Source organism: Hippoglossus stenolepis, chromosome 1, assembly GCF_022539355.2.
Source record: "Hippoglossus stenolepis isolate QCI-W04-F060 chromosome 1, HSTE1.2, whole genome shotgun sequence".
NCBI lineage: Eukaryota > Metazoa > Chordata > Actinopteri > Pleuronectiformes > Pleuronectidae > Hippoglossus > Hippoglossus stenolepis.
In genome coordinates this window covers 3,740,560-3,884,738 of record NC_061483.1, presented here as the reverse complement: position 1 = coordinate 3,884,738, position 144,179 = coordinate 3,740,560, and the positions used below count along the sequence as shown (strand labels likewise).

At 45.2% G+C, this 144,179-nt stretch overlaps 2 protein-coding genes across 3 annotated transcripts; one reads left to right on the top strand and one right to left on the bottom strand.

Annotated features, from left to right (window-relative positions):
• Positions 1-32,698: 32,698 nt before the first annotated feature.
• On the top strand, positions 32,699-36,020 carry dbx1a (developing brain homeobox 1a). The gene is made up of 4 exons (XM_035157751.2): positions 32,699-33,147; positions 33,257-33,358; positions 34,968-35,170; positions 35,321-36,020. Exons 1-4 carry the CDS (start codon positions 32,781-32,783, stop codon positions 35,606-35,608), a joined length of 960 nt encoding a protein of 319 aa, XP_035013642.2. The 5' UTR covers positions 32,699-32,780; the 3' UTR covers positions 35,609-36,020.
• Positions 36,021-36,087: 67 nt separating this feature from the next.
• nav2a (neuron navigator 2a) lies at positions 36,088-138,423 on the bottom strand. Of its 2 annotated transcripts, XM_047339473.1 has the most exons (41): positions 138,000-138,423; positions 113,606-113,723; positions 110,408-110,460; positions 100,874-100,946; positions 99,872-100,097; positions 99,601-99,657; positions 95,537-95,670; positions 87,995-89,276; positions 86,127-86,236; positions 85,913-86,021; positions 84,380-84,817; positions 78,524-78,646; positions 65,817-65,941; positions 63,030-63,353; positions 61,739-62,462; positions 60,361-60,580; positions 58,345-58,631; positions 57,007-57,072; positions 56,247-56,291; positions 55,603-55,763; positions 54,590-54,772; positions 51,247-51,299; positions 48,633-48,656; positions 48,152-48,226; positions 46,771-46,854; positions 46,560-46,683; positions 45,783-45,997; positions 44,818-44,826; positions 43,466-43,638; positions 43,213-43,366; positions 42,914-43,094; positions 42,734-42,834; positions 42,545-42,640; positions 42,214-42,391; positions 41,841-42,076; positions 41,389-41,540; positions 41,123-41,194; positions 40,825-41,021; positions 40,629-40,747; positions 39,407-39,607; positions 36,088-39,166 (listed from the first exon to the last, which is right to left on the bottom strand). In XM_047339473.1, exons 1-41 carry the CDS (start codon positions 138,219-138,221, stop codon positions 39,041-39,043), a joined length of 7,650 nt encoding a protein of 2,549 aa, XP_047195429.1. In that variant the 5' UTR covers positions 138,222-138,423; the 3' UTR covers positions 36,088-39,040. The 2 variants fall into 2 exon arrangements, with proteins under 2 accessions (XP_047195429.1, XP_047195428.1); XM_047339472.1 differs by lacking the exon at positions 44,818-44,826 and having other exon boundaries at positions 138,000-138,422.
• Positions 138,424-144,179: the final 5,756 nt, after the last annotated feature.

The window sequence follows — 144,179 nt, the reverse complement described above, 5'->3', positions numbered from 1 at the left end:
TGATAGATGTTTGAAATCAGAAATAAAGAAGCTGAAAAGCCGATGAATAGAATATCGTGCTAAAATGGCAAAGTGAAGAGCTTGCACAGAAAACAGGGTGTTACAGTCATGACGGGTAAAGAAAGGTTCTTCACATAACATTCTTACAACCATGAAAAGTATTTGCACATCGGGCACTTTGTAAAAAAAACAACAATGAAAAGCTTTTAAAGACATTTGGAAAACACATAGGATCTCTTCTCTCCAAATAAGTATAAAAGTTGTGCCAGCACTCGTGTGCAGTGTCGTCAAGAAAGATCCAGCCTGGACCTGCGGAGTGCGAGCCAACCCTGAAAAATGTCGTTCCCTTTTGTCAGCCCTTCAGGGGTTTTCATTAGCCAAACCCTGCACACAAAGACAGCAAGTCCAGTCACATGCAATGAATTCATCAACACCCCATGTTTTTAACACCCCTGCCACTTCCAACACAAGGCATCGACCCAATCTAATAGAATATGATGGAGCCACGGATGATCCTTTAAAGATGTCAGCAGTAAAAGACAGAAAGAAAAGAGGCTGAGGTGGAGAGAAGAGGCCTTAAACTGGCACTCTGCTGAAATGAAATGTCGCCTCTTTGTTCTGTAGCCACGGGTGCTAATTGGGCCTAGCGGCGGGGAGGGAAGCTGCCGCTGGGCTCCTGTCTGTCGCACCTGTTGAGTCATTGTCTCTCGCATTGATCAGGCAGGAAGTCGGAGTAAGAAGGCTTATGCCTCGGTGGGTGCGTGGCAGAAACGTGGTTCAATTTCCTTTTAGAGCTCCGCTGCTGGAGGTGGAAATACCAATGGTGGCCAGTGGTCAATTACGGTTGACCATTGATTGCCTTGCACTAAAGGACAAATGGATCCTAAAGAGTTGGTTTTCATCGGCGTGTTCGGATTCTGTATAGTTCAGTCACAGTCCTTCCTGCATTTACTCAACATGGCACAATTTGTTCACTGTATTCGCACCAAACTCATAATCATAACATAATCAGCTGTTCAAGCAGTGGATGGGAAATATTTATACCTCCCACTAAGGAGGTTATGTTTTCATTGCTGTTTGTTTTGTCCGTTTGCAGGATCGCGCAAAATAACTATTCAACAGATTTTCATGAAACTTGGTGGAAAATAAATTGGTCCTGGCTAATGTCAGGGCTAAATCTGTGTATTATGTCATTTGTTAGTGTTAATGGAGAGTTTGCACGACTTGGTATTCATTTCTAAAATCACATGGTATGACTGTGTCATTGTGTCAAACATGTCACATGCATCTGCTGCAGTTGAGGATATTCGTATTTGAACCGAATACCAGGAGGAGTCACGGCTGAGCCACGGTTGAGATGTGTCGTAATCATTATTTGTCCCAAAGGTTTTAAAGTGACCAAAATCAAAGGTGTAACTGTTTTTAAAAAAGTACAGATGAAGCAGGTTTTACATGAACTAAACTGAAGAGCCAAAAACTCCTCGGTTTGCCAGGACGTGAAATTCAATCATCTTAAACTTAGATTAATATTAATCTTAATCTTAGATTCACTTGCTGCATTTTCAGACGGCAGTGGAGAGCTCTGATATTTGATGGCACCTTCTGGTAATTAAAAATAAAACACATTTACCTAATCAGATGGTATTTATATCACTTATCTCTGATTTCTATGGTACATTTTTGTATTGTTTGAACTAAATTATATATGAAAACATTTTTATTACCTTGAAGCAAATGCTGGAAATCTGTAAAAACAATATTGTGTGAATAGAATGAAAAAAACACTTTTGAATGGAAGCATATTCCATGAATGAAACACAAGCTTGTACATATTTGCTCACACATACACATAAACACACACAGGCTACACCCACACGCACAAACACAGCTTAAGGTTTAGGACCCCGGTCCCACAGACCATTGAGTGTGATGCTAATGATGGTAATTAATGGAGCCTGACAGCACAATCTGCTGCCCATTGTCTCCCAATAAACAGCTTTACAGTCCACATGAGCCACAGAGGGGCCGGGAGGTTTAAGCCGAGGCGCTGAGAGCAGGAGACCGGCTGGGTGGAGGGTCGGACCTCGGGGGACAGCACTGATCCTGAAGTGGGGATTAGCTCAATTAGGGAGGCACTGTCTGATCAAGATGCAGGGTTCGATGGTACCTATGATGTATGTGTATTCGTGTGTGTGTGTGTGTGTGGGTCTATACATCATTAGAGTCGACTGTTGCCAGTATTTGTTGCTGTGTCTGCTGATGCAGCTGGTGTGAACAATACGTCAATGATGATACCTTTTGCTTCCCCGTGACCTTCTGCTCAGATATCCATTTGTTTGTCATGCATTTCAATGGTGATTAAACTCGGATGTGTTTTATGGCTCAAATGATAACAGATCCATGAATTTTTCAGTGTGACCCAAGTCAAGATTTGATGGTAATTCTTATGAGCGGGATCTCTTGATTTATTTTGCACGGCACAAAACAGATTTTGACCTTTTTTTTTTCGAAAGATGGGTTTGAGTTTTCAGCAGATTGACGACATATTCATATGCTGTTAGGGTTAAAACTAGATTAATGTTCTGTGGAGGCTTGAACTTATTTTCATTAATTTGTTAATTAAATTAATTGCCGAAATTAAGTTCTCAACATCCTATTTAATTGAATTTGCTGTTCTTAGAAAGTAAATAACGTCCCTCTAAATAAATAATTTAGCTTAATTAAGTCATTTTCTATCTTTATGTTTTCAGCCAATATTTCTATTATTTTCTTTAAAGTAGACTTTCAATTTTTTTTTATATATATATATATATTATCTATTTAAACACACTTTTTCTTATACAGTTGGATATAATAAAATCAAGTCCTGGTTAATAAATGTAATTAAGCCCATGCCAGGTTATGTCACTTGAAGACAAAATGAAGACAAACAAGAACAAAATTTAAATAAAATGCAATAAAATAATAATAATATATAAAAATGAAGATATGTACATAATAAACACATTTCACTACAGACAGATATAATGGTTGAGAAAGTACATGAATAAAGTGCAGTGGCCAAACAGCTGCCATGTATACAGCACATAACATAAAGTGGGGATGCAGTTTTCCCCCAATTTAAATGAAGCATAGAAATTAAAAGAGGAAATGAAAAGTTTGAGGGGTTCAAAAGAACATAGCAGCTGCCAGATCCTCTTATGAGCTGTGAAAACAGCAGCGGCATAAAGTTGCTCCACAGTAGGACGGAGGTTCAGAGGTTCTTCCCTCGACTCGGCTTTGTCCCAGGCTCAGACTCGAGGCTCAGACTCTAAACAATATGTTTGCAGCAGAGTATCATCTGTGCTCAGAGGAGCTTTTCGCGCTCAAAGAGCAGCAGCTCAGCAGCTATGAGACCTGCTTCTCCTCCTCTGAGGAACAATGCGCTCATTAAAGGAGCAAACAGATTATCACTGTGTTTCAATGGAGGCTCCTGAGGAGAGTCTGGGAGACCCGGCAGCTCCCAGCAGGTCCACATAAGACTGACACTCGCACATCTGGCCGACCTGCTGGTAACTGCTCTTCCTTTAACTCAAATCTGTGCTCAATTGAGTTATGCTTCATTTGGGGATTTAAATAATACACATTATGACATTTATCCCAACTTGGAAAACACAAAGTCTGCGATTTACAACCCAGCTTGAAATAAACTGCTCTTCAAGATGTAAACAAAGTGACAGAAGCTCGTGAGGAGACACGTTTTTTAAATATTATTCTCCTGTGGGGACATCGACAACCAGTCATGATTCAGATTTATGTTTGATGTGATGGGTTTTTCAGAAGCTACAATAACATTTGTATTTTTGTTTTGTAGGAATCCAAACCTTCAAACATATTATGCATCTGCGCCGGCAAGTGAAGAAAGGAGGGAGTGTTGAAGTGCAGTGGTCGTGCGCTGCCGGTGCCACAACATGTGAGCACCGTGCCAACGCTGGAGGAAGCTGGACAAGTCGGCTAAACCGTCACTGTCCTGAGGTCAGTGACGAAAAGGGTTCTTAAAGCAGTTAGGATGTTTAGTTCCACTTTCTCCATCTGTGCTTACAAATGTGTGAATGTTGATTAACCATGAGTAGATCTGCTGTCTATGCTTATGTCAGTTGAAGAACATCTGACCCATAACACCCCCCCCCCCCTTACTTTGCCATAACCAATTAAGGATCAGTTCTTCAATACTGCAAAAATTCAATTCATTCTTTGACTGTAAGCTGTAGAGCCTTATATACCCATTTATCAGGCAACCTTTTTAATTTATATTTATGTATATATATTTGGCGATATATTTGTATTCAACATATTTTTTTTAATCTCTAACATCAATATGGGCATTGGCTCCAGTCCGGCTCCAGTTATCTGTACACGCAGATGTTTTGAAGGATTGAATTCTCGTTCTTTATTCATTCGATTTGAACACCACCTTGTTTTTCCGACCACCCGTCATTTCTCATACATCTCACTTTTGTAAACTTGATTTCCAAAAAGCGCTTTATAAATAGAGTTTATTATTATTATTGATAGTTGTGAGAGATATGGAGAGCAGAACCGAGCGAGACTCAAGAAACAGAGGAAACAACCGCTGTTTGTCTGATGATTCCTGTAACATTATGAAAACTGACAAATGCGGCATTCACACCAACTTCACGCGTGAACGTTATCTCCGAGACACCATGAAAAGAATTGCTGCTATTATCCCTCCGTTATAGACGACACTGTATCCCCCCCCCCCCTCTCTCTGACAGCCAGCGTTTCACTCCAGCAGCTTTAATCGCTCCGAGAACTAGAAGCAGAACTGTTGCCCCGTTGTCCGACTTCCTTCATTCTGACGTAACCTTCAGGAGGAAGAATCTGAAAGAAAGAAGAAATGCAGACATTCGCAAAAGAGAAACCACAAAACTTTAACTTTTAGAGTTTAGAGTCTAAACAACCTGAGCAGAGCTGCGTGAATCTGCCTTTTTTGCTTCCATGCACTACATGAGTGGAATGAGCTGCAAGACATTTTATACTTATACAAGACATTTTATTTTTAAATCTTTTACAGTTTTTCGTAGAACAATATCATCACTTTTTAATAGGTGCCTTTTATTTTTTCTATAATATTTTCTTTTTCCTTTTGATTCCCCAGATGTGAGCTGGGGTTTAGTCTATTATTATGTTTTTTGTCTCATGGTGTCTGTCCCTGTTTGTATTTGTATAAGAATATTTTTGAATTTTCATATAATCTTAACCAGGACTCCCTGATATAAGATCTATTATATTCCAATGGGAGCTTCCTGGGTAAGATAGAGGATGAGTAAATATAGAGAGGCTCAAAAAGTCGGAAAAAGACGGGCGGTTGTGTAAGCTGTGTGTTTGATGTTGGTTCACGTAAGGAAAATAAATCATCAAGCAAGTTTAGCAAATTGAGCTTGTGAACCGTTCACATGTCCTGAGAGTGGATCCCATGGAGCCACATGTCCGTCCGTCACTCCATCAGGTACTCCGACCAGCTCGTCTGGACTGAAACTAATCTCAGGCTTAATTTATTGACAAATATGTTGTTGTGTGTGTTTGTCCGTGCGTCTGTGTGCGTCTGCTGACTCTTATTACAGACTACGCCATCATGTACTTTGATCAGCAACTCTGAAAACCAAAGTCACGCTTTTTTTTTTTCTTCTCACAGATATGTCCTTGTGTCACATCTGCTGAAAGTTGTTTTCCCGAACCAAGTGAGCCTTTGTCCCGCTGCAAGCCCGTGTCCAAACGGATGCATGTTGGCCTGTGTGTCCTTATCAACACGGCTTTGTTGGAGTCAATCAGCGGAGTGACAGGAGATTCTTTATTCTCCCGGGCTGGAAGTTAGAGTTGCTAATATTATCCCGGGTTTCCAAGGCCTTTCCTCTGTTTTTAAATACATTTCCCAAGTTTATTCAGTTGCTATGATCTTTGATTCCACGTAATCACCGTTGTTCTGCAGGATTTTAGATATTGCTGCCGAAGAAATGCACGTGTCGTGTACCAGTTTTTATTCTGTATTTGTCCCGAAAAGACCAAGTGATCAGCGACGAGGACATTTTCCCAAGAGAAAATCAAACTTGAGACAGTTAAATCTGTTTGGTCTTATACGTGGTAATAATGGCATAATACACCAAAGCCTCTTAGTAGATATTTGTGTTTGGCTTTGAGTTTTTCACTATCAGATCTATTTGCTGTCTTAAATCTCCCCTTTGTGGTCGGCTGGCTGAAGCTTAATGACTCCTTTGAACCGCCGTCATCTCCAGCAGAATGGCTTCGGGAATGTCAACCAACTAACCTTTAGTCTCTTTCCCACATCCAACAACGGTTAAGGGCGAGTAATACACATCTTTCAAGTCCTGCCCATTATCCGTTATCCGTTATCCATAATCATTTCGTCCATCGCACATGCAAACAAGGAGCAGCATAAAACTTAGCATCAATCAAAGCAGAGAGAGAAACTTTGCAGCTCCAGAAGACGAAAAGAGAATTTCATAATACCTACAGTTATTATACTTTTCCTGTAAGTGTAGGAGTGATCTTCTTTTAGTTTTTGCAAACACCTTCAGAACGACTAAAAAATCACAGTGGTCATGTTTCAAACCTCCTTTTTAATCGTTTAAGAAAAACAGTGCCGATTGCCAAAATACACAATATTTGCTTTTCTTGCATACAATTATATTTTCTCATCATATTTTTTTTTCACAACTGCCATTTTCATTTGCCAAGATAACAGAAAAATTGCTTTAAATATTCTCTTTATTCTCTGAGAACACCCTAAGTGGTCTCTTATAGGCAAGAGTTGGGTCAAACAGTTTTTTCAGTAATAATAATAAAAGTTACCAAGAATTAGAACTTTGACTGATATAAAATAAGGATTGAAAAAAAATCCTATTTATTTCCCCCCGAATTGTAATGTATTATTTTAAGTAATTTTCCATATCTGAGCATATCTATATTAAATGTTTTATGAGGGTAAAACTGTGTATCGTGGTAACGTCTACCTCTACTTTTTAGTCACTGCAGTTTTCAACAAATCTTGGATTTAAATATTGTATTTATGAGATTTATATTCATTCAAGTTAATCACTGATCTCTGTGAATGTGAACGTGAACATAGCAACATGTGGAGTGAGACAGATTGTAAACAAACCTCCAGTTTAAATTAACGTATTTGGAAAAGACAAGAAAAGAAAAGCAAACTAAACTTTCCTCTGTAAACAATTCTCATTCCCATATTATATAAATATATATATATATATATTATAATTCCATTCCCAATTAACAACTCAGCAATCAAATGTTCTTGTGTTAGATTTGGTAACTTTTTATCTTTATACAGTAGTTTACATAATCTGTTGGTCGTCTACAATGTGTTTGCTTGTCTAACTGATTGTTAGACAAAACCGCAAAAAATAAGATCCATATTGTAATAAACCAGAATCGTCCTTTATTGACAACAACGTTTTTTTGTGATCGTCTGTAATGACACACAAAGTTGATCGTCCCAGAGGTCGTCTGCGAGTGAAAGTTGCCTTTTGAAAGTTTTATCACATGATAATCAGATGCACGGCTGTTTTATAAGTGTTGGCTTAGTGTGAGTGGAATAAACTGATAAGAATAAAGATGCATTGTCATGTACTTTATCACGGACACTCTCGGTGGAAACTGTCTCTCCTCTGTTCCTCCGTCTCGGCTGTGGAGTCCCTCCGACGGGCCCGGCTGTCCACAGCCCGACGAGGAGAGTGAAAGGAGGGAGAAGGGAGATCATGTCGGATCATGACGGACCCACCACAGCACAGAGACCTCCCTGCCGATAAGCAAACACCGCTACAAATGGCAGAGCCGGCCGGACAATCACCGGGTGAATGGAGGCTAATTAGCTGGAGTCTAATGCCAGTTTACTAACACCTGTATTAGCGTGCTCGCTCAGCAGGGAATCAGGGTTGGCCAACAAGTGCTAATCCCTCATAAGCTGAAAGTACTCCTCCCAAGAACTGGCATTTGCATACTCTGCTTTAAGCCAGCTGTTGCCCACCTAAAAGCAGAGGATACAGGACTCCACGGTGATGGAGAGGATGAGGAAGATTGTATTGCTTTTGTGTTTGTGTCACCTGCACGTCGACTGTGTGTCTGCAGACTCCCCAAAAGGCTCGGAAGTTATTTATGTAAAAGGAATTCATCGTGTTAGTGTCTTTACAGAAGTTATTGCAAAGAACAGGTGTGATGGAAAGAGGAATAACAGTTTGAAACCTTCCTCACAAACTGACAACACGTGTTCGACAAATGTTAAATTGTGTTTGTGTTAATATCCTGGAACCTTTTTTCGTCCTTTTTTCGCAGAAAACGTGCGTCCTCTCTCCAGGCCCCTGGGAACCGCTGCCATGTGCATGTGTTCACTTTCAGTCTCATTCCTTTGCTCTCCCATCCTCTCCCACTGCCTGGGTGGTGCAGTGATTACCCAGCAGCCGTGTGCGTATCAAGGCAAGTGCGAGGCCAGTGTGTGTGTACAAGGGATTAGCGAGCTTTAGCATTAACATTATGACCGGACTGGCTACATTCCCTCGCTCTGCTTATAATTTGAGGGGAGGAGACAGCGGCTGGTCCATTAGCTCAGTCTGTTTGCTCAGGATGGCCGACTCTGATCCCCTAATTTCTCTCACCGCTTCCAAGAGGATCTCTGGCTTTTGTGACGGAGGGATGAGAAGATAAAGGACGGGACTGAGGGGCACATTGATTCGGAGATCACCGTCCTTGGGACATTCTGTACACTTACCAAACTAATCAGCGTGTGTAAACACCGCAAGACGCGTCGAGGGCTGACGGCTAAAAGGCCGGGGTCTCCGGGGTTGATTAGGAAGAGCTGCTGACGGACCACACTCGGTGTCTGCGCTCTCTGATCTGCGGACCACATGCAGACAACTTGGGAGCAGCTTGGCTCATTCGTCGCTGTGTTCCGGCTGATTGTGGGCGGTTGGAGAGGCTTTGACTGGATCTGTTGTGGTCTCTGGTGGATCAATCAGGTGTCTCTCTCTCTCTCTGAGTCTCAAAAGGGCCGGTTGTAACAGAGCAGTTATGATGAGTTAAAGTAGTTAGTGGAAAATGCAGGAATGGAAAGAAAAACACCAGAAAATGACATTTTCAACTTCAAATTCTTGATTGATAAAATCAATTTCATGTCAATTTCAGAGACTCTTCTGGGATGAAACTGAAAGAAACATTGAGATCTAATTGGCCCTTAACCAAAGAAGTGACCAGCTTGTCTCTCGTGAATCTTTGCTCATGTAAAGAGATGATTACCATTGAGCTTTCTGTCAACATCCTTGTTTACATCATGTCTAAGAAAGTACTGCACACAACAGTGAAGTAAGGTTTGTGCTGCAGAGTTACTGCCCCATGATACAAGCATCCTTCCTCCTTGACTTTATGAACTTTATTCTTGTCTGTCCAGCTGCTGTCAGACATGCACGGTTCTCCAGAGATCCTCCACAGTTTCTCCGGAGGACGTGTACGTGTGAACGCAAATGTCCGAGTGAGAACCTCCAAAGTTTCTGCAGACTTTAGAGTCAAAGCAGAAAGTCAGATTCTCTGACTGCTGTCGAGTGAACTCTGGAGCGGTTCATTTCGGGTCTGAACACCCTTCCAACCAACGACAGGACACTTACCAGTATAACTGTCATTTCATTGGTTTAAAAGAAGTTTTCCCTTCCTGTTTCGATGACCGTTGAGCTACCTCACCGTTTTGCGATCAAAATTTCAATGGACATGGGACAAACGTGGACACAAGACGAAGTGAGATGCCTCCTGGATATCTGGGCTGAAGAGAACATATCTCAATTACTAGAGTAGGTGCACAAGGTACAAAAAGGTATTTAAAATATTTAGCGAGAAAATGAGGGAGAGTTGGATCCCAGCGAACTGTTGAACAGCGTGAAGGTAAAACGAAGTGGTGGCTCTGCAGATGTGAACAAATTGGTTCCAGGAACCAGGAACTGGACTTTGTGGTGTGAACTCGCCCTTAGAGAGATTCTTGAAGATGGAGAGAGTGACACCCTCATGCTCCTGTAGCATTCGGGAGCTCGACTCCCTCGACACAGCGATGGAGAACAAGCCCCGATCATATTGAGTTCAAGTGGACGGGTGAAGACTCAGAAGTCGCTGCGGAGGCGAGCATCGGATTGAATTGATTTTTTGGTTTGATTCAGGCACCATTGTGTAGCCGTTGGGGGTCGATGAGCGCTGGAGTGACATGTGCCCTTTCAGACTGATCGAAGAGGAGACATGTCACCACCTTCTGTAGCCACTGTACGAGAGAGCTCCACTGTGCATGATGGGAGGCAACAAGGGATAACATGACATGTGTCAAGAGTTAACGGACAGTCTGCTTTTAGAGCTAAAGTTAAAGTGACACATAAGTAAAAGTATAATTACTGACATCACCTGATTGTGTTGCTTCTCTTCATTTGATTTATTTGGTCGGGAAAGAACAAAACGGTGATATTTAAATTCCATAAACAACCTGCACTGAACTGCTTAAAACTTTGTTCCCCCTTCCAGAGGAAACTTTGATTCAGCTCCACAGCAACGAATCAATCGAGCTACAGCTACAGGAGCCGGAGCGATAGATCATGAGACTTCAAGTGTAGTTTTGAAAGTTTATTATCCAATTTAAAAGTAGAAACGTTATTAAAAATGTATGAAATTTCAAGTTTTTCTTATATTTATAATATTTCGAGCATACACATTATTATTATTATTATTATAGTCCAGACTAAAGCTCATCTTTTAACCCTTTATTCTTCTGGACGAGCTGGAATCAGATTTGTTGTCTCTATTGTGACAGGATGACAGGTTTCCAGAAACGCTGCCAAACACATCGCTTCATTCTGAATCGGTCCAGATTCGTTACAGCTCCCTGGCATCAATTTGAATTAGTCAGAACAAACATAAAAATGTGAAAATCTCAACTTGTGCACCACAGAAAAATGGGTCCAAAGTAAAATTGGTCTTGACAGAGGGATCTTGTATTATAATAACCCGTCAATCATCAGATCTTAAGCCGTGTCCCAGGGGAATTCCCCTCTGTCAGAACGCTGTGACTCAACATCGTCTTCATTTTAAGTGGACATCAGATCAGATGTCACTTTCAATTCCCCGAAGCCCGCAACCTCCCCTAATGCCCCTCACAGCCAATTAGGGGAAGTAATGGTCGCAAACCTTCAATGGCGGTGCGCGGTCGCTGGTGGGAGCTACACATGCTACCCTGCTAGCCGGTGTCAGTAGGGACGGGAGCTAATGGGCAATCACAGGGCGACTTATGCTTCAAATCAGCCTGATCCGCGGGACTCTACTGGGGATTCCTGTCCAGCGTCGACTGACTCTGCAGCTTATGATCCAGTAATGGGTGCTTTGGTGGAGATCTGAGGGGGCCCTGGGGGAATATGGGTGTCAAACTGGCCCAGGCTTCCTCAGGCTAAAAGGGGCTTTGATAGGCAAAGCAGCTCGGCACAGGGAACACGGAGGAACAGGTCCTGGCTAATAGGACGTGTCACTACTAACTTGTACAGAAGGGTTTGACCCCTTTCTCGTAGAGGCTGAAGAGACAGATCTGTACGTCGGGTTTTTCAGTGATAGAGAATAATTTTTCCGTGTTAATTCCTTTGTTATATTTTCTATATATTCATTTATTTAACACATTGCATGAGAAGTGAATTAAATGTGCGTAACAGCCACGCTCACATCACCAGCGTATTGAAGCCTGTAACTCGGCTGCTCAGGAGGGAACGGACACAACTCTGGAGGAAGCTCACAAATGGAATGATTCGATTTAGCCGAAATATGATGGACAGATCGTCGTTAACTTGATTATCAGCTGATTCGATTTCGGGCACAGATCTGAAATTCTGATTTCTTGCATTTTATTTAAAGATTTTTGATCTTTAGTCCAAAATCTGTGACGACCAAATCTGCTGCTAAACAGCGTTGCAACCATTATTTTCATGCACGGGCAAAACAAATAAGGGGAAACGAGTGATAAATAACACAAATGGTTACAAAGGCTGCAAAATTATTCATTTCTTCCTTCTTTATTTGATGGATTCATGAAGAATTCACTGAGGAAATTAATTCAAGATGGTCAATTTTGCAAAAGTCACCAGAGGACAAATCTCAGCCATCATACACTCAAATAAAAAACCATCACAAACTGGAAGGACACTCAGTAGCACACACACTCTGCCAACAGTCAAATTCAATCAAGCAGCACAAAATTGCACACACTCACATATCAGTCCCCTAAATATGCCAGATTTTTTAGCCCAGATGTACTCGGCTTAGTTTTTGGCCCATTTCCCACCTTTCAAGTTTCACAGAAATCCCTTCTGTAGTTTGTGGGTTATTGTATTTGTGTCTAACTCCAGTTTGTTGAACTTTACCCATCTTACTCGTCTCGATGTGTCGTCGTGGTTTTTAGCTTCCGTCCTCAAGTCAGGAAGTTGATATATAAACAGTAAATTCAACTTCAATTCAAAAGTTGGTCTCCCAAGGGGCAGATTCAAGGAAAGTGGGAGAGCGAACAAAAGTGCACAGACAATTCGTCCACATGCATAAAAGACACACGTTTAGAAAGTGAATGGAATGAAGTTGCACAATCTTTGTTTGCGCAACAGTTTTTGAGCTGAGGTTAAAAAACACCGTGCAGCCTTTTTTGACAAAGCGGTTCAACCAGCAAACAAATGAAAAGGTTCAAATACTTTCAGTTACGAAGCAATAAGATCTTACAAATGAAAACGTGTACATGTGAGTTCACTGCTCACCCTACAGAATTAAACAACGACAAACTGACTGTCTCTGAGAACCTGTTCACCGCCGTCACATGTGTCTCCATCACCACCGAGCAGAGTATTGACACGATGGAGAAATTGACCATGAAGATCTCTCATTGCTCATTATTGATCACTATAATCCCATGAAGGGAACACTGGCCCTGTCAGTGTGTAGCCTGCGTGTGTGTGTTTATGTGCGAGGGGCGTCTGGGCTGCGTTACAGGGGTTTATGCCGTCTGTTCGTCCTGTCAGCGGATGGGTGGGTGTGTGGTGAAGAATGGTGAAGGCAGGTGGTGTGACTAAAGCGAGGACTGGACCGAATTGGGCGGATGCAGGCTTTAAGCAAGGGAGGAGGAGATGGGACAGGGGTGTCACCAGTCGACGGGGCCTGTCCGAAACAGTGCGGCGCACCACACCCACCCAACTGTTCCTTTTTCAGCACCCTTCTGCCCGTTTCTCCCTCTCTCCTCCTCTCACTCTCTCTGTCTCGCTTTATCTCTCTCCTCCTCTTTTCTTTTCTCTTCGAAATGCATTGTTAACAAAACGGTTTACAAACCCTGGCTGGTACATTATCCACGACCGCCTCCTGTGAGATTGATTTAAGCAAATGGATTCAGAAAGGGAGGGAGGGATGGAGAAGGGGGTTTAGGTTTGCATGGAAGGGATGGAAAAGGAGAAAGTGAAAAGGGGTGTGTCCCTGGGTGCAGCAGCTTTACAAAACAACCACATGGGCCACGTTGAATATTCCCCTTTCTCTTGCATTTTAAGAAAGCCATACATTAAACGCTAATTATACAGCTATTATGTGCGAGAGGAGGCTCCGTCTCTGTGAGGCCCGAGCGGCTGAGGACGGACTATGATCTTTCTGCGTATGCATGCATGGAGCGTCTTTTAGAAGCTTTCTGACATGTATAATATCATCATGAGCGAAAGATTTGACTTTCATCAGGCCTGACCCTGCAGGACAGGGAGGGGGTGTCTTTCTCTACGCTGTGAATCACATGGTCCCGTAATGTCTGATAAAGTTGACTTTATCGCTGCCGCCGGCGATTCTCACGTAGAAGATTTCCTCATTTCACGTCGTTACTTCTAAGCTGTCTAAACTTTTAAGAAAGAGAAATAATGAAGAGCAAAGCAGCAACGGAGACGAAAACCACGGAAGAGAAGCTGAAGCAGTTTCTATTTTTATACGTTTCACTGTAAAAACTAAGTGAAAAGCTGCAGACGCTGACGTGTCTCGGTCCTCGTTGGCCTTTATCCTCACACACACTCAGAAAAGACACACTTCTCTTCAGCTACGCCTGATTTTCTTTCACTTTTTACTTTTTCATTTGACTTTTTAACTATATCGTATCACTTTCGAACCACTTTCAAAGTCCGCACGACTTTTTTCCAACAATAGGATCCTTTTCTAGAGGTGCGTGTGTGTGAGTGTGAGTGTGTGTGTGTACGTGCACGGAGCAGGGGGGGAGCAAAGGTTGAACTGGGCATCCCATCATGATAAATCACTGGTTAATGAGGAGTCCATTGTGTCCTCACACATTGTGTCCCCCCCTCCTCTCCTCTTCCTCCCCCTCCTCCTCCTCCTCCTCCTTGTGTCCCTTAGACCGCTACCTTTGGGTTGTTAAGCTGACACAGATAATGAACTGGCCGCTTTGAACTGTCCCCACAATATTGACTGGTTGCACACAGCAGATGTCTCCCTGGCAGAAAGCAACTGGTAAAAGCACATTAGGTTAACAAAGAGAGCTTTGCTTTGCAGGGGTGGGGACTGGAGAGGAGGTGGCAGAGGGGTCCGTGTGGGTGTGTTGCGAGGTGGGGTTGTGTGGGGGGCTGAAGGCTGGGGCAGGAGGGGGGTGCAGAGGGCAAACTTCAGAGTTGACAGATCTGGGGGATTATATCAAAACAACCCATTTGTCCATTTTTATAAATGATGAAGAGGAGAAGTGACAAAGAGACGGCACGTTTCGAAAGAGCATCTCCCCGCGGGCTTGTGTCGCGTTGAGAAAGTGCCGCGGAGGAAAGTCGCTTTTAATTTGGAGAAAAACTGTTAAATCATTAAAGCATAAAAAAAAAAAAGAAACACAAAGTACTTTTAAGCAATAAAAGTTAGAAATCCAGCATTTGTTGCATTTGCAGGATGAGCGGAGAAAACCAGCGTGTGAGGTTTATTACTAACTAGTTTACACTTTGTCTATTTCTTGTTTTTAATAGATGTGAAACAGCTTAATATGTTTTTAAATTTCAACAGTTCAAGGATTCCATTATTATTATTTTTTTATTGAAAACATATTAGGCAACTCTTAAAACTTGCAAAATCCCTGATTGGTGAAAAGGAGTTTTAGTGCAAATTGGTATAAAAAGCTTGGACTTTTATCTCGTAGCAATAACTTTTAGATTATTGCAAACTTCATGTTCACGACACATCAGTGTTCACATCTTGATGAATGAACGGTTAAAAAAAAAAACCCACAACCGTTTAAAATGTTTATCAAGTGGTTCGGTAACGATATATAAAATATGTAAAACCACCGGTGTGACCCTTTTAAATAATAACAAAGTGAATCCCAACTTGGCAGCGGCGAGTCGATTCATTTCTGTCTATAGATAACAAAATGATTAACTTCATTTTCAGTCTCCCCCTCGTTATTGTTGTCGAGTGAATGCAGCGTGGCCTGTGAGCCGACTGGTTTCTTTCTGGCAGTGGGACGGGTGTCTAATGGGTCAATAATAAGCCGTGACTAACCGTCTCCCTGAGGAGCAGCTTGGCCAGACACACACTCACAGAAAGCAGCAGAAAGGTATGAGCCACCAACACTGATTACCATATAATTGCAGCCATTGTATTTGACATGGAGAATTAGTTGCCCGCTAGGTGGCTAACTGGCCTTTTATTCAGCTTCGGACCGGTCAAAAAAAAACAACAACGGGAAAAACACAGGCAGACGTACACAACTAATACTGGGTGAAATGTGGGGCACAATATAAAAACAGGAGAAATCCCTGTAGTGAAACTTATTTGAACTTTATACGTACAGAGACCTTAGAGCTTATCTTCTTTCCCCCCCAGAAAATGAAGATGAGAAATTTCCGGCTGCTGAAGAAACATAAAACTTCTCTGGTTTTCACATGACAGTTGTACAAGTCAAGGAAAACAGTGGTTTGAGAATCCACATGAAAGCGAGCGCCTCATTTCAATTAGGAAATCTGATAAATGAAATGAATACATCGCGGCTTCTTTGGAGATTAACCTCCCGCCTCTGTCGCCGCTCTCACACCTGTTTCTGCTGAGCCGCCACATGAAACCGAACTACCAACGCACAGGAACATCCCTTTCCTGTTTTTTCGGCTGCAGCGTTTTAACCGTCTGAGTTCAGGGATCAGTGTTCATACACGCTGGATAATCTGCTGCGGCCCATTCAGATTCCTCCTTCCCACTTTGAAAAATTACACACGCCGCCAGTTGTGAAGTCGTGAGCTTTCTCCCACAAGGAACCACGTCCTCAGACTCGGAGGCACGGAACAATTTGATGTGGTTCCTGGCGTACGAGTCAAGCGGGCTAACAAGACCCACCGCCATGGAGTCCCCTCACCCCACGTGTGGCTAAACGATCACTTCCCATGCGCGGCTCACATCGCGACAAATCTCCTTTCATGATCACTTTTCACTCTTTTCTCTTCCTTGCCTGACTGGGTCTTTTTAACACCGAGAGGGGAAAGGGAGAGAGAGAGAGAGAGAGAGAGAGTCCTGGAGTGAATCTCTCTCCCTCTTAAAAGTTTTGTGTGGGGACGGCTGAGTGAGCGTCCATTATAGAAAAAGGCCCAGACCACCACTGGATGATGACCCTGCTAGGAGCGACAAAACCCAATTGGTCACGGCCGCCAGCAGCTAATGGGCCAGAGAGGAATAGCCCTGGGTGGGTAATGACTGTATTCTCTGCCTTTCTCTGTTCGCCCTTATGGTGCCCTCGTATCCCCCCACCCCCACACTTTACCTCAGCGGCCACCAGCCCCATGCCCTCCCCACACCCCTGAACCCCGGCCCTGTGCACCCCGCTGCACGACTTTCTCCTCTGGAGTCACTTACCCTAACACACACATCTGCACAATGCTGTTGGTCACAGTGTCTGTCCGTGTTGTGCACTTGGCAACAGATGCTGCAGACAGATCAGGGAATCAAGGACCATATGTCCGGATGAGTCATGGTCCTCATGTCTTTCCCACACAGTGGAGCTGGACGGAGCTTTTCTGTCCCACTGACGCTGGGACGTTTGAGTCTGTGAGCTAAACGGGGGCATTAAATGCAAAGAGAACCCGAGAGTTTTTAGGGTTCATTAAATGCAACCCCTCTCAATTCAACGAGACGCTGTGTTGACGACAGCGAGTGTCCGTCCCTAAAGGATAAAAGATATCGTCCTGTCGGGGCGTTGAAGAATTACTCATTTAACTCATTTGTTAACGTCTGGTTTGCTTTAGCTGACAAAAGCTGCATGAGAAATATCAGCATCGTGTAATATGTGATGACAAGAAATAGAATAACTGAAGATCTGTGGCCACCTGACCTCCCTGTCATGACCTTTGCACCTCACCTACATACAGTAAACATTACTTCCTGCATTTCTCCCTGAACATATGCAAGGGATAAAAATCAAGAACTGCAGAATTGTCCAATATGAAGTTTTTACAGAAATAATAACCCCCCAAAAAAACCAAATGTTTCAGTTTCCCAACAGAAAAACCATCATAATCTTTGTTAGCCAATGGTGTTGGAAAATATTTTTTCAATTTTTACGATAATCGGAGCTTCTGCAGACCTCAGAGACAATTTGAACATTTTCTAATTCTGACAATGTTTTAGTGATGATCCTGAACATCTGTTTCCACATTACCGACTTATTTGTATTCAACAATAAACTCTGTTTCCCTTTCATCAGCCAGAATATATAATAATATTTATTATGGTAAAGGTTTGAATATAAGGAGCCGAAAAATCTGTTTATCCTTCCATGTTGTCAACTTTGCAGTCTTTGAATTTGGTTTGTTTGAAATTTTATTTTTGGGGAAAAGGAGCCTTTCAATTTTAGACACTGTTACTAAGTATGTGAAGTTGTTTTGAAGTTTTATAAATTCTCATGTGTTTTAATACGTGTGTCCGTTTTTCAGGGACAGTTCATTCAGATGATTATGATTTTAAAGAATTTAAAGTGTCCGCATATAGAACTCTCTGCATTTTAGATAATTGGGATTTAAAAATCAAGCGAGTTGTGATTTAAAGAAAAGGGCCATGCCAGTCAAATTCTGTTTGTACAAACTATTTTTTTTAATTTCCCAACATCGATTAAATGTGAAATTAATAAATATATATATATGATTAAATGATACTCCACTCATAAAACTGAGATTATTTAATTCAAATAGAAAATGAAGGAAAGGGAAACAGCTCCAGTTAACAACAATCAATAATTACTACATTTTTAAGGAGCTTATGATTTTTTCCCTGCACACAAACTGACCTTAAATCTATATTATATGTTATTATACCATCAAATTTGGCAGGAAATCATAAACCCACTGATGCCGACATACAACCGTGATGAGAGGAGTCATAGTGATTTGTTTTGAGGACCCAACAATGAGTTCGCCGGCTGAGAGAGAGACGGTTGCCTGTTTGAAAGCTGAGTTGACGATGGCTCACTTTTTGGCAGGACAGTCGGGGAGGCCGGGTGGTGGGTTGGCAGCAGATAGGAGGAGTAGATGGAGGAGCGAGGAGGAGGAGGAGGAGGAGGGGGGATGTGGTGGTGGTGGTGGTGGTGGTGGTGGGCAGGTCACACTGGCTCCATTCAGGCCCTAAGACAACACCACACAGAATGATAGACTCCTCAGGATTGTTTGTCCCTCAGGGGCCATTCTCTCTCCTGTCTCCCTCAATGGCACCCTTAGTTGCACATGAGAGGCTCTCACAGGTACCGGAGAGAGGGAGAGAGAGAGTGTGCATGTGTGTGTGTGTGTGTGTGTGTGTGTGTGTGTGTGTGTGTGTGTGTGTGTGTGTGTGTGTGTGTGTGTGTGTGTGTGTGTGCGTTTGAAGGGTGGAGCGGGGTGGTGGAGCCGGGGTTGTATTTTAGAGATAAAGCCTCCTAGTCCTATGGTTGATTGCCCCGCTATAGACGGTCACTCAGGGGCTCTGAAAGGCTCCCTCAGACGCCAGTGAATAAACTCTTACTCTTACGCTTCCATACATCACCCTCCACCTCCCACCCCCACCCCCACCCATCCTCCCTCCTCCTCCTCCTCTGGCAGATCCACCCCTCCACTCTCTCACTTTGAATTTTCCGGGGATTTGAGCACCACCCCTCCAACCCTCCTCCCAGCTAAAAGAAAATATATAAACCCAACTCTTCCATACATACACACATTGAACAGTCAACATTTCCCCTATTGACCATTTCAGGAACGGTGCTGCTGTTATTCACGACTTGACGAGGGTCAAACGAAGGACGTCAGTATCAATAATCTCCAATTAGACAGTAACTGATAATCCCCCCCCCCTTTTTAAAGTCTGACAGATTAGCCAGTGGCAGGAAGCAGAAGGGCTGTACTCTGTCAGTCCTCTTCCTTCCTGTTCACACGTGAAAGAGACAGATGCTGAAATGCAGACGTGAACCTGGCTAGCTAACCATTAGCCTGCGTCTCTAAAGGCCGCGGTTAGCCCTGTTGTGTGGCTCCTGTCAGCGGTTTCCTGGCTAAAGGACGAATCCCCCGACACAACAGGGTGAGCCGACTGATCCATCCTGAGGGATCACAGGTGGGAAGTTCCTAAAGACATGTACTGATACTAGCTGATGTAGGGACACAGTGTTCATGTGAAGGGACTTTACATTTTGGGAGAATTGGTTTTTTCTCTGCTGCAATTCAGCAAATTATATTGAGCTTTTAACATTAGGACTTTAGCTCCTTGTCACTTTGCAGATTCAGACTTTATAGACAACAAGATATAAACTCATCTAAAACTAGAATGGCAGCTTTTAGTAGAAATTTAAAAAAGGGACGTGGTTTTATTTGTAATAAAACATATTTTTAAATTCTTGTTTTCACCCCTTTATCTGCATCTGCACTTAAGTTTGATGTCCGGTGGAAACCAGTTCAGTAATTTTTAAATAACCCTGCTGAAAACAAATTCTTACATCAAGATCAATGAATAATTTCTGGAGAAAATCACAGAAATGTCCCAAAACTCCCTTTCAAGCAACGTTAAAGAAAGTTAGGAAGAAAGAACAAAGGCTCTGCCTCCTTAAACGAATCCATTCCTAAATTTAACGTGTTCCTTCATGGCCCAAACTGCCGCCTTCAAACAACTTTCAATACCAGCGATTCACTAGTTTTTTTTTGCTGACAGACAGCAAATAGTAAATTAACACAACCTCTGTGGTGGTAACATACAAATCCCTGTTAGAAAAATAAATCTGATTTAAGATCCAATGACACTATGGTTATGGTTTGGTTATGTTTAGGCACAAACAGGGAAAGATCATTGTTTGTTTTAAAATGACTGCTTTATGAAAGTTAAGGGACCTTCGTCATCACGGCTACAGTAATAATCACGGTATTATGGTTATGGACGTTGTCGTAATAGGTTATGTGAAACCAGTTTGGACTGGTTTTTGTAGAAGGGCATGAAGTGAACAGTGACCTTCTATGTTTAAGTTTGTTGTTTTGTTGAATAACTCATCCACCTGAGCCTTTCGGTTTCAGAGAACCTGTAGATATTCTCCAGAGGGGCTGTGGGGGAACGTCAATGTCCGAGTCCTTCTCCGGAGTTCTTGTGGCCAGTCCCCTAGTGAGAAATCCACCGAAAGTCCAGAGGAGCGGATGAGAGAGCAGAACATCCTCCACAGGATTCACCACTGGGATCTCAGCAGCGGAATTCATACGATGTTTCCTGCTGCTCCACCTGCTGCTCCACCTGCTGCTCCACCTGCTGCTCCACCTGCTGCTCCACCCCTCACCTGAACGCGTTAAAGGTTTCTGTGTTGTCGTGAATGCGTCCGAGCGGAGAATCTCCTGCTGCCTTTGTTCGTGTGTGAAATACAAACTCCAGAGAAAGTCCGGAGAGTGTCTGAAAGCGAGTCTGATTCCTCCTGCTTCGACCTTAAGTGGGAAAAGAGTCGTGGTTCCTATACAGTTGAGTTTCCCTGTCAAACAATGCATGCGCTTTTTCTGTAAAGCAGTTAAATATGCAGAATAAAAAACTGGTCTAACATCCGTTTCACAGGGTTGTACGTTCGGGAGTAGAAACAACTAGTGTGGGTTTTGTGGAAGCAGAGTCTTGAATATATTAAACTGAACACAGGCATCAAACTTTCACATGATCTGAAAACTTATTGTCTTATTTCTCTTAGAAGTAACAATCCTCACGATGATTGTTTTCCTGATACTTGAACACTTTTTACTTTGGATATTCGTTCTCTCTTATTTTTTTTAATTTTACTCTGCCACTGACCATCAAGAAAAACAGCCTGCAGGATTAAAAAGGAGCAAAAGAAAGTTCTTATTCTGTTCAGTCGACGTGTCCTGCAGATTGAAAACAAGAGGAAAAAGCTGGATGTGTGTTTCGAATGCAGCTCAGCTTCCCCTCAGACCTGTGCAGTGGAGATGAACCGAGTCATTCTGGCCTCAAAGACCTGGGCGGTGAGGCTTTCCACACGGCGGTTTGATTGACACCGTCCATCACAGGCAATGAACTCAACTCTCTCTGCTCGTTTTACTCTCCGTTACCTCCCTGGGTCCATGCGAGGGGAAACTTAAGTTCCACAGTTATTCATTAATTTTCATTTGCTTGACTGTTAATTAGTCTTTTCCTTTTCTCCACAGCTACACAAACTCCCATTAGCATGTTTAAACCGCCGACTTCCCGGTCACTGTCACGCAATTTACATTTTCTAACCTTTATATGTAAAGCCCAGTGGCTGGAGGAGCTGAATGTTGCCTCCTTATGGTGCAGGCCTGGTTTAAGCCATTCAAATTCAGCCTTGGTGTGGAGGTGCGGGGCTTTGCATATTCCTCTGTCCTCTGGGAGCGCAGCGCAGGCAGGCCCACCTTTTGTCTGCACCTCAGCCTGCGGACCTCGGGGAGTTCCCTGCTCTGATCAGGCCTCCGTTTAAACAAGTGAAACAAAAACAGCATTTAAACCAACCAGGTTTCCCTCCGTCAGAGATTTATTTCCAAGCTGTTGCCCTTCTGCTCCTGGTGTGCGATTGTAAATGCTAATTCCTCCGGTCTTTACATTATTTCACAAATCTGCCCTTTCACCACACGCACGAAAAAAAATCCTTCCTTTACCTGCTTTTGTAACTTTTAGAAAACTCTGCATGTGGAGTTTTCTGACTTTTCTCAACAGAAGGGAAAGATCTCTCGAGGGAAAGAACGCCGACTGATTACTTGTCTGTTATTTTCTTTGTAATGACACATTCAGACACTTCAGAATCGTCCCCGACAATAGATCTAATATAGGCTGCCCTCTCCCTCACCTCTGTTTCAATCGTCTCATGCACTTGTGAGGAACTATGGCCAAATTAGTCTGCTTAGAAATGGAGAAGTGCCTTAATTAAAACTTCATCCTCTCTCTCCCCAAATCCCCCTCTTCTCTGCTTTATTCTTCCCTTCTCATCCTCTCTCCTCCTCCACGGCCTCATCTCATCCAGCAGACAGAAGCGAGGGGTGGTGGTGGTGGTGGTGGTGGTGGTGGTGGGGGGATCGTTGACTTGCACTCGTATGCTTTCACTTGTTCGCCGGGCCTCAATAGAGACTCGTCGTTAGATACAATGACCTTGCAAATTAAAGGAATGACTGTCCAAATTAAACCAAGCAAAGCAGCCCCATGAGGGCGGCCCGGCCTCTCTCAGTCCGAGCTTAGCCTGCCCGCCGCTCGCTCGCTCCCCCTCCCTCCTCCCTCCCTCCAGCCCTTCGCCCTTTCTCATAAGCGAGAGGTAAAGGGGAGAGGGAGAATGGAGGTTTTCTTCGCCGTCCTCCTCGAGATGCTACTTCTTGCTAATTAACTGGTGCTCTTTGTCATCCCCTCTGTGAGCATGAAGGACCTCGGAGGAGAGGAGGGGGTGTGCGCACTGAATAGAGCTTTCTCAACATGGCAACCCTTGCCAACTGTCTCTTGCTCTCATGCACTCTTCATTCTGATCTCTTTGTCACATGTTGCAATAGCGAATGAATTGATAGCGCTTTTATTAATTAGTTTTTTTTTTGGTCCCCGTTGGCGCTAACTCGTGGGTTTTTGGAGGGAAACGGCCGCTTGTGATCGACGTCTTCGTCATTAAAAATGAATTTTCTCATGAAAGAGGAGTAAAACCCTTAATGTTTGCATGTGTGTGTGTGTGTGTGTGTGTGTGTGTGTGTGTGTGTGTGTGTGTGTGTGTGTGTGTGTGTGTGTTTCTCTTTGCATGTGAATGTAGCCATGATCCCTGGACTCAGGAGACGGCCGACCATGGCCTGTCATCTCTAATCCTTCAAATATTGTCCCAGTTCAATGAATGGTGTAAAATTGGAACATATGTGTCATTATTCCGTTAATCTTTCATTATACGGTGATGGCCTTTTTTTTATTATCGTTTTATCCCAGCCTCCTTTTTGCTCGCCGCTCCTCACAAGCTGCAGCCCATCTCCCATAAAACCGTGATTATCTGCATGTAATGTCGTGTTTTCCAGCAAACGCACAGAAAATGACATCTCTCCGAACGCATGAATCATCAGTGGATTTACTTCCAGGAGATGCAAGAGGGAAACTATGCGTCTCCCCGGAACAGTAAATGGAAGCTGTAATTTCCCGTCCACCTGCTGGGCTCCCAGAGATTGTCTGGCGAGGCCGCCGCGCTCGGACACACGTCGTAAAGCTAACACGGTTGGACTCCCCGACTGTGAAACTGAGATTTGCTTCTCCCTTGATCAATTAGCCTCCGCTTGTCCCGCTGTATCAGGCTCAGAGGAAAGAGTGTAAAGATCCGGCAAACTTTAAACTTAAAAGGCAAGACGATGGGAAAATATTGACATAATAGCTGGAATCGCACTCTGTCCCATGAAAAGTCAAACAACTGGAACCACAAAATAAATCTGTGTCTGTGTGTGGCAGAGCAAACTACACTTCACTCCAAGTTTTCTCCAACATTCTCCCAGACACAGGACGAGGTGTAAGAGGTCGTCAGGCTCCTTCCATCCTTCAACAGGCTCAGATTGGACCAAACCAAAGCATGACAAGGTTTTACCTCAAGTGATTTTTTTTTTAAAGAAGGCAAGTGAAAGTTTCAAATTCCTGCTCGGCAGCTTGTTGTCTCTGGAGTGGACTGTGTCTCAGGCCTTTGTGCTCCCCTTGACCTTAAGTGTCTTATCATTTGGCCCCGCGGAGCAGAGGTCACGCTGCAATAGGCGACCTTTGCCCCCCGCCCGCTCCATTTCGCTTTTGTACAAGTGCGAGGGGTCCCTACGAAGACTCTCCAGCCAAAGATAATATACAAAGTACTCTGAGATAAACCCTGAATGCCAGGGGATGGAAGAGGAATAGAAAAGTGGGAGAAGATTCAGAGACTTCTCAACCAGATTTACAGGACGTCAGCAGTTTCCTGTAAAGTGTCTGAGTGCTTGTAGAAAGGAGCCTTCTCTTCTACGTTGTTTCTGGTGGACTGGCTTAACCCCACATCCTGGTCATGAGTTCATCATAAGAGGCCAATTGCAACCCTGGTGTCTCTTTGTTCACTCAGCTGATAGCTGGGAGAAAGAAAAAAAAAAACATGAAAGTGCTCCTGCGTCTTACTGTGTCTCTGATCTGGATAAACTGTGTCATTTCTCGCTCATTAAGCTGAAATGCTCTCAGCTCAACATGGCTGCTGGACCTGAGGAGAGAGGTGGCATGGGGGTGAGAGAGGGGGAGACGGACGGCAGGAGCTGGTGAAAGGGGGAAAGACCTGTGATGGTTTGGAGAACTGACAAGCAGAAGGGGGAGTTAAAGACCCAGTGGGGCAGAGGTCACCTCACCTATAGGGCCTATTGGATCCCCCATAATGCCGTGATGGGATCAGTTACAGGCCTCACTGGGACACAGAACTAGCACAGGCCACTGACTCCAAATGGTTGTATGTGACTTTGAGATGCGGGACTTTGACTGCCCCGGGAATCAGACCTGTGGGGTCCGCATGTGTGTCAAAGTCGGTCAGACCACATTACTGCTGCCCGTATGAGTAAAGACCCCGACCGCCATCACGCCTCACGGACTTTCAACGGGGGAAATGGCCCGGCTGATGGTCCACATCCGGGTGGAAGGGGAACGGCCGTGGCTTCATCGGCTTCTGCCGCTGGCCACCGGAGAACTGGGACCAAAGTCATGGCTCCATCATGTTTGATTTATCATCTCCAAACCACGTATTTATTAAATTATGACTGCATCAAATGAAATGGTAAATGGTCTGTTTATAGCTCTTTTCTAGTTTTGATGACGGTACAGGTTTTTGCCGTTCACCCGTTCACACACACACATTCATACAAGGAAACTTCGGCACTGGGATTGAACTACCGACTTTCTGGTTAGAGGACGACCCGTTCTACCCTCCGAGCCAAAGCCTTTCCACCATTTACTGTTTAATTAATGAAATACAGTGTAATCAAAGATTCGGAGAGCGACACACCTTTACTGGAGCACAGGATATAAAATTAAATTACTCCTGTTGGAGCCATAATTAATATTTAGCTTGTGATGCTAATTATTATTTAGATATTCGTTTATCAGATCAGTGGTTTACATCTTTTTTTGACCTGTTGACTTGTTTGTTGGGAGCTGACTGGAGCAGGAAAGGTTCAGAGGTCCAAAGTTTATTTTTAACTAAACACCACAAAGAGCCTGTTGAGCCTCTTAGCTGCATTAACCATGGACGGCTGCTGCTACAGCTCAGGCTTCAACTAACCCACTTTCTGTTTCCTTCTCAGTTTATTTATTGATTATTCTAATGATTTTGGTTTTGTTTAATCTGCTCTAGCCATTAAAAAACTCCCAGCTGCTGATGGAACATTTTTCAAAAGGCTTTTTTGTCCCCAAAAAATCCAATCTTTAAAAGTTACTTCAATGTGGGTCATTTTGTTGTATTTTGCTCAGTAACTTATCCACACATTTCATAAAATTAGAGTATTTTTTTGTCTTAATCTGCTGAATGTCCTGTGACATTCTTCTAAAATGTGGGACACTCTGAAAATCTGTTAATTGTCCTGCGTTGGAGATTTGATGTAGATTTAAAGCTAAAAGTCAGAATTCCAAGTATCCTAATTGTCTTAATTTCATCCCAGATTAAATGAAATGTGTTTTCCTGACAATTTATGTTCAACGTGAATTCATGGATCAAATGAGGGAGCCATCCAGATATTCAGTCAGATTTTTAGAAACTTAAAATACATCTTCTGTGTGATGTCTTAAAGTGAATCCAGTCCAACCAAATTCAACTAGAATTGACTAAATGCTGCTTTCAAATATATAAACTGAAAATACTCCCATTGCTGATTCTCTTTTTAAATGAAATCCACAGAACTCGAAGGTCGGCAGATGTTTCCTTTGGTCGTTTTAATTCACATCAACATGACAACAACGAACACGGAACTCGGGCTCCGGCCTTTGTTTGTGTTTTTTGTTTTTTTTTACTTCTCAACGTGAAAGTAGATGAGTGGAAAAAGTCTAAGTGTTCATGTTTTGTTGTTCTTCGATTAATCATGAGAGGCCAAGTGCAAGAACCGTGTCAAGCCTTGTTTATGTGTGGCTCAGGCTACACACACACACACACACACACACGCACGCACACACACACAGTGGCACATGCAAACACACAGTTGTGCAGCAGGAGCAGCAGCAGCACTGAAAAGATCACTGGTTTCCTCCTGTTATGCAAATGCATCAAAACGCTTGAGTGAGAATTATATATGAATCCAATGAGGCTTTTTCTCTCTTTTAGAAATGCTTAGCCACAAGTACTGAGAGCCCTCAATGGCAAGCGTCCGCTTCACTCCCTGGCCATGCGTATTATTCAGCTTGACGAGACGCAAACTGACATAAGCACCCGGGCTCACTTTCACCCACTGGCAATCCGATTATATGGCCAACACGGCATCAATGCTGCAGGGCCAACAGGCAGTGAAGTCCGTCAAGCGTCCCCTCCTCCACCCAAGCCCCTTCTCTCCCCATTCATACCTTCTCCTCTCTTCTTCTTCTCCTGCCACCCCCTCCCGACACACCCTCACACACACTTCTGCAAGCCTCCACTCCCAGTAAACAACAAACCTCCGCTCCACAGTCCGCAAACAGAGAATTGTGGCCCTGGGCGGAAAAACTTTTATCGAAAAAGAGGGGAAGCGAGTAGGTTCAACTTTGAATTGCTCTTTTTTAAGGGACTTGTGTTTCGCTGCACGTGGATGAAACAAGCAGCATTTGCAAGTTTCCCCAATCACCAAATCCTGAAAACATGCATTTCATTACAGTTTCTATCCAAACTCTATCTCCAGTTTGTCGGCGCCAGCTGTGCTACTCTGCCGAGCACAAAGACGGCATTAGGCAGCTGCATGCGGTGGCCCTCTGAACTCTGTCCACAGCCTGTTCGCTCCTCAAGAAGCAGATACTAGCAGCTATATCTATATCAAACAAGTGCTGCAGGTCGGGCCTGACCAGGAGAGTCACCGCTAACGTCATGGGACTCCTAAGCTAAACTGGTGTTGACAACCACACAGCCCCGGCCTTCTTTTCCGTGCTGCGCAGTGACGCTTGGGTCCTCAGACGGGCCACCCGTTGGAGCAGTGGGGTGTTTACATGACGCTACCCGATAAGACTGCCAGGTGCTCGGGGGGGGAGGTTAGAGTGAGGGCCCTGCTTGCAAATCGCCCCGCGTCCGTGAAACTAATGTAGAGATGAGATTAAATTTGCAGAGAGATACATTTGCAATTGATTAACGCTGAGCCACTGTGACAAATTGCACTTTTAAAGGGAGTGTGTGCAAGTCTTTGTGTGTGTTTGTGTGTGTGTGTGTGTGTGTGAGTGTGTGTGTGAGTGAGTGTGTGTGTGCCAGATTATTGTTTAAACTAGAGAGGTTGGTTAAACAACAGTAATTTACACACGACGCCTGATTCTGTGTATTTTCGGCACCAGATGTTTTTGGTGAAAAACAGAAGTAAAAGGTTTAGATTTAAATAAATAGTGATAGTTTCAGGTGGAGTGTAATGAGCCGGTGCAGCGTGGTCCACCTGCCTGCCTCTCCCTGCGAATACAAGGATTATAGAGGACTACTGAGCTTCCTCTGCACCCCTCTGTTTTGTCTGGTATTAATGAGCAATTAACTTTGCATACAAGGTCACGGACAATGGTATTGGTTGTCAGATTATGCTAATGCTCCTGGCTGCGGCTGCACTGAAAGAGGACAGCGGATCCCTGTGAAAAGGGAGGGTTGTGGCCTTTCTCTCAGATGAGAAAATGATATGCAAACTGTACCAACATGCGCTTTAAGAGGATTAGGACACCACTCGACATCCATACTGACAACTGCTAATAAATGAACAGCAAAGAGGGAGAGATAAGTGTCCCGCTCCGGACAAGAAAGAGCAATTCTGCTCCCAGAACTTGTCCCCCCGGTTGAAAGTGGAACTTGCACGTTACAGCTTTGGACAGTTAAATGGAAATGTGAAATGCGTGGTCTTAATGATGCGATTTGATGAGTTGAGCGTGGGGGGTGAAGACGAGATCAAAAAAGTGATGACAAAAGCCCGAGTGAAAGGATCCAGTGTGGGGTGAAGCAGATGAAAAAAGAGCCTGGGGTGAAACTAAGAAGTTGAACTCCCATGACCAAGCGAGGGGGAACAGGTGCAGCCAGAGTTCATATAGAGCGCTTTGTGCCCCGATGTGGCTTCAGTCCATTTGGGGAAGAGGGAGGGGCCCATGTTTAATACAAAGTTAATATCAATTTAATGCTTGTCACCGCTCCTCTGAATCTTGTGGCATTGCTAATTCGCTCAGTGTTGAGCCGGGCCTCGTTGCGGCGCCCGCGACAGATGCCGCCCGGGACCTTTGGAGGCCGCCGGTGAGCTGAGGTGAAGCCGCGGCCAAAACTCCCCGAGTGGGAGCCACTGCTGAGGGGGACGCCATTGGTCACAAACGGAATCAGCTGAAATAGATGTTTGGTTAACTTCACATGGCAGGAGCGAGGATTCACTGCAGCTTCATCCCCAAACAACACAACTGTCACGTTTAAAGGCTCAAGAGGTTTTCAGGAAGTTTACTCAAGTACAAACTGCAGTGTTTTGCTTTTGGTCGATACTGTTACCTAGATATTAGCAGCAAGTTTGAGTATTTATGATTTTGTTTAATATGCTCAGTCTGTTATCAATGATGCATTAATGTGCAAGCAGCACTTTAATGTAGCTTGATGAAGTGAATCTAATTTGAACACTATGTGCTGCTGGGAAGTTTAAGACATAACCAGTGCATAATAGGTTTTATTGGCAAAATCTAAATCTGCGATTCAACAAGTATCACTTTTAAATAAGGAAAGTGAAATATTATATCATGGAATTGAAGAATCCATATAAAGAGCCTTAAATATTCAGAATTGAATGTGTCTATGTCATTATAATTCATCTTTATGTACTTTTAAACTTCTCCTCCAGCCCCTGAAATAACAATATTCACAACTTTACAAAAGTCCAGCTGTCGGAAACTCTAATAACTTTAATATTGCTTTCCAATTGGGTTGCACTTGTGAATCCCCACGAACTATATGTTTTTAACCTCGTCTGCCTGTTTATGGTGCCGCATGTGCCGCAGCAGGAGTCCGCTAAACGGTCAGGATGGATGGTGTCAGCTGAAATAAAGGCTCTCATTTACCAAACGCATGATTGGGGCTTGGATGCGCGGGGCTGAAAAGGCTGCGGGGCCTGAGATGGATGGACTGGTGACCGGTGTCATACACGAGGCTGCAACCAGTCAGCACAATCTGTTCATCCCGGGCCCAGTGAAAGGATGGGGAGTTCCCTGCTCCTCGGTGCGTCCACGTCACCGATAAATAATGAGGGAATAATAAACAGTTAACCACCTGTCGGACCCTCGGCACAATGGCACGGCCCATACAGGGGCTCTCATGCATGGGTAACATATTTACTCAGCCCCTTTCACTTAACGAAGCAGAAAGAGAAGCGAGACAATGGTTAAGTTCATCTATTTGGTAAAATGGCCCTGTCGGAAAAAAAAAAGAGAAAACCTTGGATCATATTCGCCTGTAATGTCCCAACTGGAGATGATAACCCTATAATCTAGTGATTAATGAGTAATCCCATTCCAGAAGTGATAAACATCAGTAGATAATCCCTAGGGGAGGGGGGGTTATTAACCTATAAGTGAGCACACACATTATACAAAAGTATGAATATTATATGATAAATACCCTAATTGAATATTGGAATGACAAATGCGTAAAAACTGCTCATTGGACGCAAGTTGGGAAAACTCACTGTCTCTATCATTTGCAGCCTGGTGGAGCTGCTGATATGATTCTGCAACATAAACTATAATGTCATGTAAATTTACACTTGAGATGTTGAATCCCTGGCAGGATATTTCAGTGATGGCACCTCGCTGTGTGTGTGGGGGGGGGGGCGGGTGCTAATATTTCAGAGATGTGCTTTTAATGGCTTTTAATTCAGCCGCAGCCAGCTGTTTTTACTCGGCGTGCTAAAGGAGCCGGGACGTGGCAAGCTTGCAAAGCTCGTAGAAATTAGTCTCGGTCGGCCCGAGCAGCCCATGCTTCCTGCAAACCATCTGCTTAGCGCGCACAAAGGGAGGATTTCGCGCAGCCAAGTAAAGGAATACGGGCTCATAAAAACGCATTGAAGGTCTCGTTACTTATTGGAGGTGTAGCTGCGGGGCCGGGGCGCTGCGTAAACGCCTGTTTGTGCGTCCCTGCGTGCGCCAATAAAGCAGACGCACCTCAGATAAGCCCCGACTCTCTCCGAAAGGATCATTTCACGGAGGCGTTCCCCTTTTAATTATCGGATTGTGGTCCACTTTACACTCGGGCTGACGTTGAAGCACTTATCAGTGTCGAGCTGATCCCTAATGATGATTGCGTCCTGGAGCCATATTTAAAACTGCTCTTAAAATTCAATTAAAGTTCGTTTATTAACACTAAACATTTCTCTCCTTTAAATCACCGAGTCGTTGAATTTACTGGCTGGTGTGAGAGCCCTAAAAATATCATGTCATGTTTTGGGAGGAAGCATCAAATATTTCTAATTATTTGATTGTGATTTTATTAAGTTTGTGCGCAACTAAAACATAATTGCTCACATTTGCTCACTGTGGGAAGTTGGGAAAACGATGTTTCGCTTCAAGTTTGTAGGCCGCAAAAAATAAAAATAAAATAAAAAAGTCTTGAATGAAAAGAGCAACCATAAAAAAAATAAAACAGACTAATAAAATCAAATTATTAATAAACATTTCTGTTTTTGCGTTTCTCGTACGGTTTTAAATCTAATTCAAACTTTTCCAATTTGTTTTATTGGATTTATTTTAATTGGGTTTCAAACTGGGCAACAATTAGGCCCCCTTTTTTTTAAAATTTTTCCGTTTTCTTTTTCTCTTTAACTCTTTGCGGCTGCGATGCGTTTTTTTGTTTTGCGCCTGATCGCTTTGCTTTAACTGGTTTTTCGGGGGCAAAGCTGACAGAACACGACGATCAGGCTCCAAGTCGCTTTAATACGAGTTTTATATGGGGTCTCAGTGTCCGCTCATATGAATGCGTTTTAAATCAAATCACAGATGCACTTTTATTCAGCCGGTTAAAATAGCAGAACAAAACCGTCTTTAGAAATAAAGCTTTTTTTTTTTTTTATTCCACAGGGCTTTTTTTTTTCTGCAGCCGGGCGAGGGAAGGAGAGAAAGGCCGAGGGGCGCCTCCTCCGCAGCTGAGGGTGACAGTTAGTTCATGGTTAACAGGATCAGCCGCGCACGGCTCAGGCCGCACACTTCTCCTGTGCGCGCTGCGCCGCGGCTCCGCGCCCTGAATGAAGCCTGCGCCAAAAAAAAAAAAAAGGGAGAGTGATATTTAACACATCTGTTAAAGCGTTTTGATAGCAGAAATCCCGTTAAGACATTATTCCATGACGAGGGCCAGATTGAGTGTTGAGAATCCTATGAAACCCTAAAACTCATTTACATCTCAGATGCCGGCGTCTGCGGCGAATGCGGATGATGTGGATTTAACAATAAATACAATCGCTTGTTCTGTTAATGCCATCAGATGGTTTCAAGTCCAGTTGTGTTCACCTGTATTCACTGTTTATTTTTTTTATTTTTTTTTGCCAGCTCTGAAAACAGAATAAAAGAATAATTTAGCATTTTTAACGACTATATTTGTTCCTCCTCCATCAGAGGGAGGCTGTGAATGGAAGAGAATAGAGTATCTTTGTCAAAGTGCTGATTAAAAGTCCCCTGCGATGGCTGGATCTGCAGAGATTGCTCTTTAATTAGGCCGCTTGCTTCTGCCAAACAAAACAAACTGAAAGGAAAGTGGTCAACATGCAAAATTGATGACTGAGCCTCTTTTGTGGTCCCTACATTGTGTGTTGCTTGCTTATGAAGTCTAATGCAATCATAAATTGCGTCCTCTGGCCAATCGGCGGGCCGGGGGATAGTTCATGAAAGCGACCCATGTGGAGAACTTTGTTGAGCCCCATTGTGAAGCTGTCAGTCCTGAGAAGGAGGGCCGAGGAGGAGGGGGGATCTTGCTGCTATAAAACTCCTCTCCACACAGCGAGGGAACCAGAGGAGCTACAGACATTCACACGAGTGATTCTCTCCCAGCTGACACCAGGAGTATTTCAGATTTCACACTTTTCCAAAAAAAAAAAGCCGGGACCATGATGATCCCCAGCGTCTTCGCGCCTCCTGCCTTCTACCCGGGGCTGTACCGTCCCGCCGCGGCTCTGCCCCTCCACCACACCCTGCCGTCCGCCTTCCAGACCCACTCCAGCTTCCTAGTGGAGGACCTGCTGCGCATAAGCCACCCGGCCGCCTTCATTAACCGGACTGTTCCTTCAGCCAGCGCCTCCCTGCCCACTGCCACCACCACCTTGTCCTTCAGCTGCGCGTCCGCGGAACGCGCCTTGGCCGCGGCCGCGCTGACGCGTGAATCTTGCTCCCCGAAAACGTCGCTGCCGAACAGCAAGGACCCAACTTTTCTCAAGTTTGGAGTGAGCGCCATCCTCGCACCTTCACCAAAGAGCGGTGAGTAAACGCACCGTGTTTCCACCTCCACACTGAGCCTGTGTGTGTGTGTTCATGTTTGTTGTCTAACGCATGGAGGGTTTCTAACGTGTGTGATGTTCCTCCACAGTCTCCTCACACCCTACAATCCACAGCCTGCACTCCAAGACCTTCCCCTTCCCCTGCTTTGACGGGACCTTCCACCCCATATTCAGGACGCCTTATTTACCAGGTAGGCGCAACTGTTTCTCCTCCAGGCTGTAGATCCATCCGTCTCCAGCCTTTACAATTCTGTCTGAGCTAATTGCATTTAGATGTAAAACACTTTCAACCCCTGTCATATATTTTACCCGGAGTGGAGGCAGAAAGGGGACAAGCAGCCAGAAAAGAAGAAATCACTGTCTTATTAAGAGGGAGCGCTGGCTCTGGCCCCTGGCCGGACCCACCCATCCACCCCCTAATTAACCAATTATCCCAAATCGTCACGGTCTAAATTTGAGGCGGGGTGGCGAGTTATAGTCCCCCCTGTTTCCCATTGGGGGGCGTTTTGGCATTTTCCCGACCCACGTTTTCCCACAGCGCCCGGGGGGCCACCGGGCCGCTGTGGCGGGCAACAAAGCCCCCCAGCACCGTGACCAATTTGGTCAGCTCCCACCGGGCGAACCACCCACACACCCCGGAGAGTGACTTTTACCAGGCGGGCCAAAGGCGTGAACCAGTCATGCACTAATTTCCCTATTAGGCGCTATTGAGAGTTTTCAATATTCTCACAAGACCACATAGCGCGTCGTTGTTCCTGATTCTGCTGCGGCCACAGGGCAGCTCCAGTCAGGAGGGAGTCCAGGCACCATTACGCACGGAGGGGACGTGTCCTGCGCGCTGGGACTTTGCAGTAAGGCGAGTTTTTCTAAAAGCCCAAGTCCAAACCAAAACGTCCCAGCTGGGGGAAGCCTCTCCGCGCGTCCTGCAGCGCTCATAGGATAAGTTACCACTGACCCCCAGTCCTCTCGCTCCCTGTGCCCTAAACGGTCCTCTATTCTCCTGCCGGGCCAATCAACGAGTTGAGATAAAGAATAATCTCTTAGAAAAGTCTATAAAGTCGCTAGTCCGTGCTTTCATTCAGACAAATCATAATAGAGATGGAGTCTTTTCACGGGCTCAGCTGAAAGCCTCAACAAAACAACTCCTGAGGCCTGAATAGCTTTTCGTGTTCATTTAATGAAAATGATTTGAGGGCATGAAGAAGAAGAAGAAGAAGAAGAAGAAGAAAAAAAAAAAGCGCCATTCCCCCTCCACTCTCCACTCCCCCCTCGGGCATCAGTATTCTGGTATGCAGTTGTGTTTAGTTTGAAAGTGTAAATCTCCTTTTGTTGCGATAATATATGGCCTTCGCCGCCTGTCCAGAGTCTTTTCTGCGTTAGTTCATTACTACACAATTACCGTTCACGGTTTATTAACTCCTCTATCCGCCCTCACAGGGTTCCTTAAAGGATATGCTACCTCTTTACCATACCAATGCGGTTGGGGACCGGCCAATGTGCTAATTAGTCACCTCGTGCCATTTCACTCAAAACGGAGACGTATTGCCCAGTTGCAAAGAGGGAAAACTTCCACTAAAGGTTGAAAAGTGCGGTCTCATAGAGGAATCATTAGATTCACACAGAAACATCTGAAGTAGTTTAGAGTTTAGATTAAAAAAGTAAACTATCTCCCAGTTGGTTCTTCTCTGGCTGCAGGCTCGTCCCCATGCGCAGATCTGAAGTTGTCCTGTGATATGACAAAGTTAAACGAATCGTACAAGTTCTAACTTTTTTCTTCTTGTTTTTTTGTTTGTTTTGCAGCATCTGCATCCGTTGTTCCCATCCCCGGGACCTTTTCATGGCCCCTCGCCGCCAGAGGGAAACCCCGGAGAGGGATGCTGAGGAGGGCGGTGTTCTCCGACGTGCAGCGCAAGGCCTTGGAGAAGATGTTCCAGAAACAGAAATACATCAGCAAGCCCGACAGGAAGAAGCTGGCTTCCAAACTGGGCCTAAAAGACTCACAGGTAATAAAACAAATCCCTTAAAAAAAAGTTCCCTCAGAAGCGCACACGTGACCTCAAACGCTCTATACGTCGTGCGTAATTTACGCGTAAAGACGCTGTTACGCGTTCCGCCCTGAACTTCTCCACTCACCGTCTCCTCCCTGTCCACAGGTGAAAATCTGGTTCCAGAACCGGCGGATGAAGTGGAGGAACTCCAAGGAACGGGAGCTGCTGTCCTCCGGCGGCTGCCGCGAGCAGACGCTGCCCACCAAAGCCAACCCTCACCCGGACCTGAGCGACGTGGGCAAGAAGTCCTCCGCCGAGGAAGAGGAGGAGGAGGAAGAGGAGTTTGTAAGAGCGAGAGTGAGGTCGGCGGGGTCCAGCGTCTCCTCTCCGTCTTTGTCCAGTAAGCACTCAGACTTCTCAGAGTCAGACGAAGAAGAAATAACAGTATCTTAATTTATTTAAATAAAAAAAAAATAAAAAAGCAAATATAGAGATATAACCCATGTTTTTTGTTTTTCTATGAGACTGTGATCAGATTTGTAAGAAACAAACAAACCCATAAATGTCATTGTTCAAAACTTTCACTCGAGCTTGTTGCTTCGTCAGGATTTGCTTCTGAGATACAATTTGCTGTTTTGCACAGCTTTGTTCAATTGTACAGTATTTTGTACAATTTTGTATGGAAATTTTATGCCAAGAATATTGTGTTACTTTTGCCTTGACCTTGAATAGAGTTGTTTATTGGAAAAAAATGTAGCTATTTCGTTAATAATTTATATGAATCTGTTTAATAAGTGTGTTGTATTATGTGCTGTATATATGTTTATTTCACATTTCTTTTGTACAAACACCAAATAAAATTGTAAAGTTGCAAGTGAAGTGTGTGTGTGTGTGTTGTGTTTAAAAAGAGAAAAAAAGACAGTTTCACAAAGTTAAATCATAAATAATCATAAATTTTATTGAATCACAATAACTTAAGACTAGTACAGTGATATCAGATTCAATTCTCCGAGCCCTGGACAGACCGGTGATGACAAACGGCATCGATCTGCTCTGATGTAAAGAGACTGTACACAAAATACTTCCTTTTTTTTCAAGTACCGTAACAAATCGTCTAGAAAAAGTCATCAAAATGCTGCAGGATAACCAACTATTTACAGAGTTATGTTACATATAGAAAAAAATGTACATAGCAAAGAAGGCTAAACATTCATCGAGTTTGTGGGTAATAAACAGACTGACGGGTCTGATGCTTCGACAACAAGAGCAGACAGACAGAGTCCGTCTCTTTGTGCTTACAGGGACTGCAGCAGGAGATTCTCTGGGAGTTACACACACACACACACACACACACACACACACACACACACACACACACACACACACACACACAGACAAAGAACTTCTGCCACAAACCCCCCCAAAAAACAAATCTTGTTCCATGCTGTACGTCTCGGCAGTGCTGCAATCTGCTCGGGGGGGACAAATGCACATTTTGGCTTCCATTTGGAGATAAGAATGAACTTTGCATAGCATCGGTGACAAAAACACTGAAAGTGATGGAAGCCGCTCCCCCTGCCCGTCCCAGGAGGCAGACTGGGAGGTTCAAAAACAAAGAAGTAGTAGAATGACTTTATTATCTTTGAGCCGTAGAAATGACGTGAAGCCGTTTTTTGTTTTTTAGTTTTTTTACATCATCGCTCAACCACAAGTACCTTTTTATATCTTAAACCTCCGATTAGTTATATGTCTATAAACAAAGCAGCATATACACTAGTTTTCACTTAATTAGTTTTGTTCATCACAAAAAACACATGAAACAGACGATGAGCGTGGGAGAAAGCAAAGTTAAAGGATGGGGATGAGGTATAAAATCAAGACATCTTAAACTTCCCTCATCCAGTCAACCTGCCTTCTCACGTCGAGCACCAAAACAAACCCCCCCCCCACACACACACACATTTATATGTTTCTCTTTCCTGCTAGTGGTCCACATATTTACACCAGCTTCTCAGCACCGGCTCCTGCAAGCAGACGACTGAACCTGCAACCCAAAGTGCTGCTTCTCATTCCCGGCTCCTCCACGACCACGGCCATTGGTGTTTGATATGATGAGAGGTCAACGCCGCTCGAGGGCAGAGTCGCCTCGGAGCCCTGTTAGTGAAAGTTTACAGCCGTTCAGACGTATAAAGACTCGGCGAATGCACATAGTCTGTTTTCGAAAAAAACTAAACCAAAAAAGAAGAAGTAAGGCATTGTTTGTTACAGGATTCAGTCCAGCACCAGAAAGGAGACTTGTGCTACAACAGCCTGTTCGGGCCACAGGAGATCTGAGAGGTTAAAGCAAGAAGTGGTGGAGGCGTCGTTTGTGAAATTGCACAGAAACGGGTAGAAAATTACATTACCTCAAATACTGTTATAGTTAAAAGGTTTAAATTAAGCCATAGTGAGTGTTGATTTCACATCCCCCCCCCCCCCAAAGTCTTTGCTCCTTTGTGAGAACCAAAAGGGATTTTGTAAATTCGATTCTGTTCTCGCTGGCTTTGTAAAATTAGCCACAGATGTTGCACTGGACAAGAAAACCTCAGTAGGTCTGAGTTGTGTTTTGTGCGAATAAAACTGAAGTTATTTTTGCTCCATTTCAAAAGGAACGACTCTCTGCTGGAACAATGGATTCTCAGCTACGAGGCAGGATGCGACCACTGGGGACCTTGATGGAATGCACCGTATGATGTGTGGACAGCCGAAGAAAGAGCGTCAGCAGGATTGCGGTGAGAATGTCTGGTTACGCTGACCGAGCCTGTCTCCTTAGTTTGGAGAGATTATTTCTTTCCCCCGCTGCCGATTTTGACATTGTTCGGATGAAGCAACGCTGCTGCAGAGTTGGTCTTTGTTGCCCGTGTTTATATCTCAACCTCTTCTCCACTGGCCCTGAATATAACTCAAAAAATCTCTCTTTTTATTTGTGCTTTCTTAAAGGTTCAGTGTGTAGAATTTAGTGAAGTTTCACGTTGCAGCTGAACATGAAACCTGAAGGAGAACCTGTGGAAACCGTCAGTCGTCTTAAAAAACTCAAAAGGTTTAGTTTGTCCAGTTTGGGCTACTGTAAAAAAAAAAATGGCGGCCTCCGTGGAAGGGGACCCGCTCCTGAGGTAAATATAAAGTATTTAAATATAAAGGGGGAATTCTCAGGTAAAGAAAACAACAATTTGTACAATTTAGATTACTAGGATTATTTCATATTCAATATCTGCCGATAGATCCTTTCACCTGAATCTTACACACTGGACCTTTAATTCTTTTTTAGGGACACGTGTTTATTAACTGTTTTTACAGTAGTTGTTCTCACGAGCTTTTGAAAGTGAGAGTTTCAGGACCCAACGTTCACTTTGGCTTCACTCATCCTCCAGCAGAAAGGGGCTGTTCTTCCATCCATCGTCAGCAGCTTCCTCCTCTGTGCTTTTTCCGATGCAGACGAGGGCCTGTATCGCCCTCTGCAGGCAGCGCAGGCGCACTGCGGCCGTGCAGGACCAGGAGCCTCTCAGCCGGAGGAGTCCTGGCTGGTGCTCACGTTTGCTGATGGCTGGATGATGAGGGACATGATGATGCCTGTGTGCTTTTATTCTGTCTGTCTGACGTGAGGCTCCTGACGGGAGCCACGGGCCACAGCGGTGAAAAAAAAAAGAAATAAGGACAAAACTAAACAGTGCAGTAGAAACCTCTGTTGTCCGTTCTCTGAAATGTAATCTTGACTTTACTCTTCTTTTAAATATTTGGGTTACCTGCACCCAAATCAAGGGGGCTGGATTCTAATGCTCTCACAGTGAGAACGCTCCCTATTTAAAAAGTTTCTCCTGAAAACGTGAAACCAGCGTTTTGATGACATCACAAGGTCGATTCCAGCGACGAGTCCAGGATGTCGTCCTGGTGGCTGTTGCTGTTGGAGTCGCTGTCGTAGCTCTGCGGGCTGGACGACGTCGCCGCCTCCTTCAGACGCATCAGCATGTTCATCTGTCGGAGAAAACAGGGTCAGTCCGATCGAACTTTACAGCTTCGGTGATGAGGTCTGGATTATTTGATTAGAATCTTAATCCCCCAATAAAAATATGAACTTGTTATGCTTTTGTTTCATTAGTTTCCAATACCAAAAATGAACTGAATTAGTTTTTCTATCATTCCCACCAGATGTAACTTCTAAACTTTGTATTTGTGCAACAGATGTTCTTCTCCGTGTGATTTACTGTTGCTCACCAGTGGGTCTGCGTCGCTGTCGCTCTGTGGGGGCTCCTTCCTAACTCCCTCCCTCGGGGCCGAGTAGCCATCGAACCCCACGTCCTCCGGGCGGAGCTGCAGCAGGGGGGGCCATTCCGCTGGAGTAGGCGTGGCTGACCACGGGTAGGTGTCAATCACCCAGGCCGCCGGGTCCTCCCACGCGGCCCTGCGGCCGTACAGCTACAGAGAGACGGAATGTAACAGTGAAAAATGACTGCTCCTCCAAACCACCAGTGTTACCACAGGGGTTTCGTGTCGTGAGGAATCACTGACTGACAGATTTCAAAAGGAACATTCTGTCTGTGCGAAAGAAAACGAGGCTCGAGGGAAAAGAAACGTAAACATAAATCTCAGTGTTAAATGTAATAAATAAAGAACCATCAGTCACTTGAGCTTAGATTTAGCATCAGTATCGACTGCACTCGCTCGAGGGGACATTTATATTGTGGGTTGCATCACGTTTCCCTTTGAGGTTTGATTTTTTGATTTTTCTGTCCTGTTGTTGGTTTGTTGGTCTGTTGGTTTGTCTGTCAGCAGGATTACGCAAAAAAACTACTGAGCAGATTTCCACGAAAAAACCTTGGTGGAGGGACGAGACATGAGCCAAGAAATAAAGAAATAAATTTGATTTGGATCCAGACAAAGGATCTAAACTCTCTTAAAAATTGTGAAATAGGACGTTTTCTTTTTTCCCCCCCCCCAGGAAATAACTCACGGATCGTGATGAAAATAATGATCTCAGCTTGATTGAATTTAAGGAGCTTTGGAGTTTGTTTCAGAAACATATGAGTAACTTAAGATCATTATCGTAATTTTTCACGATGCCAAGTGAAAAACATGTTTTTTCCATTTTTCCATCACTACATTTTCTCCTCAGCTGATTAGGAACAAATTCCTCGTATCACATCTTTCTTTGTGGATCCGCTCCACTCGCTCTCCGAGCTCTGTGGCAATTAGCTGCTGCCTAATTAAATCAGATGCTAATTACATGCAGATTAAGAGTACAAATTGAATCCATTTCACTTTGATGAACATAACCCTGGTTCTCCGAGAGGGCAAATCTGACTTAATACAGACTGATCCTTTAAACGTGCCCTCGGGACGTCAACTCAAGTCCCTCTGTTCATAGTTTTAATGTGAAAATCCCAAATCTGAACCACCAACAGCAAGCGGTTGTTGTACTTGTGTGTGATTGTGTTACCTGCAGTCCCTCCCGCACCGCCTCCAGCATGTAGGGGATGATGGAGTAGTTCCACAGGTCAGTGAACCAGACCCTGGACCCCTCCACGTCCATGGGACACGACAGGAAGAGACGAGGTCCTGAACGCCACAGGGCAACGAGGTGAGACACCGGATGTTTCTGGGTTTTTTTCATCAACTGTGTAACGTGGACTTACCGATGGTGACGTCGGAGGAGCTGTGCGCCTCCAGGAAGCGGTTCAGGTGGTGCCAAATCCGTGGGATCCAGTCGATGATCTTCACCAGCTCCATGTTGCGCGTTCGGCTGCCGATCTCCGTCTCGATCAGCTTCCTCCTCAGGTGGCGGCCGAGGAAGCCTTTCACCGGCTCCATGTGGTTGGCACACAGCACCCACCTGATCGGAGAAACGTGCAGGTGAATCAACCGGCGATAAAATCATAAAAATGTGTAGATCTTTCATCGTCCAGTGGGAGGAGAAGATCAGCAGCAGTTTACCTGAAGTTGTGGTGAAGCTGCAGGTTGGGGGCGGATGATGTGGCCTGGCTCATGGTGCCGATGATGTACGGACTGAGAGGAGAGAAAAACACAAATTAAAATCTTACGATACTGAACACATCTCTGGACACGTGTCAAAGTATTGAGTGGGTCAATGTGTGTGTGTGTGTGTGTGTGTGTGTGTGTGTGTGTGTGTGTGTGTGTGTGTGTGTGTGTGTGTGTGTGTGTGTGTGTGTGTGTGTGTGTGTGTGTGTGTGTGAACTGACCAGTGCTTGGAGTTGCAGTTGAAGAGGCCGTTGAAGATCTCCCCCAGGGAGCTGACGTGGTGCAGGTTGTCCAGAATGACCACCAGTGGGCTCTCCACCCCCGGTACTCCACTGCACTGCTCGGCCAAACCTGACAGGTACTGACGCAGCTCCTACACACAGAGAGAGAGAGAGAGAGGGAGAGAGGGAGAGAGAGAAGATTTAAAACTAGAACGATAAACCTACATGAGCCAGAAGGTTCATGCGGCTGAAGCTTAATAATTCTGGTCTTTGTCCTGCAGGTAAATTAGTTCTACAAACAGCATGAATGCATTCGTTAATATATTTGGGCGGAGAAAAGGGACATGACAGAGCAAAGGCCCACAGCTGGAATCGAACCGTGAAAACTATATTTATATAGTAAGGGCCCTAATTTGACTCATGCACACAGAATTCCGAACGTGTGCGCTTACCTTGCTGGACTTGTGGTCCACGTTAAAGGTGACGACGGCGCGAGGGGTCAGAGGTCGGCCCTCCAGCAGCAGAAGGTGTCGGGACAGCTGATTGGCCAGGTAGGTCTTTCCTGTGCCGCTGGGGCCCGACAGGATGACCCGTCTGTGCTCCTTCAGCAGCGACACGTAGCGCTGCAGCATCGGCTTCGGGATCAGAGTGTTGAACACCAGCGAGTCCACGTTCTCACTGGTCACACCTGCACACACACACACACACACACACACACGTCAGGGGATTAATATCAATGGAGACAGATGCTGAGGATAGATGACCCTGATTCTCTTAGAATTAGAACTGCCGCCCATCTCTCACTGCCATCACACATCCTTGTACCTTTGAGCTGGATGCTGATGGTGTTGCTGTCTCCCACCAGGTAGCCGCAGGGCAGCAGCTCGGGCGTGCGGGCGGCGCTGAGGCTGCTGGGCCGGTGGATTTCCCCGATGTTGTATCCCTCCACGCTGTCCGAGCTCAGGCCCAGCTGGCTCACCGGGTCCACGTGGGTGATGTACTCCTGTCAGACACACGATTCCACATTCAGCAGCTTTTCAAGGGATTCAAATTCTGTCTTTTTTTTACTGTCCAATCCTTTTGAATTCCTTTTGGACACCATATTTAAAAACTGTGCTGTTTATCTGATTCTGTATCGCCGTCGACCTCTGTTTACCTTGAAGAGGCGTCGGACCACTCCGTCCAGGACGTCCCACTTGGTTTTACCGCTCACGCCGATGCACCCGATCAGAAAATGGCGAGACCGACCCTCCTGCGATGAGAAAAACAATACCTAGCTTTAGAAACTAAAAAAGATACACAGAGACACAAATCTGAGCCGATAAACAACAGTTTCAGTTCTCACCTCTCCCCACTTGCTGTCCTCATCCAGGGTGACCACGACCTTGACGTGTCTCCCCTCCTTCCTCATCCCTCCATCTCCGCCGGTGTCGTCCAGCAGCATGTCTGACAGGAGCAAGGTACTTTAGTGCTTCAACATTCAGGGGCTGACACGACCTATGTTATCAGTTCACCGGGCTCTTACCCAGGCTGGTGGACTCGCTGGTGGTGAGGTTGAGGCTGTGCTGAGACAGTCCAGGTCCTGCGGCGTGGCTGTTGGTGTGAGCGGGAGGAGGAGAGGAGACGGAGGCCTGAGAGCCCGTCCTGCTGCCATGACTCTCCACCTTCAGACGGTCGTTCTCTGACTTCAGTTTCTCGATCTCCAGCTACGCACACAAAAAGGAAAAATTGAGGAAAACAGTGCAGATCCCGTCGGCCTCTTCGAAGCAGACGTGTGAATCCTCCCTCAGAGCGTCACCGGTTATGAGCGTTGTCTCTACAGACCTGCATGCGGTTCATGGCCTCCCGGAGCTGGTCCAGCTGGTGGGCGGAGCTGAGGGCTTCCAGGCGGATGTCGGTCAGCTTCATCTCCTTCTCTCGGAGCTCACTCCGCAGCTGCATCACCATCTCCGCCTCGCTGTCCAGGCACTCGGACAAGCTGCAGGACACCACAGTTTAGGGACATGAAATACTGAGTTTCTCCATCCATACAGTTCAGAGCAGATTAATGGGATAAACTAAGACGATGTGTACTTACAGTGAGTTGGAGTGTGTGCTCCGGAGCATGTGGCCGGAGGCTGAGGTGCCGTTGTGGGGCAGCTTAGGGGACGAGGGGAGAGACGAGTCCGTCATCTCCTCGATGTCGGAGTGAGACGAGGCCGACTTGGGAGATTTCTTCTTGCTGAACGCTTGTTTGAAGGAGCTTCGCAGCTGCACAGAGGAAACAGGGAGAAGGAGAGAGAGAGAGAGAGATGGTGAGCCGACATGAGACACACTCTAATACACGTGGCTGAGAGGAAGAGGAGGAGTGTGCCGGGGAGCGAGGAGGAAAACAGCTGTGAGAAAGTGCAAGTGAGGGAGAAAAGGGAGAAGAGGGAAGTGTGGGCGGGCCGTCTTACGACTCGAGCCACAGTTCTCAACACAAACGATTCTGCTACAGCCTGGAGGTTAAAAAGAAAGGACTTGAGACTGAAAGGTTGCTGGTTTGAATCCCTGGGTGCAGCAACTGGATGTTAGATTTACTTTTTCAGAAAAAGGTGAAGTGTTTAGCAACTGATTTATTTTGTACTTCTAGGTTTTCTTATTTATTTATTACATGAAACGAATCAAGTTCTGTAAACAAAGTCAGTGAGAATTAGATAATAGTAATAATCCTGATGTATGAATGCTGTAAAACCTTTTTGATGTGTGTTTTCGTTCTTTAAACTTCAAACTAAAATATAATTTGCAGCACAATCACTGTAGTTGAAACGTTTTCGGATGTTTCTAAACTAACCCAGATAGACCATGATGTGTAAATATACAGAATATATGTTATTAATGCTTTCTAGAACTGTAATAATGTTTTATAAACTGTACCGTTCTGTGTAATTCTTGGTGAAAACATGTAAAAAATAGCAATATTCAAACTACATAAGCATTTTTTGGGTAAAATATTTGAGCAAGAGGTTGTGTTTAAAGGCGAAATCCACCGTAAAATACTTTTTATTTACAAAACTTCACTTCGTTATAGAGAAGTCACTGTAGTATTTAAAGAATATTGGTGTTCGTGTGTGGGACATGCTGCAAAGTCAGATATCGTTATTAAATATTTCAAATGTTTGGATGTGGAACACCCACCACAAATGGTCCCACACATCAATACCAGTGACATAGTTGAAGTATTTCCAGGTGGATTTTCCTTTCAAGAACTGGCTCAAGTGACATAAGGGCAGATTTCAGGGAGAAGCAGAGTAGAGGAGGAGGAAGAGGAGGAGGAGGTGGAGGAGGAGGAGGAGGAGGAGGAGAGGCACTACGGTGGCAGCAGACGAGAGGAGGAAGAGGTTAGTAAACCAGAAAAAGGTTGCAGGGGTGAGGCAGCTCCTCTCCTGTCATCTATACCATTCTTACCTCGTAGACCTGCCACATGAAGCGAAGCGGAGGAAGACAGGGAGACAAAACAGCACATGTTCATATGGGTGTGGGTGTGGGGGGAGGGTGTTAATGTGTGGTGGAGGGACACAGATTAAACTAGAGGCCCCTACGACACCAGAGCTGGTTTCACCGGAGTCTGCGGCAGCTGCAAACTAATTCTACATCACAACCACCATGACACGTCTTTCATGATCCATTATGTACACACACAGCCCCTATACACTGCATATCACAGTGTGTGAGGGGCACCTGCATCCAGGGGCCCTTTGTGGGGTCCCAGCTACACAACCACACACACACACACACACACACACACACACACACACACACACACACACACACACACACACCTAGGAGGGTCACTTATTATCACTGTGGCCTAAAGCAGGAAACTCTTTAACAGCTACAACACTGCTTCTCCTAAACATCCAGCACCATGCGGATCAGAGGGATCAAACCACCGGCAGCTAACACCTCAGGCTACAGCGCTTGACGGAGAGGACACGTACGTCTTCGTCTCTCACTTGTCCTCCGGTGCACAAAAAGGTCTTTCAAACGACAAAAAGGAAAAGTTCACGTGTTGGACGGTTGTAAGTGAAAGTGTGGAAGGTGTGTTGTTGTGTAGTAAAAAGAAAGATGACATGAGGACTACACACTGTTTCATTAACACTGATTTGGTGATTTGCAGGTTGAAAGATGACAAACCAACCAATTTAAATCCACTTTTCACCAAAATGTAAATTATATTTTTGTACCTGCAAATCACCAAATCAGTCTGAACTTGATATTCTAGAAAAGTCCTAAGTGTATTCACCTTTTCTCCAGTGAAAGACGTCTGAAGGGACAGAAAACCCAAACATGAAAATACACAGAGACAAAGACTTTTTGTACAAACTCATCACATCTCTCAGTTTGTCATCGTTTCACTTCTGACGTCTTACCCAGTTCTTCTTGTTCTTCTTCTTGTTCTTTGCGTCAGCGTCCATGTTGGAGCCCACACTGGAATGACTGGTGGCGCTGGCGATGCTGCTGACGCTGTCAGACGAGTGCTGCCTCCTGATGCGCAGGTCTGGCTGCTGCTGCTGCTGCTGATGCTGCTGATGATGATGCTGCTGATGCTGATGCTGCTGCTGCTGCGGGCTCCCGTTGCTGCTGCCTGAGGAGAGGAAATGTATGTGTTTGTCTATGAATTAAGATGAACTACGTCTTTAATTTGATATCAGACATCAACCGGTCAGTGTTGATATGAAACAGGTTTTCTGTGACTAAAGAAAAATGGGCGGCAAGTTTTAGAATGAAAGAGATTAATGTAAAGAGTGTAAGTGACCTTGTCTGTTTTTAATTTCATAGACTGTATTCAAAGATGGACGACATGAGAGCAAAACTATCTAGATTGCCCCCTGGTGGCAGGCTGCAGTATAGGTCATAAGCCCTGCCTGCTCCGTGTCAGCAGATGAGACATCAACCAAATTGAAAAGTCAAAATGTCAAGGTCAACTTTATTTATATCGCACATTTAAAGCATCTTCGTTGACAAAAGTGCTTTACAAAGTATAAGGTACAACAAGAAAAGAGCAATACGCAATATATCAAATTACTAATGATACTAAAATACACATCAGATAACTTTGTTCAAGTGTTGTTGATGTTTCTGTTAAACTTGGTTTTAAATCCTGGAAACACGTTTGACCTTCACTGATCTGCTTCGTGTGTCTGTACCTGTCCTGTCCCGTCTCGGCGTGAGTTCGGGCGTGTTGATGACTCCGTTGATGGCCGCCTGAGCGACAGCGTTCTGCTTCTTCAGCAGCTCGATGGTCTTCCTCAGCTCATTCAGCTCAGAGTCCTGCACAGAGACGAGGACACGAGGGGTCACGTCTCAGTTTGATTAACGCCACAGTCTGTTTATGAAAACCTCAGGAGCTGTTCTCACCTTCTGCTCGGCTGTCAGGGTGAGACTCTTCAGCCGGATGGTCATGTTGCCCAGACTCTGTTCAAACGCTGCCACCAGGTGAGCCTGCACAAACACACAGGGTCAGGACGCAGCAGGGAGCCGGGGGAAGTCACATTCTGGTTTACTTGTACAGCACCAATTAACATCGTAAGGTCGATATTACAGAGAGAAGCCCAACGGTTCCCACAAAGAGCAAACTCTTAAAAATCCAAATTTAAAGTCTGAAACACCAAATTTCCAACTAGACCATAAACGAACATGTAGCATCACATGTCAAAGGAATTTCTTGTTTACAACAATAAAAATTGGTATAGAGACACCAGTCAAATAAGTGTGTGTGTGTGTGTGTGTGCGTGCGTGCGTGCGTGCGTGCGTGCGTGCGTGCGTGCGTGTGTGTGTGTGTGTGCGAGCTACACAAGGTGGTGACTGAAGTGTGTTTCAACTCGTGACTTCCTGCAGTCGAACATGTTCTTAGATTCTCGGCCTGCGGGGCCTGGAGGTGCGTTCAGGTAATTCATCATCTGTCTGCGGCTTGTAATCAAATATTTAAACAAAAGCCCCTCCCCCCCACCCACCAACCCACCACATCCCATCCTCTGACCTCCCACCGTCACCGCCACCGTTCTCGGTGTGCGTTTGTCTGTCAACACTAACGCCACGCCTTCCTGTAAAACCTTCAGTCCACATCTGGAAACGCTGTAATCCGACCCCTTCGCCTTCCTTCCACATCTCTAATCCTCAGTTAGACAGACTCGGGCGGCAGATTACAAGCGGAGCGAGACTCCAGACAAGGATCGTGTCTGGAGACGCCGAGAGGGATTTTCTGATGGTTCTGCCAGATGTAAAATTACACCTTCTGTGGGTGAAGTGCTCTTCAAGAGATCTGCTCGGTATCTGATGAATATATCACAATGTTTTAAGTGGTTGTACTTATTTAAGTTGTTGATGTACAAAATGCCTACTGACATATTCTACTGACAATAACTCCCTTCATCTTTATCAGACATCTTCTGATGTATAAATACTTTAAACACAGAGGATCCCTCACATGTGACTCCATCTGAGGTTTCTACGTTTTCTGTTTATAGGGTTCTTCGGTAGTTTTACTCTTGTTGAGGGTTTAGAACAGAGGATGTTGCACCTTGTTGAGATCCATGAGACAAACTGTGATTTGTGAATATGGGCTAAACAAATACAAACTGGATTGATTGAAAGAGAAAATTACATTTCAGATCCAGACAAATATCACAAATTGAACCCTGGAAGGAGACAGTATAGGTTGCTGTATACGTGGAATAGCTCAGGGGTGTGTGTTTGTGTGTGTTTGTGTTTGTGTGTGTTTGTGTTCCTGTTCACTTACGTTGGCACTCAGCTGTGTCGTCAGGGCGGAAACCTTTTCCTGGGAGGCATCCAGCTCCCGGCGCAGCTTGCGGATCTAAAGACGTAAAAAAGCAAATCGGCACGACATCAAAAAGCACCGAGACAAAAGCAAAAGTAACTGCTCTATAAAAGCAGCCAATACCACACACACACACACACACACACACACACACACACACACAGACACACACAATGACAAAAATAGTGTAGCAACAAACGAGGGAGGCTCCCAGATTCGAGCTGCGATACGTTCAGGGTAAGAGATGAAACACAGCAGATGCATGAAAGAGGAGGTTCAGGTGCACACAGGTGTTCAGACAGGAAGCAGAGCCCCGTCACAGGGTCAGTCGCACAACAGTTACACATGAAACCAGATACAAGTGTCGACAACAGCCCCATGTTCCATCAGGTCCGGCTTCTACACACAGAAAATGACAGGGGACGGAGGTGGGGACTCTTACCTCCGACTGAGACTTCTCCTCGTTCTGTAAAAACAAACCAGAGAGGGAGAGGAAAATCATTAGTGACGTGTGACACTGAACGTGAAGAGCAGGTCAAGCTGCCGGAGGTTCTCGCCACACATGACTCCCGCTTGATTTATTAGCTGCGAGGAGACGAGCTTTGTAAACTGTGGAGGAGATCCACTGGTGTAATATGTCTGGAAAGCAGAGATCTCCTCCCGAAGGCATTTCGCCGAGCGTGCGGGTCCCCATTGTCCTCGCAGGGGACAATAGCAAGAAAGGACGGGCAGGAAAAATACACAGAGAGAGAGAGAGCGAGAGCGAGAGAGTGAGAGAGAGAGCACGCTAAACAAACGCTCGCACGAAGCCAACATGCCCTGCTGTCGCTGATCAACACAGCAACATGCAACACCCACATTTATATGTAAACATGTTGCAACAGACTCTGACAATACGAACACAAATAGTTTCCCTTCGTCCGTTTGGAGACGTTTGAACAGTTTGTTTGTCTTTAGTGAGACGTCAGTCGACGGTGAAACCTCAAGACTCAAAACTGAGCTACAGTTATAATTCTTTACCTGCAGAAATTCAAAGTTTATGGATTAAAAGAGAATTGATGATTTGAAAAGGACTTTTAACATTGATTATTAATAACGAGACTTTTCATATCCACTTAAAAACCAAAGAGGTTATGTGTTTTTTGTCCTTTTTATTTGCTGGACATCTGGGATTTTAAACAAACTAATAGGACATAAATATATTGTTACATATAATACATTTTCGAATATTTTCACTCTGAACATCTGCATTGTCCAGTTTTTGCACGGCTGTAGATGAGGAGGAAGTGGATTTTCCGTCTGACGCCTGCACGCAGCACTTATGTTGTGACAGAAGCAACGAGGGCGGAACACGTGGTAATTAATGATTTTCCTATCGCGTGGTTCCACCCGACAACCGCTAATCAAAACAAGTTTCCACACGCGTGATGTATCTGAGCTTTAAAAAAACACATGTGTTACACATGATCTACTACACACCCACACAGGGCTGCCAATCACGCACACACGACTGACCCTGCACAAACAGAGCAGCCGGTGTGACACGCAGACAAAACACAGAGATGTGATGCAAGCGCTCCTGGGAGATTTCTACATCGCAGCAGTTAAAGGATTTCAGAGGAAAAACAATCAAATAAATAAAAAATTGACATAAAGAAATGTTAAAGTGGCAGCAGGAGGTTTAGTTTTCATTCAAAACATTAGATTAGTTGTCGCCTTCCTCTCACACTTCACTCAAAAAGAAACAGACATAAATAAATGATTACAGCTGATTTTTACAAAAGACAGAATCAGGTATTTCAGCCTCCAGCCCTCGTCTTCCCCCCCCGCCCGCCCGCCCCTACCGTTAGCTGCCAGGACGTGATGGTGCCTGTCAGGGATAAAGTCGCCATCATTTTGCCTCCGCTCCCTTCACCGCTCTGATTTGAAACCTCTCTGACTCTGAGGCTGTGAAGCAGGGATCCGGTGTCTGAGAGTTTCTCTGCTTCACCTGTGCACAGGTGAGTGACCCAGCCCTCCCGGGGGTGGGGGTGAGGGGGGGGGATAACTACGCTGTGAGACGCTGCGCTCTGACTGGCTGCAGCTGCACACGTCGGAGCTGCGGCCACACCTTTTTTCTCACAAGGTGCTCGAGTCAGATCTCTGGATGGTAAACGGGCGACGCAGCGTGTTTCATATCCCACAGGCTGGAGCAGACACAGGCTTCTCTGGTCTCTACACGGATTCTACGAGTGTGAGACCCCAACGACCCATTGCTCAGCTGAGACGGGTTAAAATGACAATTATGACAACTGTTCTTATGTGTGTTTAATATTAAAAACTACCTCCCTCCCGTCCTTGAGAACAAGTCACTACACGATCTCCTCTACACGCTCGTACAACTGGGTTCAGGTTTTAATCACCTTTTACAATCCGTCCTACAGCTGCACTCTCACATTACCCTTGATGGTTTTAAATCTTCTGGTGTTTTTCTATTCTATTGTAAATGTCTCCTGTTCAGTGGTCCCTCTTAAAAAAGACTGAAAATCACATTGAGACCTCCTGAGGCTTCACAAACGTGTGAAATCGGTTCGATGCCGTTTCATTTTATACTTAACAACATCCTGTATATCTGTACTTCTGAGGCTTATACCCATACAGATGTTTGAGTAAAAAAAATAAAACACATAAATCTGTTATTTAACCTGAACAACAAACAGCTTATTTTTAGTCACACGGAGACATGAACACATGATGTTCAGTAAAGATGCAGATCATAATAGAGCAGAACGAATGGATCTCATAAATGTGTTTTTTTTAAAAAAGGCTGTGACGTGGATTTGACCTTAATGAGAAATATCTGTTTGATGCATCAACTGTGAAGAGACAGACAGGAAACAAGGGCAGAGAAAGAAACAGATGGAATCGAACACTGAACGCTGCGGGTTCTGTGGCACCGGGCTGTAACCGCCCGGCCGATAGAGATCTCCATGAAGGGGATACTTAACGCTCGTCTGTCTGTCGTGGGACAAACCATATGATGGAGACAAGGAGCAAACACAACAACTTGAACTCACCGTGGAGTAAATGGAGGAGGTGCTGGAGACCAGAGACAGAGACGATCCATGAACTGAGGAGACAAACATCACAAGATCAGAAAAGTTCATCTGTAGAAACAACAGCAGCCTAATTATCATCAGACCCCCCCACACCCCGGAAACTACACAAACCTCCCACCTCCTCCTGAACAATGGCTGCCGCTCTGCGCTCATGAAAGATAAAAAACTCTCCTACACGTTGCAGTCGGATTGTGGCGCAACGACTGGCAGCCTGAGAATTACTCTGCTAATGACTCAGCCGCTAATCTCACATCAGAGGCCGGGACACAACGGCAGCTCTGTGCCGGGGCCTGCGAGCAGATCAGAGCGGATCAGGGGCGTGAAGTCATCGACCGCACCGAGGGGGGCCGGGCCGACCTCGGCACATTCATTCACCTCGGAGGAAACTCACTTTCATTTTTGCTGTGGCCCAGACGCCGTCGAGCGCTGGGAGCCAACAGGAAAAAGGGGAATTCACTGGATCTCGTCACATGTGATCAGACCTGAAACAATTACTCCCTTAACTCACTGAAGATAATCTTATCGAGCAAAAATGCAAAATATTCTGTGGTTCCTGCTTTTTTTGTGGGGTGGGGGGGGGTGGGGGTTCCTCTATAACATGAGCCAGTAAAGTGAATTTGTTGGTTTTGGACAAAACAATTGAATCGATAATGAAATAGTCGTGAGGAATAGATACTACGATTGTTAAAAGGAGGGAATTTATAATAACCTCTATAATATTTACCTCCACGCAGGAGGTTCCTGTTTTTATATCAACTGTCGTTAGATAGTTAGCAGAAAAACTCCTTGACCCATTTCCAGGAGCTTTGGATTAAAGGTTATGACCCAGATCCACGTAAACAGAAGGATCCAGGATTTAGTTTTCACCTTCTTTAACATAGTGAGATAGTTTCACGGGGGTTTGTGTCGTCAAAGCAGCTTTTTCTAGTTAATTATGATACGTCGTCGTGTTCATAAAACACAGTTTGTGCTTCTTGGATTCACTGAGTCGTTTGTTGTTTAAACTGATATTGTGGCAATTGGATTATTGATGCAACATGTGATCTCTGCAGACTTCAACTCTGCTGACTGTGCAGAGAATGGGAACAGGAACTTATAATATTAAACACTGCTCCTTTTAGATGGATCTATCTTTCACTTTTAATTGTATAAATAAACCAGGAAACGCGGATTCTACAAGAGGAGGGTCTGACAAAGTGTCGGGTGGACGATGTGACTTTTGTCCTGTCAATCTCACAGCGGTCGAGTAACTCTACACTTCTGCAACGCGCACACACGCACACACACACACACACACACACACACACACACACACACACACACACACACACACACACACACACACACACACACACGCTCACGCACAGAGAAAGTCATGTTCGGAGGTCTCTTGTGTGTCATCACCTCTCTCACGCCTCTCAGTGTGAGTCCTGTCATTATCTCCTCGACTGAAAGGGAAGAGGAGGGGGGGCGGATATAACTGCTACTGTGGAGGGGGGTTGGGGGCGATAATGATAAGTCTGAGTCTGTTTCATTGTGCGTTTGCTGCCTGTGCATCTGTTTAAATGCTTCAAAGCTCAACAGACATTCGCTCGAGACAAAAAGTCGACAACACTTCACTCAGACGCCCGAAATGAACTTCACTAAACGTAATTGGACAAACACTGAACTTGGTGACGGGAAGCAGAATGGCTCAGGGAAGAAATCGTTTTAACTCTGGTGCACATCTGGATCAGGGGGCGGATCCAGGACTGATTTTGTATGGGACATTTTTCTATGTTTTCACTGATTTCCTAGATAATAATTCAAAGATCTTGATTAAAAACCAAATCAGACATATTTAGGAGACTGATATCTGTGAGTGTGCAAATTGGTTTACTGGTTTTCAGTCGTTTTGAAGCTGCTGTTTGAAACACTCGTCCTTTACGATATGAGGTGAAAGCAGGTTTTCATCCTGAAGATGTTTAGAATCATGTTCACATCTGTTCACAGACTGAGGGTTAAAGAAAAACGCAGATGTTTCAGGAGTCTGGATTCACAGCTGATTCCCCTCAGGCTCCTTCACAGGACCAGTGTCAGTGTCACTGGGTTTCATTCACTCACATTGGTTTGTCCTCAGCTCTGCAGGACAAAAAACTAAACTGGATCCACTTACACTGTCCACAGTCACTGAGTAATTCCACTTTGACTCTGGATTCTACTGTCGATTACACAGGATGAGACACAAAACGTTTTTGATGTGGTTTCATGTTTATACGGTGGTTTAATGAAATGTGACTTCACTGCCGACTTTCACACTTTTATATTGTTTTCATCACAAATCTTTTATGAATACTTGACGTATGTTGTGTTTTATTTTTCAGTTTAACTTTATTTTATTCACCCGTTTTATGAACTCACTTTTATCTTAATTGCTGTTCCTGCTTTTCCGTTTTTTTAACCTCTGTTTGTTAGTTTGCAGGATTATGCAAAAACTACTGGACTGACATGACACTTGGTGGAAGGAGGAGTCAGAGAAGAACGTATATTACATTTTGCTGTGGATCCACATCAGGGAGGCGGATCCAGGATTAATTTGCAAGATGTGTTTCCACATTTCCGATGATTCCTCAGATATTTATTTGTGAATCTGGAAGCAAGTGTGTGAAATTTGGTGCAGACCAGAATGAAAATCTGGATCTGGTGGATTTAAAGGTGGTTTCAGGAGGTGAAGCCTTTTTTGAGTCACTATACATTAACGCATTGAGCAAGAAACCAAAAACGACCATCAATGTTTCGCTGAGAAACGTAACACGGCCTCTTATATAAGGTTTGTATTAATTTATCGTGGATATAACAACAATATAACAACAATTAAAGAGAACCATTGTGGACACTGTACGGCACATGTCCGAGCGGTGGAGGCGATGAACTGAGCCGGGCGTCTTCCTGCTGGTGGGAAAAGCACCGCTGGGTATTTTTCCCAATAAATGAGCTTATTGAAAAAAAAAAGCCACAACCAAAGCTGATTATGGATTTCTAAAGGAATACGGGGCTTTTCCTAGAGGAGCGGTTGTAATCCGTCTTAATGTTCACTAAACAAATGGAATCATAATTCCTTTAGCGTGGGGGGATGTGGAATAAAGGAAGGGGAGGCTTCAGAGTCAGAGAGAGAGAGAGAGAGAGAGAGAGAGAGAGAGAGAGAGAGAGAGAGAGGCAGGTCTCGGAGAAGGATTACAGCTAATCACAGAGTTCACCTCATGTCTGCAGAGAACATGGAAGAGTCACCGGACACAGCTCTGGTTGCTGAGTCTCCTCTCACCTTCCTCGAAGCCGTCCCTGAAGGAGCCCGAGCGGCTCATGGTGCGAGTCTTCTCGTCCAGCGACATGCAGGAGTTCCTCAGCCGGTTGTCGGCGCAGGGGTCGAAGGCCGCGTCCTGATTGGTCAGGCTGTTGTTGCGCAGCCCGGCGATGTTGACCTGAGCTCCTGAGGTCGGGCTGGAGGCTGTGATAAAGTGAGACAGGAAATGATACTAAGGGTTATATACACGAGTGGAGAGTAGATTATGTATATGAGTCTATACATGTGTGAAAAAAGAGACATCACAAGTCTGGGGTACAATCTTCACTGTTTGTTTTTAAGTCTAAAACCCAAATATACCAAATATTTTATGATATAAAACGGATAAAAAAACAAAAGTGAAGCCAAAGGGTCTTAATCGCCCCCTGGTGGCGGGTTTGCAGTATCAGTTATAAATCCTGCCTCCTCCATGTACATGGACCAAAGTAAAGTCAAAGAACACAATAAATACATTTAAAATTGTTTCTGTCCTTTTACGCACTTTTTATCACACAGATTAACACACGGATGATTGACAGCTAAGACTGACACCTGATTGGTCGAGCACATGTATCCACAGGACCTTACTAACGCAAGATGGGCGTTGTTCGTATTTGGGATATTTAAAATTCATTTCTGTTCAGTGGGAGGAGCTGGAGACCCGTCGTCCATCTTTATTTTGAGTCTGTGGCTGCAACCAAGTAAATCTTTGGCCTTGTAGTTTGATATATGAGACAAAGTTATTAAATGAGACGTTTTCTGTCAGTTCACTGATAATATATAAAGTTATGATAGACCTGAGCGTCATGTTTTAAATTCAGTGGAGTGTCGGAATCGCTCTGACTTTAAAACCTGCTTTCTCCTCAGCTTTATGGAAGTAAAAACAACAATCAGCCTGATGATCATGTATTTGATGAGGTTTTGTTTTCATAAACTTGAGTTCACGTCACACAGAAGATGAAGAAAATGAATGTGCCGCGCTGGGGGGCACATACCGAGCTGTGCGAAGTTGAAGCGAGTGCCGGAGGGGGAGGTGATGCTGGAGCCGGGGGAGAACGGGGAGTTACTGGCCGAGTCCTGCAGCCCGCTGGTGGAGTGGGAGCGCAGCCAATCACGGGCCTCCTCGTGGCTCCGCATCTGTGGCGTGGGGCCGTACCTGGGAGTGGTCAGAGCAGAGGTCAGAGTGGAGGCGGGGACACGAGACCAAACAGGTGCATTGTGGATTATGTTGATTTGGAATTCTGATTATTTTTCATTTTTTTGACTTTTCACAATGAGTGAGGTGATTTATGTTCTGTCAAGCAGCCGGATTAGTGCTGGAAACAGAAACAACAACAACAACAACAACAACACAGACTGACTCTCAGCTGCGAGCCACAGAAACGGAGGGAAGGAGCACAAGGAAGAAGCCAAAGAATATTTGACCCCCCAACGTCAGGCTACAGCGTAACACAGTGACCACGTGACGTCTCCTCACAGAAGCACAACACAACAACGCAGCAAAGGAAGCATTTTTTTTTAAAAAGCGTGAGACAAGAGTGAATGAAAGATGCAGAAAAGGAAAAGAAAGATAAACAGACGACAATTTGAACCAGTGAGCAAGAGCGCAACATGTTCCGGCAGGAGGTGGGGTTTGTACCTGAGTCCCTTCTTAGGCAGAGTGTTTCTACCACAGTGAGTCCCGCTGTGGGAGAGAGACACTTCAGAGGAGGACAGAGAAGGAGGCAAGGACACATGTGGCTGCATCTGTCAAAGACTAACCAGTAATATCTTTAACCTTCAAAAGTAGTTTTATTATCGACTCTAGTACATTTCAACGTATCCACTGCAAAAAAAAGCCTTTACCTTGCAAGTTAATCTTATTTAGATGGAAGGAAAAACTGTGAGAAAGATTATCTTTACAAATTTTCAAATCAGAAGAATTAAAAATAGATCGGGAGCCGTACAGATGAAAGTAAAAACACCTTTATCTAATATTTTGATTTCTTTCTACTGAAAATTGCTCAGAAATCAACAACACATATTCCTTAATGTCGATATTTTTTGCAGTGTAAAGCCCATAAATAAAAAAACATCCACCTCTCATGCTACTAGGTAAACCTGCACACATTTACTCTACCAGGAGGTGGCAGCATCTCACAGTCCAAACAGACGAGAGTGGAGCACCGACAACAACCTCACATTTGCACCAACTCACAAAACGTCCATTCACACAGGAGCTAGAGTTCCTAGAAAATAACCACAAACTGCCACACAGAGCACGAATACACACACACGCAAGCAAAGACACAACCACAGCTTCTCTGTGTGGGTCTGTGTGAGGCTTGTGTGTGGCAGCCGGTGGTGGTTTTGGTAGGAGCCTCCACAGGGAGCCTGACACGGCACACAGGTACATTTACCTGTCCTGCTTCCGAGGGAGCGTGTTTCGGCTGAATATGGGGCTAGCGGTGGGGGAGGAGAGGGGACTGATGGAGGGCAGGAGGGAAAACGCACAACAGACACACAAACAGAGAGAAAGTTTTAGAGGAGAGAAATCAAGTGCGAGATTCTTCACCGATGAAGTTAATAAGAAAACCTGGCGAGGAGGGTGATGTCATAACCAGCGGCTATTAAGTTTCCTCAGAGACATTCCTGTCACGGTGCAGAGTCGACCTGTCAGGATGGAATCTGCTGCAATGACCACAATTACTGAAACGACAAGACTGAGGGACGCCAGCGGATTGTGTGTCTGTGCCGGAGCGCAGACAGAGCGGCGAACAGGAAGCGACACCTCACCGTGACGCATCAGATCTCTTAAAACGAAAATAATGTCAGCACTGAGCAGGATGGACGGAGAATTTATACTATTAATATCAAAAAGTAAAGCAAAACTAAACTAAGGAAAGTAAAATTCAGGGATTAAAGTGGTTGAAATGTGCTTCAGAATAAAGCTTCTTCATGTAGAATGAGGATTTTCAAAGCTTCATATTATGTTTGTTCTACTTCTGGATTATTAATACTGATACTTTCACTGTATCAGCAGAATCTCAGGATTTTAACTGGTTAAATAAAACTTCATTTATAAACTACTGGGTAATTTAATCTGTAACAACTCATATGTTTTCTATGTAAAATCCTCACCTGCTATGTAACTAGTAGTTTTAAAGGAAAATTATCCTATTTCTTATCGAAGAAATATTTATATTATGCTATACTACTAAATATTCTGTTTAAAACGTGAAAAGCTGAACTCATAACTCTTGTTGCTACAGTCTGACTTGGTCTGGAAACTGATTTCTAATCTTAAAGTTTGATATTCCTGTGTTGCTCACATTTCTGAGGTAATGTGATGATTCCATGACTCAACTATTGTAACTCTGAGTTTAAACATTTGCTAATGACAGAGTTGACATTCAGTAAAAATTCAGGATGTAGAATATAATAAAACACCCAAGTTACCTTTGGCTATAAGGCAAATCTATACTTTGAGAATAATTCAGATTTATTAAAACTTAGGTTTCATTATTTTGTTTCCCTTGCTGATTGAAGTTATATTTACTGATATGAATCACAGCCAATCTACAAAAATACCCAAGTTGTACTAGTTTGTAAACAACGAGTGACAAACCAGAGTTGTCGGACCTGGGCAGGAGCCGGTTTACCAACAATACAGAAGACGTGACGCAGGAGAACAGATGAGGTCTTAGTTGTGGAAAAGGAAACAGAAGAATGACAAAAGAACCATTCCGTGTCCTCACCTCTCAGACATGCCCGTCTTGACGCTGCCGGTGCGTCCCAGTGCGGACAGGGTGTCCTCCCTGTGGGTCCCGTGGCCGGCACCTCCTCCGACGCTGCCCAGACTCATGTCGATGGACTCGCTGCTGGTGTGCATGCTGCTGACGGAGGGGTAGCCCATGCTGCCCGCCCCGCCGTGTCCGCCCAGCGTGCTCTCCCTGCTCTGGGCGGAGGAGCTGCTGAAGGTGGTGCCCCAGGTCAGGCTGTTGGAGGGGCCGGTGGAGGAGTAGACTGAGCCGGGGCTGGAGGCCTGTGGGCGGAGAGGATGAGGTTATATATAAATATCCTTTATTCCACCAGGTAAAAGTCTCATTGAGATTCAAATCTCTTTTATAGGAGAGATGTGTATATGTAAACCTCGCAATAACAATAACGCTATTATCGCTACGCTAGAGCTAATTTCTTGATCCTTTAAAATCAACTTAAATTCCAGCAGAGGGAGCAGCACATATAAAAGCATCTATGGGAAATTCAGTTTGAACTCTGGGGACCAACATGTGTAGAATATTGTGAGAGTGCAGGCCACATGTATGTGCACATGTATGTGCACATGTATGTATACAGGTAAGGACAAACCAACATAAGCAGCCACTGGGAAAGTCTGCAGACACACAGAGACGTAACGTTTGCAGCATCATGCAACTTTGTTGTTCTCAAAATCGATTGTGAAGCTCAAATCTTAAATGGTCTGAATTTATTTGCTGCTTTTCTTTTCTTGCTGACGACTCAAAGCACTTTACATTCAAACACCTCATCTCTTAAAAGTAAGAAGATTCTGCTCAGTGTTATATTTTGAAATGTTGATCAAACCAAACAAAGAGCGTAAAGATTTCACTTTGGGTTCTGTGAAATTATAAATTTTCCTTCCTTCCATTTTCTGTCTTTCAGAGGAACCAGTGACTAATCAAAAAAAACCATTGATTGACTTATCCGTCATTCTTTTGTTTGAGGTTTGATTTGCTTTAAATAACAGATTGTTCACATTTTTTTAACTCATGCGTAAAGTTTGCAAACACACAGACAACAATGACCTCTTTGTCACTTTATGATTCACAACGGATAAAACCTCGGGAATCATGTGAGAACTTGACGGAGGGTTCGTGACTGAACCTGCTCACACTCTCTACTCTGTCTACACTTACTTCCACTAAACTAAACTAACCAGTGCATTAGGATGAGTCAGGTAAGAAGAGAAGCATCCCCGTGTCCCCGCTAACGCTCGACAAACATCCCGTGACACATACAAAACTGTTCTGACTCATCCCTGAGCTCAGAGGCACCTTTGTGATCCTCAAACCAAACATCACCTGACGGTTTTACAGCTGCGACAGCTGATCACAACCTGAAGATGTGATGAGTGAAAAGACAGCGGCTCTAAAGATCACTGCTCTATTATAGTAAATGATGAAGTGATGACTTCAGTTATTACGGTTCCTCCTTTTAATGTGTTTAGAATTCATAGTCTGAACCACAAATGTTAACATCACGGTGAAATGAAATAACCGAAGTCAGCAGGGTTCATCCTCTGGGGACCACAAAGTGTCCGACACTGTTAAAAATAACTAAAACGTGATCCCCAAAATAAACTTCTCCTTCTTTTCGTGGTAAGTAATGTGGTGGTGGGTCGCTGGAGAATGTGCGTAGCTAAAAATAACAGCGTCCGAAAATAAATGAGCTCCTGCTCCAGTGACGCATTTGTAAAAATAAACTTTAATGCAACTTCAGCGATTTGAGAATGAAGGTAGAATCAAAGATTTGTGAATCTAAAAGAAAGAGAACAACCTTTATTCTTTGTGCTTTCGTGTTTCCTCGGCCAATAACAGATCGATGTGCTGATTTAAACATCATGTTCTGAAATGTACACTGTGTATAAAGATGGAGGATCGCCTCCTCTTTGCCTCCTCCATGTTAGTTTGGCCCAAAAGTCAACCTAACTCAACATGTACAGTGTGAAGTGAGCACTCCCAGTTCCCGCTCACCTGCTCGCTGCCCAGCGTCCCCATCCCCGATCCCAGCGCCCTGCCTCCGAACAGGGGGCTGCTGGTCTCGCTGTCTGCGCCTCCCAGCCCTCCGTCGGGGGACTCCAGCACCGTGCCCACGTGGTTCATGGTGGCGTGGGGGTTGGAGATAACGGTGGAGTTCTTCATGTTCTCGGCCGTGGTGACCGGAGCCTGTTTACCGGGCTTCCCACCAAACAACCTGTGGCAAATGAGAGAAGAGCAGGTTTAAAGGTGTCATCTCCAATTAGTGACCAGTAGGACTAATTAGCAATGTCACAAAAGTCAATTAAATCAATTATTATCATTAAACCAGAAGAAGATCTAAAGCTGAACATTCTGACTCTGTGACCCTCAAGGAGAACGTGTGATTTCAGGGTTATAGCTCGTTCGTTTCTGTTTTTTGATTTCTACTTGAAGATGCTTGAAGCTATTTTCTTGAGAATAAGTTGGAATTTTATCCTGAAAATAATAAAGAAAGGTCGGGGGCGGGGGATCATTAGGACTCATCCTCCAGGGATGATGAAAATAAATATTCATGGTTGTTCTGCATCAAAGAACTGGACCAATGAAACATTTTTTTTACTCGACGTGGAACAAGAGAGACGTAGAAAAGGTAGAGTCACACACACACAGACAGACACACACACACACACACACACACACACACACACACACACACACACACACACACACACAAACTCTCTCTTGGCTCTCTGCTAATCCTGACTCAAAGTGAAATGACAGGCTGTGATGACTGTGGTGGGCGATAATGGCAGCACAAGGCCTCTTTGAAGAGTTATCACTCCCTCACATTAATGAGGGCGCTGAGGTAAGACTCCCGTTACCCTGCACCCCCCCCCCCCCCCCCCACACCGCTAACGCTCAGGCTTGGCAGCTGATCAGCCCAGCTCAAGGCCCTGCATTCACAATGGCCCCATTTAACCTCACCGAGTGTGTGTTGTAACAAGCCCACACGTGTGATCCTTACTCATCACTACTTATTATTTACAGTGACTGCGTGATTACTGTGTTTTAGAACGGTCCTCTGTGTGTGTGTGTGTGTGTGTGTGTGTGTGTGTGTGTGTGTGTGTGTGTGTGTGTGTGTTGCTGTGGGTAGAGTCAAGCCCGGACAGGAGAGCCCCCACTTAGTGTGGCTCATCAGTTGGTCGTCACTGTGTCTGCAGGCTTACTGACGACATCAACAATGTTCTGTAAGAGTGTGTGTTTGTTTCCGTGTGTGTGTGTGTGTGTGTGTGTGTGTGTGCGTGTGTGTGTGTGTGTGTGTGTGTGTGTGTGTGTGTGTGTGTGTGTGTGTGTGTGTGTGTGTGTGTGTGCGTGTGTGTGTGTCCGTGCCCACCTGCGAAGCGTGGGTGAGGAAACCTGCTGTCTCCCAGTCAGAGGAACAGTCGCTGCTCCTCCCCCCTGCATCACGACCCCGCTCCTCAGGTTGTCGATGTCCGAGACTCCCTTCTCCCGGTCCGTCTGATTGGCCAGGAGGCCCCCCGCGCCGTTGGCCTTGGCGAGGCTGATGGAGTTTTTACCGTGGGACGTGACGGAGAGCACGGCGGCCTCGATGCTGCTGGTGGAGGAGCGGTTTCCGTTGCGGGCGGCGGCCCCTGAGCGGCTGGGCCTCGGCAGGCTGCGGTACTGCAGCGTGGAGCGGGCAGTCATGGAAAGGAAGCCATCGTCGTGGTGACCCAGGGCCCCCCCGCCGTCCTGCCCGCTGGCTTTCAGGCCTCCTGCTAGTGAGCGCGCCCCAGATTTGGGCATCTTCCCCAGGGTGGCTGAACCACTGGTGATGGTGGCACCGCTGGCTGTAACCATGGTTACCATCCCATGGCCCTGCTTCTTGAAGCCGAAGGTGCTGGTCGGGGTGCGTGAGGTGAGCGTGTGTGTCTGCGAGTGTGGGTCTGAGACGGTGTGTGTGAGGACGTTCGTTGTAGACGCGCGGCTGCCGGAGATGGAGTGTTTCTTCGCCTCGTCGCCGCTGCTGCGTCCTGCGTCCGAGGGCGAGCGGTGGAGGCCGTTAGCGCGAGGGGAGACGCGTCCTTTCTCCGACACCTTGACGTCATCCGTCTTACCTGGAGGACACAGAAGGAGACATCAGGACAGTGTGTGGGACTATTTCACACTCAGGTCACAAGGAGCATTGTTTGGTTTAAGCATCACGTATTTGAGAGTAAAGCCTCATTAAAGATCCAGACCTTAAGTAGCTTTTATTCACATTTTAGCCTGAATGTTATATAATATATTATATTTGGTTAATTCAGGTTGTTTTAAAATAAACATGACTCAAGACTTAGTAACTATCTTTCTTATTCTTTAAGATGTTTTAAGACTTTAAGTTAATAATAATAATAACAAATGCTCAAAGACACTTTACGTAGGTTAACAAACAAAGAGGAAGCAAGTAAAAGCAAATAGCTAAAAATATAAAATACACATAATCCCACATTACGATATATAAAAATTGTAAAGAGTTGTAGTAGTATGTCTAATAACTTAGCAATGTTGGGAGCTCCATCAACACATTCAGTTGAATACATTGCTGGAAGTTGATTTAAGAAAGTAACAAAGAATAATGAGCAGAAAACAAAACTGTATCGGCAACAGTAAAGAAAAGACTCTTCTGTAGACGTCTGTGTCACCTGAGCTGTGGCCCTTGAGGCCGATGGAGCCCGATGAGCCCGTGCTGCTGGAGCTTTTAGTCCGAGGGGACGTCACCCCGACCTGAGTGCTCATGCCTCTCCTCCAGGAGCCCGTGTGGGACGCAGAGGGGGTCTTCCTCCCCGAGCCGCCCTTGTCGGACTCGTCTGAAATGTCGGAGGGGTTCCTGCGGCTCCACTTGGAGCCCGGCTCCATCCTGACCCCGCTGTCTGACCCCCCGTCTGGCCTCTTCACCTCGTCCCCTGACCAGGCCTGGTGCAGCGCTGTGGAGGCCGAGTGCTTCTCTGCATCCGTCACAGGCTGGGAACACACACAGACACACACACACACACACACACACACACACACACACACACACACACACACACACACACACACACACACACACACACACACACACACACACACACACACACACACACACACACACACACACACACACACACAGGATGTCAGATTTATTACTGCTGATGAAAGCGTCTTTTATGAGACTTTGCCAAGTGGCTTTAAAAACCACTCCGTTTTATGACCACAGCCATCACGCTGGGTAATCCTACCAGAAATCCTCGCCACCGTCACCTAAGCAATTTGTCGGAAAGCTGTTTGACCACATTACTGAGAGCAGTGAGAATCCTCCTGGTTACGTGAGAGGAGAATTTTCGCTGCCTCTGCGTTTGCTGAGCAGCTCGAAACTCGAGAAGCAAACAACAGGATTTAACTTTTTCCTCCCGAGCTGGTGTTGATAGTGTTTCTTTTACATTTCTAATTGGAAACACTTTCTAAGCATCATGAATAATATTAAAGCAGATATTTAAGATGTATATTTGCAAGAGAGCAGGAATAAAATATGTTTTTTTTCATCTATCAAAATAAAAGAGAAAGCGATCGATGACGTTTCTGCCCTCAGGTCTTGAAGCAGCGTCGTCTCACATCATCTCACCTGATGCCGTCTTCTTCACTTTATTCTTGCTCCAGGATTTTATTTTCCTTTTGCAACTTCAGACAAGTTAATAGTCGTGGTCCCTGCAGCTGATTAGTTTTCAAATTCAGATCCGATCATATGTCTGTGTGTGATATTGTGATACGATTTCTTTTAACTTCTCTGTGCGAATAATACATCTTGTTCACCGAGGCCTTTATTTAACTAACACAGTAAATTACAGCTGTTTAAAGGCTGACGGCCGCTCTGAGGTCCGTTCTGCAGTTGTCAGAGCGACGCTAAAGAACTGCAGCGTGGTCCAGACAGTGTGTTATAACCACAGGACAGAAGAGACGGACTTTATTAACCTGCACCGAGTCAGAGCTGCTGTACCGAGAGAAAGACTCCTTTGTTTTCTCCATCGGCACCTTGACCTCCGCAGCAGTAATGGTCGCACGTCACATGACGACTGGCTCCACATCCGCCACAATATACAGTGTGTGTCTGTCTGTGTGCCGTGCCGTGCCCAAGTGAGTCAGCTGACAATATTATCGCCTCACCGATCACCTTCCTGAACCGCGGTGGCTCCTAATCAGTGTTTAAAGGTTTGAGGCCTGAGTCAACATCAGCTTTAGCTCCGCAAGTTCACAGCTGTGCCACCCAGACGTGCTCTCGCATTCTTCTCTGGACGCGGAGGAATGCTGGGACACACTGGGTTTGACAAAAAATGAGGTCAAGTCTAGGAATGACCACGTAGATGTGTGAGAGAAGACGTTTAGATTTCCTCGTTGCAAATAATTTGTCTTCTTTCATTTTAAAGTTTTAAACATTCGAAACGTTAAATGTGAAACCAGAAGGCATGCCTCCGATGAGAGTCCCCTTAAATTAAATCAATCTGCACTGAATTCATAGAAACTCAGAGAAATGAGCCAAATTTCTCAAAGTTAAATACAGTGAAAAATAATTGCTGGATCTGCCCCTTTGTCCGGATCCATCCCAACATTTAACGGGTTCCTTCCACCAAGTTTTGCATAAATCTGTTTGGTAGTTTTTGCAGAATCATGCTGACAAACAAACAAACAGACAGACAGACTGACAGACAGACAGACAGACAGGGGGGTAATTACAACCTCCCTGGTTTAGGTAATTAACTGTTGACTTGCTGACTCATGCTGCTTTAAAGTGAAACCCATGATTATATTTCCGTTGTGTTAACTTGTATATATCACTGTTGTGAGCGGTGCCAGGATGACAAAGTGAAAAAACCTAAAACACAGATACATGTTTTGAATGTGGAAAACAGCAGAACTCGGACATATAAGAAAAACTGACACTGAAAAAGTTGCTGAAATCAAAATCTTTGGTGTTTTAATGGAATACAAACCAAAGCCCCACTTGCAGGGACTGAGCTCTGCCCTGTTTAAATCACCGAAGCTGCCGGAAACATGCAGCTGTGCTCGTGAGCGTCTAATAACTGACAGCAGATTGTGAATCAGCGCTGATTCACTGTTTGCAAACAGAGGGACCTGAACCCTTTGGCACGGCGGTTCTGGTGGAATTTCATCAAATCTGAACGCAGAATCAAATCCGCTTATTGAATCCAAATCCTTTTCAATCTTCAACTTAATCTATTAAGACTCAGCTTCACAAACACAACGATATTAGAAGAAACTAAAACTCAGGTAAATTACATCGTTCTTTTCTGATGAATAAGGGAAACGAGATACAAACGTTTGATGGGATTAAAGTTTCCATCAGAGATTAATGAATCCAGAGATTTTTGCAGCTTGAAGCCAGATCCAAAAGTGGAAATCGCTTTATGACAGTAATAAATATTACTTGACTTCCGCGTTGAGGCCCTTGCGCTGTGCCGCCGGCGTGTTGGCGTAGGAGGAGATGGAGGAGCTGGTGTTGATGTCATCTGTGTCAATGTTGTCGCTGATGCCGCTGCTCACTGAGCTGCTGTCATCCCAGCTGTACACACACACACACACACACACACACAAACACACAAAGAGGACAGAGACACACACATTAGTTCTCTTTAAACGATGATTCTTGCAAAGTGAAGAAGAGGAGAGCGTCTTTGGGACCGTGTTTCCTCAGCAGAGCCTGAGAACAGCAGCGGACTGAGATGCTTCTCGTGTCATAAAGACCCAACACTGCTCATCTGAACTCTTCACAGACACTGATTCTTCTTTTCCTGTGTCACAGTCGCAGATCAGCACAGAGGCCATCAAATGTAATTGATTCCTTGCGGTGATGTGACAAATAAAAGATGGAGAAATGGAAATAATAGAAAACAAACACAGCTCTGACTGCCTGGTGATTCTCTTCCTTTATCCCTATGTCTAAACTGACACACACACACACACACACACACACACAGGCACACACAGGCTGAATGGGGTTGTCTATCACATGAACAAAGGCTCGATGGAGGGGTGACATCATGGCGTGTTTGTGTGTCTGTGAGTTGTTCAAACAGATCCAGCTGAACACAGCAAACACCCTGGGAGTTGATGCAGAACATTTGTAAATATGTGTGGTTGTGTGTGTGTGTGTGCGTGCGTGCGTGCATGCGTACGTGTGTGTGTGTGTGCGTGCATGCGTACGTGTGTGTGTGTGTGTGTGTGTGTGTGGTGTGTGTGTGTATCCGCTGGGAGTCTGGGGGACAGGAAGCCAGTTGGCAAACATAACTTTGAAAGAGGCAGAGGGAGGCTGATGGTGATGCCCAGTGCAGGGTTGGCTGCACCAGACGACAGACACACACACACACACACACACACACACACACACACACACACACTTTCTTGCTTTCTCATCACAACAACCAGTGATGATACAGTTACAGATCATTTTTCATTATTGATGAAGCGGATTAAGTATTTTTTCTTTGCCAACAAACCAATAAACAGTTTGACAGATGTGAAAAACAAAGTGTTATTCCGTCATAGAATTCTATAAAAGAGAAGAAAGCAACATCCACACATGTGAGCAGTGGAGACTGTTTGACATTCTGCAAAAAGTAATTAATTAATAGTCAAAATGATGGTGGATTAATTAACCAATCATCTCCTCATCAATTTCACAAACACCATAATCACCAGTGGGTTTGCATACTGATTGAAATCTTTTGTCTCTAGCGCCAAGATGTGACCTAATCTTTTTTGATATTGATGCCAAACAATTTTTTTTCCAGTGTAGTTTGAGCTTCTTTTTTTTATACAAAATCAGTTTGAACAAAATAAACACATTTACGAGAAATACTGAATACCGTGGTGACACAAGCACCTCAGAGAAGACTCACATAAAATAGTTTTAAAAGTTTCCAATTTTTTTTGTTTAAGCAGCCGAACAAGTATTCACCAGAAACAGAAAAAAAGCAGTGAAGTTCGGCTCCCATTCATCATTCATCTGTCAAACAAAAGAACAAGTCAGTGCGGTGCTGCTCAGCGGCCAACTTGGAAATCCTGAATGTTTCCTACAGCAAACAAACACAGCATCGTAATTATGGCTCAAAAAGAAGCGGAACACAAAAAACAAAGAACGTTCCGTGGCTGAAACCCCAGATTCAGATTACCACCGAAATCTAATCAGCCGCTGCTCGACAGGTTTCCAGCCGAACGCACGTTCTGCTGCTTGGTGAGCAGCCTCGTCTGCGACCTGACAGACGGGGACGGAGGGGAGACGCTCGTCCTCCAGCGGAATAAATCACACAGAGTTTTAAAGCCTCTGAGGAGCTGAGAGGTGCAGGGAGATTAAAGAGTGACCACAACCATCTCGACTCGTCCGTACACACACGGGGGGAAAGTCCCACACACACACACACGCACACACACACACACGAATGAATACACAAAAGGAAAATAAAGATATGTGGTACATGAAGAAAACAGACACATACAAACCCACAAAGATCTCAACGCTCCCTGATCCCTGGGATCTAAGTCATCATTACTAAGACAAAGTTTCCTTTACGCACTTGTTCACACACACACACACACACACACACACACACACACACACACACACACACACACACACACACACACACACACACACACACACACACGCATCTACCTGGTCAGGGTGCCTGGGTTGCCGTGGGAACCAGGGCGCTGCGGGAAAACGCTGAGCTGTACAGAGAGCTTCATGACTCCATGCCGCTGAGAGAGTTCACTCGGCCAAGTATCTCTCCCACTCCCTATCTGTCTGCCTCTCTCTCTCTCTCTGAACGTTCCCAGTGTCTCTCTCTCTCTCTCTCTCCCCCACCCCTCTCTCCCTCCCTCACCCTGGCAGTCTTCCTAGTTCCAGCTCCTTTGTCACCGGTTGCACTGATGCTTCATCCCTGGGGCCCTGTTGGTCTCTCACTGGACTAACAGAGACTGAGGTGAGGGGGGGAGAAGGAAGGACCTGCCCTGGTGCTGGTAACATGAGCCTCCCCCGGGACTGTTAACCACTTCACTGCCGCAGCCTCGCCTCTAATGGAGCGCACACTGAAAACGCACACACTGAGACGCACACAAACACAAGCTGAGCCCCAAGTAAGCCACCTCGGCCTCGGAAGAATCAAACGGCAACGCGAGTCAAAGCCACACGATCACAGACAGAACCCGGTGGACAATCCTCACGCCAGTGCTGCCGCTGCACCGTGTGTTTCCCAGCGATGGTTTGTGTCTGTGTGCAGGACTACAATTTCCCAGACAGATCCACCCTGACTAGCTGACAGGCCAGTGCTAATTAGAGATCAGGCCCAGCAGCGTGGCCCAGCCCACGGCCTCCCGCTGGCAGAGCAACCCGCCGGCTCACAACCGCCGAGCCCTTTATGGACAAATCACAGGAGACGGAGACATGGACCGCGGGCTGCCCCCGGGAGGAAGCGGTGCCAAAGGCAGGCCGACGCAGACTAGTGGATCATGACACTGAGGAAAAGAGGTAGAGCTCCTTGTGCTTCCTCTTAAAGGCTCAGTCCACCCAAATCACAAAAAACACGTATCCTCACTTACCTCTAACACTATCTGGCCACAAGAGAGTTCACCTCCACAATGCACTGGAGGTGAAGGAGATTTCTAAACCATCAGGAGTGCGCGGTACCTCACTCTCTGCAGAGAGGACGGTCAAAGAGGAGAAGTGACCCAAATCAAGACATTCCAGAGAGGAACCTCTCGCCGAGGCACTTTTCCCAGAGGGGTCAGAGATCAGAGGCCAAACCTCCAAACTTTCCTTAAAGAGAGGAGCACAGTGGGGGAGGTGAGGGGACCAGTGGAAGGAAAAGAGCTGCAGCCAATAAGAGTGTGTGGTAGTGTCCTGAGAAAGAGGCCGTGGTTGTGTTTGTTTAACTTCTCTTGTGTGCGTCCCCGGGGACTGTGGTCTCTCTCTCTCTCTCTCTCTCTCTCTCCCTCTCTCTCTCTCTCCCTCTCTCCCTCTCTCTCTCTCTCTCTCTCTCTCTCTCTCTCTCTCCCCTCTCTCTCTCTGCAGTACTGTCACTCCCCGTCTGTCTCTGGCACATGCTCGCAGGCCCCGCGCCGCAGAATTATACACACAGACATGCGGCCATAACAGAGCCATGAAGCAGAAGTAAGGGGATTTCCTGTGTTCGGTGGGGGGGGGGGCGACTACTGGTCCTCGCACCACGTCTGGATCATATAACCCCAAACCCTGTGTCTCTGTCCACACAGACAGACAGACAGACGGGACCACTAACCGTCCTCAGGGCAGACGTGGGTGTGGGAGCAGCGTGGACGAGTTGACAGGTGAGGTCTGTGTGTTTTCTACACAACATCAGAACAGAGGAACCAGTGTTGTGTCCTAATCCCAAACAGACACTCACCAAAACCCTCTCGTCCTATCAGGAAGAAACGTGGTTTGCATGAAGGCACAACATGAAAAACAAGTCTCTCCTCCTCGTGGAGCTCGGCTCAGTAAGACACGACGGTTTGTCAGGATTCACAAGGTTTGAAATGTTTAATGTTTTATGTCTAAAGAAGCCAAACATCTTAATTTCAAAGCTTCTCTAAACACAAAGAGCTGCACGGGAACTTTCCCCCTGAATGAAATCAAGTCTAAAATTAGGTTTTGAATTGAATCATGAAACTATTTGATCAAACAATAGATCCAACAAGAATCTGAGCAGACATGTGATGATGATCACTGTTCTGATCCTCTGCAGACACACGTCAGGCTCGATGTGCAGTCAAAGTATTGTGTTGTTTAACTTTCAATAGGAATTATAACAAATCAAATGCGCCTCACAAACCCTGCGGGTAACAGAAACAGAGAGAAAGTCTGTTTCTGTGTCTTAAAAATTAAATGCTCAAGTGTTCAGATTGGCACAAAATTCAAAACAGAAAAATGCAAAAAAAAATCGATGACAAAACAAAGAAAATACAACAGCTGGTTGTTTCTCTAGGTGCTGGAACGTTTCTCTGTCAGGTTCAAACAAAGTTTTCTCACGTCAGCGTCTTTTCATGCAGCTGCTCTTTGCCTCAGGGTTCAGAAAAAATTAGTGTCATTATAGAGATTAAGTTCTTGGCTGCTGAAGTTTGACACCATTACCTGGACTGGAACATGCCAAGCTTTTGATATTAAAGAAATAAGAAAATGTTGCACTATACAGAAGCTGTTATTGCTATTTCTTTTTTAAAAATATAGCTGTAGTCGGGACGGAATGGGCACAGGCAGCATGAGGGTGACGGAGGCACAGACGGGGCCGTTGGGACGGGGCCCGGCACATTCCGGGACGGAGCTCAGGAGCCCTGTGGTACGAAAATGACACAGCTGTCCCTGCTGTGACGAGAAGTGACCGAAGTGAACTGGACAACACTCATTTAGGAATGTCTCTCTCTCTCTCTCTCTCTCTCTCTCTCTCTCTCTCTCTCTCTCTCTCTCTCTCTCTCTCTCTCTCTCTCTCTCTGTCTCTCTGCTGTCTCTCTCCCGTGTCTTCTCTCATTGTCTCCTGTCTGGGGGGAACACACTTGCTATCTGCACTCCGTGAATTTATCAAAGCATTTCGATCCCTCTCCCTCTCCCTCTCTCTCTCTCTCTCTGTGTGTGTGTGTGTTTGATGTGTAAACACACACTCCCTCAGACTCGACCGACTGACCCGGATATGTGGTGAAAACACACAATCCTTCGCCCACGTGACGCACACACACACATCACAGAGCACAGGCGCACATCTCCTGCGAGCCGCATCCAGAAAACTAAAAAATTTAAATCGCTGCCGGGGACAAATGTGGAATTTGCCATGTGAGTGCAGACACGCTGCTTAAACACACACGACATACAAGCCGGGGTATTGTCACCTCGATGCCGGAATGAAGCTGAGGTGGCAACTGCCTCTAAACCTGCGGGTTCCCGGGGCCAGATATCGAAAAACACAACTTAAATACATGTTTTGACCAGAATCTGTTGTGTTTCATGCTCATCTGGTTTGAAACCTTCTTTTGAAAAAGTCTCCAGATGCCAAACGATGATCCACTTAAAGGAAATAAAATATTTGATTCAAGCCAAGTGGAGGATTCTTCCTCCACTTTGATGTGTTTTTTTTCTAAAGATGCTCTCAGTTGCTTTCCCACATGAACTTAATATTTTGTCTCACATAAATAAAAGTTTTAAACTCATGATGTAAAAACAGCCGGTGATCAAACGTATGGAAATATCTAAAATATCAATAAATGACCCTTTCTTTTGGGTATGGAAACAATACATCACTACACATGTATTGGTAACAGTCTAAGAATTGACTTATTGAACTTTCTGACTCCGAACACAGCTCAAACCCACACAACCTTTCTAAAGATAACAAATATGTCGGAATCCACTTAAATCCATAATATCTTAATGATACTGTAAGTGTGGAAAATGAAGATTGAAGCTAAATAAAAAAGGAAAACATTATATTAATGGGTTATATGAATAATAACTGAACAAAACAATCATTTCCTCACGTGAATGATACCAATTCATGCTAACAGGATGAAATCTTGAAACAAGATGTTGTTTTGCAGCCTGTTTCAAGTGTCATGAAACGTCTGGCACGCAGACTTCTGTCCCCGAGCTTTTTCCTGCAGCTCAAATGGCGAAACGTGGATAATCAGCATTATCCAGTTACTTGAAAAGCTGCAACCTGCACGAACCTGCTGACGTCCCACCCGCCCCCAAAACCCTCACGTCAGGGCAGGCATGGAGGATTCAAACTTACCCTGTGCCGAGAGCCTTCATAAATCACTCACAGTGGATGAGTTAAAGTCCCACATGTCCTGCTCCTGTGCTCTGCTTTCTCCAGAGACAGTTTCAGATCGCAGACTGGACCAGGGACACCGGACAGAACCTCAGATCTCGGGTTCCCCTTCAAACCCTGTCGTCCACGTTCTTTCTCTCTTTGGCATATTGCTGCATCTCACTGCTTTCATGAGAAAAATCAAGAAGAGAACTGTGGATGGAGAACGTGTGGGACAAAAACCCTTTTCTACCTGCGAGAGTCCCACCCTCTTTAGTGTGTGTGTGTGTGTGTGTGTGTGTGTGTGTGTGTGTGTGTGTGTGTGTGTGTGTGTGTGTGTGTGTGTGTGTGTGTGTGTGTGTGTGTGTGTGTGGTTGTGTGTGTGTGTGTGTGTGTGTGAGAGAGAGGCAGGTGTGCTTGCTAGACGCCCTGAGGGAGGGGTTAATGGTCTGCTGATACGGTATCCATGGCGACGGAAACATCAGTTCTCTCAGGACTGTCTGTCTTATAGTCTCCGTCTCCTTCTCTCTCTTCGTATCACAAACCTCTTGTTAATTTAACCGTCTCCGTTCGTCTCCGTGTGAATCAAGACCCTCCTCCCACATGCAAGTGGGCAGCCGGCCTGCTCTGTGTGTGGTACACTGCAAAAACAACATCTCCATCCTTACCCACACATGCTTTTTGCCTCTGAGCTCTGAAACTGTTGAAACCACATCTGTCGGAGCAGTAAGATTATCCCTGACTTGTTCACATGCAAACCAATGATGTTTTAAACGAAGTATAAATTGTCAGTGTCTCCTGGAACAACAACAGAGAAAGGGTTTGTGCATAATTTACATGAGTAAATAGTTATTGGAAAAGGGGAAGTTTGGTAACTGTCAGTTGAGCCGTTTTCAGACATGACCTCTGGATAACTGGTGATGGAGTTTACTGAGAGTTTACTGAGAGTTTGCCTTCACAGATGCACAACACAGCCGGACAGACGCGTTCACAGCAGCATCAAATCCTCATATTACTCAGGCAAGTAGTTTACTTTAAGATGATCGCTCGCTCACAGAAAATCATGGTTGATTTGTATCGGAAACAGGTTTAAATGATTCACTTTTTTAAGGAGGAAATATGAACAAAATGAGTAAAGATGGATATTTCTGCAGTGTAGGTGGAGGAGCTGTGCAGCAGCTGGAGTATGTGGGTGTGTAGGAGCATCATTAACTCTGGCCTTTCAGCCTACATGGAATAACCACAGATTGTGGGTCAGACTGACACACACACACACACACACACACACACACACACACACACACACACACACACACACACACACACACACACACACACGCTGTGTTGACTCAGTAGAAAGCTGCTTTCAGCTAGAACATGGCTGGGAGGCATCTGCAGGGTTCAGTATTAAAGGGCAGTCAGAGGCTGTGAGAGTCCAGACTTCTATGGAAAAAGCATTTCTTCGACTTCTCCTCCTCTCTGGGCGAATATGTAGATAAATATATATACAAAACATTTCCTTTCTTAACAAGAACAAAGCTATCAGCAGTCATGACCCAAAGACCTCACTGCATTCGATCATTTATAATGAACCACAGCAAATCTTAAGCCATATAACTTAAGAGAATCCTTTCCTCTTTGACCTGTGAATGCACATGATTTACTGAAGCTCTCATAATACAAATGGTGTTAGGTTATCATGGTCCGTTACCGTCATGCTTTGGTTCACAAACAAAGTAAACGTGTTTAATTAAAGTGACTTATTTGATTTATTTCTTAATTTCTTAATACATTTACTGTGCTGGAGTTACAGAGAGAGAGACAGACGGAGAGACAGACAGACAGACAGACGGAGAGACAGACAGACGGAGAGACAGACAGACGGAGAGACAGACTGACAGACGGACAGACGGACAGACGGAGAGACAGGTGGAGTGCCAGGTGTTGCTGGTAGCTGAGGAGTTGATGAAGGAGGGTGAACCTCTCTCTTTCTCCCTCAGGCCAACAGGGAGTCTGCTCAAGTCCTGACACAAGAGATAACATGTTGGAGCCCGGGGCATGTGTGTGTGTGTGTGTGTGTGTGTGTGTGTGTGTGTGTGTGTGTGTGTGTGTGTGTGTGTGTGTGTGTGTGTGTGAGAGAGAGAGAGAGAGAGAGAGAGACAGTATATTATGTTCTCAACAACTTCTTTTCTATATTACAGGTGGGATTAAAAAGGTCCTGAGAGAGGAGATGCTTGTAAACCACACACACACACACACACACACACACACACACACACACACACACACACACACACACACACACACACACACACACACACACACACACACACACACACACACACACACACACACACACACACACACACACACACACCTTTCAGAACAAAGAACAACCCAAACATCTGTTGTACTTACACATCAGTCTCTACTTCAGTCTCCGTACGATGAGGGCAGACATAATAATCTTCATCATAATAATATAAACATTTAATAAAAAAAGGGGCTTTTAGTTTGAAGTAATTTCAAAGTCTCACCTGTCACTGTCTGTACCAGTTAAAGGAAGTTACTAAAGGTTATGCAGTACTTCCTGTACTTCCTATTCGCACAGAAGATAAAACACGATGAGCAGAGGGAGGTTTGAGAAACAGACCCGTGAGTCAATCAGATTCCAAACGACTGCACAATAGTTTATAATATAAAAGAGGAGATTTCACAGCCCTGGTAAATTACACAATTCCCTCAGGAGAGTGACCTATCAGGAATGTGGGCCCGGATGTGTCTGATTGGCTCATACAGTGAGTCACAAGAGGATGTCACATTGCGTCGAGAAGTTAAAAATCACATTGCGTAAGTTCTTTTACTTTCCAAAGTTGAGTTAAAGCAGAAGGTTTGGGTCCAAACGCACAACAACAGAAACTTAAAAAACAATTCAACATACTTGGTAGAACGTGATTTTAGTGGAGGAAGCATCTCGTTGTTTTTCACCTGATTAAAACACTTCATTTATCAGACTACTTATTATTGGCTTATTGTCAAACCTTTAATTTGAAACCCAATTTTCCTCTGGACGGACAGAAACTGAACCTTTTGAAAACTATAACCCAACATTATCTCCCGCTCAGTCGTGACTCCACCATCAGATGTGAATGCAAAGCGTCCCACGTCCTCGTTTGTCCAAACACAGACGTCCCTCGTCTCACTTTCTGCCATCGCTTGTCTGTGTTATTTTCAGCAACTAAGCCCATGCAAACCTGTGGGGTCGTGTTAATTACAGGTGTTTTAAGGATGGGGATCATTCCTGATACGTCCCTTTTGTTCTAAAACGCCATTTTAAACTGAAAATAACATTCAATGTGGACGTAGTTAATCAAGTTTTCACATCAGCTCAGAGAGAGCGAGGGATTCAGTCGCAGCTTCACATGTCAATCAAGCAAAATTAAAACTTTGGGGTTTTCTTTAAAACAATGCAAATACTACATGTTATTGTTCAGACACCGGCGACAACATCCACCACCAGACCCGTCCCAGAAAAGTCTGAAACAGCAGAATCCTTTAACCGGCCTGTAACCTCATTATACTGATTTATATCCCTTTTCTCCTCGTGTGACAGAAACAGTCATCAGGCTCAAACTGAGAGATTTATGTGTCGCTCCCTCTCCCCTCTCCTCTTTGTGTCACGCCCTCATTTGGAAAAGAGAAATGATATCTCCAACGCCTGAGCGAGGAGGGGAGGGGCTTCGGCTCCTCCGACACGCACAGCTACAGCGGTTTCACGCCACAAAGACGTTTTTCTTTGTTCGCTCGAACAAAGAGAATTCAAATCGCAAGACGGGCCATTATAGATTGCTTCCTCTTTCTCCTGCCTCGGAGATAAATGACAGGGATAAAGCGTGCTCACACACACACACACACACACACACACACACACACACACACACACACACACACACACACACACACACACACACACACACACACACACACACACACTGACACACATGCACACACATGCACACACAGTTTCTAGCCCTGCAGGTCCTGCTCTTCTGCTGCTTTACATACAGTTGACAGTTTGTAAAAGCTGCTTTTTGCATTTCTAACAGTCACCATCTCACCTTGTGATATGATATAAACCTTCAGTGGCTTCCTGTTTCCCTGATAAGCCGCTCAGCTACACTGTTATTTCCCAGCTACGTCTTTTCCCCTCCTCATTAGCGCGGCGCTGAACTGATCTGGAGGCTTTTAGCGTGAAGACTTAAAGGTTGTCGGTAAAGCTGCCGGACCTTTTGAAGCTCGCGACCTCCTCGTCCAGGGGTCACGAGGGTTTTGCCCCATTGCCGCGGCGACACCCAACACCCCCCCCCACCTCCACTTCCTCAGCGGCTACATCTTAAAAGCAGAGGACATAAAAGAGGCATTTAAACTTTAGCAGGTTTGTAGAACACACACCCAGAGAGCAAACACAGACTGCACACACCTCTGAGGAAAAGATCTGCAGCTCCGACGCTCGTGATGGAAATATGGGAAAAGATGTTCACCCTCCTCCACCTGCACAAACTGCACCATCAAGCCGCCTGCTCGTGTAGTAAATTAGCCTCATCTTTTACAACAGGGAACCACTCGACCCCCTTGTACCCTCCAGCTCCTCTACTTTGGGTTTATTATGTTAATGCATTTCATCTGCTGCTTCCCCAGCTCTCCTAATTAATCCCAAATCCAAAAGCAGTAGGAGCACATTTTAACAGGCGGGCTTCAGGAGGTGTGTTTGGGCGGAGGGGGGAGTCACCTCTTCTCCCTCCCCCCAATCTTATGAAGACGATAACAAAGCTGTGCGAAGATCAAGAAGGAAGAAATGAGAAGTTTGCGGAGAACCCGCCTGGTCGTACAATTAAACCTCACAGAGGAACATGAAAGCGCTAAAAATCAAACACAAAGAAGAAATCCCCCAACTTGTATCAGTTAATGTGCTTCCAGTTCGTTCCAGTCTCTAATCAAAACAAGGGGAATCTAAGAGGTGAGAGCAGAGAGTCCGGGGAGGGGGAGACAGAAAGGTGAGGAGAAGGACAGTTAGTGTTTAGCTGAGGGCCAGAGGGGTTTATTATGAAGGACTGAGAGAGTGTGTGTGTGTGTGTGTGTGTGTGTGCACATGCAGCGTCAAAGCCAGCGAGAGGGCAAAGGTCAAAAGTCTGAAAGGACAGGAAATTAGCCACACCTGTGGATTTAGGGAAAAAGCTGCTGCTAGAAGCGCTTGAAACTTCAACAGCGAATCTGTCCATGCAACACATTTTCTTTGAAAAAACTCTTTTGCAGAAGTAAATGGTACATTTACTTTTCATACGGGCTCAGTATTCATTCATCTCTCCACCTATATGCTCCCCCAGCCAGGAACCAAATCCATCTCCATCTCTGTGACAGGACAAAGACTGAAGACTGAAGTCACTCACGCTGACACAGGGACGCTGCGGAAAACGTCCCACGGATCCAGAGACACTCACTTTACATGCTGCAGCCACATATCACCCACAGACGCACACATGCATCTCACTGCTATTCTTCAACATCCAGGTTAAGTATCGCACAAAGCTCGGTTTACGTCACATCTGAGACGAACCTGCGCAATATCATTTTAAATCGTAAAAATAGAGGAGGAGCGCCAGCTGCAAGTCTCAAAAGACAAATACACCCTGAAATTGTGCAATATTCTGTATCTGTTCTGCAGCAAGTTGCTTTGATTGTTGGTTTTTATGACAATGTTAAGCAATGCACAGGATATGATGGTGTTTCTCCTGCTGTTTTCCATTCGATCGGGAATCTGAGGGATCAGAAAACCCTTTTAACCATCGCTCTCTACACAGGCTGCTGTACGAGCTCGTATTTAACCCAACTACACACGTTGTTACTTAACTCTACATGGAAAACTACAGCCCACAACATTCAAAAGATACCTTCACTTCCAGGTATGATAAAACTAGGAAACACAAAACTTGTGTAACACATAAAGTTCCGCGTGTGCAAAAGGAGGCATATACATGCAAACGCAGGTACAAGGAGTGTAGTACATTGGATTCCACTTGTTTACCTTGTGCTTTTAAAACGACAAAAACATCAAGTCCAACTGAACTTTCATGGGGATTCATAGAATTTTTTTAAATGTTGAAATTCAAAATTTGCTGCATCTTTTTCAGGCTCCTCTTTACTCTTCTGCCCGACAAAAGAATAAAGATGTTTTATTCTGAGCATGGCCCAATTTACTTTCAGATGGAGTCAGCTGATGGGATATCATTTCTCCTCATCTCTCCTTTCCTCTTAGATTTTATTTTCAGACCTACCTGTCAGCATCTCCCTGCCCCGTCGACGTTTTCCGATGGAGCGTCTCTCGGACGGCGGCCATGCTGTCGGGCAGGCGGTTCAGGCGCCGCGTGTACAGTCCCAAACCTCCGTCAGTCATGTAGCTGCAAAACACAACAGAACACATCATAAAACATGACGAACATGCCGAATTAAAGGTTCTCTGGACAGGATGATTTGAAGTCGGGCAGCGCCACACTTTGTTTTGGGAGTTTGGCCACAGAGTTAACACACTCGGTTCCTCAGAGCCGCCTTTTGTTGGACGCAGAGCAGGAGGAGCTACCCATCCGTCTCGTTTTTTCAGGCCGAGGCAGAGCCCTCATCAATCAGGCCTGAACGTTTGGCGAAAAGCAGCCACACAAACACTGAGGACAGCAAAGTGTCTGGGTGAAGACACATCTCTCTCATGTGGCCTCACAGTGGTGTTTAAGAGGAGCGGCAGTGCGGAGGACAGAGGACAGAGGACAGAGGACAGAGGACGAGTCTGTTCGTTTCTTCTGATATGGACATTCATCACCGACGCAGGTTAACTTGGTCATTCCCTTCATTGCTTACTGTGAAATGACATGTGCCCGGACTTGATCTATTGGTTGTTGGGGTTTGACCGGTCGCAGCAGCTCCAGTCTGAAGCTGAGGCCCTCAACACAAACATTCCCATCAAACTAAAACAAACCTTAACTAACTCCACAAATATTTACCCACGGAGGAGATTCCCAATGGAACTAAATATTGACTCATTCAGCTCAGGTGTAACTTAACGAGATGCTTGAGGTTTTAAACGGTAAGAAGGCTTCCTGTGTGGGGCTGTGACGATTCGCTCTCTGAGTGGATAAATAAAGTTGCAGCCACTCAAACACTTTTCTGTGTTATCTCAGAGTGGATCTCAGCAAAAGGGGGAAGCCAGCGCACAAACACACATTTATAACTACATGTGTATACAGTACATACACACAGTGCAGAGTTTCCTACGGACAGAGCCTCTTTGTGTGAGCTGCAGTCAAACAGAATCAACATCTGAACTGCGGCACGGAAGCGTAACAGCAACCAGAAGTGAGCAGAGAGCAAACCAAACCAAGCCTTTGTGATGTTTACAGCTAGCTACAGATGGTTCTTAGCTCAGCCAGAGCTCTTTCTATATGGTTTTCTTTTAGTGCATATTCAAAACGTATAGATCCAGCAGATCAAGAGCAACATAAGCATTCATTTGGAGTTCTTTAAACTCGGGTTTGGGCTCCACCACCTTTCCAAGAATAATACGAAATAATTCTTAGCTGCTGTACAGTCGATCTTTCATTTCTTTTAAAATGTTGGGTGGATGAGAGCTGAGTTTGGTTACGTTTGGTTTAGGTTTGAAAACAATGAGCTGACAGAGGCTAAACAACCCAGTGATCGTTTGTTAAACAGAAACAAAGCAGCAGATCCTCACTTTTAACTGGAACTGGCATTTTGACTTGATAAATGAGTTAAATGATTGTTTTTCCTTTTATTGTTTTCATTTTGGTTCTCACTTATATCCTTTACAGCAGCAGACCAGATGTATTTTCCCACCGGAACGTGAATGAATGGCTAATCTCTCAGGTCATCTGGTAGCGCTCCGCTAATCTCTCCCAAGAGTCCAAACTAAACAACCAGATTCAGCTTCTTTTTCTTTTTTTTCACCATGCACCAACAGAGCTACAACAAACTTTGAGATAAAAGACGATTCCCAGATTAAAAAACCTTGAAATGAAGCATTCATCAGTAATTATTCCAATGGTTTGTATCATTTTAATTTGTGTTATTGTTTGTATTCAATGTAGTATTTCAAGCATTAGGAATTTCTTTCTTGAATTCAGTGGCTATGGGCAATATAAAGTAACGTTTCTTGTGCTAAATCAAATTATTGTCAAACAATAGATCAGCAGTGAAAACACAACTTCTCTCACAGATGGAAGAGAACACATGTTGTGCGTCAGATTCGGCAATAACAGGAGAGACAATGAGAACAAGTGGGAATACTGGGGTCCTCTGACAGATCCACTCTGGGGGTCCGCTGTCCTCTATGGGGACCATCCATCATCCCAAAGTCACCTTGAAGACAAAACGGGCAGTTTCTCCCTCTCTATATTTATGATGACAGTTGACATAATACATTTCCAAATCAGACAAAGTGTCCTCACAACGATGGTGTCAAAACTAAATTTGTCCACTTTGACCACAGACACACACATCTCTCCTTCACACCAATGACTAACTGAGCCTCCCTGTTAACCTGTAACCTTCTGCAGCAGGGGAAACGTGTCCAAACAGGACAAGTTTATGAGCCACAACCGAGCAGCGACGCAGAGTTTACTCAGCCAAGCAACTGAACTGAAGCAGAAGTTCCACAGGGGATGAAACTGCAGAGATGTTTTGACGTGCGCTGTGATACCGATATCGGGAGGGAACTCACAGACGGGCACGCTCTGGAAGAACCGCAAACACACACCCTGACGTACCTTTCTGCCCGAAACATGGAAGCACAGATAATCCAAAGCAGAGTAAACACGTCCAGGTGAGGGGTTGATCCCTGTTGATAAAGATCTCCAAAGCAGAGGGTTTCTCAAACCGTCTGGCTACTGTCTGTTATCACGTCTGTGCCTGTGAGTCCGATCTGCTGCCGGGGCGGATGGTGTCAGCAGGTGAGAGCGCCTTGGAGCATGGTGATATCAGAGGTGAGCGCAGGCTGTCAGTGAAGCCAGAGAGCGAGCGTCCATGTGCAGACTGAGTGAGTAGGAGTCGCTCTGTGGGAGCTCAGTGTTGGAATGCAGCCGCTCTCTCTCTGCCCCACATGATTTGTCTGTCTGAGAGAGGTGGAGGTGGAGGTGGAGGAGGGATGGGAGGAAAGGAGGGAGGGAGGGAGGGAAGGAGGCAACATAGCCACAAGCTAAGGAGGTGAGGGGGTGTGGTTGGTGTGTGGGGGATTCCTCATCCTCAGGGGCCAGAGAAGCCAGAAGGAGAAACAGAGGAGGGGGTTGGAGACTGAACGAAACCACGGCAGATGAACGTGGTGTCGTCTGTCGTGTTGTCATGTTGTCATGTTGTCATGTTGTAGGATTCAAAGACAAAACAAATCAACCATCACCACAAGTTGAGCAAATCAATTATCCCTCAATTATCTTCTCAAATCACGGATGAGTCTCTTAGTCTATGGAAGATGTTTTCACCTCAGATAAGGAGGTTATATTTTTGTTTGTTAGCAGGATTAACAGAATTTAGTTTTTCCCTTTCTTTAACATGGTGAGAGCTTAGGCATGTTTAAAGGGACTGATGTGTACGTGATGTGCTGCAGATCCAAATAGAAATCTGCATCTAGTGAATTTAGATGTGGTTTCACGAGGGGACTGCTGGGCCTCGGTGGAGGCATGAACTCTACTGAGCGACATTCTGGTTGGAAATATAATTTCCCAGAGGAGTGGGTGATGTCATTAAATTGCTTCAGACCAAGAAATATTGATTTTACATTGTTATAAAACAAAGAAAAGCAGCAAACACTTACAGTTAAGACGCTAAAAACATGGAATAACTATTTTTTGGGAATAAATGATGAATACTTCTACAGATTGTTTTGATATGTGAAATACGGACACAGCTGATCAAGCCTCATTTAACACTGGTGGTAAATACGCAGCAGACTGGTTTCAATTTAATTTAAAACATTTAAAAATATATTTCTTTTAACCTCTGCCAATGTGTTCATGTCTGTTTGTTAGTTAGAAGCACTTCCATCAAATTAAATTGGGGGTGGGGCTTAACCCAAGGAAATTAAACCATTCTATTTTGGAGCACATCTGGATAAACGAGTGGATCCAGGAGTTTTTCCCACTTCTGTAACACGGAGAGATAGATCTGTGTGCAGGGTCAGACTCCAGCAGAGGTCAGGGAGAAAAGGTCTTGTTTAATACGTCGGACTCTGTCGGAGAAACATCTGAACAGAAACAGTGAACTGCTGCTACACCAACGCCAGCTCCTCCTCTCTGGGTAAACATCCCAGCTCAGTGTGGAAGAACCAGTTAGTTGATGCTAACACGCCTGAGATAGAGCCGACTGCTAACTGGCCTGAGGACGTAGGGAAGAGGGGGGAGGTTATCAGTCTGTGTCGGCTTTAAATGGTTAACCCACGGGGCGGCTCCACCCACCATGCACACACCCACATGCCTGCACCCCCACCCACCCACACACACACACACACACACACATTTAAACACAAATACACTTAATGCCTCTGCAGTTTCCACCCCCTCAAACACACCAGCTTCCACGGGAATAAAAGCTCATTTCACCAGACATCCATCAACTTTGTCCCCTGGGTTCATGTAGCTGAGGGCATCGAATACACACACCAGGCATGTTGTGTATGTGTTACACACACACACACACACAACAGATTACAATGCAGTTTCAATCTGTAGGTGCCATCCATCCTCAATTTAAACAACTCAAATCCAGTGCAAAATAACCGTATGTCTTCATTCTGCGTCAGAAAAAATCGGCAAAATATACGATAGTGCAGACACAACAGAAAAATACAAAACAAGCAGGTTTCAGCTTCTCACATTTCAGGATTTGCTCATTTTCTTTGCTTCATTCCAGTGGAAATTAAATATCTTTTGAGTTTTTAAGAATTCAAAGATGTTACCTTGAGCTCTGGAGAACTGCGATTGGCATTTTTCACACTTTCTAACCAAAAAATTGACCATTAACACCTGAAATCTGCTGATCTGACATCAGATCATCTCGACTTCCTCCTCCAAACCAGCCTGGATATCAAGTTTCCACCTGTTCCCATCACTCACCTGTCCAGGTGTGGCCGTGGCTCAGCCTCTGTCTGCGCCGCCACAGATTCAGACCCTTCGAGTGCTTGAAGAACACTTAGCTCCTCTGACTCGTACGGCCGCCTCAGGGCCGGTGAATCAGTGCGAGAGCATCAGGGTCAGAGGAAGTCAATCTCCAGAAAGAGCGAGATGTGTTTTGCTGACAACACAGAATCTTTTTCTACATTTACATCCATCACCAGAACCCCGGTGTGTCTGTCTCTGGATGTTCGATGCCACCTGAAGGCGCCGTTTTCTGCTTCATCTGATAATAACGATGACAGCGGGAGTTTAAATTGCACAGTGCTACAGCCAAGGTATGCAGGAGGCCTGTTGCAACATGGACAGTGGCTCAGAGAGAGCAAATAAACTGGTTGTCGTCGTATCGGTGTCTCTGCATCTGCACAGTGAGCGATGGGATCTGAGCTGTTAGAGAATTAAAGGCTGCTAATGCTGTTGATGCTAAACTGAGGGAGATCATCTGACACCTGACGGGAGGCCTGTGAGCAAGGCACTACTGCCCTCTTCTGGCAAGCTGGCATTCAAGAGAGCTCAGCCAATAGGGTCAAATGAAACATACAAATTAGAGTGTTCAGAGTTTGTTATCGTTCTTTCTTCCTTTCTGTCTTTCTTTTTTGTTTATTAGATGGAATTTCTTAATTTTTTTATTGAAATATATTCTTTAAGATAAGAAAACTGTGTAAAATGCCCGTCACATCTTCCCAGAGCTGAAGGTGACGTCTTCAAATTGGTTGAAAGTTGAAAGAAAGTTGAAAGTTGAAAGTTGTTCTATTTACAACACAATGACACACAGAGGCAAACAGCAAACCTTCATCATCATCTTCATCATGGAGAAGCTGATGTTTTGCATTTGGAGCCAAATGAACAAACCTGTTAACTTTCTGTCGGCTGACTTTTTGGATTTATTGATTATTGTTTCAGTATTAGCAATTTCCTCACCAACTTGTAAGGTTAAAAATGACCATCAGTGTATATTCCACTCACCCGCTGGTGACATCATCGGTGCGTGCAGCGTTCTTTGTCAGCACGTCTCCATCGCTCATGTACCCGGTGACCTCCATGGCGATGCCGTCCAGGTCGATGTCCTCCCCGGCTCTGTCTCCGAGCTCCACGCTGCAAATGGCTCCTCCTCTGCCGGCCAGCTGCCGTCGGAGGTGCCCGGGGTACAGGTAGCGTCCTCCCTGGCTGCTGCCGCTGCCCACCCGCCCACCATAGCCATTCCCCAATGAGGGGGCGTCGCCCGCCTGCAGACGAGGGCTGGACTGGCCCAGTCGCCATGACGACAGGGAGGGCCGGGTAGAGGTGAGGCTGAGGATGCTGCGACCACCGGCGCTGTTGTTGCTGCTGCTGCTGCAGCCGCCGCCGCCGCCACCGCTGGTGATGTCTGTGGTGACGCTGCCGTCAAAGGTGGTTTCCAAGGTGCTGAGCAGGGAGAGAATGATACAGAGATTGAGTCACGATCTGTCACCAGAGACCAAAAGACAAGACGGGAACCAGCTGTCACTCAAAACTGATTGAGGCAAAAAGGAAAAGCACAAAACAAGTTCATCCAAAACTTCTTCGGTTGTAGTTGGAGATGAAGCCATGTAAAGAAAGGTAGATCTTCAGTAGATGGTTTTAAGACTTGATATAAAACCTCAGTTTGTAGTTTCATAGTTTCAAGTGAGGATCACACTTTAAAATCAAATCCAGATCAACTGTTTCTTCTACTTCTCACAATATTTCGCATTAATAAATAGTTCAAGCAAATAAAATCCCAAAGCGAGTTGTTGAAAACTGTATGAAATCACAGAAATTAGATTCTTTGTTCCATCATAAAACATAAAATAGGTTATTAGACGTTTCAGCAGAGCCTCAAATGAACCTACGCAGCTGGGTCGGCCCTGAGATGTGAGGCCAAAGCCGAGGTCAAGCGTCCGCAGACGGGAACGTGATCAGAGCTAAAGCCCGAATCAAAGACGACATGAAAAGTCATGCCCTGCGATCAAAGTAACAAAAGACGGATGAGACGACATGGAGGGGGTAATACCTGCAAACCTAGACGGACACAGTCTGCTGAGCGCGAGGCGGTTCAGGCTCAAATCCCCGTCAGTTATCCTGATTTAACCTGTTTACCGCTCAGCCGGGGCGGCTATTGTGAGGCGCTGCACTTTGATGATCCCCAAACAGTAGAGTGTTGTTTCCCACAGTTTTATACAATTCTTTATGAGCAGTGCTGACAAGGCGAAGAGAAAAACCAGCATGTTTAAAAAGCTTATTTTTTACTTTACTTGATAAATCGCCAATAACTCTCTATTCACTCGATATACTAACAGTTTCCCACTTGAAAAAACATGTAGTAACTATATGTTTTTACGTTTATTCTATTTTAAAACCTTTAAATTACAAACATTAATCAGTTTTTTGGCATTTTGATAAAATGCACCAGTAAAAGAAGTAAGTAAATAATCTTGTTGACAGGTTTGTAAAGTTACTCTTCACCTCTACCACTCTTTAAAAGTATTCTAGTCTCTGTACCTGTGTGTGACCTGAGTTCCTCGCAGGCTGGACATGGTCTCCTCCAGGTTTTGCCGCAGGTCTGCAATGTTCTTGACCGTTCTCAACCGCCTCGTCTCTGGGTCTTCACCTGAGTGAGACGTTCAAACAAATCAACCTCAGACAGATTCACTGAAGTGATAGGAAGTAACTGAACCACTCGGACGCAGAGACCGATCTGTGAGTGGTCACCCACCTGAGAGGTCCTCGATGGAGGGCTGGCCGGTCTTGGTGAAGGCAACGTCTCCACCTCTCCCCCCCGAGCCGCCCTCAGTGCTGGCGGTTCCCTCGTCGTCTGTTTGGGATCTGGGGGGGGGGGGAGAAAATGTGCGAGGGATCAAAGTGGCGAAATCATCGATTCTGAATTATTGTGCATTTAGCAGGAAACTAATATCCCGAAAATTGTCACGAAAGAGGGATAAACCTGATTAAGGAGTAAATCTGCTGTGCTTCAGGTCTTGTGACCGTGGGTCCAAAATGAACGGCTGCTAAGCCCCAAATGCCAGTAAAGTTTATCTTTGAAGGATAAAATCAATACAGTTCGGCCGCGGCCCCGGCGGCGCTGGAGGCTTTTTGAGAGGGTGACGTTTGAACGCCTCGGACACGCAGCCTTTGGTCTTTGCCTGATCCCAGACTTTGTCCTGTTTGACGACTGAACACACAAACAACAGCCTCCTGCACCGCGACGCAATTCTAAACGACGTGTAAACTGATTTTTAAACTGCTGCGTAACTGACATAATGCTACTTGACACTTTGAGGTTATTTAACGTACTTACAAGACTTAAAAACATTATTTCTGACACAGATTCAGACCCTTCAAGTGCTCGGGCTTTTCTAGTTCATCAGTGTTTTTAGCAGTTGAGAGAAAAATCATTGATCACACATTCCTTGTTTTCCTTTATGACATCCCCTTTCTGACAGGTGGAGGTGGTATAATCCTGCCGGTAATGGTATTTGACAGGTATACAGTTTCTGAGGCCTGATGATGGGGGGTGGGGGTTCTCAGGGAGGTGGGGGTTAGCGTACGGAGGGAGAAAGGGCAGCGGTGCAGGAAGTGTCGGGAGGCTAATGAGGGGTTGTTAGAAAAGACTCATTGAGAGGCAGAGGAACCTCCTTCCTTATCACACTGGGACCAGGACAGAGGTCAGAGGCACCACAGCCACATATGTTTGTCCAGATACACTACACACACTACACACACTACACACACACACACACAAACACAGATGTGACATTCCTGGTTAACAGTCCACAGACGGCTACATCCAGATGTTGTACTTTCAGATGCTGTGTCATGTTTGTAATTTACAGATCTACACTATTCCAGAGTTATTACAGGTTTATTCACCAATTTGTATTAAAAGCATAGATGTGCTTTATCTACTTCATAATCGTATTCTGCAGCCACGCGTGATGATTCATTCTGTCAGTGAAATGGTTTTCAGGTAGAGAAAAAACAAAGTCTGTCAATTACTGAACTGAAACCCAACTGAATGCTGGATATTACCCATGATCCTCTGCTTCCTGAACCTGAAGAGCTGCTGCTGTAACAAATCCACCAAACTCTGTTTAGAATTTTTCATGTTTTAAAAGTTTCCTGCTAAATATTGGAAATAAACTCTGGTTTTTAATAACTTCTGAGTCTTTTTTAACTGATCTACAGTTCAACTTCACTCTTCAACTTTCTGGACCTGATTCTGACAATTGAAGAGATTTTCTTTAAGTGAAAAAGTTGCACGTTTTGCTTTAAACTATTAAACGTGTGAGGCAGTAAAACCGTCTATATTTTCCTACAATCTTTTGGTTTTCAGTTTTCTTGGTTTGTATTTTATTCTTTTTTAATAATTGCACATTTCTTTTTCTTTTCCCCTGCTTGTATTTATATTCTAAACGTTTTTTGCTTCATTGCTGCTCATCTTGACCAGGACACATGGCAGAACAGATATTGTATCTCTATGGGACCTTCCTGATTAAATAAAGGATAAATACAAAGTTAAAACTGCAGATACAACAGATTTTAAACCACAGAGAATCAATCAGGGTTTAGAATGCATCCTCTCACCTGTACATGAAAGGTGCGACGGTGGCCATGTTGGGGTGGCTGTGGTGCTGTTGGGTCTGAGGTAGCTGCACGCTGACGGTGTTGCTGGCTGTGCTCTGTGTGGTGCCTCCTCCGGCCACAGGGGCGGCGCTGCTCTTGCCCTCGCTGGAGGCCAGGCTGGAGGTAGAGCTGGAGTGTCTGCTGTCCCTGTCTCTTTCCAGGGGGCCGCGGTGCATGGCGAGACCCCCTCCTAACCGCATGCTCCGAGGCCTCTCCCCTGCCTCCTTCACTGAGGAGGCCTTCCCCCCGACTCCCGGGGCTTTGCCTCCTGGCTTTGGTATTCCGCTGTGTGCAGGGGTGGAACTCTCCTTTTTCGCCGCTTTACCCCCCTTGGGAATGAAGCTGGCGATTTTAGAGGTCCTTTTATTCGAGCTGTCTGCGTCCGCGGTGACGGGCGATACTTCCTCCTTCGTCTCCTCTCCCCTGAGCTCTGTCCTGTCAGGGACCGAGACGCGTTTCCCCACCTCCTTCCCTCTGTCCTTCTCCTTCTCCTTCTCCTTCTCCTTCTCCTTCTCCTTCTCCTTCTCCTTCTCCTTCTCCTTCTCCTTTTCTTTCTCGAGGCCTTTGGCAGAGCTCTTCTTGGCGGTCAAAGCTCTGCTAAAAGTCCGCTGGGCGATACCCCTCAGGGCGATTTTGGGGCTGCTGGCAATTGTGGAGACAGTTGTTCCTGCTCCTGGAGCCGCACCATTGCTGGTTCCGTTCATTCCCGGTCTGACGTTACCGTCATCTTGTCCCAGGACATCGGTGTTGGAGCCGGTCTCCACTCTGTCCACCTGCCCTGCTCCGAGCTGCCTGGCTGGGGCAGAATTATCAGTCTGGGCCCCTGCTCCATTGGAGGAGGTGGAAGATTTGGAGCCTCCTTTACTGTTGAAGAGCTTGAGCTTCTCCAGCATTGACTTCTGAGCGACGACCTTCGGAGGAGCTTCGGTTGCTGCAGCAGTTTTGCAGGAGGTGTCTTTCTCCTGCTTGACGGACTGCATGGCAGACGTGGGGGTGCTGGTGGACGACAGAGAGGAGGAGGACGAGTGCTTGGAGCTCATCGACTTGCTCCTCCACGGCTTGCTGTTGCTGTTCGGCTGGGGAATGGCTGTGGACGAGGAGGATGAGGACGTCGATGAAGACGAGGGAGGAATCAGGTTGGAGGTAGCAGCGGGGATGCTGGTGGAGGAGCTGACGGTCACCGCAGACGACAGAGCATGCTCAGTCATCACCGAAGGCTGCGAGGTCAGGCCCTCTGAGGAATCTGCATCGAAAAAGAGAGAGTTTATCAAACAATGAGTTGCAGAAATGCAGATTAGGAGAAACAAGTGGAGGAAGAATCCCGGGGAGAGAAGGGAAACCAGATGCTGAGGCTGAGTCTTCTTTGACCCCACACAAAGTCGCCTTATAAGGGCCTGGAGGTGGCCTCTGTTGATACAGCCAAATGTGCCATTACTTTGCTGCGGGCGAGCCACCAAAACTGTTAAAAACCCCTTAGCACTAACAATACGAGGGGACCCATCACAAGCTGTTTATTAAAACAACGAGGAGCAGGCTCAAGTGCTTTAAAGTCTCGCCAAGCAGGTCAAGTCAAGAAGCAGTGCTGCTGCACTTATAAGGCCTGGACTTATATGGGCTGCTCTTGGTCAGCAGCCCACCGCCTCACAAAGAAACACCGTCTGCTTGCATCTGCTCACAAGTGCTCAGCCCCTCGTAAATCAGATGCACGAACAGGATCAAAATACAGAGTCTAACCTGGAGATGACGGAACACAAAGATGCTGGTGCAGCAGCATCTCCACGAGCAGACTTACCGAGGACGGAAGGAGCAGGACGGCAGCAGCGGAAAGTCTCGGTGCGAGTCACTGCTCCTACTATGAAAACTAAGAGCTGCTGGAAGTCGTGCTGGAGCTTCAGACCAGTAACATTTGAATATTCAAACACCAACGGCCAGTGAGAGAGGAGAGGGCCTGTGCAGGGAGCACTGGGTGGAATGAATCATAACAGTTCCGCTGCAACGCACCACTCTTACTTAGTGAACACACACACACACACACACACACACACACACACACACACACACACACACACACACACACACACACACACACACACACACACACACAGACTTATATTTAAGTCACTGGTGCTGCTCTGTTACCACCGTTGTAAGCTCATAAATACCTCAAGACGTCACTTGTGTTAACTGTTGAGTCTTTCAAGTTATTTTCTTTTTCAAAACAACTTACAAAACAGCTGTTTGTCTCACGTGTTACTTATATATTTACGACCCCAGTGTTGTTCGTCTCTTGGAGGTTTTACCGGACGAGGGTCAAGTGATCAGCAGTGTGCTTGTGTTATTTATTCATCTTTTACAACCTTTTCCGTAACAAATCAACCTGCTTGAAGAAGTCGAGGTCGTGACAGATATAGATATATAGATGTATTTATATTTTCAAGAGCAATAATTCAGCTTGTATTGTCTTATAGGTCTTTACATGTTTATATATATATTTGCACTTGAAATTGGTACTTTTTAGAATTATTATCTTCTACTAATTTCATTCTTATCTATCCATCCATCCATCTGTAAGTTTGGCTGGCAAACAATTAATTATCACAACCCATCTGACCCAATTCTCTGGGATTTGCCCAACGCTTCTTTATTTGATGCCAGCTCCATTAAATCCATATTTATATATAATCCATATTTAATTAAACTTTACATAGGATATTAAAAGCCAACACCTGTTTACCACTTTCTCCACTAACCCTCTGCTTTATTTCATTTTTATAGCGCCTTTCATGCTCTAATTGGAAATAGGCACCCGCTCACCGCCTCTTTTTCCTCTCCCTGGTTAGCATTTAGTGAGAGCAGCCTGAAACAATGCAGCCATTAGGAAGTGATTAGGGCCCAATTAGCCGTGCTAGCAGTTAGCAATCGGAAAAGTGGGTCAGGTTGCTAATAGCCGGCTTCCTATTGGAGAGGGGGACCTGCTGTGATTATGGAGCAGGCGGAGAGAGAATAAGTGGACTGGCACCGCAGGTTGGGGATGAGTGAAGCTTTGATGTTGGCCAGCGGAGGACGGGCTGTGCTGACCGTGAACGGGGTCAGCTCGGATTTCGGGTCAGAAAAGGAACAGAGGAAGGAAGGCAGGGGGACACGGAGAGGCCCCCGGACACTCGGACAGCGGGACACTGGACCCAGTGACCGGCCCTGACACGCTCCAGTTAGGTCGAGGGAAAGTGGTCAATCTTCAACGTGTCGGGTCAGAAGTGCTTGAACCTCAGCGTCCAAACAGACAAGGGGTCAATCCAAATAATCAAAAGTGTTTTCTGCTGTTTCAACACCAAAACTTTAATTTGTCCTTTTACAGATGTCACCTAAAGATGGAGTAGAGATTTGATATAAAAACACTTTGATGCTACGCAGGAAACGCACGGTTGACGACAATAACAATAAATGGTTAAAAACCCGGTGGACAAATGACTTAATATTCGTCTGGCAGCACTTTGAGAAACCAGATTAGATTAGATTAGCAGCACAACGAGCCCTCGCCGACGCACTTCTCCTTCGAAAAAATAAACAAACAATTGTCTGAACATGCCCTGACCACGGGTCACTGACCTAATGACCCCCGTGCAGCCTCGGGCCAAAAACTCCTGGAGTCAAACTGCTGCTCGCTCACTGCGCTGGTTCCTCAATCTGCTCGAGGAAACACGCTGAAAGAATTTTCGTATTTACAACTAAACTACTTAATTGCTTCAGTCAGTAGAGGTTTAAGATAAAGAGCAGAAAATGACAGGAAAAACCCGGGGCCTTCGCTTCTGCCATAGAAACCCGGCTCACACTCTAACCCGGCGTGTTCAAGGCGGGAATGTTGCACCTCGTCGTTATGTACAAAACGTACGAACGTGGATGGAGGGGGACATTAATATTCCACCATTACAGGCAGAGCAGGTGGTCAGGGTTGGAGATGGAACAGAGGCACAGGACGCCTCTGATTCCGGAGCTCCGTCACGCATCTAACATCTCATACAGTAATATATCGGCCTGTTTGGTTCAGTGTAAACACGTAAAAGTTGCGTAATGAAGGATCTGCTTAATGGCAATGTAACGGCGTCTCTGTATAAAAGGGGCTTTTGTCTCCGGGTCTGTCAAACTGCCTACTGCTCTGTCCTGATAACATGAAGGCTTTGTAGGAAGAGGCCTCAAAGCTGCTTTTCACGGACTGTCACACTCAAAGTGTACGTTTCTGTGCGTTTAATGCCTGACAACCCTGAAAACCGTGTAATTTCACGCAAGTGTCAACACTCTGACATGTGCGTGCATGTCAAATTCGGGAGAAAGGCGGTTGTTTGTTCTGCTCCGCGACTTCAAAGACCAGAAAACACTTTATGTTTGTCGGACCTGGTTCGAGGAGCGAAGCCGCTCTGCAGAGCTGCGTGAACACACTTCACACACACACACACACACACACACACACACACACACACACACACACACACACACACACACACACACACACACACACACACACACACACACACACACACACAGAAAAACAAGCGTTAAATGCATTAGAGGTAGCGTCGGCTGACACTGTTTAGACATCACAAGCTCTCCAAACCCGTCAAACTCATGGTCGCACCGGTCACAAGACACGAAGCTAAACCTTCTCAGTCCTGACCTGAGAGTGCCCTGCTTACATGGAAGTCACACATTACATATAGCGAGAATGAGAAAAACATGTTTGTGCTTTAAAACCCGTGGTGTTTGGGCATGTGAGAGCCACTTCTCCCTGATTCGTCAGTTTGATTTCATTTACAGGAAACCTTCACGGACGTGTAATTTGGAATCTGTGCAAATGATGTGGAGTTGGAGGCGGCAGGTCTTTGCTTACTCATCATGTTGGGGTTTCAGAGGCCTGCGCTCTCTCTCTCTCTCTCTCTCTCGCTCTCGCTCGCCTCAGTCATTGTGCTCCAAAAAGTGAGAGGGACAGCCGGCCTTTGTGCCGAGACTGAAACTTTTTAAAGTTTCTCCACATGAATACACTCAAACAGTGACGCTACAGCTCATCAGAAGGCTATTCATTCAGCGAGGGCACACAAACACACACACACACACACACACGCAAAACATGGAGACGTGCACATACACAACACACACACACACACAACCACAGAGCGCTCTGTCACTCGGTGGACACCCAGCCGCTGTCACCTTAAGTTAACACGGAGCGCAGGAGAAGACTCAGGTCGACTGTGCAGCCGTGCAGCGACGTGACTCCATTCTGGTGTCACTGCCATTGACACACAGCAGCTCGGGCCTCACAATAGAAGCTGCAGGTGTCTCTGCAACCATCTGAACCTGCAGCAACACTGTCCCACAACATGCATGTGCAACACAACGTGCAGCAAATAAGTCCCAACGTGCATCTTTGACTTTGATTTCAAATTTCCTTTTGTCACCGAGGATTGATTCAGTGTCAGCTTCATAGTTTAGAAGAAGACACATCTGCTTTCTATTCTACAATCGATCAAGATTCATTTCTCTTCAACAACAGCAACAAACAAGTAAATCTGACTGACCCCAGCTTCCAACTTCCCAAATGTTCAATGCAAACCTCAAGTTATTACTCCATATAAAACTAAGACCTGCAGGCCTACAGCTCAAGGTGATCTACAAGTGCAAGCTGACAAACCTCATGGGTGCTGCAGGCGTCCAGCAGGAGCAGAGACAGAAGGAGAGGAGAGGAGGAGGTGGACATGAGAGCAGGGGACAGTCCCACACCATGTCCAGCCATCCAGAGAGTGCAGGAGGAGGAGGAGGAGGAAGAGGAGGAGGAGTGTGGTGCAGCGCTATGGCAAGAGGGGAGGGGCTTGGCTGTATGTCAGGGCAAGGTTGACCAGTTTCTTATTTTACCTGCTGCCAATCATGTGACCTGCTCCTCCCAAACGCACAGGTATTTTTTTATCTTTGAACTGAGCTCGGTTCCCTTAGTTTCCAGTTTTTATGACGAGCTAAGCTAAATGCAGCATCACATTGAGCATCCAGAGATGAGAAGGGTTTTGATCATCTCCGTGCAAGAAAGTGAAAAAGGGTTCAACTCTTCCTTTTTCTACCAAAAACCTGCAAACACTTCTGCAACTAACACTAAGCATTTTTATAAAAACTGAATTTCTTTCCATGAGAACCTGCAGCTTTCTTTCTCACCGTCCGTGAACATGTCCACAAACTGTCCACCCATCTCTCAGTGGAGCTGCACATCAGAATAAATGCCCAACAGAGCTGCTTACAGTGGTGGTCCCAGTTAATTTGTCACCGTTTAAACACAGACAACAGACTCTCTCTCTCTCTCTCTCTCTCTCTCTCTCTCTCTCTCTCTCTCTCTCTCTCTCCACACACACACACACACACACTTTCGTCCCGTCTCTCTCTGGGCGGTCGGAATTCTCTGTCTAATGCAGGGTAATGAGTTTAGGCTGTGAACACTAACACAGTCTATATAAAGCCTTGGCTCACTGAGTGGTGACAGAGGCTATTTCAACACGGGTCCAACTAAACACGCTGCCAAGCGCGCTCAGCCTGTGTGCTGCAGAACTCGCTGGTTAGGACGAGTTAAACTGGGTCAGAGCAGTTTGGAATAATCACATGTGAAAGTGCACAGGTCTATTCTGGAATCTGGTGCAGGCCTCCAGTAAATCCAGATTTTATGATCTTCAGATAAAGTCGCTGCATTTAGAAGTTTACCGTTAAAAGACCTGTTGCTCTTCTGCAGAGGCGATGTCAGGGTCATTGACTCTAATGGGGATTAACCTCTCCAGTAGTGGAAAATAATGTGCACATTCATTTGTCATTAGTGCTAATGAGCCTCATCATTAGTAGAAAAACACGAGCAACTGTGTTTGACTGGTGATTCGAAGGAAAAACCAAAAGGTGCAAACCAGTGGGCAGGGAAACTTACGCAGAGAAATTAACTATGAATCTCAAGGAGCTTTCAGGTAGAAAAAAACATTCAATAATATTCAATAATAATAATTAAAACCCTGCTGCAACCTCTCCACCTGTGGGGATGAACACCATCATCACACCAGAGGACCAGAGGTCACAATCACAACTTACTGTGTCCACGAGGAATTATTCAGTTGAAAGCATTTTGAGTTTAAGCTCATGTATTTTTCATTTCTCAGCACGGCTGAAGGGGATGCATTCCTTTCTGGCTCAGATTTTAATATTTCCTCTTGGTCCCAAAGCAACACAGCTAACTTGCATTCTCAAGTACGATAACAAAAAGCACCCGGAGGATTCATAATTCAAATCAGACACACAGCAGCGAGAGCGTTTCTAGCTGGAGAGTTTATTTTGTAACTCAAATAGGAGCATAAAGATATTTCAGTGTGAAAGTTTGACCACACTCTCATCGCTCTGTGTCCACGGGGAGTTGTGTTCTCGCTCTGGTCACACGGCTTCCATTCATACCAACGTGTGTGTGTGCTTTGGATTGTGCAACGCGAGGCCTACCTTTGTTCAGGTGCGAGTTGGCTTTGGTCTTGTCACTGAAGCCCTGGCTGCGTCTGTTCCCGGCAGCACTGACCGAGCCTCGGGGAGGGATGTCACCGCCGGCAGTGGACGCCCTCGTTGTGGGGCCGGGAAGTCTGATGGAGAGAGAGAGGGAGGACAGAAGAGAGGCGAGAAGAAAGACAGAAAGAGAGAGAGAGAGAGAGAGTGGGACGTAAACAGGCCACAAAGTTTAGTTTGTTTATCACAGACTCGGTGGGTGATGACATTAGAGGAGAACATCTGGTTTAAAGTCTTGATCTCACACAGACACACAACAGGTTCCACCGGGTTTACGACACCTTCACTAAGGACAGACATCTTGTCTACAGCCTGTAAACTCAAACAGGAGGGTATCACTTACGTTTAGGACCGAGAGCACGGGGGTCACTGCCGAGCTGCACTTTTACTACACATTTATTGAACACAGTGGAAAAGGTGAGTGGAGCGTCTACAGGACGGGTGCAAACTACAACACAAGTCTAACAGCTACATCACGTTTCAGGCAGAAGCCGCCAGTAACGAAGCTTTCACTGTAAAAACAAATCTTTTATTGTTACTTGTCCAAGATCTTATGTCCCCGTGTTAAGAAAAGTGCTGCACAAATAAAGTCATAAATATTTATAAGCTGTTTAAACTAGCAGCTGCCAAAATCTGACCATGAATCTAGACTTTGTTTTCCACATTTTCAGTTTGTAACCTTCCACATCCTGAATGTTAATGAACTCATTACGTAAATTATTGGTTTCTGAGGGGAAAGGTTCTCTTCCTGGGCTGCGAGGTCGAACCCGCTTCAGATTTATGATTACACTCACCGAACCCGGTGGACGGGTTGGTTACGAGCCAACGACCATCTCATTAACTTCTGGAGTGGATTCGATGAAACGGGTGGATGCATTTTTTCATTTTACTTAACATTAAATGCTTTGGGAATTTCTTAAGATACTGGAATGGCACTCGATCCAGATTTTTAATTGGATATAAACCAAATTGTGAAACACTCAAAAATACATTATTCCACGTGAAATTAACAAAAAAGTATTTTTAAAAAATGGTGGATAAACCCTGGTGGGTAAACCCTGGTGAATAAACCCTGTTGGATAAACCCTGGTGGATAAACCCTGGTGGATAAACCCTGGTGGATAAACCCTGGTGAATAAACCCTGGTGGATAAACCCTGGTGGATAAACCCTGGTGAATAAACCCTGTTGGATAAACCCGGTGAATAAACCCTGGTGAATAAACCCCGGTGAATAAACCCTGGTGAATAAACCCTGGTGAATAAACCCTGGTTGGATAAACCCGGTGGATAAACCTGGTGGATAAACCCTGGTGAATAAACCCTGTTGGATAAACCCTGGTGAATAAACCCTGGTGAATAAACCCCGTTGATAAACCCTGGTGGATAAACCCTGGTGGATAAACCCCGTGAATAAACCCTGTGAATAAACCCTGTGAATAAACCCTTGATAAACCCCGTGAATAAACCCTGGTGGATAAACCCTGGTGAATAAACCCTGGTGAATAAACCCTGTTGGATAAACCCTGGTGGATAAACCCTGGTGAATAAACCCTGGTGAATAAACCCTGGTGGTAAACCCTGTTAGATAAACCCTGGTGGATAAACCCTGGTGAATAAACCCTGGTGAATAAACCCTGGTGAATAAACCCCGGTGAATAAACCCTGGTGAATAAACCCTGTTGGATAAACCCTGGTGAATAAACCCGGTGGATAAACCCTGGTGGATAAACCCCGGTGGATAAACCCTGGTGGATCAACCCTGTGGATAAACCCCGGTGGATAAACCCTGGTGAATAAACCCTGGTGAATAAACCCTGGTGAATAAACCCTGAATAAACCCTGGTGAATAAACCCCGGTGGATAAACCCTGTTGGATAAACCCTGGTGAATAAACCCTGGTGGATAAACCCTGGTGGATAAACCCCGTGAATAAACCCCGGTGGATAAACCCTGGTGGAATAAACCCCGGTGGATAAACCCTGGTGAATAAACCTGGTGAATAAACCCCGGTGAATAAACCACGGTGGATAAACCCTGGTGGATAAACCCTGGTGAATAAACCCTGGTGGATAAACCCTGTTGAATAAACCCTGGTGGAATAAACCCTGGTGAATAAACCCTGGTGAATAAACCTTGGTGAATAAACCCTGTGGATAAACATTGGTGAATAAACCTGGTGGATAAACCCTGGTGAATAAACCCTTAAAACAAACCGTGGATAATTTATGACACTTTTCTTCCATGTTGTAAATCGATCTGTTGCCATTGGTAACGTCTATGTAATCTAACCAGGCCGCGGCACATGCGGCTAATAAAATGTGAATTTACCAGCGCTGGCTCCTCGTCATGCTGGGACTGTGAGGCGGACGCTGATAAGCAGATTACAGATCTTTCTCTCTCAGCTCTTGTGTACATTAGAGAAACTCTCATTTCCGAGCTGCCACTCAATCTGACCGACCATTATTTATCTCATCATTGCAAGGTAATAGGTTTCACCATATTATTTAGTCAAGAGCTGTCTGAGCTCATTTGATTTGCAATTATGGCAGAAACAGTCAGAGCACAGAGAGAAATGTTCAATTTGATTCAATCTGAAAAATCTACACGTTGTATTTCTGAAATTCACTATGAGCTGCACTGGGTTAAAATTTGTTTCCTGGAGGAAGCACAGTCTCACACTTATCTCTCCCCTATTGGCTTATATTTTATATACACACACACACACACACTCCACACAGGAGTTATTTAAAACACCAGATTAAAAGTATGTCTGTATGATATAACATATCATTACTGTAACTTCTCAGAAGTTTAAAACAACAACTTGTCTCTGGATCAACTTAAAGCTTCCTGGTATTTATCTGAAAAATGTTCTAAGTGGAATCAGGCTCGATTGTTTTGGATCTAAAATGTGAAATGAGTTGCTCGCTGTTCCACTTCGAGAAAAGGTTTAAATATTTGCCAAACAGTTTTGATCTGGACCATATCTGGATAATATTGATTGTTTCTTTGACATTACAAAACTTAATTACACTGATGTCCACTGATTTGTCACATTTGCACTGATCTCAGACATTGTTATATTAATTATTACTTTAAAGTATTTTTTTATTTGTTGAGAAAACAATAAAACAGATTGGTGAATTGTAGAATAATCTCACCCTAACTCCAAAAGTAAAACAGGTTTTCATTGAGAATCTTTTATGTCTCAAAGTTAAATACACTTAAAGTTAAGCACATTTAAATGCAGCACAATTTGATGAAGCTTAAATAATATTTGAAGGAAAAGGGAACTCAGCAGAAAAGAGAGCTTCATGTTGCAGTTACAAGCACTGGCCTGGGGGTGGCGTCATTGCACTGCTTCAGAGAGCAGCTGGTGTGGGGCAGGTGCAGTGCAGACAGGGTCCGGGATGGGCAGCATGCAAAACCACATCCTAAATCCAATTTCAAGGTGCATTATCACACAATATGACACCACATGCTCAAACTGGGGCCGGAGCGTGAACGCAAACAGTCGTGACGGCATCACACACAAACGCCAAAAAAAAAAAACTGAGGCTAAACCTGAACGACACTGTAAACACACACATTCCAGCCACAGATTCCTCCTGTGTTAATTATTAACGTCACGTTATGTGGCCGATGTGGTCGTCGGGCAAACGCACACACGCTTGCTTAAAGGTTATCTAAAGGTCTCTCACAGCCCATTTAGCAGACTTGCCAAATGAGGCGCGGGTGCGAGACAGACAGGGCCTGTCCAGAAACTGAGCCTGGGGCTTTAGTGCCTATCTGCTCGGCACCACCACTCATGCATATTAGATGGTGCTCGGAGTAGAGATTACCCTTAACCACAGACACAAGAAACAACATTAGAGTACAAAAGAAATGTTATCCGTGATTAGGGGCAATTTCTACCTTCCTATTTCCTGGAAGGGGACGAGACAGGGGTTGAGGAGGTGGAAAGAGGGGGGGGGGAGCAAGAAAACAAAACGCAGGAGCATCTGACCTAGAGGTCTTTTTCTGACCGAAGGAAAACTTGAGTAGTTTACTCTGAGATCCATCCCTAGAGGAGAGAAGAAGAGAGATGTGGCAGAGGACAGAGACAGAGAGGTCAGGGTCACAGTTAAAAATGACAGGAGGCGTGAACAGGAAGATAGAGGCGATACTATCATGGATTAGAAGAGTAGAAACAGAAAGAAAGCAGAGAAATCAGAGACAGAGCCATTCAACCAAAGGTTCCCTCGTCTGTCCGGGGGTTTTCCAGGAGGGAGCCTCACCTGGACTGCATGTCGGCCTGCGCTGCTCTCTGGGCTGAGAGGGCCGAGGTCCCATGGGCCGGAGAGTGGCCGAGCTGGGCCGGGGCGCTGCTCTGCTGGCTCAGGGGCGGGTGTGCGCCCTGGGACGGGAGGGACGGCTGCCGCTGGGCCTGCTGCTGCTGCTGCTTGTAGCGGGACAAGCTGAAGAAGAGGCCGAGGATGGCTTTCAGATTACCATTACGAATCTCTGTGGGTCAAAGAGAAGGACGGCGTGAAGTTGTAAAGTGGAAGAGGACGACGAGGAGGAGGAGAAGGAAAAATCCTTTATTGCCTTCACTCGGTTATTTAGGCTGAAAAGCTCAGTACTAGTATGAGATGTATATATTCATGGGCAAAATAGGAGTAGAGTTAGTTGTAAAAGTAAAAACTACTGGTAATGGAAAGTGGCAGATGAGATTTATACATGATTCATATGTTTAATGCCGTGTTGTGCAAAGCTCAGCATCAACACCATCGTCATTTATCCCTGTTGCATATTTTCAGTTTAATCACAGAAATTTAAAAAGCACACGCAAACTCTAAAATGTCCGTATTTAATAAGAGCTCGATGTTTTCCTTCTTTATTTAAACTGCTTGTTCCAGGACTGTAAGATGAGAAAACTTGCAGGATCTGTTTGTGGACATCACACTAACACTGTTGTCTCTGGGTTCCCTGTGTGAATAATGTATCGTGACAAGAGAAATCAGGCCAGTACATTTTTAAATAGGCTACATTAATACACAATTTTGCACTGTTGTAAGTTTTCCGGTACATTAGTTTAATGCATGGTCTAACCAGCCCCTTCCAAAAATTAATTTAGTGTGACAAAAGGCTGTGCCATTAAAACAAATGCTTCTGTGTGACATGTTGTGCTGCCTCATCTTTTTTCCCTCCGCAGCACAAAGGACCAAACTCCACCTGGTGCATGTAGGTGGAGGTTCGGGTTCTACTGCTCGTTGCAGAAGTGCAGGAGTCCAGCTTACCTTCTGCAGACAGACCCTGAATGTTGACTCCTTTGGCTGCCAGGAAACTGAGGCAGGCATCGATGTTCTCAATCTGCAGAGACAGACACAGACGCAGCTGTGAGACACGACATCTCCATGCATATATTCGTATAGTGTGAGAGGAAGCAGGTGTTTGCACGAGAGCATTACGGCAAAACTGAAAGTAGGAAGGAAGGTCGGCAGCGTAAAATATATTAACCTGTTAGAATGATGAGGAAAGAGGTGTCGGACATCAACGCTGACATTAATAAAACTGTTGGTAATACATCATTCAATATTTATTGATTTCACACCAGTGGGACAATGGGCTGTTATGATGGGAAACAAAATCTATAGACCTTGTTTTGCCTTTGGCAGTAAATACTTATTTCATGACAGTGAGCACACATCTGAAATCATAGTTTAAAAAACACATAATAATGCACATCTGCATCAGAAGGCACAAAATATACAATCCCCACAATCCTGGGACGGTGAGTGAATCTGGCTCAGATATACGAGGAACTAGAACGACTCTCAGTAGCGTGCACACCTCCGCCGAGGCCCAACTGTCAATCAAGCTGCGACAAATTGCACAAACTCTATACATATATATGATATATGATTTTTTTTTTTCAATGAAGAAAATTGAATGGGCTGTACCCACGCGACACATGATGAATTAACTAAGTTTTGTGGTAATCTGTCAAATAGTTTTTGTGAAATCTTGATCTTGAAGTGAATCCGACATATGAATTTGTAAATTTATCATCTTCCTTTCCCTGACTCATCTGAATATATAGAGATTTGTTTGAGGAGTGAGGAAATAAGTTGTTTCACCTAATTTAATTTAAATGTCTATATTATTTATCAAGGTTTCACATTAAAAACACACTGGTATCGTCATTTAGCTGCATATGATTCATATGATCGTGTTGTGCAAACCTCAGACTGTGACATTGTCAAAACGGGATTCAAACCAAGCAGACGTTCGTCAGCGGGGCCACGGTAACCATCTATACCTCCTCAGTTGCTATGACAGCAGCCCTGGCAACCTGAGCAGACTGCTGAGCTGTCACTGGACTGCGGGCGGCTTTGATAGGCACACGGGCTTTGTTTGGAGCCATTATGCCTGCTGGCTGAACCACGTAATCACAAAGTAAACCACATTAAACAAGTCAACAAGCAGGACTCATCGCTGCAGATGAGTGATCGACGCGATCAAAGTCTACCAACTGTTGTTTTTTAATGAGCAAACACACCAGGTACAACGTGGACATACGTCAGTGAGGCTCGGTCGTCTCTCTGCCAGGTTACAGACAGTGTTTGACTATAAGGTGATACTCAGGAAGAGCAATTAACGAGAGCAGTGAGTGTGGAAGGGACATTTACACACATTTACAGTAGGCACAAAGGTCAAAGAGGTGCTAAATCTTCTTTAGTGCGACATTTATTTCACGTGAGAGTAGACGTACAACTCAATGAGGTGTATCTGAAACAATACGCTCAGGACAAACCTATTTTTAAAGCATAACCGGCTAAATCCGATCTCACAGGCGAGGGAGGAAAGATGTAGAGTGGAGATACGACAGGTGTGTGTGTGTGTGTGTGTGGTTTCTAGACTAAAACACACATGAACCACGTCCTCGGTGAAAGAGGCTGGGTGTGGGCCGCCCCTCTAAAGATTAATGACATGATTACAGTTAATGTGCGGTGACTAAATATAGCTTGACCCAGAGCTCCCTCTGTGTTTCTCCTGTTAGGAAGTCCCCGACTGTGAGGTGAGGAGCTGGAGTGAAAACCTGTCTCTGTATTAAACCAAGCTGACGTCTGCATCTATTAACAACACATCTGCAACTGTGCAGCTGTGAGTTACACGTTTACTTCTATTCACTAGTTTATTACATTTACTACGACACATCACTGCTAGTTCAGATTACAATGATATCTCACTACTTACTTCTACCAGATTACCTTTAGTTACAGTCACTAACAAACTACAATTACTTACATGATAGTATTGCTTAAAGGCACAATATAATCTAAATCAATGAAACACACTAATCTATTATTATATTAACACCGAACACTAATAATGGTAATTATTACTATTAGTCAGACTCACTACTATAGTGCTATTGGCTGTAGACACTACACTGTATCCTGGTTACTTTCATTAGGATCCAAATCAGATCAAATTTTATTATTTGAAGAAGTAAACTGAGATTGAAAAATCACAAGCATATGTAATTACCTCATATGACACTAACTAGATTATCACTTGCTGCTATCACCAGATCATTAGGTAATAACTGCATTGATACCGGTTTGAAAGAAAACCGTCTCTTCAACCAAAAGATGTATTTGTGATTCTTTCTGCGGAAGCCACTCATTTTTTTGCACCATCTTTACAAAGTCCTGATACTTATGATAATTTGGTGCTGATGTGGCAAAAGATGAAGTATTTCCTTATTGGTTAAACACTTTTTTTAACCTGATCAAGAAACTAATAATTTACATAATACTTAATTGGCAATAATGATTCCATGACATGCTTTGTCATATTCACCCATTTCCCATTCATACGCTCTATCTCAAATCCTACTCGTGCACTACAGCCGGTACCGAAGGAGCCAGGAAAGGAACCTACGACCTTCAGGTTAGTGGCCGACCGTCCTCTATCTCCCTCCTGAGCCACGGTCCCCCCCCAACAACAAGAGGCCCACAGACTTCCGGTCACTGATTGAGTTGAAACTGCAGCGCTGCCCCCTGCTGTCATTTCTGTGACCTCTGACCCCAGAAACAGCTGTTGGAGGGGCTGACATGTGTCGTCCTCTGAGGTGATACAGCAGAATACTCTGGAACAGCAGGAATGCAGACTGCGTCCCTCTCTGAATGCCGACAGCGCCTTAAAAATAACCCTCTCTCTGAAACACCCCCCTGACCTCCACTGAAATACCCACAGACTTGCTTTAATACCCCGGGGCCCGAACTTCACATGAGGGACTGAACCACTCCCCTCCGGCTCCAAATTCCCATGGTATGGATGTTACTTAAATAGCAGCAGCCGACAGAAAATACGCTTCATTAAGTCCCGTCCTGCTGAGATGAACCCGAGCGCCGCCTCTCAGGGGGGGTTAAATACTGAAACATGTCCCTGACAGGACCAGAGGGACACTGTCCCGTCACAATCTACACTCGCTCCTGAGATAGAAGAACTTCTGCTTCGAGAATCCAGGATTAATTGTGTCCTTGAAAATGAACTGAAAGAACCTGCCTGTGTTTCTCTTTGATTCTAAATCCCCAATCGGCCTGTGATCATCAATATATTCCACGAGTTAGAGTAAGTGTGGTGTAGACGTTTGTCTAAGATGCTGTTTGTGTAATCTTTGGTTTGAATCTGTTCCCGGTCGTCATTCCTCTTTGTGGAATAAAAGCAAACAACCATTAGTGACGAGCTTAGACGTCTTTACTCATTACTTTGTGTTTGTAGAGTTATCGACAGGACAACTTGAATTCCATTCAGCTGCTCCAACCTTTATACACTCCTGCTTAACAACAGGAATGTAGAAAAGCCAAATATGTCCCTGGCTTTTTAAAGTTATTGGGTTTTGTCTTCAGTTCCCTACTCTTCTATTCTCTAAACATTAAGACAACTGGCTGATAATCGATCGAAAACATGAAAATAATTCGAACACGGCCACAACAAGTGAACAAATTACCATTAAATCTGCTGATCATCATCACAACAACAAAAATAAAGTCAAAAGCAGCTCAGCGACGAATCCGCACAGTCACAGTGTCGCCTCCAGCTCTGTGTGGAAGCTCGTACCTGCCTGGAGGAAAGATCTGCTCTCCCAGGCTTCACGCCTCCTTCCACGCCGCCGTCACCTCCTGCTCTGCTCCGGCTCCTGGCAGCAGCATGAGGCCGGGCAGCCTCAACAACCCTCTGAACAAACACCACCTCCCATCACAGGGGTGTGTGTGTGTGTGTGTGTGTGTGTGTGTGTGTGTGTGTGTGTGTGTGTGTGTGTGTGTGTGTGTGTGTGTGTGAGAGAGAGAGAGAATGAAAAACCGAGCGAGAGGGAGGGAGTGTGACCGTGGGCTCTGAGTCTGAAGCAGAAAATGACAGAACACTGAAACTGAGGCTGATATTTTTAAATCGAAGTTGCTGACAGACAATCTTACGCAACAACTCTTTGTATTTGACTGTTTTTTCATGTCAAAATACTTCAGAAAGCAGTTAGTGATTCAAATGGAAATGAGGTAGACGCCTCCCAGCCTAACCTTTCCCAGGATTCATTGCACTTCCCTGACTAACGACGCCGCCAAGCTTTGAGGCGACTCATGCTTGAGCATCATGCTTTAACTCAACCGAGCAGCTAATAGTGCACATGTTAAAAGACCCACTGCAGCTCAACAAGGACGTCACATGCTGGTGACATCGATCGCAGAGATTCGCTCTCATTTCAGTTCAGCCTTAGCCGTCTACGTGGACCACAAACACCGCCCCCGTCATGGGCCACGCAGACCGCGTCCTCCAAAGTAGGTGACCTACAGTTTGAGCCTTTGTTTTGTCTTTGTTCTCTGAGTTTGGCTAAATGTGTCAGCTCCACCAGGGCCGAACAGTCCTGCACGTGATCGTCTAGTTCTCAGAGAAATACACAAGAGAAAGAAGGAAGTGGCCTGATAACATAAATTATATAAGTGTCATAAAACACAGCTAAATGTAAGGGGTTCTTCCCAGGCCGCTTATATGTCATTCTCAATATGTTGCAACTGTAACTGACTGTAGTGTCACTAAGGTAACTAACTGACTGTAACTGACTGTAACTAACTGACTGTAGTGTAACTGACTGTAGTACTGAGTGTAACTGAACTGACTGTAGTGTCACTGACTGTAACTAACTGACTGTAACTAACTGACTGTAGTGTCACGACTGTAGTGTCACTGACTGTAGTGTCACTGACTGTAATAACTGACTGTAACTGACTGTAGTGTAACTGACTGTAACTAACTGATGTAACTGACTGACTGTAGTGTCACTGACTGTAACTAACTGACTGTAACTGACTGTAGTGTAACTGACTGTAGTGTAACTGACTATGGTGTAACTGACTGTACTTACTGTAGTATAACTGTAGTGTAACTGACTGTAGTGTAACTGACTGTAACTAACTGACTGTAACTGACTGTAGTGTCACTGACTGTAGTGTAACTGACTGTAGTTACTGCAGTGTAACTGTCTGACTAACTGACTGTAACTGACTGTAGTGTTACAGACTCTAGTGTAACTGACTGTAGTTACTCAGTGTAACTGACTGTAACTAACTGACTGTAGTGTAACACAGAGTCTCTGTCATTTGACTTTGTGAAAGTTGTGTCTTGTGGAATCCGGTCACGTCACATGGTTGTGAGACAACGTGTCGCATCAGTATGTGTGTGTGTGTTTGTGTGTGTGTATCTATATGTAACTAAATCTGTCAGCATCTGCCCACACAACCCACACACACACACACACACACACACACACACACACACACACACACACACACACACACACACACACACACACACACACACACACACACACACACACACACACACACACACACACACACACCTTCACTCTGTCAGCAGGTTTCACATATAGCAGCTCCCAGCTTCCTGCAGAACTTTGACATTGACCTGACTCATTCCCTGCGGAGGTTTCAAAGTCTCCGAGAGGAACCTGTTTTCACCGCTTGCTGAAGGAAAGTGATGCAGCAGTATCGACACACACATACATGCAAACACGTCGACTTTTCGACAAATGACAACAGTTGTATACGGGACAAACACGACTATCACCTCATGGCTCAGTCTGCGTCCGAGTTGTGTTAGATTAGTGTTTCTGTTTCTGATTCTGCCTGTAGACTTTATTCCGTCGTATAAAAAGTACACGAACCCAGAAAAGGGGAACGTGGCTGCTCCACCTTGATGCCGTCTGCGGAGGAAGTCCCGAAAACGTAGAAGTATGGATGTAGCCACAGAGCGAGAGAGCGAGGATATGTTAAACTACGGCAAAGGTGAGATAACGAGGAGTGTTCTTGATGGAACCATGGCAGGATCCGTATGAAAGAAGCTTCTGTTGACCGAGGCTCAGCAGCTTTCTGTGTCTGTGTTCTGAGAAATAAAGAGTTTGGAGTTGTTCTTTGGTTGCTTGGAAACAGAAACCGTGATCGCTCGGTTGTTTACAGTCGCCCATGTGATGGACGGAGTTTTTCACCAGCTGACAAAACTGGGGATTTCTCTCTCTTCCGCCTCTCACACACACACACACACACACACACACACACACACACACACACACACACACACACACACACACACACACACACACACACACACACACACACACACACACACACACACACACACAGAAAGTACCTCTCCCTTTGATCAAACACGAACCAAACTGTTGAGCTTACCTGCATAAAGCTTCACCATCTACAGGACGACGAAAACAAAAATCTACATCCATCGACAGCCCGGTCTGAATCAGAGATCTTCTCTCCTGACAGAGTCACACTACACAGACACCAGTGACTGGGAGCTCTCTGGTGAAGTGGTGGGTGTGTTCTGATCAGGTAAAGAAAAAAAATATTTACATAGCATGTGGAGGTTTTTAAATGACGCTGCCGCACCAGAGGGTAAATCAGGGACTGTCAGACATCAGCTGTTTTGATTTTGATTCAAATCATTAGTAGTGCTTGTTGAAGTTTCCCCCGAACGTGGACGAGACCCCGTGTGTTTCTTTGTGTGTCTGTGTGTGTGTGGCATCCTGTGTGGTTTCAGCAGCTAAGTGTCACATCAACACCCGGTGCTCAGGACTGACCGGGTGGTAGAGGAACGACCCGATGATGGGGGGGTCGGTTTCACGAGGATGTGACAGTTGTAAAAACAGCCGCTCTCCTGGGCCTGGCTACCCACAATGCTCCTCTGCTGGCGACGGTTTATTCCACTGATGGAGCTTATTTCCATGTTTACTCATTTAGAGACAGAGGTTAAGTTAACTGCTGGTAATGGGCAGCAGCTTTACCGAGGTTTGAGAGCAATGAAATCAAGTGGAGTAAAGTGGTCTCTCGCACTCAGCTGCCCACTGCACTCTCAGGACCCCCGTGTGTGTTTGTGTGTGTGTGTGTGTGTGTTTGTTTTGACTGTACGACAAAACACAAAGCAGACATTTGCATAATGACTGCGGCTGCACCTGCCCTTAGTGCCGCCTGACTGCCTCGGATTCTGCTTTTAAGCTGACAGATTTACTGAGATTCTACGCAGCGATACACACACACACACACACACACACACACACACACACACACACACACACACACACACACACACACACACACACACACACACACACACACACACACACACCGCAACATCTGAGCTTATCCATTCAAAATAAAAGCAGATTTTGATTTTCCGTTATCCATAAACCATACGACACTGCTTCAATCCACGTTATAAAAATAAGCAAAATTAGCTTTTGATTTGCTTGTGCAGAGTTTTGCAGACGACAGAGGAGCTGGATGGAAGAGAGCTCACACAGGACTGACAACAGCACAACACAACCACAGAGACCACAGACGCCCGGACCTCTGAGACCAGAGAGCTCAACGTACTCAATTACAGGCGAGCAGCGAGTGGGGGGGGGGGTGGGGCGGGGACCTCCGCTGAGGGAGAGGCCTGGTTCATAATGAGTGGGGCAGAGGGAGGAGACATTTTTAACTGGGACTTAGTGTAAACAGTCAAAAGAGGAAAAATATATAGCAAATAAACAATGTAAACATATATGTAGATGTATAGATTCTTAGAAATACAAATTTAAGTTTAGGTTTTTCAGTATCACAATGTGTCGCTTGTTAACGAGCTGTACGTTAGATCAACATACCATGGGAGAGAGGGAGGGCCGGGGGGGATATCTACACAATGTGTGATTTATTTCTGCACTATGTTGATTGATGACTAGAAAGAGATTCCTCATCACTACAGGATCCCAGCAAAAACTACTGACTTCATAATAAAGAGTTAATAATTATATAAGAATCCTGTTATAGGTTTTCTCTGCTTCGGCTCTGGTTTTAAAAAACAGCTTCTCACAAAAACAAAAAAAAAAGGGAATAGTTAACGAGACTAAACATCGTGATGATGAACAGAGCCGGAGACACTTCCACATTATTATTCTATCAGTGGAACATGAGGCAGCTCGGTGGTGATAACTGAATTGTCTTTTAATAGAACAACAACCCACAGGCTGTAAATTAGCTCCCAGTAAATTAGAAATACAGTAAAAGTTAAACAGAGAAACCTCAACAGGCATTAAGTGCTCGTCTCCTGCTCTTTGCTTTGGCAGCAGAAACAATCCCGCGTTTCTTTTAGGTTTTCTTATGCACTTCACATTTTCAAAATCCTCACTAAAGGTTGTGCTGTTATTTTGAGCTGTGAGTGTTTGTACTACCTATTCAGGGTTTTGTGGTTCTGCTGCATGTATTCACACCTCCCTGAATATACCTTTCTGATGTTGCTATTTTAAGATTTTCCCATGGGTGTCTGGTTGTGTACTTTGTTCTGATGAAGTCACGTGTAAATACAAAAACTGTGCGTCTTTCGGACAGGAAACCCAAGAGTTAAAGAAGCTGTGTCATCCAGGACGACCAGGAGAGAGTCGGACTACATGCAGGCTGCGGCTCCGTGCTGTTTTAACACAGATACGAGAAACTGAGAACAAATCCTGGCTCTGAGGCTTTTGTTATTTAAAAGAGAGGGGAATTCTCTAAAAGTGTTAAATCAGCAAAACGTAAAAAGACTAAAAACATTGAACGAGGGTTCAGGGATCAGCTGTGCTTCAGTTGTTAGCCACGGGTGTGTGTGTCCCGCTCTGTCTCTCCGGTGCTCTGAGAGGCCTCGGTAGTCTGCTCGGTGGCCACAAATAGCCCCTCAGCTGGCACACTGGCCCAATTTATGACCCGTCACATTCAGCGGAGGGCAGCCCTGTCTCGGGGCCGGCGGTTCAATTCCCACTGAGAACACAGAACTGCGAGAGCACCTGAGATCCCACCAGCATCGCCCGGGAAGAAAAACGCCCACTCACATACTGTACCAGCCGAATGTCACCGTACACAACGACACACACATCCCGACTGTAAACATTTTCTTTGTCATCAGAGCTGAAGCTCCCTGCCCGCTTTCACTCTCTTTCCGTCTGCAAGTGAAATAAGACGAGGCCCCAAAAACCAAAGCCTGTGGTGCTTTCAACTGAGAGCCAACTGCCAGAGGTCTGAGCCAGAGGTTTCACTAACGGCAGCCCGCAAACCACAAGAGTAAAAATAAATGAACTAACCATCCCCATCTACAACTATCACCAGTGACTTCTGCACTGCCGACCGACCGAGGGGGGGAGGGGGGGCGGCATGAGGACGTGTTTTACTTCACACAGGCGTAAACTTCACAACGTTCTGCCAAAACAAGCTCGGGAGGTCACTTACCATCTGAGAGCGGCTCTTGGGGCAGCCATTGATGTCATCGATCTTCTCATTGGCTGAGGAGGAACAAAAAAGAAGAGACAGAGACAGAGACAGAAAACGCTCGTCAGCTGTGTTTGGTTCAGTTAGATCCTCTCTTTTGTTTCCAGTGGAGATCCCAGTGAGTGGGTGTGTGTGTCCAGACAGTTTCTGGCCGAGTGAGGAGAGCTGAGGTGTTCATGCCGGTAACTCTGACCCCCCCCCCCACTTTCCTCCCACTGAGACATGAAACACTATCTAGTCACAGCAAATGGGAACGGGGGCCGCTGGGGGCCCGACCAGCATGGGAGTGTCGGGCTGCTGCTTTACAAAGGGGGCGTGTGTGTGTGTGTGTGTGTGTGTGTGTGTGTGTGTGTGTGTGTGTGTGTGTGTGTGTGTGTGTGTGTGGTGTCAGGGATTCCTCCCGTCCATTAGAGGCCCGGCCCACAGCAGCTGAGACACTGCCGCCCGGCTCACAGCTGACAACTGTGCCAAGCACAGCCTCCTGCATCAGGAGGCACGGTGGGGCCCACAGCGCAGCTCCACCTCAGGACCACATATCATCTACAACCCCTGCATCCTGTGCTGAATAAAATAATGGCACAGAATCTGCATATTTCAATCAATCAATGATTTAATCATGTTCATAATTTTTGAATATTCTTATTTAAAAAATGTAGAATCTATCTTTTCAATGTAAACGAAATGAAAAACTTTGTCCAGAAAAACATCTGATAGAAGATACGTCTAACTTTTCTTCCTCAGCTTTTCTTTAGTTTAATAATTGATTTCTCATAATGAAAACTCAAATTTGGCCGAGATGAAACGTTTATTTGCTGGAAACAACCAACAAAGAGATGCAGTGGTAGTTTATGTTAAAGGTGAAAAGAGGACATCTAAGAAAGTCCACTTACTCTGTCCTGCGTATAAAACTAATCCTCGTCTACTTACTGAAATAACATTTTAGAGGTTTCAATCAGCCTTAGCAAACGTTGGTTTTAAAAAGCTGTATCATCATGACTGAATATATTTGACAAACATAGCAAATAGAATTCTACGCTTTGTATAAATAGCCTAAACAAACATAATTAAATCATGAAGGATTGAACACTACTACTGTTGGCTGTGATTTGTGTGCTTCCTGACATAAAATACACACTGTGGTGAGTGACACCCACAAGAGACGGCCACTCTGTAATTGTGAGACACACAATTAAAACATCCGCACAGAATAAATGTTCCCGAAATAAAAATAAACAATGACCAGACATAATTTGTCTGGTTACAGCGCGGCAGTCGGACGAGATGAAGACGGGACTCAAGTGTCACGAGACAAAACACAATATATGATTTGGCTGAAATTAGCTGGAAACATTCATCTCAGAACTTCACGAGCTTTTCCTTTTCCTGACCTTTGGTATAAGTCGGTCGAATGTATAAACAGGCGCCGTATCCGATCTGGTCCTTGTCCCAGTGAGGCTGCTCTGACACCAGCCGGCCGCTGCTCCGGTTTCACCAGCGAAACGTGAAATGTGCGGTGTGAGGTTTCTCCGTGTGGACGGGAGGCGGCAGAACAGAACAGGTGAGCGGACGGTTCTGTTTGTGTTGTTTGAACCAGAGCGGTCAGCTGTCAGAGCGGATGCACTGTGTGAATACTGTGCTCGGACTAGATACTGTGTGTTAGAGAAGGAGCTGGATGATGCTGTGGAACATTTTCAGCCACAGGAACATTTTTCATAAACCTTTTTTCAAGAAATGAAAGTACCTGAACCCTGTATTTTAGTTCTGGAACAATCAGGTTACAAATCGCCTGCCAGAAAGATAGACATGCTTCATAATGGTTCCATATCAACCCTCTGAAAACGGCCCCTAACTGTCCAGGGGACAATCGTCCTGTTTAAATCTATCTAGAAAAGAAACTACAATCATTAACATTATTTATTTTTGCAGCAGAAAGCTAACGTCTCTGTTAGCTTCCCTCCAACTCATAACGTTGTGTAGTCGTGATGACGTTATTAAAGAAGATAATCGCAGGAGATGAGCAGGAAAATGCAGATAGTTCACATAACTTGTACTTTCATGTGACTGTGTATAGAAATCTTTTGGATCAATATATCACATCTGTTTATTTAGCAAAATGTCAGAGCACCAGTTCAGTTGAATCACAAGAATTAAAAGAAAACATTCAGCAGATGCTTTGAGGACACGTGGATATTTCTGGTATTTTCAGTCTTTTCTTTTTTTCAAATATCAAAGTAAGTTAACTTAATGAATCACTTGTTTGAAAACGTCTCACACAGGAAGTATACAATCTGAGTGAGAAACTCCGGGTAAGAGAGCGAGAGCATCGAGAGGCAGCGACATGCTGAGTCAGCGGTCAGCTGGCGTCGGCCTGCTCCGGCCTCCAGGCAGAAGAACTGACAGAGACAAGATGACAAGAGCGATGACGGCACAGACCAGGGTCAAAAGAACAGAGGGACCGCTCACACTCACAGCTTGCACTCGGCCGACTCTCCTCGTACATCTGCTGTCTCATGAGCTCACTGTACAGTGGAGCTGCTCTTCAAGAATTAGAAAATAACCAATTTAATTTAGAGTCAAGAGACTTAAAAACATTTTAAACTGCATGTTGGTCAAAGTGAAAATGAGACAGTGAATAAAAGATGGGCTGAAATGAATGTAAAGCAGAAACACCATATCATTTAATTTGGTTTCTACAATATGTTTTTTCTTATTGGGTGTTCTTGCAGTTCTACTTCTTGCAAATAGTTTTCAGTAAAAATCACTCAAGTGATACTAAAGCAAATTAATTAAAGTCTAAATCTCACATATCACTAAATACATGTAAGCTTTTCTTAGTGTCTAAATGAGGTAACAACACTTTCTTCTCACACTTCACTCAGAAGTGAAGAGCCAACCTGGAGACGAGGAACTTGAACTCATCCACATATCTGGCAGAAACCATTTCATCTTTAAATAAACTCTTTGCCGGATTGATGTTGAAATTGTTAAATCAGAAGAAAAGCTTGTTTTATGTTGTTCCTGTTTGTAAATGAAGCTTCAGCAGCTTGTCACTCGGATCTTTAAACAAAACTAGATGACATATTTCACATATTTCTTTCAGCCCTCACACGATGAGAGCGAGCTTCCAGATTTTTAAAATCAAACGTGTGATTTCCTTACCTACGACCTGGATAATCTCGGCCAGCAGCACTCCGTCCGTGACGTCTGTTTGCAGGTCCTTGATCAGACGCTTGTTTCCTGACTTGGCGAGGTAATGGTTGGCCCAGTCCGTGTAGATCTGCAGTCAGACACAAACACAACCGTGGCAATCAGTTACGAGCTAACGGAAATAAAATCCAGTCCGGGATACAGGGGTGGGGTGTGGGGGTGTGTGGGGGGGGAAACCCCGTCAGGTCCTCCACGTGTTTCAAACTCCATAAACACTCGAAAACTACAAAAGGTATAAATGGTTGAAGCAAATTTACGACTCTAATAAAATAACAACATGGTTGAATGGGAGCAGAGTAGCCCTCCTTCTTTTGTTGGGGCTCCGATCTGGCACATATCCGCGTGGTATTCAAATTGGGGCCATTGTGTTGAGCCGGGGCATTCATCTCGCAGCGCACGGCGGCTGTTTTCAATGGGCCATGCTGACATCACTCTCTGGGGACAGAAAAGACCCTTCACTGCCTGGGGGGAGGAGAGGAGCGAGGCAGAGCAAGCATCTGAATAATCTGAATAGCTTCCTTCATAATTAGTTGCCAAACTCTCTCTTTTACTGCCTCTCCGGAGGAGTGAGTTTCCATTTTTTAAGGAGATTTTTTTTTTTTTTTTACAAACAGGACACACAGAGGTCGGAAGAGAAGCTGCACAGAACTTTTTCTCCCGCTGAAGAAAGTGTTACGTTTGATAAAATTGATACCTCGTGAGTCTGCAGCTTTGTGAGGTTTTTTTTGCACAAACTGCTGAGAGTGTTTGAAAAGTGCAACTTCAGAAGAGAAGCCCCGCAGAGACGTGTGCGACAGCTCAGCTAAATAAAGACACTTCTCCCTGCGCGCCTCACTCTCGCTGTCACACACAAACGCAGGAGCTGTTACTGTACGACCGTCTGGTGCAGAGATGACAGGGGAGAGAGAATCAGGACGTTTAAGTAACTGGGTTACTGTCGGCTTTCTGCTGTAATGTCATTCCCTCAAGAAATGTGACTTAATCGGATAAAGGACGAGATAAACCTGAGATTAACCTGAGATAAACCTGAGATAAACCTGAGATAAACCTGAGATAAACCTGAGATAAACCTGAGATTAACCTGAGACAAACCTGAGATAAACCTGAGATAAACCTGAGATTAACCTGAGCTAAACCTGAGCTAAACCTGAGCTAAACCTGAGATTAACCTGAGATAAACCTGAGATAAACCTGAGATAAACCTGAGATAAACCTGAGATAAACCTGAGATAAACCTGAGATAAACCTGATTTCCCTGCAACATTTCTCCTTAAAAAAGCAGATTACTACACACGTTACCAGGCTGCAGATTGTTCTGATTGTTTACCTACACGTGCATGAAGACAAAGAGCAGCTGTGACAGCAGGATAAAACAAAAACTCGTTCCTTCCAGCTGAAACCATCGATTGTAGATAAAACAGCTACTAAAGCTAACCAGAGCTATTCGGATGTTTAGGGGAGAAACTGTAATGTCAATAGATGAGTCAAATGCTTGAGCTCTTTTCAGACTCTGGACATGACGTATAAATTCTGCTGCAGAAAGCTCAGTGTTTTTGTTTACACGTCCACACCAGCGTTGGCCCTTGACACCGAAAGCTCTTGAATCTTGTTTCTTGTCCAAGTTGACATATTTGTACGGTTCCTCTTTATTTGTTTTCTTCCATTTCCCTGCTCTACTCTCACAGGGACTCACTCTGATGTTTTCAAGACATTTTTGGTGCTGCAGCTAAAGTTCCGGATCAGCTGACTCGGACATTTCTGTTCTGACATTCAGCCTCCTGAAGGAGAGTGTCCAAACCGTAGTGCACGTTTGAAAGCAGCTTTACTCACAAGTTTGATCTCTCCCAGTTCCCCGAGTGGAAACTAGAATATCAGCCTCTCTGTCTCTTTACTGTGAAACTCAAGAGCATCCATTAGCACCGAATGAGCGCACACACAGCACCGTTGAGGTCGAGCCTGCGCTGAAAACCCGACACACAACATGTGTGTCGGGTGTGTGGCACGGTTGTGACCCTTGTTTCTTTGTGTTTTGCACCGTAAACAGACCTTGAGCTTTCCTGACACGCCACTCATCGGATGAATCACCGTCTCTCATGACGACTTACAACAGGTGGGAGCGCTTCAAAGACGCACACTCGTCTTCACGCAACGAGGTGCGCGCGAGTACACGACCACACACTGAACACAAAGAGCCTCGGAGCTGCGTAGCCAAACACAAATGCACAGTTGAGAAACGGAGTCCTGAGTGACACACGGAGCTTAAGAAAGCCTTTCAGCAGCGGGATTAGACTCCGAGCTTTCAGTTCACACACTCAGCTGCTCATGCGGAACAGGAAGTGCAGTGCCGAGGAGCTTTTGTGTGCGTGTGGAGGTTTTTCTTTGATGTAGTTTCGGGGCAGGTAAATTGAGGGGTTGGAGTGTAATTAAAAACGAGGTGAAATGGGCAGCTGTCAGTCACAGTGGTGGAAAACGTGGAGGGGGGGAGGGGGCTAATAGCCTCAGGGGGTCGTGAGGGGAAAGACAAGGAGGAGTCACAAGGTAATTTTAAAACCTGAGAATTGAACTTTTCAAAACTTTGTGCAGAAATATTAAGCAACAGAAAATAGAAATACTAATTTACAAACTCGATATATACTTTACTCAGCAGAAATACTAATTTAAAACTGCTTTCAGACATGAACTAAACTTGGAAAGACGAGAGTTGAGAGCTTTTGGCGATAAGAGGCAACGAGAATGAACTCCTTGTCACCACAACGATAAATAACTGGAACCACGTTCCACCAGTCACATGCACAGGCCTCGGAACATTAAGAACATTAATCTGGATCAAGTGTTTGAACCACAGATTTATTGGAGCTTCTTTGATCCGAAAGGAAGAAGATCAAGTGGGTGGTGATGAGAAGTGACAGAGGTTTTAATAATCTGCACGGCCACTGGAGAAGAGTAGTATTGACTCTGTGTGTTATCAACCTGCAGCTCACAGGGAACCACTCTGCATATTGAACAGAAAATATAATCAAATCTCCCCCCGGGTTTCAAACAACTGATGAATTTATGTTGTCACTAAATCAGAAGTTGAGCCAATTGACTGGATAAGAGGGAGGCATTGTTATTAGTAACAGAGAAGTGTAGATTTGATTTCTGTCCATTCACGAGTGTATCGATCCTGAATAATGTTTTTGTACCCAATGAAATATGTCGACAGCAATCTTCATAAGCAGATTCTTCTCCTTCCCATGATCAATCTGTGATCAGATATTTCCGACAGCATCGAGAAAAGTTAGCTTCCCTTTCAGCTTCGGCTGATTTCGCTAAATGAAAACATGTTCTGTGTATAAACAGGCTTTGATTCCTCAAAATGAGGAACTGGTTAAAAGTATTGAAACTCAAACAATATAACAATTCTTCGGTTCGCCGACTGTTTGAATAGATGCAGCTTTACTGTATAAACTATCTTTAATAACCCTACAGCCTCAATGCATGATGGGAGAGTCATCACGCCTGTGGCTCTGTGACGCTGGACACAGGCACAGCAGCTTAGTTGGACAAGTCCACACCAAACACAGTGTATCAGAAAATGAGGGAATAGTCAGTTTTGCAGGTAAACCAGAAATTGGACACACGCAGAGTCTTCTGTGTTCAGCCTCTGGGAAACGTGAATCCATGGAAATATCAACCAGCTGCTGTCGCTAGATGATCTGAAGTCAGGGGATGACCAGAGACTGTGGGATTTATTCTGGACACCAAGACATTTGGACCAAATCCCATTGCAAAGTGCTGGAAGTAAAATGTTGTGTTTTGAACGTCTATACACGTCATCTTCAGATCATGACACATTTAGATATGATGAAAAGGTCTTTATTAATACGCCTACACATTACGTTGTCTTGGCATATTAATACAACCTTCCTCTCCAGTGCCCGACACATCCATCAACACAGTGATGGGTCTGTTAACAGTCTGATGCACGGAGACATTTCTCAAGAGGGAAAATCCCTTTCGTTCTCAGTAACCTCTGAGGAACAGGGGTCTTTTTTAGGATCTGTAAATTGGTTGTGGAGTCGGAGACATTCCCGTCACCAAAGAGAGCAACGTGACACTGAGTCACTCACGGTGTCAGGGCCTTATGGAAAGTGTCGTATGTGGCCCCATCCAGTCTTTTGACGTCCTGCTTTGGGAATTTGTCACCTGACATGAACAAAATGTTGAATCCCATTTAGCTTTAACGCCGACCCGTTTTGTGTTTCATAGTTAGATCGTTCTGGTTTTATTTATAAAGCATGATTTATATTCATTTATCATCTTGTGTGGACCACAAGAACACAAGGAAACATTTTACCAATCAGGTTTAACTTTGTTTATCTAGAATCTTAAGGCCCTACAGTCCCTTTAATTCCAATCAAGCTGCGGCAAACTTCACATACTTATAGAAATCAGGTCCCTAAAGGGCCTGATTGCTTTTTTCATCAAGATCCACGAATTATTCCATGAGAAAACGCTGAAAATGGTGAAAGAAAGATTCAGATCGGCACCAAATTTTGAGTTCTTCTCTAAACTCATACAAAATCCTTCCAACAGGTTTCACAGAAATCCATTCAGAGGTTTTTCTGTAATCTTGCGTATAAACAAAACCAATCAACAATCAAACAGACGGGGGTGAAAACGTATCTGTACAATTCCACTATCTTAGATGTGTAATCCCCTTTTCAACTGTACATATTCTATAAATTATTATCTTATCTTATGGAGGCTAATTGAGATCCAAACACACAAAGGTCAGTAGCCAACTCACTCAAACTCTGCACACACAGAGAAATGAATCTGTGTAAATCTTGACATTTAATCAAACACACTATTCACTCTGTTAATTCACAGGCACACGCTGCCTGGACCCACGTGCAAGTTCACAGCTCTATCAGTTCTTCAGAGCTTGTGACGAGCAGCAGTTGAGTCACTCGCTCAGACAGCTGCAGCTCTTTCTTTCCTCCTCTTCACACAAACACACTAATCTGCTTCACATCCACCCTGCTGCCCTCGGACTGCTGAGTCACCAGGCCGCCGTGCGATGCCTCCAGAAAGGGCATGACGCACAGGGGTCATCCCCACAGCGCTGGGCGGGGGGGGGGGAGGAGGACAAGGGCATCACATCGGGAGCCTTGAGTCTAAGGGGGTGTTTTCTGTTTTTGGCTCAGCTGCAAATGTCACGACCAGTCACGACGGCGGCTGACGATCCAGCAGGAGGAGCCGAGCAGATGTGCTTTTTGATTTGTTGTGGTCGTGCGTTCCTGTTTTGAAGCGTCTGTGAAACTCAGCTGGAGCAAGCGCTTCGTTCTGCTTTGCTCTCTCATCTCTGCTGCTGTTTGCACTGTCACTGTCACTGGAGTGCGAACCCGCTCGCTGAGCAAACGCCGCAGTGATGCTGACGCACACGCCGGCATCATCCGTTACTTTAGAAGAAAAACCACATTAGTTTTTGGGTTAATGTGTGTGATGGTTTATTCATCCTGTGGGTTTTTGAGTTCACTTTGCAAATCTTCTTGCAAATTTAAACTGGAAACAACACTTGTCCCAGTTTCCCATGTTCAAATATTAAAATTGTCAATGTGCACAAATCAAGCTCCTTGCGACTGCTATGAGATTAAGACTCTCCTCGTGTTGTGGATCTGTCCTCAGGCTACTCCACAACTTTTCTAATCTCGTCCGTCAGTGTTAAGTTTCAGGAGCTGGTTGGCTCCACAGCATAGTGGAATATACTAATATTAGATGTTAACTTTATAATCAGCTCCACATGCGAGAAGCTATCCTACAAAATCCCTAAACTCAACAGTATCGTTATTTACTTATCTGTTTGTTAGCAGGATTACACAAAAACTACTGGAGGCCTTTTCTTGAAACCTTGATGAGATATGACCCAGGAAGTAGATTTTATCACTGATCCGGACAAAAGGGCAGTAGAAACAAATCTTAATGAAAAAACTAACATGTGTAGAATGTTAATATTTATGAACAGGTCAGATTTATGTATCTGATCTCAATGCATGTGTATGTAATATGGTGATGAACTGGCCAATCAGCCTGGGTGGAGGTAAGACGATTACTCTTCAATTATTGCCACATTCTTTTGTAATTAACGCAAAAATTGTGTCAAGTTTAGGCAAAATATTTTGGAGAAACAACTGAACCTATTTGCTCAAACCACTGACTGCTCGAGCTCTTTATTTGAATGAAATCACAACTAACATTTTCCACATTACAGCAACAATAGATGAAGCAGCAGCAGGAAACAGCAGCTTCTGTTTTTAGCTTGATGATGAAGATAAATCTTACTTATCCCATGTTCGAGTTTCACAGCTGAACTAAGGCCTGTGAATGTTCTCAACCTGTCGAGGACCATTTAGTCTTTCCACTGAAGTTCAAGCATGAAGATCACAAATCAGAAAATACATTTTTCGCGTGTCCCTGACACCAGGAGCACCTCGGCTCTGCCCATCAGAGCAGGGCGCTCACGTGCAGCGCTTTCCAGACACAATTACGCTGATAACTTCAGGACTATTAGCCTTATTACATTCAGGGTTCAGTTAGCAACCTAAAAAGCTGCTGCGCGTTACACGCCATTATGAGCTAATCTACCGACATGAGCGAGAACTATAAAGAGAACCCAGCAGGACCAAAGCGGCTGTAAAGCGATATCTCTCACGAGAAGCCTTCATACGGAGCCAGGAAGTAAAACAGCTCTCGTTATAATAACTTCAGTAACTGAACTGAGCCCAGAGCTGAGTCTGTGAAAGACAGACGCTGATAACGGAGCTTTCTTCTCCCTTTTCAAAGAAGATCTACCCTCGAACGACGAAGATGAAGATGAAGATGAAGGCGTCTTCCCCTGACCATGTTTGGAACATCCATTCAAGAGGAAGAGCCGAATCTGAACAGTAACCGTTGTCAGGCAAGAACTTTGGAGAACGTCCGCACAATTGGGTCTGGACGTTTTCTGGAATGGACCTCTCAGGTTAATATCCAGAGTTCAATGCATCTGCAAGCATTGGTTCAACTGGTTCGGTTCCACTGGTTTGGTTCACTGGTGCGACTCAGTGTGTCTGTTACCTGCTTCTCTCGGGAAGCTTCTAAAATAATTCCTGGCTGCTCCTGGAGATGTGACTCCACGCCTGACATTTCTATTTCAGGGCTGACCTTTCCTCCGACAACTATTTCTCTTCACAACCACCCCAGTCCACTGGGTCAATGGTTTCCCTCCAGGTTACTCTCTGTCCACGTCAAAGTTGTAGTCAGGTTTTTAAACTTTTAAAAAATGACCACGAGGTAAATATCGTCTTATTTCCTCGACAGGTGGGCAGCCCCCTCTTACCATTTTGTAGTTTTCGCAGGAGAAGCGGCTGTAGCTCCGGGCCGGCACCCTGAGGCCGCTGTACGCCGACATGTCACCTTGACGGAAACAACTAGAAATCCTGAAGGTTATCGCTCTCTCTCTCTATACAGGTGAAGAAGATAACTGTCCGCCGCTCATCTCTGTAACAGCTCAGCGTGTCCGTCTGTCTCCTGGTCTGTGAGGACAGGTCGTGGTTTACTCCTCTGTTACCTCCCTCTCTCTCTCACTTCAGACTCTTCATAGTGAAGCCTCAGACATCCTCACACTGTTTTACCCCCCCCTCGCCCTCTCTCTCTCTCTCTCTCTGGGTGTCATTAACTCTGTCTGTCTGACTCAGTTGCTTCTTCTTCTGCTGCTGCTGCTGGTAGACAGACGGTCGAGCAACGTGAAACCCAGAAACAGGAAGTTTGATTCAATCTCAAGCGATTTATTATTTTACATGACTTCTCAGGCACCACCAAAAGGCTTTTTCTAGCTTCACAGTAGATAATAACCCTCTCACACTCGTTAGCATCGGTCTGCAATGTGAATGGATACAGTCGTCATTCGCTCCCGGGTCAGTGGACCCAGGTTTTTAATCGACTCCGGCTGCGATCAGCAGCGATGGAAAGGAGACATCAGGGTAAACGCACTAGTTTTGCAGGACAGCGAGATGAGAGAGCGCCTCAGTTGTCTGTGAGCTGGAGACGTCCAACACCGGGGGGACAAAACAGAAAGTCAAACTTCTCTCCTGGCAATGGGGAAGGAGTCAATTGCAAAAATCAAAGATCCTTCTTATGCACTGTAATTTTGGTGTAAGAGATATGGAGAAAGGCAGCCAACCACTCTATATAGATATATCTATCCCTCCCCTACAGTTTATCCTTTGAGGGTCGTAGGGGGGGGGGGGCTGAAGCCATGATGCTAAACTCCCTCAACTGTGTCCTGTGCTGTATTTTGTTCCACATAATGAGAAGAGCACAAAGTTTTATCGTACATGTACAGTCGGCCCCTGTTCCCCACACACATGATGGATGACTCACCTGTGTGAGATGTGTGTGTATTGTTGACTGACTGAACACTTTGCAGCACACCTGGTGCTGTACATTAGAAAGGCCCCACACACACACACACACACACACACACACACATAAACATGACACATAAGGTTGACAGCGGAGCTCTCGGATCTCCCTCTCTGAGTTGTACTTCATTATGTCCTCAGGTGATTTAACTTACTTGCTACTTACAGATGAAACCTCACACATGCAGGAGCTGCACAAGCCCACAGTCCAAATGCAGACCTCAGAGCTGCTTCAACAAATAAAACTCAACACACAGAATATGAAAACCTTCATTCACAAGCCTGTCGCACAACATGCAAGCCGAGGTGGGGTAGATTACTTGTTCAGGGCCTGAGGTGAGAGTGAAACGAGGCAATGAGAAGAAGAATCAGACATTTAGCCAAGAACAAAGCATGAAAGTGACACGTTGGAGCTCTGGCTTAACCCGTCTCACTCCAAAAAGACTGGCAGACCGGAAATATTGCTAAAAATAAGAAATAGTACAAATCCGCTCTAAGCTCTGCAGTGTAAACATGGTCAATAATAATAATTTCTGGACCATTATGCATGATGTCTGAACCTAAATATTATTTATTAGGTTTTTTAACAAACGTGCAGCTTCCTAATGTGAAGTTTAACCTTCTTAACAACTGGCATTAGCAGCAGGATACAGAATAAGGCTTAGTAAACACATATTCTGCCTGGTGACCTCCACACCGAGGCTCATCGAGCGCTCTACGCTGCTGCAGGCCGAGGGTGACATGTGGCGACACACCCCCTCTGATCCAGTCTGGGCCGGCAGCAGATGGCTGGTGGGAGAATGATGGATGGACTGATGGACACACATATGCACAGTAATCTAACAGAAGGATGCAGGGAGGGGACGGAGCGGTGCATAGGTGAGACGGGTGAAAGGCAGAAAGCTGGAACGCCCATCAGATAAATAGATGAGGGAAGGGAATCGTCGTCCGCACAGCTCGTCGTCAGACACAGACAGATGGTTTCTGGGAAATCAGTGTCTCTGGTCAGTGTGATATGACGACAGGGGACGGCTCTGCCTGCTGCTGTGGAGCCGTGGACACAAAGACTCCGGCCCTGTGCACCGACTCTGAGATTTTCAGGGCTTGACCACAAACTGAGGGATCCCGGTGGTCCGCTAATCTAACATTGATCTTCTGCCTTAATTCACTAAATTAAGGCGGAGGCAATTTGTCCAGCGCCATCTAGGTTTATCGAAAACCAAAAGTAAACATTGGTGGGGGAGCGAGGGGTGGAGCCTGACTGAGAGCTGGAGGTCAATGCACGCCCACCTACACCTGCCACTTGCACCCATTGTGCGGTACTAGCTGTCAATCACACGACAACCACGTCCCGATGGTGTTCTGTCGTCTATCTGACTCTAGATGGATCATAATTCACTAAATGAACATCAGCTGTGTTGAAGAAGACTTGAAACTAGAGACGGAGACATAAAGTCCTGAGTCAAATGTTTACTGACGCTGTAAATCCAGTGAGAAGGAAAGTCAATGTCTCATAGACTTCTATGGAAACCGAGATATTTCTGGAGAGAATGAAGGTTTCAAACATTTCCGCATTTGCTTCACTTACCGGTTCTGGAGTCTACGTCCATTTTTACGTAAATGAATTTCCCCGATGTTTGGATAAATAAAGTTCTATCTAATCTAATGTCTTATTTTTTGTTTGTTAAAGTTTCTATTGTTCCATCTGCGAGTCCAATCGCTGCCGACCACCATATTGCCCGGAGCTCACATTTACCTCACCTCCTGAGTATAGTCTTCAAGTTGCATGTTCTTCAAATAGTAACCATGTGGAGCCACAAACAAACATTTGCCTACTCCCTAATCTCCACTCATCACCACTGCAGCTGGAGCTGCTGCTGTGTCTTCATGTCGGCCCCCAGCAGGATGCACCAGGATGGTTTCTGGTCTGTGGGGGCCCCTGGAAGCTACTTTCCCACCCTCTGTTCTCTGTAGTACACACACAGGCCTCTCAAGTGGCTTTAACCCGCAGAGAGCTGAAACAGGCCAGCTCTAAATGAGCCCTCATGTCTCTGCTTGCTCTGTGTTTGGCACATGAAAGACGTGCGGCTTCGTGAGGCACAGAGGTCGTATACCAGGCACACGGTCGACAAAACGACTTGGCCAGAGCCCTGCAGTTTAGAGCATGGGAAACAGAGGCCGTCTGCATGCATGGCATATCTTTCAAATTCAAAACTCACACCCAGTAGTGGTGGTTATGTTAATACTTGAGAGCACAACATTTATCCTGAATCTGAAAATGCCCCGACTCGTGAATACAAGACTTCTAAATCCCCTAAATTGATGCATCTGATCAGAACCAACACTGAGAACGTGCAGCCTGATGCACACGAGAGCACATGTGTGTTATTAGAGAGGTTTTAGCTTGTTAGCAGTGCTGTACGAGTGAAGAAGCCACATGCAACAAGAGAACTGATTTCCCTGCGGGGAAAAAAGCTCAGGCAGCTGTTCCTGAAAAACCAGCTCCTCACCCTCCAGGAGCAGAACCAGTTATGGTCTGCACACAGTTATGTCACCTGAAGATGTAGTGGGCTATCAGCTCCGTCCTCGTACTCTACAACATTATTGCTTTTTAATGTAATATAGATCTGTAATTGTTCAATAACTTTAAACTGCACTCTGCAAAGGGGCTGTCACTGTCGTCATCTCTATTTGGGAGCATTAAGGCCAATGTACTTGTAATATCTTCATTACACACTATCAGAATATTTACATTTTTAAGTAATTGAATAATTGAAAAACAAAAAAAGCAGTTGAGTCTGTTGAGCCGGCACACAAGCTGCTCTCAGACCTGCACTGAAGTCCGGACATTATCCTGCTTTTTTCCCAGAGGGGCCGTATGTGAGAACGTAAATGTCCAAGTCAGTTGCTGCGGACATTTTCCAGAACTTTTCCAGCCACTCCCCCCTGGTAAAATGTCCAGAGATGTCCTAGTGAGAGTGGGTGAGAAGATTCAACAGCGAGCGAGTGGACATGTTGATGATGTTTATATCACGCAACAGACGCTAATCACGAGGAACACAAATATCTCGGAATGAGAGAGGGACGTCACACACGTAGAGGACGCCAACGGAAAATGTCAACGAGATGTAAGAGCTTCTGGGGAAAAGAACACTGCATTCAAGTTTCCAGACCTTTTCCAGAGTTAACATCTGAAAACCACCAAAAAGCAACAGAGCAACAGAGACTTAGAGCCACAACACAACACAACACATGACGACGGTGTGAGCCTCAACTAAAATCAATTCCAGTTCCATTCATTCCTCTTTCTGCTCTGTGTGTGGTGGCATGTCCCTCTGAACAGGATTAACCTCATGAATCAAGCATTTTGATTCATGCTGCCCAGGTCACGTGTTGACACGAGGACCATGACAATCACAGAATCAATAGACCTGTATTAGAAGAGAGAGGACGTCGACGACACGTCATAATAAAAAGGAAGGTCATTTTAATTTCTCGGAGTGTGTGCACGTGTTCAAGTGTGCATGCCTGCAATCCCTTTGTGATTCTTCCTCTCTCTCTCTCTCACACACACACACACACACACACACACACACACACACACACACACACACACACACACACACACACACACACACACACACACACACACACACGCTGACCCTGTGGCCCAGCGGCCTCCTGTCAGTCACGCTGTGTGGAGGTTAGCGGTGTGTAATTAAACTAGCCTTCTTATCGGTTCATCTCTAGACTGGTAATAACCTCCTCTGCCTCCATCTCCCCTTCCTCTCTGTGCTCATAGCAGATCCTGATAAGACCCGCGACTGAAAGAAAGAGAGGGACACAGAAAAAAGACAGGAAGAAAGAAAGAAAGAAAAAGAGAGAGAGAGCGAGAGAGAGAGAGTCCCTATCGCACGTGTTATGTGTAAACTCAACAGGGTGCAAATTATACTAAATTACTTTTATTAAATCTATTGCTTCGTACTTTCATCGTGAACAAAGATCTGTTTTCTCATTTGTTTGCACCACATGACCTCCCTGCACCTGACCAGCACCGTCCTTATCACAGTGTCCCAGGTCCTGTTGGATATTTACCATCTTTGCAGCACGGCATAAAAGCAAAATGTCCTTTTCTTATAAATGTTTGAAAGGAGAACACACACACACACACACACACACACACACACACACACACACACACACACATTGTTGTCCTTGCTCAGCCTCTCTTAACTTTCCATGCAGACATGAAAGTAAAGCTCAGGTGAGGGGAAAAGCAGGATGCACGTCCTCAGCAGCGATTGTAAAACGAGCGCCACTAATCCATTGCGTGCGTGGAATCTAACACCGCAGCTACCGTGAGGCTTTGGGCTGATGAGACAAGCGTTTCCACCGATACATAAACACACAGTGGGAACCAAATGATATAATGGAGTCATGTCCTGAAGCTGCAGCGTCAGCAGAGATGAGCAGGATGAAGATGTCAGCACTGAATTGACGAAAGGATTCATGAAAAACTTAGAAAAAGAACCGAAAAGCAACAAAAAACATTTGCACCGCCCCCTGATGTTTGGCCTCTCATGACCCGGAAGTTTTCAACCTACCAGTTTCATGCTGAAATTGTTCTGCTCCCAGCGGCACAGCATCAAGCTCATGTTACTTCTTGCAGCTTCCTTCCTCAGAGACACCTGCCTCACACTGAGGAGGAGAACCAGCCATCAGAGCCGAGTCGGCACCCAACTGGACCCAACAGAGCTGCACCGCAATCCAGATAGTCACAGGGAAAAAAGAGGAATTCAAGGAGGCAGCAGCAGGTTTGTAGAAACCTGGATCAGTGCACCACGCAGATCCTGAGCTGCTGCTTGCTTGAGCCCCAGCAGGTCTCTGAGAGTCTGAGGGGGGGGTGGGAGAGCTCAGCGTCTCCAGCTTCTCTCCACCCACTGTGGACCACGGAGGAGGGAAACATAAACGCAGACGAGAGGAGCTCCGCAACCTCTGCTGCCGCTCGGTGAGGCAGCCAAACCAAACGCCCCGAGAGGAGGAGAGCCCCCACCGCTCCCCCTCCCTCCCTCGCCCACGGCAACACATTGTGCTATTGCTCTTCAATGGACCATGGGTCATGTGGGGAGGAGAGAGAAAGAGAAAAGGAGAGACCTCTTCACCTCCTTCCACCCCTCCCCCCGATGGTTTACCCCCCCCTTCATGATGAAAAAGTGAGGAAAAGGACAAGAAAGGGACGATAAGTGCAGCCTTGATAACAGTGGAGCAGTCGTGCAGCGCTCGGAGGCCAAAACCTCAGAGAACTCAGCACCGAGCGTCTCTCTTCTGTTTATTATTTCTTTAACCAACTCCTCTGCTGCCTGTTAAAAAAAGACGTGTTTTATTTCCCCCCCAAACCAGAGCCCGACGGTCCGGCCTCTGATCAGCCGTCACCCACATCACACTGCAGCAGCTGCACATCTGTATTTATGTGTGTGTGTATGTGTGTGTGTGCAGTGGGTTCATAACCTAAGCATTTATATATGTGTCAGTGTGTGTGTAGGGGAGTCCACTGCACAGGATGTCCTCCGTTTGAGCTCCTTCCAACACACACACACACGCACACACACACACACACACACACACACACACACACACACACACACACACACACACACACACACACACACACACACACACACACACACCACCACCAACGACCACAAATTACAAGCTGAATTTGAATTTTGGGAAAAGCCCAAGATTTACAGAAAGTTCCCACAAAGAAGGGAGGGGGGGGGCTGATCGCATCCAGGAGGCTAAACAAAAAAAAAGCTTGAAGCTTCACGAAACAACAATAACACTGAGAACATGTCGACAGTATAAAGTAACAACCTGGGAGAAATAAAGGTCTGTTTTGCTTCTCTGCTGCCAAATACTAAAATACTACCGAGGTGAAGCTTGCAGCTGCTCTGTGGCAGCTTTATTACGCATTTTTATGTTTCCAGTTTGTGTAAAACAGAAATAACTGACATCTGCAGCTGAAATGCACGGTGAGCAACGTGTTCGGCTGCAGTGCAACGATTTGCTGCGACGCACAAAGACTGCAACCAAAAGGACATAAAAATACCCATCACACATATTCTCATCACAAGTAATGCAGGTCAAAGCAGCTGAGATATATCTCATGTAGATCATTTTAAACACGTTGATGGTGGCGTGACAGTTTAGCGTGTTTGCATGCTAACATCTGCTAATTAGCACGTTAAAAGTATCAATGAGGCTAATGGGAACAACACTGATCTGTAGTTTTGTTCATAAATCAGGTTTCTGGGCAGAAATGACCAGGATCTGATAAAAGTCTACACAGAACCTAAAAAATAAAAAGGGACAAAGTGCTTAAACAGAAGAAACAATGAAAATTAAAACGAGATTAAGAGAATCAGCAACAAAAATGAGGAATTAAACGAAGTTACACACAACACAGATCAAAGCTTCCCAATGCAAATGGTTTAAAATAGACATGTTTTAGAAGTAATGAAAAGAAACAAAGGATGTTGCTTATCTGATTTCAATAGCAATCGATTATTATAACTGATTAATAACTAATCCACAATTCTGACTCTGACAGCAAAGGCCTTGTTAACGTTACACCAGCGAAGATCTGGGAATAACCTGCACAATAACCTGGAATATTAGTTTGTGACGGGAGCTCTGACCGAAGTAAAGATTAAAATGAAACTACTGCTGTAAAACGCACCTCTTCTCCTCTACTGTATTTGTATCAAAGCCTGAGGTAACAATCTGAATCCCAGCCCCACCAGTGAAACCTCAGTCCCCCATTGCTCCTAACCAGCATTGATTTAATGACACTGTGGCTCCGAGAGGAGAGAATATGTCAGCATTTAGAGCTCGTGTTTAACAGTTTTAGAACAGGCTCATTAAGTGCAGTGGCGGTGAATGGGCTGAGTGTGGCTCCTTTCACAGCCCCAGATAAACCTCAGTGTGTCGGGGACAATAGGGGGGACAACCCCGCTCTGGAGGGGCCTTTGTTTTGGGGGACCCACACCTCCAAGCTCTGGAGGGTGGGGAGGGAAGATTGGGGAGCGACGGCGGGTGGGGGTGTGGGGTTGCTCTGCTGCCTGGCTGTTGCATTCTGGGTGAAGGTGATTTGGGAGGGGCGAGGGACATATGGACTCTCACAAAAGGAATTGGACAGGGGTCTGCAGTGCACGGTGGGTAATGGGGAAGTGATCTGTCTTTTCATTGACTTCTTCTCTTTTATATCACACTTACATTCATTTAAAATGGTCCAACAGTACAAGCATAACTTACTTTTTAAAAGATACATGAATTATTTAGCATTAAAGTTGTGATGTGTAAATTTCCGGTCTTTCAAACGACAACACGACGAATGAGAGTTTGGTGAAATGTTTAATTTCAGAGGCTCTGTGGTTAAAATGCCATCATCAGAAAACATGAAAGTTCATATATTATCTAGTAAAGTCTTTGACAGACATCTGGACGGATCCAATCAGCTGCAGAGGACGGAGAGCGTCTTTAACCACGGGACAGATGCAGTCTTTGATGGTTCACCACACGGCACCGTACACATGGATGCAGCAATGTATTTTTTTCTGATAATATCCAACCACCCTCAGTTTTACTCTATCGCAAGCACTTTAAATATTACAATTTTTAATTTATCGTTTGACATGAATCGTAATTTCATTAGGTTTAAGGGTAAAAGGCACATTTCATCTCTTGTCGTCTCTGTTATTTGCTCTCAACATAATGTTGAACTCGACCTGCAGTTTATCCTGCAGAGAGCAAAGGAAACGTCATTAACGTTATCTGGTATCTAATTAGAAACCTGATTGGAACACTCTGAGTCCAGGACGCCATCTGGGCCTGGTTACCACAGCTACCAGCTGAGACCACAACGCTGAGGACACAACGCTGAGGACAACCAGGAAACACAGAGTCTGGACTACGTCGTCCTGTTTCCAGAGACAGCGGAGATGGACCACGTGCTGTTTGTAACTTTGAGCTTTGCAAAGTCAAAGAAAACCTTAAACATTAAGTTGAGTGATATGGTGAAAACAGAATCTGTAGATCTATGCATTTTTCCATTAACATATTGAAAAAAAAAAAAAACTCTTATTGAAAGGTTTTCTGTCCTCAATCATTCTTCAATTTGCGAAATATGAGTTGAGATGAAATGTGATGCTTTGTGTGTGTGTGTGTGTGTGTGTGTGTGTGTGTGTGTGTGTGTGTGTGTGTGTGTGTGTGTGTGTGTGTGTGTGTGTGTGTGTGTGTGTGACGTCTTGAATGGCAGATTTATTGCCCCCAATTGAGGATTCTCAAAAACAAAAAATAACACTTATCAGGGAAGCTTAGAGAACGCCTGTGTCAAGTGAGCGAGAGCAGGCATGCAGAACAACAGTGAACGTACAGATCGTGTACACACACACATACACACACACAGAGAGAGACACACACACAGACACACACAGTGATTCTATCCAGGTTGGAATCAGAGGACTAACAAGCTTGGGAAACTCCCTGAAGCAGCAGGAGATCGCAGCTGAATGAAGAGATGTGAACCTGACGGCACTGACAGAGAATCAAGAAGTGCTACACGGCTGCGTTCATACTGTAAATCCAGGTGATACACGTGTACTGAGTTCACTGCGGTTATCTACTGCACTGGGATAAGTGTGTGTTCGCTCAGCTGCACAACAGCTAGAACAACAGATTTCATTTATGGCTTCTCCTTTTTCCTGAGATAGATAGTTTTACATCCATCACGTGTTATGAACGTAATCAACACGCCCACTTGCTCGACATTTTCACATGGGCTCCGTCAGATATTATATTTGAGGTCTGGCAGGAAAAGATCGCAGAAAATATCCACAGCAACTGACTCGGATATTTGTGTTTTCTGGGACATTTCAGGAAAATGTCCAGAGTCCAGTTCTGGTCTGAAAGCAGCTTTAGAGGATCCATTAAATCCTGGACTTGGTTTACAACCTGCCGGCTCTGTTTGCGTATTTAAAAGAAGCCATCAAACACCAGATTCCAGCCATATAGATTGTGAGTTAATGGTTACGACTGTTGGGAAGTCTGTTATTACAGGACTCAGGTCTACAGGACTCAGGTCTACAGGACTCAGGTCTACAGGACTCAGATCTACAGGACTCAGGTCTGCAGGACTCAGGTCTACAGGACTCAGGTCTACAGGACTCAGATCTACAGGACTCAGGTCTACAGGACTCAGGTCTACAGGACTCAGGTCTACACCATCATCTCTCTCATCCTCATGAAGTCGTCCGACCTGCCTCTGGGCCCTGAGTGACCCCGGGCACGAGCCCCGCTGACCTCTACCTCATGGCCTCTCTCCTTTTTCCACACCGCGCTCCTGTCTCCAGACTGAGATGGAGCTGATTGCGTTAGTCCAACCGCCTCTGCCGCGCCAACGTCCCAGGGGGCGCCGCTCACAATGGCCTGTTTGTCCGCGCCAACGGGCTCCCTGTGACAACCACCGCGAGGAAAGTGGAGAAGGAGAGAAACCTTCGGGGGTGGGGGCGGAGATCAATGGAGGGATGTTGACTCAGGAGAGGCAGATGCCCAGACTGAATTAATATGGTTATATCCTCAGCCATGACCTCACACAGGAAGGCGAGGGGACAACTGCACAGGAAGTGGAATCTGATCGAGACACATGAGACGGAGATGAGGTCATAACTAATGGAGCCAACTGCTACATGTGATCAGACAAGTTTTTAACAAGGCTTGAAGCTGAATCGTTCATTTGAGGGAAGATCATCAAGTATGACAAAGATTTACTTCTCAAAACAGTTTCATGGCTTTTTATTTATTGTTTTATGATTTTTAAAAACATCTGATCTAAGAAGAAACACGCACAAGCTCAGGAAAACGTAAGTTTATTGTTTACCTGTGAACATTCAATCTTTCCGTTCTCTGACCTTCGTTTCACACGGTATGTTTTCTGACCCAACCTTTTTTAAATCTACTTTTAAATTTTGTAGAATTAAAAAGAAAAACAACAGAAATCACCCTCAACAGTTCAATTCAATCAAATAGCTGGACATTTTCTCTCATTCCCCCCCAAAGTCACACTATGGTTCTTCAGACTGTGAAATAAAATCCACGATTTAAAGATAACAGTTAATCTGAAATGTACATGAAAAATATCTATATTTTAAGACAGGAAAAGCTGCACCAAACTGTGTCTCCTGAGTGTTTTCATGCTGAAGAGCTGCTCAGGGTGATGATGGAGGACCTGCCTCTAAGAGCTCAGATGAAAGCAGCCTGACTCTATCTCTTGATCTCAGCTCGTATCTCAGCCGGCTCCTCCAGCCCAACCTGACGGATCTGCAGGACGACCATCTTTGTTCTCTGAGAGGAGGAAACAGCGGTGTGTTGTCTCTCTTATCAACAGCAGCTCCCTCCTGCCCGACGCTGATAGGAGCAGATGTGTGGTCACTGCCGGGTGAACGTGTCTTATCTCCAAACCCACAGGAACTCGGGGAACTCACTGACTTTTGGACACTTTCTGACGACGTGTCCGATTTGGAAGACGATCAACGCGACCACAAAGTGATGAAGCACGGGAGGTGAACCCCTCACAGACCTAACGAGACACGAGCTTTTATCCTGCGCTCTTTGTCCGAACCCTGGCAGTCTGTTAAAACCTTCCTCAGTCCACCTAACAATGAACTCTCCCACAATGAATCTCTGAAACGTCCATTAAATCTGGCTTTAACTCGCAGCACCTCCTGAGGAGACATATGTCTGTGTGTGGCCCTTTGTTATGGTAATTTTAAAAAAGGAGAAGCAATATAGTCACGCAGCCCCCCCCCCCCCCAATCTGTGCTGCTGCGGGTGGGCAGGAGTGCATTAGCAACCCAATGCAGCAGGACGGTGCTTTCACTCTCACCTGCTGGGCCGGGTCTTCACCAGACTGGGGCTGAATGGAGAAGCCATAAAATAAAAGTCACGATTGTCTTCCACAGGAAGCTGAGGAGGAGGAGGAGGAGGCGAGAGGCTCGTCAGAGAAAACCTCTCGTATTAAATCTGACATCTTCAGACTCAAGATTGCCAATATTTGTTTTCTGCATTATTACTAATTGCATGTAGATGTTTTAACTGGCTGGAAACATCCTCATGGATCATTGTGGGACAGCATGAGGGCTGGAAGCTAAAGATTAACTTCATTATCAACCCACTGCAGGAGCCCAGGATCCAAGAGGACACATTCAAATGGCTGCTTTTATTCAAGAGAGGCTGCATCCTACAGATTCCTACAGATTCCTACAGATTCCTACAGATTCCTACAGATTCCTACGTTTTAGAGCCGAAAATCGGAGAACTTTGGAAACGCTGCAGGTCCCGTTTTAGTTTGAAAACTGCAGCGCTGCGTTTTAGTCTGGACGAGCAGAAACAGAGACTCCTATCACATGACCCTATTCCGGGAGGAAACAACCAGCATAGTATATAACACAAGTATTAATCAATTAATCAGATTATAAAAAGATTTATCATGATAAAATGATAATAAGTAATAATCAAGTCAACTGATCTAATCAACTCATCATGATATCAATGTATAATGAAATTAGTGACAGTTTGAATATTAAATGTTCATATATATTCAATATTAGAGGAAATATGTGAATTAAATTAAGGGTTTCAGTTGAAACGAATGAAAGAAGAAGATCTTCTTCCCAATTTTCCTGCCTGGAAACTTGTTTATGCGTCTGAGTCTCATCCCTCACCTCCATGGATCAATACTTTGCCATTAAGGGACATTTAATTAGCTGTGAATCCATAATGATCAAATGAGTTCACACTCGTAGTTCTCGGTCAAAACCAAATCCCCCGGAATAAAATTACACCCAATTTAAATAATTCAAATTAGGGGGAAAATCATAATCTTGGGCAATTACACATCTCGGAGAATTAATGGAGCTCAACACCACTGATGCGTCTCTCACACAGTGATAATGTGACAGTGACGGTTTAATATTCAGACGGAGCTCCTCTGTCCTGGATGGATGGAGGAGGTGGGGGGGGGGGGTCAGTCTAAATTGTAGACTGGTGGTTTATTTAATTCATCTCGGTAAATATAACCCGAGGAGCCTGAGGACCCTCTTCACTGCTCCCAACATGTTTCTATATGAGATTGTTTTTCAGCTGCAGGCACAGATGAGTTTTCATAATGAGTTTAATAAAGTGAGTCTTTACACCGAGTCGGACCTAAGCCTTTATCCAGAAAGATACTTATTAAGATAAGAGCTGCTTATCTCAGCGGCACACGGACAAATCTCTCTCACCCATTAGTGACTGTGTGTGTGTGTGTGTGTGTGTGTGTGTGTGTGTGTGTGTGTGTGTGCGTGCGTGTGTGTGTGTGTGTGTGTGTGTGTGTGTGTGTGTGTGTGTGTGTGTGTTCCCCGTGATGACTAATAACGGTACATGCACAAAGCATCTGAATTTATATTTCAAGAACGTGGCAGAATCAGAGGTTTCTGGGTGTGAACGCATTCAGTTTCAAAGCTTTGGCTGCGGAAAATAATGAGCTGGTAACTCTGAACACTTGGATGGTTAAGAGGGATGATAGAGGGGGAATGAAAGAGTGAGAGGAGAGAGGAGGAAAAGAGAAGAGAGAGAGAGAGAGAGAGAGGTTGGTCAGGGATAACAGAGAAGTATTAAAGATGAATAGAGCGGCGGCCTTGATTGACTTGTTCACTCACACACGCACACACACACACACACACACACACACACACACACACACACACACACACACACACACACACACACACACACACACACACACACACACACACACACACACACACACATCTCTGAGTACAGTGTTTGTGAATGGAAACAGGTGTAGGGCAAGAACCAGCCACGAGAGGGCAGCAAAGTATGTGTGCAGAGCTTCGCTATCTGTACACACACACACACACACACACACACACACACACACACACACACACACACACACACACTTCTCTCTCTCTCTCTCTTTCACACACAGAAGACAGCATCAAATACCATTCACACATTTCCCGCCACCATCACCTTCACGTCAGAATCTGCAGATTGTGCCAGACTTGTCACTCTCTCTCTCTCTCACACACACACACACACACACACACACACACACACACACACACACACACACACACACACACACACACACACACACACACACACACACACACACACAGTCTGAACATCTCTCTCTCTCAGCCTTCTGCTGCTCTCGTTGCATTATGGATTAACTGTATTCCACAGGTGTACACAACATGTTTGTGTGTTCACTGCACTCGGCTGCACTCGGCTGTGACTCCTCTAATCCTCAGGAACATGTGCCGTTACAGCCGTCACTCAGTTTGCATTTAGATGTTGAGATGGTTCCATTTTCCCTCAAACACGTCCGATAACCCAAGACCCTGGCTCGTCTACTGCGCATTTTGTGATTCTTCTCCATTAAGTGTTGTGTTGCTTTGGTTTTGGCCTCGATTCTCTCACAAATAAAAGCCGGCGGTGGCAGAAATACCCAAAGCAGGAGGTTAAGTTTTTCTTGTTGAGAAATGACTCAATTCTCAGCCCACTTTCCTGACGTGACTCTACAGGACTGAGATCTATTTGCTGCAGTGGGAGGTGAGATATCTGCCCCCCCGCTCTGCTATGATGGAGTTCGCTCTCTTGGCGATTGTTGAAGATTTCATTCATTGACATTGGATTGTTTTTGGTGAGAGGACTTTCTCCAGGTAAGAGTTTCTGTGATGGTGTCTCCTATGTCGTCTGCCCTCTGATAAGAAACCACCAGAAACAGAAACCCCACCCCCGGCCTCCGTGTCTCCAGAGAGTCTCAGCTCGTCTCACGCTGCCCTCAGAGCTGATTGCGTTCACGCTGAGTGCCACTGGTGCCTGTGCATAAAATCCACAGAGACTTGGACCCGGCAGTGATGCAGCGTCGAGTCCACGCCAGCGATTCCGCTCCTCAGCCACAATTCCTCCGGCTCCTTCGGTCCCTGCGGCGAAGCCCGGCAGAGACGGCAGAGAAATGAGGACGATAGAACTGAGCCGACACTCCTGCCCGGTTTTATTAAGAGATGTATCTATTCCTGGACTATTAGAGAATCTGTCAGTTTGTTTTCCAATATGAAGAAATGCACTATACTTTACATAGTTATTCCAACCTGCACTGATACTGATGTCTTCATATTCTTATCGTTATATATCTTCACTTCCCTCTATTCTTGTTTGTTTTTTATCTCCACCACTTTCTTTCACATTGAGAGACAGAGCATTTATTTGGACGTTGATTTTCCAGGGAATGATTCACGGATCTTGATGAATCAGGGACATTTAGATGACGGTTAACTATGAGTGTGTGAAATCTGGTTTAAGTTCTTGCATAAAATGTGATAAATATGAGCAAAACACTGTCTTTATTATCAAGTGGATAAGAAACTGTGATTAATGGAGATGTTCTGCACATGTTACTGAAGCAGATGAGCACAAATACCTGTGGAGTCTAAATAATGTTTTAAAATAGTTTTTGTCATTGGGGCACCACTGACTTGTTCAACTGCTTGATGCCGACGTTTTTAGAAATTGACATAAACCTATATTAAGTTTTTAAGCAGTTATCAAATAAATATAAATGAGCTGACTGACATTTTGCAGATTGAAAAACGTCATTTGCTTTGACGGTAAAAACAAAAAAAGAGTCTGATCGTTAAACACTCACACACACACGTAACACGTAACACTCTGGTGCATTTGAGCAAATGACTGTAATGTCCACATCGCTGCGTCTGCCCAGGAAGGTCAGAGGTCAACGCAGCTGAGGGGGACGGCGGCTGCTTCATCAGCACCACAGGGATGGAGAGGGGGAGAGAGAGAGAGAGAGAGAGAGAGAGAGAGAGAGAGAGAGAGAGAGAGAGAGAGAGAAAGTCACGGAAAGTAGGTCAGTGAGAAAACGTGATTAGCCACTAAAACAAACGACACCAGCAGTGGACTCGTGCCTCGACCGACGCCGCCGGCCTCCCTTATCTCCTCCTCACGCGATCGCCACAGTGCCGCACTCACATTCATCATCCAAACAACAGCGTGCTGGACGCCTCGATGGCTCTGAGTCACGCTTACTGTATAAGACAGACTGCCAAGCGTGCACTTGCTGGCTCGAAGACACACACACACACACACACACACACACACACACACACACACACACACACACACACACACACACACACACACAGACAGAGGCACCTCCTTCACCTCGCTGCCTTACATGGCGTTAAAACGATCCCTCTTGCCGTTGCAGCCGTTTGCGTGGGGTTGCTAAGCGCGGCCAATATTTCACAAACACAGCAAAACAAGGCACCGTGATCTCCTGCTCCGCTGCCATCCTGGACAGCAGAGACACAGCCGGCTCCTTCCAGGAACTCGCTGAATGTTGGCGTCGTGTTTCTGTTATGATAAGCTGAGCCAGAGAGAGCGATACTGAAATTCTGTGTGTTGATTTAAAAACACAAAACATCCTTCAAGGAGCCACGACGGCAGCTGACGAGGTACAGACACCCTGACAGCGCAACGTGAAGAGATAACGGGACTTTTCAAACATGCAAACATTGATTTCCCTTCTTGATCTCACTCAGGGAGTCATTCAAACAACATCTGGACCATACGGATCTATAAATCTGAAAGTTATGCTCACAGAGTATAAAAAGTGTTCCCAGTTACCTCTCTGGTCTTCTTACTGAACTGGACCACGTATTAAACCTCACATTCGTACATGTTAACCTCCTCTCACAGCGTCTATGGGGGTAAGAAGTACCCTCAGCCCTGATCCCACTACCCGACCCCTGTACCTGAGTGTTTTCTCCAGCCTCTGACCCTGCAGCCTTGCTCCTCGGGGGTCCTGAGCCCACCTGCTGGCCCAGCGAAGGGATGTGGCTCTTGACGGGTGCCGGAGGCAGAGCGAGAGCCGACGGCCTGCTGGGGGTCTGCTGGGGAATGGGCAGGGCGCTGTGCACCGGTTTGGGTTTGGGGAGTCCTGACTTCATCTTGGAGGCCACCAGGATGGCTGGCATCTTCTCCGCAGCTGCCTGGTGACCACACGCTCTCCCCTCCCCGTCACGCTGAGGTGGAAATCCTGCTGCCGGTTAACGAGACTCCTCCTCAACTCTCGTGGGGTCCCGGTGCTTCTGTGAGTGTCGAGGTGTGACCAGATTGACACATGCACCTGATCTGGCACCTGATTGAAGTGAGTGTGAGGAATCTGTGGGTGCTGGATCTCAGCAGGGGTGTGAGCTGAGCCCCCCCCCGACCCCCGACCCCCCCACTGGGGTTGAAAATCCACCAGTCCCACCTGCTTCCTGGTTCCAAGTAGCTTCAGACACCAAATGTTATGAAAAACATATATGTCCAGATGGAAATGAGGAAAATCCACTCAGCAAAGTCCAGGAGAGAAAATCAGAAATCCCACTTCACGGTCAGAGGAATCCCCAGTTGCCTCATGGCAGAGCGAGCGTCTCCTTCATCATATTCCCAGCACAGAGTGAGTGTCAGCGATTGGCCAAAGGATCCTATAGGAAGCAGAGCGGCTCCACTCCCACTGAGCCCTGTTAATTACACCATCGCTTCAGGAAGGATGGGAGGAGAGACCAGGCTCCGAGGAGAGAGGAGAGGAGAGAGAGGGGGAGCTGAGAGAAAAATTAAAAGGCAGCAGCGACCGTTCGCTTTGCCGACTGCTCAGCCTGTGACTGTGGAGCCGGAGAGACGCTGCACTCGGCTGCCTCTCTCTCTCTCTAAGTCGCGGTTAGCAGCAGGTGTGGCTTAGATCAGGGCTGACATACGTGGAGGAGAGCTGAACACATCTACTCAGTATGCTCCTCCAGCCGCTCTCTCTCTCTCTCTCTCCATGAATTCATTCAGACATACTCATCTCTGGTGTTTTATCTCATGCACCATTTTCCCCAAAAAAATGGTAGATGGTTGTATTTACTTGTTAATTTGAATGTCGTGATGGTAAAAGGCTCAGATTACTCACAGTCAGGGATTGAAGTAAAGGACACAGGCACCAGAGAGAAGGCAGATTTTAAATCTATCAACCTGCTGATTGACCGAATCACTGCGTCAGTCTTTTAACTCCTGCAGGAAACACAGTATTACAGGTACTGACAGTGGAAATGTTGCATTAATAGAGTCTCTCTCCTCTATATTACCTCCCTCCTCTGACTTATGAAGCTTCACCCTTTTTATACACGAGCACGGCCAATTAGTGGACTCGTGTCCGATCGGCCCGACTCCCAGCAGGCGCAGTGAACGCTGCCAAGGCACCGGCTCAAATTATGCTGCAGAACCAAAAATAATAGAAGACGGGGGGGAAGCAGGATTTACATGTACTCCTCTTCTCTTCCATCACAAGTTAACTGAGGAATTCAAATTCCCATTTGTACTATAAATCAAGATTTGTCCACGGTAAACTCTCTGAAATGAGACACATTTAAAACCTCAAGACAAGATCTGCACCCGGCAGCGAATCTAACGAATCGGTGGAGTTTTAACTTCTCTAACTTGTTTGGGACGACACCATTTACACCAAGCACACGTTCAGTGTCGTTCTTCTTTGAAAGCCACGTTTAACAAACTCAAAATCATCATTTACGATTAATTTATTGTAAAATTAGTTGATTCATTAGATGATTGTTTGTTTTAAGCAACACAAGGTACGTTTATCTGAGTAACAGCGCCCTCTACAGCCACTTGTGGTGATGAATCCTGCAGGGCTCCGTATCAGAGCAAATTCTATCAATGTGTTGACTGAGCGGTGGACATTACCCATGATCCTCAGCTTCCTGAAGCAGAAGAGCTGCCCCTGTAGCAAATAGACCAAACTCGATGACCCATGACCTCTGTGGAAAAAACCTCCTAACACATCATTTACTCTGAAGAGTTTGATGCTTTAAAAGTCCAGACCAACTCGAATCCACAGAAATGACGAGTATCAGAGAGAAACACCGGAGACGTAAAGACATTAAATTAGAGCCCAACACTTCAAGTTTCTCTGCTTCAAATTGAAAAGATCATCTCAGTTCCTGCTGCAGCTAATCAGAGATTAAAGTAAGTAGAGATGGATGTGACACACACACACACACACACACACACACACACACACACACACACACACACACACACACACACACACACACACACACACACACACACACACTTCTAACATGGACTTCATAAGAGCAACGTATTAATCCAGGAGTGGATGTGTTTAGTATGTTAATCTTTATCCTGTTACATTAATCCTAAATTATGCAAATACTAATATCTGATTATGATTTAGTGTGTGTGTGTGTGTGTGTGTGTGTGTGTGTGTGTGTGTGTGTGTGTGTGTGGAGTATAATGTTTGGAGGGTATCTCCAGGTGATCGGTCGAAGGTCAAGGTCAATGAAAATATGATATCTTAATAAATGATAGAAAGAAAACCCGGAGCTTATATTGATCAGAAGACACTTTCTAAAACAATTTAGGTTCATCAATCATTTGTCATAATAGTGAATAAAATACGTCAGGATTAGATCATTATAAAAATGGTATTATTACAAAGTTAGCATTGCCTGTGGGGCTTTATTTATAAATATATTTTGAGTCTTAGTATATCTCTCCCTCACGCTGCTAAGTTCTTATGCAGCTGTGTCATTTGTGAATTCCTCTACAGAGGATAAATAAAGGAACAACTTATCTTATCTCATCTTATCTTATCTTATCTTATCTCATCTTATCTTATCTTATCTTATCTCCAGCACATGCAGGTTATGCATCACCCCTCTGATTCTTATTATTTACAGTTGTGGACATTCCCCTGATGATGATGACTAACTACAGGTCCCAGATTTTCCATCGTGTCACAAACGACTGAGAGAGAAAACCGCGACTAAAAAAAAAACACACACACCCGTATCCTGACATCTAAAACACGCCAGGACGCAGGAGAACACATCAACTCCTGCCCGCTGACCTCGCAGCGTCACTCTGTGATTTAGAAAATGGGGGAAAAAACATACAGATCTTAGCATAACAAGGGAAACTTTCATTATTTTCCTCGCTCCCCTCAGTGACGGCGAACGTGTCCCACACACAGATCACAACGCAGCACTTCACACAGCCGGAGGAGGAAGAAACAACGTCCCGTCACATGTGATTTCTGCATCGGCGTTTGAAGACACCTGATGACAGTCCAGAGCCGGCTAATAATAGAGCTGCTTTGGCTGTAAACGTGCGGTATTGACAGTAATAAGTAGGACACCCACTGCTTCACTCTGCTGTGTATTTATACTGTATTTCATCTTCGGATAACAAACAGTCGTGTGGGGCGCGCGGCGGGTGTGTGGAGCTCTGAGTTCTGTGGAGGGAGATTAATGTCAACAGATATTAAATGAAGTAGCAGAGACGCTGACGTACCAATTTATTAATATACGAGTGGGTAGTGGACAGAACTGAACAATTCCTACACTGCACGGAGTCTCACAATACGACAAACAAAATCATCACGGCAGCAGTTATTCCATTTTTTTGTCTTGAAAATCGAAAAATTAATCTACCAGGAAATTGGCAAAGAAGCCGCCTATAGCCGAATGACCCCGTGTTGTGTTGTGGCGGAAGTTTAAGCCGGGTTTGTGTTTTTGTGCTGGAAGACGCTCAGTCTCTCTTTGCCAGCATTTGTCTGCCAAGGTGTTGATGTTTCCCCTCGTTTGTTCGTGCACTTTACTTTGTGGAAGGTCAGCCCGTGGAATAAAATCCAACTTATTACCTCCAAGTTTTTAGATCTGGGTCAGAAGCGTTCGCGTCAACAGGGAAATGTACAGAACATGGGTAGAACACAGAAGAGGCGGGATATCACGTGTAACTCTTCATCCTGAGATATTTGAATTATTTTTGATAGAAACATCATCATCATCGCTGGCTGTGACTTTCCCCAAACACTTTCCTGGTTTATTCTCACATTCAGATATATTACTGACATTTGTCTCCGGGCCTCTGGAGGAAAAAGTTCCAAAATCTGAAATATCATCACTTAGTTATTGTCCTTCCACGTTTCGATCTGTGCCTCCGAGAGTTTACACTGAATTCATCAAAACCTTATTAGATTAGAGAAAAAGTATATATTCCATAAATTCCTTTATTTGTTGAGCCGATTATTTGTGATTCTTTTTTAAAATTCAATTGGTCAAAATGAGAATTAAATAAAACGTATATGTATTAAAACACTTGATCCACCTCCTTCCAACAGCTTTACTGCCAGATTTCAGTTTATATGCATCGTAAATGGAATTAAACTGCACACACACACACACACACACACACACACACACACACACACACACACACACACACACACACACACACACACACACACACACACACACACACACACACACACACACACCTAATTCCTTTGCTGATGGTTTTCATTAGCAGAGTTAGCGGAGCAGAACAAGTGGGCGCTCACTGACTAGAGCCGTGCAAACTGGAGCAATGGTCTGACATTTCCACCACGACAGGACAGGACAGGACCCACAACTTGATCTGCACACATCTCCATACAAACACACAACCACACACACACACACACACACACACGTATGTACAAGGCAGGTACGGTGATGAGCAGTGGCAGTACTGTGAGGCTGGTTCACAGGGGGAGAGGAGCTGAGTTCATGAGCTCTGGCACGGCTCAAGTGACGCTGGGTGACACAACACACACTGTCAGGACCAACGCACACAAATAAACAACAACAGCAACACACCTACTACATATTCAACACAGGGCAGCCTCGGAGAATGAGTGGGAGGAGGAGACACGAGGTCTGTTTGCTCAGGAAACATGAAGAGAGAGTGTGTGCGTGTGTGTGTGTGTGTGTGTGTGTGTGTGTGTGTGTGTGTGTGTGTGTGTGTGTGTGTGTGTGTGTGTGTGTGTGTGTGTGTGTGTGTGTGTGTGTGTGTGGTGGTTTGGATCCCGCTGTGTGTGTTTGTGCTCATGCCCAGCTCCAGCTGTGGCACATGTGTGTGGGTGTATGTGTGTGAGTGATCTAAATGGGTCTCTGGGGCAGCGGGGGGGCGTCCTGTCACTTTCCTGTCATCGAAAGTCACTTGCACTGGTCATCACTGTGAGTGCACACACACACACACACACACACACACACACACACACTCAAAGTACATAAAATGTTTTCAAGATGAACTGTCATTTAGTCTCATGGTGTTGGATCCAACGGCTGTTTGATCCGTATCTGGGATATTACGTCGTCCATCTTTATTTATCGTCTTTGCTTGTGACAGTCACACATACACAATTCTGAGGATCATCATTTACTTGAAGCCTTATTCTCGAGCACGTTATCAAACCATCACAGCAACATGCCGACACATGAAAACCTTGAAAACACAATTAACCTTTAAATGTTCCCACTTTCCAACAAAGTTCTTTTCTCAAGGTTGAAAACTCAGTGTGGTGTTTGCCAAACACGGACACGGAAGAGCACCTGCAGATCTACATGCGCAAAAAAACCAACACAACCCGTGAGGCGTGGACAGGAGGAAAAACCCAAGAGGAAACTCAAGCACACAACACTACACACTCACAGACACACACAGAGTCAGACATGGAGTAAAAGCGAGACAGAGGAGACAGCAGCACCCAAACAACCGTCTCGCTGCAGTAAACTGAGGTGACAGATAAGGAAACTGGGGAGAAGTCAGTGCAGGCCACATGCCTGCAGTGTGTGTGTGTGTGTGTCTGTGTGTGTGTGTGTGTGTCTGACACTGTGAATAAAGCAAAGCAGAAACAAAATAAATTGCCCCCCCTCACTCTTTTCTAACATAATTAACCATCACTAATCAAGATTTAACAGCTCTTTTAATCCCCATTAACTGAAGGTAGAATCACACGTGAACACATCATGTTGTAATCAACCACACGACATCTTTGACTTCTAGAAATCTTTTCTGTTTCAACCCCTTTCAGACATGAAGCAGTG

Bases quoted from the DNA above. Each gene is read 5' to 3' on its own strand.
- dbx1a (XM_035157751.2), top strand. From the start codon at position 32,781: ATGATGATCCCCAGCGTCTTCGCGCCTCCTGCCTTCTACCCGGGGCTG. The intron at 33,359-34,967 runs GTAGGCGCAACT...TTTGTTTTGCAG, and splicing joins CAGGACGCCTTATTTACCAG to CATCTGCATCCGTTGTTCCC. The intron at 35,171-35,320 runs GTAATAAAACAA...CCCTGTCCACAG, and splicing joins TGGGCCTAAAAGACTCACAG to GTGAAAATCTGGTTCCAGAA.
- nav2a (XM_047339473.1), bottom strand. From the start codon at position 138,221: ATGCCAGCCATCCTGGTGGCCTCCAAGATGAAGTCAGGACTCCCCAAA. The intron at 45,998-46,559 runs GTACAGACACAC...TCCTCTCCTCAG, and splicing joins GCCGAGACGGGACAGGACAG to GCAGCAGCAACGGGAGCCCG. The intron at 41,195-41,388 runs GTCAGTTCACAC...CTCTCCTCTCAG, and splicing joins AACTGCAACTCCAAGCACTG to TCCGTACATCATCGGCACCA.